The following is a 136,940-nucleotide window of genomic DNA, read 5'->3' on the forward strand; positions in this document are numbered from 1 at the left end:
AAATTTATCCAAAATTTTTTTCTCGCAAGACAAACACGTGGTGAACAAATTCTGGACGAGCAACCATTTTTAGAGAAGCTCATTTAGCTGGTTTTAGCCAATGCTCTAAGAGCGTCCAAAGCGACTTACAATATTAATCTTTTTACACTTATTTACAGCAATTATGTTTTAACAGGAGCAATTCAGGATAGCTGCCTTGGTCAAGGTTACTACACTGGGAAGAGGAAACTGAGCCTATGACCATTTAGTCCAGAAGCAGCAGTTCTAACCAGTACATCAGTCCCCCCCTCCAGTTTTATATTTGTAAATGCTTCAAAGTGCAGAAAATAAAAATTATTCTGTACTGGCAATATTTTCTGGCAATGTAATCTACCTACTGACATGTCTTGTTATGTTTTCTTGCTATGTAGCGCTGTACTACACTGAAAACAAATTATCTCCTGTAGTTTTATTATTTGATAACTATTATTAGCGAATTTATCCGGCACCTTTATCCAAGGCAACATTTACATCTGTGTAACAGTAAAGATGATATAAAGGCTATAGAAATATACGAAATATGAAAGGACCTAAGCTTAACATTAACAGGTCATCATCCTAACATTTTATGAGGGGTTTACTGGGAATTTTTAGAAGCTTTGCTGCAATGGAATCTTACCGGCAAAGAATGGGTAGCTAAATATTCACTAGTGATACTTGTAAAATAGATCCTGCACAGTGTATAGTGAAATTATGACTCTTGCTGTCTGAAAAGAGACATTTATACTACAGTTATAGCCCTTATTCAACTGCTGACACCATCATAAGTGGTGGGATGTCATTCATGGTGACAAGGTTCTGCAAAGAAATAACTATCCAACAAATAACTAACAGGGTGTGGTGGTGCAGCAGGCTTGGCCAGGTCTTGCTGTCTGGTGGGTCTGGGGTTCGAGTCCTGCTTGGGATGCCCTGCAATGGACTGGTGTGCTGTCCTGGGTGTGTCCCCTCCCCTTCTAACCTTGCCCCCTGTGTTGGCGGGTTAGGCTCCAGTTTGCCACGACCCCCACTCAGAACAAGTGGCTTCAGACAATGTGTGTGTAAATGACTATACTATTCCAGATGCTTTCTTTTGCTGTGCATATAGGAGGATGCTTATTCACGTGATCAGCAATGTTTAAACCTAAGGCTACATTGCATTTGCAGTTAGAAATTCAGGAAGCATTTGAAGAAGGCAGCATTTAGCAACTGCTTGGGGTTAAACAGCATAGTTTTCCTTCAGCTAATTGCATAATAAAAAATGCAAGTAATTCTTCTTAATAAATAGTACAGCACGCAAAATCCACTCTTGGTAATAACAATACTAATTTTTATGTTTCCCAAGGCTGTTTTTAAGGATAATGCTGACAAAGAGACTACAAACCAGTATTATAATAAACACTGTACTTTTCCCCTTGCCCTACAGGCAGATCTTTTCAGTGCTATAATTTTTTACACATTAGAATTTTTACTGAACACCCCTCCGGTTCACAAACAGACGGTTCCAGGGCGTGTTACGGTATTTTATAACTTATTCTTGCTACACCAAATCTTTACTAAGAGACAAATTATTCAACACTAAAGTAAATTCACTGGCTGGCTGAAACATGTCCTCTTCCCAGATTTAACACTAGCATTATAAAGAAAGAACTGTTAATGAATTACCTGAGTATCAATTCATCTAGAGACACTACCTCAGAAACAAACCAAAGTTTACGTCCATATGCCTAGCTCAGAAGTGACGGTTGTAAAGGGCAATGATTGCATTTGAATATGCAGCTGATTTGAAACTGTAACAATTACAAGAACATGCTTCCAATTTTTATATAGTTTTTCCTTGGAAATTTTTGTTAGATCATTTTTTTTTTTCTAGGGCTGAATATCTATAAATCCCTTTCACAGTCATAAAAAGGAAAGACAAGTTTACAGCTGTTCTGGTGAACACCCTGGACAAATGCTGAGAAAGAATACAATGAAGAAATTGTTAACTGGGCGAAGCAGTTTTATGTAGAATGCTACACAAAAAGCTTGCCATTGCACAATTTGTATACTTAAATATTTGCATGGTACTGACAAATTGGTTTTAATCTTTCCACTCTCTGATTAGTGGTGTAATCATGTCATGTGTACTTTTCCCAGTTTACAGAGCGCTGAGGATTTAATGTTTCAGAATAAACAGAACAGGTTTATTCTGTCAAAATATAACATATATCATTTATAATGGCGAAAACACAACCTTGCACCTTCTTGATGGCGACTAAGGAATGTTTCACCCCTGTCCTGGGCCAGCATGTTAGGAAACAAACTGGATAATAGGCACACATCAGTGGAAACAGTGCCAGTAGGCAATATGGCCTTGATGTTTAGCATGACATTTTAATGAATCAAGACTTCATAAACACTTGATTAAAGCTTGCAAGTAATTCTATGAAAGTCACTATCATATACAAGTAGTTATAAGTACTTTTTTGAAAATGACCAGATTTGCTCTTCTGCGCTTATCAATAGAGGGGGGTGTGGTGGCACAGTGGGTTTGGTTGGGGCCTCCTCTGTGGCGGGTTTGGGATTCAAGTCCTGATTGGGGTGCCTTGCGATAGACTGGCGTCCCGTCCTGGGTGTGTCCCCTCCCCCTCCAGCCTTGCACCCTGTGCTGCGGGCTAGGCTCTGGCTCGCCACGACCCTGCTTAGGAGAAGCGGATTCCAGCAGTGTGTGTGTGTGCTTATTAATAATCCACAAACCAGGGATGTGACTTCAGCCTTTTTATAGGAGTAGGAGCTGGTCAGTCGAGGCCAAGTGTGTTGATGCAATTAAGCTGATGTAATGCGATGCATCTGTTGGACATCAGGGATCTTGCACTTGGGTTGTGACAGTATTTCTCTGAGTCTTTTGATTTTTGGCTTTTAACTATGGGCTTCATCTTAAGGTGCCTTCTTTCCCGTCAGAGAAAATGAATAACCTCCACTTTCCCAAAGAATGACTCAGAATAATTTTGTGGTGAGCACCTTGGTGTTTCACACATGAGCAATGATTCCTGGCCAGCAGTATTCACAACCTGAATGTAGACTAAGCAGAGCTGCTTCCTCATGGCTGTAATGGTGAGTCACTGGACTGCAACAGTAAGAAGAGAAGGAAAGCAATGTGTATTCAGAGTGTTAATGTAAAAGTTCAGCTGTCACAGAGAGGGCTCACAAAAAGGAGACAAGTAAGGCTCGAGACCATTAGGTCTGTAGTTAAAATTTAGGAAAATATTTTATAGCTTTACTTTTCCTTCTGTTAAACCACAAAAAATTATTTGCAATTATTATATGGACAGCTATTATTCACATGAAGCAGGTTTATAGTAACTTTTTTAATTACATTGATTTTATCGAGATTTTTTGAAACATCACTATAATAGGGGGACACTGTTTTGGTACTGAACCAGTGAAAGTTCTGAGTATGGTGTATCATGCAGAATAACACCTGCATTACGCACCTATAAAGTTGCAGCCAAAAGTCTGAAAATGGTACTGTAGTGGTTAGAGTTGCCTTGGCACCCTCAGGTTTGAATTCCACTGGTGGCTGTAGCAGCCTTAAGCAAGGTACTTATCCTAAGTGTCTCCAGTAAAAAAAATAACCAGCTGTATAGATGGGTAAATAATTGTAGGTAGTTTAATATTCTACATTGCCTTGGAGAAAAATGTCAGGTAAATGAATAAATGTGAAGAACCTCTGTGCAACTATTCTGCTCCGCATTGTTTGTATATTTGCTTTGTATTGGCCTCTGACATGGAGGGGGGCGCAGTGGCGCAGTGGGTTGGTCCGGGTCCTGCTCTTGGGTGGGTCTGGGGTTCGAGTTCTGCTTGGGGTGCCTTGCGATGGACTGGCGTCCCATCCTGGGTGTGTCCCCTCCCCCCCCCCCCGGCCTCACGCCCTGTGTGCCGGGTTAGGCTCCGGTTCCCCATGCCCCGTATGGGGCGAGCGGTTCGGACGGACTAGCTAGAAAGAAGAGTGACAGGTAAGCAGCAGACAAAGACCTTGGTAAAAGTATAGTTCATTGAAATATTACATTTCAGACTGAGAGAGTCACTTATCCAGTTGGTGCACTGAAATTTGGTGAGAAAATGAAAATAAGCTGCCTTCACAGTTCTTTGACAAAGGATGGCCTTCATTCTACGTAATTTATTTGTAACAACTCAAAATACACAAGTGCTAGGGCTTGTTTGTTTATTTTGTCCCAAGGATTAAAACAATGTTAACTTAGTTGCTTTAGTTGTAGGGTTTAGTATAATTTTAATCAGTGTTAAGCCATATTTCTGTTCCCAACTAAGGAGTACTTAGTTGTCTAAAGGTGAGTAAAGTTATCTTCTGAATATAAGTAATGATTAACTCAGACAACTGTAGTGTACATTTGAACTTTTTAGGACTGAATGACAGCATGAGAGTAATGCACACAATATATTTTGCCATGCCTTTGTCCTCATGCGGGGGAGGGTGCAGTAGGCTTGGCTGGGTCCCGCTCTCTGGCGGGTCTGTGGTTCGAGTCCTGTTTGGGGTGCCTTGCGATGCACTGGCATCCTGTCCTGAGTGTGTCCCCTGCCCCTCCAGCCTTGCGCCCTATGTTGCCGGCTTAGGCTCCGGTTTGCCGTGACCCCGCTTGGGACAAGTGGCTTCAGACAATGTGTGTGATTGTCCCTATGCTTAAACAGAAAGTTGAGCAACTCACCAATTACCTTGGTTTAAGAGTGCTGTTAGAATATTTTAGCTTATTCTAAAATGTTGATAAAACTGAGTTAAAACATTCAACAAACTTAAGGCTTCCATTGTGAATTAAAATAATTTTTAACAAAGTTGACATCTAAACTCACATTCTTGCAGTTCAATATCAGTTTATGTGTTAATGAGCTAGGTTGTCAGTCAAAGCAGGAGCCTGGTCCAGAGCCTATCCAAGAAGCATAGGGGAAGCCAGGGTACACCAATCGATGGGATACCAGTCCGTTGCAGGGCAATTACACACTCATTCACTTACACATTCACATGCATGTTCAAAAGTTTGGAATCATCTAGAAATTTTCTTGTTTTTGAAAAAATTAATTCTTTCTCTAGGGTACAATTAAATTGATTTGAAAACATAGCCATGACACTATTACTAATGTTGCAGATGGCTATTTCTGCTTAAGGCATCAGATTGCCAAGAAACTAAAGATTCAATATGAAGATGCCCACTACTGTCTTGAGAAAAGCGGGCCAACTAGATCTAACCAGAATAGAAAAAGAAGTCAAAGGCCCAGATGGACAACTGCAGAAGCGCAAAAGCACATCATAGTTTGTAATCTGTAGCATTTGTGAGGCGTAGAGCAAGTGAAAAGATGCTGGAGGAGTGCTTGATAGCTTCTGTAAAGCATGGCGACAGAAGCGTAATGTTACGGGGCTTCTTTGGTTCTGGTAGGGTGAGAGATTCACACACCGTGGAAGAAATAATGAACCAGAAAGGTTACCACTCTATTTTATGTCATGCCATCCCCTGTGGTCAGCGCTTAATTGGCGCAAGTGTCATAACGCAGCAGGACAACAATCCAAAGCACACTTCTAAGCTATTCAAAACCTATTTGCTGAAGAAACAGGAAGGCAAATACAGTCTTTGATAGACTGTCCAGCACAATGGAGGATTCTTCAAATTTAAGCTTCGATGCAACAGTTATCAGAACTGCATATCCCATACAGGGTTGCAGGGAACCGGAGCCTACCCGGCAACACGGGGCGTAAGGCCATGGAGGGGAGGGGACACACCCCAGATGGAATGCCAGTCTATCACAAGGCACCCCAAGCAGGACTTGAACCCCAGACCCACTGGAGAGCAGGACCCAGTCCAACCCACTGCGCCACCACACCTCCAACGTCGTTTTGTTGTTGACTTGGTGAATATGCAGTTAAAGACTAAACGTACTGTATATGGGAGTGGGTGTGTTTATGTGGCTGTGTGAAATTTCTCTTCTTTCTAGTGGATGTAAAAATGCACTTTTAGACACATGTAGATAAGTTTTAAACATAAAAAAACTAATATTTGACCACAAAAATAATGTTACCATAATATTGCCAAAGTTTTTTCAGTAGCAGAACCAAGGACTGAAAAACAACCTTGACCCTAATTGTTAAGGTGAATCAGAAAAGACAGTTATAGAAGCAAAAGCACTTTTTACACTGCTTGACCTTTGTAAAATTTTATTTGTGGCACTACTAATACTTTTGTCATTTTGCTGGCTCTCAATTTAATGGGTGGGTACACAAATTTGCCGCAGCTTTAGACTTTTTGGCATACAGAAGAAGAGAAGCATAAGGGATTACAGATAAAGGCCTAGTCCATATTCCTGATTAATAGTGCTGCCTATCTCCTAAGCTGATGTTAACAAGTTGCATGTGGACTTCACGAATCATTGCTTTAGCAGACAATAAATCACAACAAAATGAAAGCAACAGCTTCTAGATTCGAAAATAACAGAGTTAATAATGTATCTTTGAATCCACTATAGTGTAGAAGGGTTCTGATAATATTTCTGATTGTGCAAAACTACACTGGGGGCTTTCAGTTCTAAAACAACTACTGCTCTTCTACCAGTAACAGAATATGAGGAGGATTACGAATAAATGTTCCACTAAATTCCACAGAATTGTCATAAGATCAGTCATATACACTAAAGCTTTTAATATACAGCTATGTTAATGTACAGATTTCTCAAATGCAACTTTTTGGTATCCAAAATTTTGTCAAATAATACATTTTTGGCCTGCAAACACAAAATGTGAATGTTTTTTGTTTTCAGATCCAAATTGTGATTGTTTTTTAAACTATGAATACACACACACACATTTTCAGAACCGCTTGTCCCATACGGGGTCACGGGGAACCGGAGCCTACCCGGTAACACAGGGCGTAAGGCCAGGGGACACACCCAGGACGGGACGCCAGTCCGTCGCAAGGCACCCCAAGCGGGACTCGAACCCCAGACCCACCGGAGAGCAGGACTGTGGTTCAACCCACTGCGCCACTGCGCCACCGCACCCCCCTTGTTAAACTATGAATAATCCAGCATTATTGTTGATTATACTTTCTTAAGAGGCATGACATACAGTAAAAAGAACTGTGCTAAAACAGCAGGCTGGCATACCTTCAACAGGTCCACTTGAGACAGCAGACTTTTAGTATCTTTACAAAGAAGTCCACCGGTGAACTTTAATTGGGCTTTAAAAGATTAGCTTGACTATACATTTTCCCCTTGGTTCAGCAAATACCACTAACTTAAACAATGAGGTGGCCAGGTGGTAAATCTGGAACATTTCCTTCAAATGAGGTGTAGTAACACTCATGCCTGCCATTTCCTACGGTTCTCAATGTATTCCACTATAATAACTCTTTACCTTTAACAATCACTCAGCAAAAAAGAGACATGGGCAGCAGAATCAGTGGATACAGACTTGAGAACATTTGCTGTTTTTGGGGACCCACCAAAATCCTTGCCCCATCTCTCTGCTCATGAATGAACAATTTTGGATATTTTGACTGATAGAACAGTTGTTTAACCACACATATACAATACTTTTAAACCTACTTGTTTACAACACTGAGTTACGCTGTTACAACTTATACTTCGGGTGCATATAAATTCTCCCCAGTTAAAATACAGATTCACCTAATGTCAACACAGCTCTTCCATTTATAACAAGGGACAGTAAGGGTATTCTCTGTTCTGATCAAGGGGCAAGTGCTTAATACACTGACGTGTGGTCCATTTTGAAAATATCTGGTAGAAGAGTTCCCATGTTGATGGCAATGCTACACAGCACTATACATTTACATTGCATTCACATTTACATTTATTTTTTTGTGAAAGCAGCATACATCTCAGAGAAAAAGCAACATCTCGGAGAGACTGAACAAAACCCAGCACATAGGTGGCAAAGGACAAAGTCAAACAGAAGTTTCCATTTGAAAGCAGGCATGTTAGGGGTTCAAGGGGAGTCCCTGTGCTGTTCCATCTTCCTCCTAGCAGAGGAATTTATGAGTGTTCCTTTGGGCTTGGCAGTGATTCCAGAGGGAAAAAAACTGAACGACTGGTAGGGAGAGTGAAAGCAGTGATGGTAGACCTTGTGTGCAAATAAATAACTGCTTGCTCTGTCCGACTCTTGGCAACACTAATGATAACTGAAAACTGATAACATGGAGCAATGATGACAAATCTTGGAACCTTTGAGAGAAAACGTAATATCGTGGAATAGGTTGTGCTTTAATCATTTGCCTGTGGGTTTCTGTTTGGAAGAAGGCAATGTATGTGGACCTTTACTGGGGAGCCATTTCACAAGCAACCCAAGGACCAACAATTATTGTTATGCTTGCATTATTACCAGGGAACTGTAAAAACATTTTAGGAGACAACATACATCCTGTGGTACAGATATTAAAGCTTTGTGACGCTCCCATATTCCTAGAATATTACGCATCCGTGCAGACTGTCAATCTCATTCAAGAATGGTGTTGAGCACTGGGATGAAGTTAAAAACTTTCCATCATCCTCCACATCACCTGATACAAATATCGTTAGACCTTTACTGGGAGATCTGGAGCATAAACTGTGGAGTTGATTTCCACCACTTCCATCCCTAAATAAACAGAATATCATTGCTAAATAATGACCCTTTTGCAGATCGATCCAGTACTGTATGTAAGCAGTCAAAAAGGGATTGGAGCTGTTCAGAAAGAAGGAGATAACGATACACCTTATGTAACACTGGGGTTTCAAATATTTTCTCCGTTTATTAAAAGTTGATAACACTTGTGATTTACTAAAGTGGCTGTGTCTAATTTGTATATGAATTCACATAATACGTGAAATTATGGACACAAAGAGGACAACAGCCAAGCCGGTACAGAATGTTCTGTAAGAAATTGCAGTGCAGTATTAAACTTTGGCATTCAGCACAAAACCCTCCGAAATCAGTGCCAGTGCCTGCAATTTGTATCTGCCAGCTATATACATACTTACACATACATACTTGTACATACAAAAGGCTGCCCTTTTTTCAGTATGCTTGTATGTGCTTTGATCTCGATGTCAGTATCTATCATCATATCTAGCTATGAACTATCAATCATATCTAGGGAGCAGGACAAAAAATTTCTATACACTTTCACGTCCAAAACCATAAAAACAGATTGTAAAACCAGCTGCCAAACAATGATCTGTTCCTTGACTACTCAGGTGTGAGTATGAGTATGTTGTGAATATGTTGACAATGATCTAAAGTCACTTGAGAAGAAACATCTGTTTTCATAATGTATGCTTTTATTTATTTTAAGCCCTTTGCCTTACTGTATCAGTTACTGCACTGCTCCACCTGCAATTTGAAATAACTGCTAGACAAATCTTAATAACCATTCATCCTAAAATTGTCTTTCAGAACCGCTTGTCCCATTTGGGGTCACGGGGAGCCGGAGCCTAACCCGGCAACACAGGGCATAAGGCCGGAGTGGGAGGGGACACACCCAGAACAGGACGCCATTCTGTCGCAAAGCACCCCAAGCGGGACTCGAACCCCAGACCCACAGGAGAGCAGGACCTGGGCCAACTGCACTGTGTCACCGTGCCCGCTGATTGATCTTAAAATTTAAGAAGAAATTCAAAACATACAGCAAAACAAAGGGATGATGAAGTCACTAATGAGCAACATCGATTCATTTTTTATTTTTCTGTGAGAACAGGATTTTATTGTTCTGAAAAGCAATTATTCAAAGCCTTGGCATAATCCGCAATGATGCAATTGCAAAGAAGTAACGGGCAACAAAAGTGACAGTTCAGCTAAGGGTGTGAAGGCAGCGTGTGTCTTTTGGTGATGGGGAGGGTAAATACCCTCAGCTGTACTGGACAACCTATCAGTTCGGCCCGAGGTTGACGGCGTTTCATCCCACTTCTGGACATTGCCATCGCTGCACGTCTTATTTTCGTATTTGCTGTTGTTTCCTGCTCAGAAACAGATGTTTTTTTTTTTGTGGAAATAGTAGTAGATATTCCAGAGCAGTGGCCCCTGGAGAGATTCACACACACACACACATTTTCAGAACCGCTTGTCCCATACGGGGTCACGGGGGAACCGGAGCCTACCCGGTAACACAGGGCGTAAGGCCGGAGGGGGAGGAGACACACCCAGGACGGGACGCCAGTCCGTCGCAAGGCACCCCAAGCGGGACTCGAACCCCAGACCCACCGGACAGCAGGACTGTGGTCCAACCCACTGCGCCACCGCACCCCCCTTGGAGAGATTCATTTAAAAAAAATAAAAAAGTAGACAGGTTGGACCACCAGCATCACATATCTGACAATGTGAAAAAAACAGGATCGCATTCCTGGCTGTCTGGCCCACGTACCACGAACAGTCATCTGTTAGAGTTTCTGTGGAAAAGCAGCAACATCTGTGGACCCCTGCGCTTGACATCACTGAGTAAAACACATAGCAGAGTCCTACAGTTTTCTGATGAAGGTAACTTTTCTTGTCTATCAGCGGCAACACGGGCCCGCGTTGTTTCTGTGTTCTTACGTCAGATAACTTGGTGTTTGTCACAGTTCAAACTTGACAGACAGACAGAAAACACAAATACTTTCCGGTGAAGTATGGTGAAGACTGAACCCTGTCAGGAGTTCACTCACTCGACTCTACAAACGCAGGTGAACGGAGCTTGGAAAGAGAGAGAAAAACGAATGCGCGGCCTGACTAGAACGCTAACGCTAACGCTTGGCGCTCGCTAGCAGAAAGCCCCCGTTTCCCACGTAACTCGAATCCCCTGCATTGTCTGACATGCTGATTTCTTTTCCAATAAGCCTGAAGTAATAAACAGATGAGCACATCAATCTGCTTTTTGCATTTGTGTTAAAGGTTTGGCAGCGGACCCTTTGTTTGTATAGCTCTTCGGAGTGCCTGCAGCCTGGCAGGACGTGACTTTGGCGAGACGTCGTGCGGCAAATCGAAAAGCAACTGTTCATGTTAGTGGACAGCTAACATGGAGACAGCTTTTTACACTTTCTCATGAAAAATATTTGAGACCTTGTAAAAAATGACAAATTTCATAAGAAACTGAATACTCAGGCAAAACCTTAAAATGGGTGGCATGGTGGCACAGGGAGTAGTGCTGCAGTCTCACAGCACCTGGGTGGTGTGAGAGGATGTGGGTTTGATCCCTGCTCAGTCTCTGTGGAGTTTGCATGTTCTCCCTGTGTCTGTGTGGGGTTCCTTTAGGTGCTCTGGTTTCCTCCCACAGTCCAAAGACATGCTGTTCAGGTTCACACATTGTGTGAGAGTGACAGGGAGAGTATGTTCCACTGATGGATGGATGAGTGACCCTTTGTAAGTAGTGTATCTAGCAGTGTAAGTCACTGTGGTGAAAAAGGTGTGTGGGCTCATAACACTACATAGAGTTCATTGGAAGTTGCTTTGGAGAAAAGCATCTGCTAAATAAATAAATGTAAAATGGTTTATATGAGGTGCGGTGGCGCAGTGGGTTGGACCATGGTCTTCTTCTCTGGTGGGTCTGGGGTTTGAGTCCTGCTTGGGGTGCCTTGCAACGGACTGGCGTCCCGTCCTGGGTGTGTCCCCTCCCGCTCCGGCCTTACGCCCTGTGTTATCGGGTAGGCTCCGGTTCCCTGTCACCCCGTATGGGATGAGCGGTTCTGAAAATGTGTGTGTGTGTGTGTGTGTGTGTGTGTGTGTGTGTGTGTGTGTGTGTGTGTGCGTGTGTGTGTGCGGTTTATATGAATAACTGCAGAAAAAAGTTAAAAAAAAAATGCAAGCACATTAATATGTAAAGCGCACAAAAACTTTACAAGAGAGAAAAATACTACTGTTTTTAAATCCTGTCCCCAGTCATTTTAGTTAGTTATTCTAAGGGGTGAACTTATTCAAGATGTCGCTTGTAATTAAAGCCCCCTAATTGGTGGCCAGCGCCCCCTGCTGAACAGTGTGTGCAAACGCCCTCAGAGTTAGAGAGAAGAGGCATCTGTCTCCATGGTGACGGACCAGTAAATGAGTCTACATAGTTATTTCAATTAAACCCTGACAGTGGTCAAGGTGGCAGCATTTAACAGAAGGACAGATTTGCACGGTAAGACTCCTCGTCCTCACAAAGTTCCCGGGATTATGTTATGAAAGGTTTGAAAGCAGTTAGGTGTTTTCCCTGTGCAATTCTAATTTGTGACCTAGCACCAGAGCTTCTCTTGTTCCCTGGACAGCTTCAGCACAGATGATTAGTAGACATACATATAGCAGAGACCCAAGTCTTCTCTGTAGAACTCATGGCAATGGTTAGGAACTGGGAAATAACCCAAGAAATGATTATTGTTTATTAAAAGAAGGTAGGATGGTGGTATGGATGAACCAACATAATAATTATCATACAATAGTTAAACCAACAGTGTTTTAAGTGTCTTCATTTAATGAGATTTGATAAACTGTTAAACTGATTTATACCAAAACCAAAAAGTACTTGATCGCTAATCTTTTCATATAGCTGAACATTAATGACTTATATAATACTGTAAACATTCCAAAATGTTTATTTTATTTCAGCACATTTCATATTTACATAATCTATTATTCACTTTATTCTCCAGCGCAGCTTTGTAGTTACACTTGGAAGTGACATTTGCGTGGAATCAAATGATACTGTATTTAATATTTTCTGGTTATGGCTTCCATTAGCCTATAATATAAAGCAAATAAGAAACATTTAGAAATTTAAGTGTGTGTGTACACACAGAGCACACTGTACAGTCACATATATGTGTGTACACAGAAACCAACATTACACATAAATAGTTCTAGCTAAATTCCAGAGGGGCACATAAATCTCAAGAAACAGTATAATTTATTAAGGCACGGTATTTAAAGTAAAAATGATATAAATATTTAATCTTATATGTCAAAATATACACAGGAAAACTATAACTCATGGATTAACTACTGCAGCACCATGACTGAATTGCCACTGGAAGCGACCTTCCATATAAATGTGGAAAGGAAATGTGACGTGATTTGTTAACATAAAGGCCATATAAATAAAGTATGTGAACTAAGTGACCTAAATTCCATTAAGAATAGTAGACCAGTTCTTGATGTAACCAGTACATACAACGTGAAATAAAACCTTAAATACAAGCACCTTAAGTAAGGCTGAAGGCAAAACCTTGTGGAGGTAGAGCACCATCTGATTCGATGTATATGTCACTTGTGGACATAATACAAAAATATATGTATGAAAACTGAAATAATAATATCCACCAGCTACTGCACTCGTGAGTATTCGTGTAGATAGTGGATAGTGCTCACGGGTTTGAGCCTACAATGTCCGGCTGACCGCAATAGTCTGCTGGGTAGGAGAAGACTCGCTTCTCCCTGAGTTCTGGGAGCATTTCGCTGAGAACACTGCAAAATAAAACATTCGCTTTTCAGACTGACACACTTTGATGCATACTGGTATATATTTTTGTGCTGCCCCTTTAAGAGTGGGCCTTGAACCCTCTAGTGACACTATTCTTTCACATCACTACGGTCCGCAGCTGTCTCCATGGGGCTCTGCTGGTGACCATCCTGTGGGTGCGTTCCAGAAAATGACTCAAAGAGCGTCTCTCCACCGAACGGGACCGCAGCGAGCGAGGTGGGGGTGGTGGTGGCCTCACACAAAGCAGACTGGTCCCACCTCAAGACGGCGCTGCTGTAGGTCCAGGTGGATGCCAGCGGGCTCCCTCAAGTCCACTACGGGGAGCTGGTGGCTGTCCTGAGTTCGGAACAAGAAGCGTGACTGGTGCCAGTGGCCGTCTTCGGTCTGAATGGAGAAAAGGCACAATTTCAACAGAACTCAAGGTGTGCAACATGAGGCACGGTGGTGGACGCTTCCTGAATTTTGCAATACGACCAACACATTGTTATTACCTCGCAGTTGTCTAGTAGCACACGTGTTTCAAGTAATGTGTTTGCGTCAAAAGTCTGTCCGTTCCACCCCTTAAAGCGCAGATCGGACGGCTGGCTTCCCGCACGTGTGGCGCTCGGCCCCGGAGCACTCGGAGAGTGGACTGTGACGCTTTGCGTCGCCTCCGTGCTCAGCAAGTGAAGAAACTTCATCTGAACTTTCCCGATGCCAAACTCCATCTATGGAAGGATCGCGGGTAAGACAGTGCAGACGCAGTACAGTGACACAGCCCTAAATACCACATTGGACGTTAGTTGGTGAAACTTCTGTATCATGAGCTCCAGCTACCTCCTGTTTCTCATTAACTTAGCAGCTGAAAAACTGTCACTATTACTCTCAAGGCTTGTAAAAAGTGTTGACAGGGTGCCAACAATTAATAATATATTTTCATCACAGGAAAATGAAAAAACTAGGTAGCTGCTAAAAAGTTTTAAGAGCAAAAACAAAAAAAGAAGCACATGTTGAGCATGAAGAGTTACTTTAATATTCCAGTCATTTATGTTGCGGAGGGCTGGTATAAATAAGGAGCTATTATGACAATTCAGTGGAAATGTGGCTATTAAAACATCTCTCTGGGAACTTCACACTAAAAGGTGCTTGAGTGTCTGACAGGAGATGCATACCTTGTTGGCGGCTACCGGGTGGACACATGTTTGTCCACCAGCAGTAAAATTACAGAAGACCTCGATGGCATCCGACGGACATCCGAGGTTGGGATCGATCCAGAACCATCCTACATAAGCCCAAAAACAATAATAAGAGTTAAGCTTCCATTTAGACAGTCTCTTCTCCGAAGTCTTCAACACGTCAGGAAGATCCAGTTCCAGCGGGAAAAAAAGGTGGACGGTGCTGCTCTCACCATCTGACAAGGGTTGCTGGCAGTCGAGCAGATCCCTGCAGAATCGGGCAGGGTTGTTGCGGGTTCCCAGAGGTTTCTTCATGCTTTCGATCAGACCACTCAGGTAGCGCAGAGTTTTAAGGACTTCGGTGCTGAGATCCGTCAATGTCACCTCCGTGTTCTGGTAACTCTGCGCCGTTGCATTAGTTGTCCACGCGGCCCGTGAAACCCAGCACAGTGCACAGAGAACGTCAGGATCCAGCAGAGATCACAAAGTAAACAGTGCCCCAGCCATTACCACAAATTCATACCTTGCAAATGTGAGCACTGTACCCCCCTCAGTCAGACCTGAATTCCCACATTGCCCAGTGATTAATGACATTTTTACAGTAAAACACACGCAAACCAGCGTAATGCAAACACACAGCAACTGAGGGGAGACATTTAAAGCTATTTTGACATAAATAGAATATTTACCTCCATATGCAATGCAGAGTTGGACTCAATCAAGGCTTGAATAGCTGTATTAAGATCCATTTGTTTCTGTGCAGGAATATGTACATTATCTTTATTATTTTCTTCTGTGGAGCACAAATAGTCATGTAGACAGACACAGGACAGGGTTAACATGAACAGACATACATGGAAGGGGAATGACACACAGAAGCGGAATTCTCAGGTAAGACACCTTTACCTATAAAGAGCTTTCCTACTGAAATTATTTATTAATTATTTTAATTATTTATTTTGTGAAACTTCAATCCAGAATGAATGGGCCACTAAACATAAAGGAACCAAAATATTCTAAGGATGTGTTTACACACTTGCTCAGTGCAGGTCTCGGATGCAAAGCCAGCAAATTTACCAAGCCTGTCTTTGACAAACCCGATGACATTTTAAGAATCTGTTACTCTCCGCTTCTGGAGCTGAACTTCTAGTATTTAGTAGACAGCAAAGTCATGAGCAGGCAATGGACCTCTTAGCATATTTATGTGACAACTTACCACAGGACCTGAAGCTCCGGGAGGACCCTGAGGGGAAACAAAAAAGACACATACCGACATGTGGGACCAGCACCAAAGGGACATCACAATATATGTGGAAACCAGCAATTATGTAAGAAGGTAAAGATACTTTGTTTTCAACAAAACACTTGTATATATATATATATATATATAATAAAGAGGGGGCGCAGTGGGTTGGACCTGCTCCGGTTCCCCGCGACCCCCTATGGGACAAGCGGTTCAGAAAATGTGTGTGTACATATATATAATATACATACATATATATGCAGTATATATGTATACAAGTATGTGTATATATACTGTAGGTAAAATCTCTTTCTCTCTGTATGTGTGTATACTAACTGGAGGTCCTGGACTCCCCCGAGGTCCCTGCGGTCCCTGCAGGCAACACAGAAAAGAGGCCCATTATGAACGACTCCAATGATTGCATAATTTGGCGAGCATAAAAGATAACTTTTAACAGGAAAGGTATAATGGGAAAGATGTGATTTTGGAGGACTATTTATCCACATTTCTGAATTTCAGATGTGGTATATTCAATGCAGTCACAGATGTTTATATAATAGTAACAGTGCTGTTTTTCTCTTGCAGCAAGATATTAGAACCCCATCGGATATATTAAACAAGGATTTGTAAACAAAAGGTTGCTGGATCAAGTCTGAGAATGAGCTCTACTGCTGTGCTCCAGAAAGCTACGTCAGTCAAAGCTTGTTTGGAACTTAAACAAAAAGCACAACTTCAAGTGCTTTCAGGTGATACCAGTGTATCTGCCATGCAAGAGTAACTATGAAATTACACTTCATATGGTTTATGGTTAAGCAACAGCTTCAGTGAAGCTGCATTAAAACTACCAAGAAGCAAATAATTGCATCAGACATTTAACTAAAAAGAAAAATTTTTCACCATTTCTCCATGGCTTCCTTTTCTGCCTCTGGGTCCCTGTAAAAGAACAAAGATACTGTTTATCCCCATCTTTGTACTAAATGCATGTATTCAAATATTTATCTTACACTCATGCAGAAAGAACCAAGCAATCAAATAATGATTTGTTCCTAGTATGACTTATTGAGAAGTACGCATAATTGATGAACAACAGGACAAGTAACATGTTTTCGCAGAATAACGATAAATATAACTGTCTTAATTTGACAGGAACAAACTGAACACAAAACAGCATTTTGTCACAGATCATTTAACTTAGTGATTAAAAAAACCTGAGAATGTGGAAACCTACAGGCTTTCCCACTGGCCCAATCATGCCAACTGGACCAGCGGGTCCGGTGCTTCCCTGCAATAGAGGGATAGAGATGGGGGAATATAACACAAACTGATAGCCTGAATGCAAATTTATATGAATGATATTTGTTTTATACATGATCTTACCACAATACCAGCAGGACCTCTAGGACCAGGTGTACCAGTAAAACCTATATCCCCATCTGGACCCTGTTTTCAGTAAAGAAAGTACTGGTCACTTGTTCTGACTGGAAGTCCTGATGATAGCAGACGATTGCTGATAACACTTCAGGTACCCAGAGCAACTTTTACTAACCTTTGGGCCTGGAAATCCTTGTAAACCACGGAAACCTAGGTCCCCTGATTCTCCCTGGTGAAAGAAAAGTGGTTAATAAATCTGTTATTAATATATGTTTAAATCAACAATTGCATCTTATATATGACCTCATGTTTATTGTACTATGCATGTGCGAGAGGGAAGAGTCAATAAATTAATAGGGCTAATATATAATTATTATTTCTATAGAAAAAATAAAGTGCTCCTAGATGGAAAAACATTACCTAAAGTTATTTAAAATAAAAAATAAAGTTTTCTTTATACCTGACAACCATAATACTAATTTATTTTAAAATATTTGTTAAAAACATGAGTTCTAGCTCGTCTTTCAATGCCATGTTTATTTGTTCATTATAAGTCACTGCTTTTCCAATCCAGAGGTGCAGAGCCTATTCCAGACACACAAGATGTGAGGTAGCATAAACCTAGAATGCAGACATTTTTAAGAACTGGTTCATGGATGTTTATGATATAACAAACTAAAATCCACAACATCACTGCCAATGTCTTTCACTCTGCAAAACAAGCAGATGCTATGCTGTTATATGATCTTCATTTGATATGTTGATATTGTAACTCACTCAGATTTATAGACATTCACCACTTCCATCTCTAGCCCTGTAATTCAGGTTTTCACAGCAGCAACATTTCATATCAGAACTGACCCAAAGTCAACAATGCCATAGTCGAGACCACCATTCCGAGACTCAATGTGGATAATGATTTCAGAGAGTCACTTTTATATACGTTTTGGCTTTAACAATACAGTCGTAAAACTAAAGAATGAAAAAAGTCATTAATAGAATATTTTTCACTAAAGGCAAATAATGATCTACATTTCTGGCCCTGACTAGCTCATTAAAACACAATAAAATTTTAAAGCTAAATCAACACCTCAGCAACAAAGATGATTACATAATGTGGCATTGTTGCTGTTGATGTTAAGTGCCATTGAGTTGATGTCGACTCCTGGCGACCACATAAACATAGTGGCTCCAGAAACTTCTGTCTTTCACTTGTGTTGAAAGAAGGGTGCCCAGTGGCAGAATGACCGACTCCATCCACCTGGATACTTCTTTTTATTTTAAATTTTTAGAAGTACAGGCTTTTAGAGAAAGCCTGATCTTGAAACCATGTGCTCAAGGTTCAATGAACTTGGTCTCATAATTTATGTTTCTAACAAGAGTACCGGCCTGATTTGATGAAAATTTTTAAGTTTCTTGGCAGTACAGGGTATGCTTAAAAGTTTCCTCCAGCATCACATTTCAAAGGAGTCCATGTTTATCCTGTCCTATTTTTTGCTCATTGTATTTAGTCAAACTCTGCTACCAGATTGAACCTGCTGGATTCAACTTAGAAATGGACCATTAGGGAGGCTCCATGTTAATAAAGTTATGTAAGAAAATAGACTATCTGAATGCGGTTCCTGAAGCATGCCCTAATAGACACCCTTGACAGTAATGTATCCTCCTCTTCTATTCCACCCAGATCCTCTGTCACTCTAATTCAGCTACTTCTGGAGGAAGTAACACCGTGGAGAAAGTCTACTGTACTGAGATAGTAAGTAGCATAATGATTAAGGACATGGATTAAAGGTTGACAGTTCTAAGAGATACCCTAATGCACCCTTAGGCAAGGTACTTAACCTGAAAATACTGAGATTTGTCAACAGGATAAACTTTGGATATAAACACTGAAAATATGTCTGACTTGAAAGTCACACTAAACCACAGTTCCAGTGGATTTTATGGAAAATAAAACCAGAGGAATTCAGAGACACTTACTTATGTTTATACAAAGCTTTTTTCCTAACCAAAACTTACTGGCTGTCCTTTACTCCCAACATCTCCTTTCCTGCCCTGGTCTGCCTGCACGCCCTCTAAGCCCTTGTTTCCTGGAGGTCCTCTTTCCCCTGGCAGCCCAGGTTCACCCTGAAAAAAGACATAACCAATAATAACTGCACTGGTGATCATTTCTGTTACTAACAGCACCTTGAATCTTTGGAATATGTAGGAATATGAGCAGCTTCTTGTGGTTACCTCCATAGGCCTTGACCAAAATATTTAGCTGAAATATGAGAATACATGAAAGCAAAATGGAACAAAATATAACATGGGAGAGGTCAGAATCTTAATCTTCATCTTCATGTTTATTGTACAATGACAGTGCTGAACTATTTCTGACATGGACCATTTCACTGCAAAGAATTGCTTGCCAAAAAAAATAGCAGTACACTATACACTGGTTTAAGGTATGGTAGTTCCAGTGCCCATAAAAAAAATTACCTTTTGACCTGGGGGCCCCCTTTCTCCAGTCACGCCAGGAAGTCCGGGTTCACCTCGGGGTCCAGGAAGGCCTGCCTTCCCCTCAATACCAACAGTGCCGTGCTGACCCTGTGAAGCAACACAACGCATCACCCAAGAGATTATCCTTAGTTTGCAATATCTGCACTGTTGTAATAGTTTTTTGAGACGCAAGTTGATTGGTGAAAAGCGTCTGCTAAATGAATACATGTAAATGTAAATATAGAGATTTACCACAGACTTAAAAAAGATTTCCAGGGCAGTTACTCAGAGGTGAGTGATGTTCCCCATTATTAGAGTTGGGCTGAGTTTACAAAGGCAAATGAAGCCAGGATAAATGCCTACCACATCTCCACTTTTTCCAGGCAGCCCTGGTAACCCGGGAAGCCCAGGAGGACCATCAGGTCCTGGGTAACCCGCTATGCCTCTTGGTCCAGGTAGGCCCAAGGCTCCCTGGAAATCAATATAACCATGCATGATTGCTCAGACACACAGTTGCACTGCTATTGTAATTACTCCACTTTGTTTTTGTGTAATTCTACTCTGCAAAACATCTGGAAAACTAGGGCATACCAAATTGTCATTGATAAAGTGTGTTTATACATTTATAGCAGGAAATAAAGCAAAACCTTTCAGTCCTATCAAAGGTCCAGATAAAAACATATTACAGGTACAATACATTCCATGCTGTAACAAATAAGTATCTGCTGTTCTTATTCTATATAGAATCATTGATTGACAGTCACAAATTGTTTGATTTAGTAAGATCCAGCCTTCTACTATTCCTGCAACTGGGTCTTTGTATGAGTGACACAAGCCCTTGATCTGTGTAAAAAGAACAGCTGGCTCTTTTTTGAAGAGAACAGTTTTCAGGGACAGCTGGTAGCGTAGTGGTTGGAGCAGCTGCCTTTTAACCCAAAAGTTGAAGGCTTCATTTCCCACCTCCAGTTGCAGTATCCTTGAGCAAGGTACACACACACACACACACACACATTTTCAGAACCGCTTGTCCCATACAGGGCCACGGGGAACCGGAGCCCACCCGGTAACACAGGGTGTAAGGCCGGAAGGGGAGGGGACACACCCAGGACAGGACGCCAGTCTGTCGCAAGGCACCCCAAGCAGGACTCGAACCCCAGACCCACCAGAGAGCAGGACCGTGGTCCAACCCACTGTGCCACCGCGCCCCCCTTCCCTTGAGCAAGGTACTTACCCTAAAATTACTCCACTAAAAGTACCTAGCTGTATAAATTGGTAAATATTTGTAAGCCTGTAATAACTGTAACCTTCACATGTAAGTCACTTTGAAGAAAAGTGTCAGCTAAATGTGAGAAACTCTGGTCTTACTCACTTCTTCACCCACACTGCCTGCAGGACCTTTGGCTCCCTTCTTTCCTCTTAGCCCCTTGAAAAAAAATAAAATATGCAATGCTTAACAGAAGCTTCAAGCAGAATATTGGCTTTCGAGCAATAATAAACAGTCTTTATTTGCATAGGAATATGGGGAATTTGCAAGGTGAAACGCAATCTCTCATTCGACCAGATCTACTGCAAAAATGCCCTTCTTTAATTCTTTCCATTATAGAGAATACACTTTTCTGTGGCTCTTGTGCTGTAATACTACAATCTGATTTGGCCAGAAAGTATTTAGTATTTTTGTGGGTTTTCTCCCACAATCAAAGACATGTTTTTCAAGTGAAATGATAAATCAAAATTGCTCTTAGCATGCTTCTGTGTGTGACTGTGTATGAGTGCCTTTTGACAGGATGTCCCATCCAGGTAATCCTCTGTCTTACATCCTGTACCTCCTGGGTTTCGCTCTAGACCATTGGGACTAACTGAAAAACTAATTCTCTTTGTTTCAGTGAACTGAATTCTTCCTCTCTCTCTCTCTCTCTCTCTCTCTCTATATATATATATATATATACACACACACAATATTTAATCCTTGTTCCATATTACTATGATTTTTTTTTTTATCAGTGTTACAACTTTCTAATCATGAAAAGACACATTTTTGAATATTACTTTTTTCATAACAATATACAGAGGTAAAAAGTGCTGCCAGTTGCCAAAATATAGCTAATAAAACACCTACTCTTTCATTCACTGCAGGGACAGTTCAAATTACCCTTTTATTATGCCATGAAATGTTTACAGCCAAAAATAAATGAATATCACGTTGCTCAAAACATGCCTTGGGTCATATTAAAATTTTTACACACTGAAAGTATTCAATGGAAATTATTTTGATTGGCTTTATACACTTTTCACTTTCTATTCATTGCTGCTCTAATAAGTTGGATCATATTTACTTATTCATAAGATCTGAAAACAAAAACATGAAAACTAGAATTAGTCAGGCTCACATAATCATTTTCAAAATGCCTGGGATTTAAAAAAAGAAATGTTCCACAGACAAAAAAAGAAAAAAAAAACATGCCACCCAATTAATGTCAGTGTGGGTGGCGAAGCACAGAACTATTTTCTTTTGCCAAAAAAAAAATGCTGCATTACTCTGGCTCACTGCATAAATTCAATACATTTCTTACAGTAGTTCTGCTGTTCACACAGCACCTCAAGACAAAGCTATTAAAAGGAAACAAAGCCCAACTGAATAAACAATGTTCTCATGCAAAACAATTACAAAAGAAGACAAGGCTTAATGTGACAGTTTAATTCCAGCACGGCCATCTATGAACCAAGACCTGTATTTAAAAGTCTTGGCTAAACATGTGCTCACCCACGGTACTGAAAGGCAAGTAACTACATCCAAAAAGGGATATCTGGGATTATCTGGCTGACAGTGATAGATGCCTATTGAGGAATTCAGCTGGAACAGATCAATCTGCAGGGTTTTGCTCCAAGTTTACACTGGAGGAATAGAAAGCATGTTGAGCAACAGCTGCCTCTAGGTTCATCCTCGCACCTGATTTCCCTTCTCTCCTTTGGGTCCTTGCTCACCAGGTTCCCCAGGATTTCCCTGCATTACAGACAGCAGACACCACACACCTTAACTGAAACTGGAATATTTTTTACAAACAGGATTACTGCTGAGAATGACAGGATGTACGATACAGCATGCAGTTATTGCAACAGTTTTCAAATCAACAAAGCCTCACCGGTGGTCCTTGCTGTCCAATAAGACCTCTAGGGCCAGCGATGCCAATATGACCCTGCAACAAACACCAAATAGAGGTAAATACTATTAACATAACATAATATTGCTAATGAGGACACGGCAGTGCCGTTGATTCTATCATGTGAAATGGGTTAAAAATAAACGGTTATTTAGCACAATAGCTGTGCAGCTTTACTGATCTCTTTTGGGTAGATATAAAAGAAATGGAAATCAGGATCACATTCTGAATCTCTTTCAAGTTCTCTCCATTTCTTTCAAGCAAATGCCAACAATGCCAAACATTTCAAATAAGAATTGTACAGCGATACCATTTTGGACGGTGTAAATGCAATCGATATGCATCTGTCCTTATTATCCAGCACCTCTTTTATCTGATATGAACCTTTCAAATTCACTCACTGGAATCAGGGTGGTAGTGGAGGGGGGGGTAGTGTGTGGGGTCTTTCAATGGCTCTTAGTGCCAAGTCACGCAAGAGTTATAAGCCAAAAAACATGAAAAATATGACAATCACCTGTGTGGTCCTTTTTATTTTTTACACGTGGGATATGGAGCTTTTCAGTTGTGGAAGTAAACCGTAAGTGGCAGGTGAGACTCATTTTACCTGATAGCCCCCATCCCCCGGCTCTCCCCGCTCTCCTTGTTCACCAGCAGGACCCTGCCAAAGCAGAAAGAACATCACTGTGACAATGGAGTTGTCAAAAGCACACACGAGGAAGGGCCAAATGCTATCAATTTTCTTCTCTGTGGACCTTCTTTATTGTGATTTAATGTGTTGCACATTTATGAATAGATGTCCCATCTAGGTAATACTTTGTCTTACATCTTGTACCTCCTGGGTTTCGCTCTGGACCATTGCGACTGACTCAAAAACTAATAAAGATAAAGCTACATCGTCGCACTAACATCGCAACATTTTTCAATGTGAATTTCTCAGACAAATTTATAGCATTAACTCCAAAAGGACCAATAACAGAAAACAAACAGGTTTATGATGGAAAGGTTGACCTTCAGGTCTTCTGTCTAAACTTCATAATGAAATACAATCATAAATCTCTCTTACAGTGTCAGTGTCCTCACAAAGATTTTTTCACTCTCGGCATTCATCTACAGAACCTCATTTGTATCATTTCAAGGAAACACCACTGGGCAGTTGTTCCACTTCACTGAGTAAAGCAGATTTTCTTCATAATTTTAATATCCAGTGAGAAATAATTCTGGTTCATGAAGCGACAAAAACTGCCTTTGTCTCAAACTGGCCTCAGGATCAACTTAGTTAGTACTGGAAAGTTTAAAGAATGCAAGACCTACTGGTTCACCTAAGGGCCCGGGTGGTCCAGGTGTTTTGTTATCTTCTCCTGGGTAACCCTGAGAATATCAATATCTTCATTAACACTTACCATAACATTGAACGGGAATATTTATTCTATAAGCCTAAATGAACTCAAGTAAATGATCCATGCTCAGGTTACCTTTTCACCTTTGGGGCCAGGTGGTCCCATGGACCCTGGATTGCCTATGTGACCCTGTAAAGAGAACATCCCTGCCCTTATCAGCGTATTGTAGTTACAGATACATTCCTACCTACACCCCTTCCTTGGCAACCTTTACTAAAATCCTGGGCAGATTTGAAGAGAAGGGAAAATCAGCCAGGAATGGTCAGTGAGAATGTCTTATGATGTATCAATGTTATGTGTGATGTGTCTTGGATTTTTACGATGCAAATAAATATGGCATAGTCAAATAACTTCTATAATAACTTGCCATAATCTGATTGCTTGTCTTTTCTTGTTTTGCCCACTTTCCAGGCAGTAACACTGAAAAAGTTATGTTTGTGTTTTAAAAATAAGCCACAGGCCTTGCTTGTGCATTAACTGTTCCTGTACACATTCTCTGTAGCCATATTCAAGGACCAAAACACAAATATACATTGACTGAACATGATATGCTTTCAAGACCAGCGTGAAAACTGGGTTGAATTTACTGTATATAAAATGATTTTCAAACAGAGAGAAAAAATTTAAGTCCAGCTGCTGCATGCACATAAATATTGTGCACATTATGGTACATCTCCAAAACAGATCTGTTAAAGACCAAACATGGCAATATCTTAGGTATCACATACCGCTTAGACTGGCACTACACAGTTGAATAGAAATGATTTCTTGGGCATGGACTGGTGGATTCCCTAGTATAGCTTAGTGCCCAGATGCATATGTACTGGCTGCTATACACAAAGCAAACTTACCGTATATCCCATGATACCTGGCTGCCCCTCAGGACCCATCACACCTAATTGGCCCTGAAGACAATATACAGATTGAAGCATAAATGTTTATGCAAAAACATAACCTGTGGAACAAGCATGATATAAAATAAAGAAAGAACATTTCCATGTCCGTACTCTCTCAAAAATAAACTTTTGAAGGAAATTGCCTTTTCCTGTATTGGAATAAATTTGTGTTTTCATTTACATTGGCTTCTCTTTTTCCTCCAGAGTCTTCCCCGGTTTAATATCTATAGCTGTCACTGGTATGGTTTGCTTTGTCTTTGTACTATAAAATCATATATAGCACATTTGTTGGGTCTCACTTGGAATCATATGTCAGCTTAAAATGATTCCAAATGCAAATATGCACTAAATCATTAAAGCAGAGCAGCAATTACAGCTAAAACAACTCCAAGTCTAATAAACATCCATGAATCATTTTTTCAGTTTTCAGATTAGAAAACAGTTGAAACTGTTTACAAAAAAAAAGAAAAAAAATCTAAAGATAACTTAAAAGACCTTATATAATAGGCAAATAATGTTTTGACTCTTCTAGGCTGTAGCTAGGGTTTTTCAGGCTAGGATGGGATAGGATAGTTATTTTATTAATCCCTGCAGGGAAATTCACAAACACAACATCTTAATACACAATATGTAACAGCAAGGTGCACATAACATATGAGGTAACACAGTTATACCCAAAGAAAATGAACTGAAGCGCCATCAAGCTGGGTCAGACATATGTCAGAAACTGATTTTTTATTTTTTTTTTTTGTTGAATTTACAGGTCTCACCAGGGTAGATGTTGAGAGAGATGATGCTGGCTACTACAGCTTAGTAGGACATGTGGAGAATTTTGTTACATACATTAAAGGACCTATGCCTTCTGAGAAAGTAGAGCCTGCTCTGTCCTTTCTTACACAGTGAATTCATTCTGTGTGATTAGTCCAGTTTGCTGTTGAAATGCACCTCCAAGTATATGTAGGAGGTGATGGTTACCAGGCACAAAGGCTCTTTAAAGTGGCCAAAGTCAACCATCAGCTCTTTTGCCTTGCTGATGTTATGCTGGAGATGATTTAATTCACACCATGAAACAAAATCCTCAAAAAATCTGCATTGCATTTCCTCACCACTTCCTGTATATCCTCTACATAATGGTAGCCACAGGAAGCCATTGGAGCAAGATGAAGAGGAGAGGTACATGGAAATGCTTTGGCAGGTCAAACACAACTCATGCAAAAGCATTCTGGATTGTTTGTAGGGGATGAATGGCAGAAGCAGGAAGGTGACAGAGAGGACTAGACTAGAAACTATTTACATTGTGTTTTGAGATATACGAGGACCCTCAATGTTTAAAAGAATTGCAAGATTGGGTTATGACTTCAGTATGTTGGGAGATACAGACTTGAGTCAGCTATTACCCTGCCTATGCTTTAATGTATATAAAGAACTATGTTTAAACTTAAACAGTAAAATCCTACTTATATTAGGTCTGATTTAAACGCATTATGTAATTATCTACTTTTGTACAGTTATTAGTGAACGGATAAGACTTCCAATGATTATGAAAGCTTAAAATAATAAATGGATTATGATAAAAGCATGATAAAGCATAGTAAAATAATCCCGGGTCATTTGATTAAAAAAGCATTAAATTTCAGCTTTACAACTTCATTTTTCTGCCATCTACACTAGGAAGAGTATAGAATCTACGAAGTCGAATGTCAGGAATAGCATTAATAGTCTTATTTATACTGTTCGTGCCTTTTTCTACTTGGTATCTCATACAACTCAAGTGAGAAGAAGCAGACACTCACAAGAGGTCCTCTGGTTCCTCTTGTACCTTTTGGTCCCTTTTCACCAGGGTGTCCTGCATCACCGCGAGCTCCGATCTCACCAGCATATCCTGTCAGCCCTTTGTCACCCTGAGGTAGCAGGTGACATGAGCGTTAAGCATAAGTGTCAAGGGTCAAGGTCGCTGTTTCAACACAATATTGAGATTGCACACTTGAGTAAGATATTTTTCATTAATTGCTCATACAAAAATGTCCATCCATATAATTGGGTGAAAAGTTGTGAGTCACTCTGAATAATTAACAGGAGGGGAGGTCTATAAGTATTAAACAGTATTTTCAGTTTGTGATAAACATTAAAATTCTTGTAATAAAAAGTTATGTAGTGACACATACTGGTGAAGAACAGACATATTTTATAGACTTAGGAGCTTTACTAATGCTGTCTCAGAAACTAAAAACCAAAGTTACCTTCTTCCCATGACGGCCACGGTTACCTGGAGGTCCTTGTTTTCCTTCTGGACCCTAATTTAGGACATGAGAATTCACATATTTAATTTATGTGCTAAGGCATGTACAGCCCTGGCAAATAATATGAAAAAACACATCAAACATGTTGAAGGCAAGCTCATTTAATTTAACTAATTGCATATATCTTAATCACATCCACCTCCAGCATCTGAAATTAAAATAAAGCTATAAAGATGGATGAACAGACTGAGCAGGAAAAAAAATCAATTCAGGGGTTTAGCCAATGAAGTGAATAATTTCACCAATATTTTTCCACTTTTATTTTTTGCATCACATCATAATTATTCTCCACTTAAGGCAAGAATTAGTGCCCGACTTGAAACTTGTCAGTTCTTGCTCAGTTTCCATAAGTTCTGGTGCCCCCTCATCTACAGGGAGCTTATACACACACACACATTTTCAGAACCGCTTGGCCCTTACGGGGTCACGGGGAACCGGAGCCTACCCGGTAACACAGGGCGTAAGGCCGGAGGGGGAGGGGACACACCCAGGACGGGACGCCAGTCCGTCGCAAGGCACCCCAAGCGGGACTCGAACCCCAGACCCACGGGAGAGCAGGACTGTGGTCCAACCCACTGCGCCACCGCGCCCCCCGCTGGAGCTTATACACACACACACACATTTTCAGAACCGCTTGTCCCTTACGGGGTCACGGGGAACCGGAGCCTACCCGGTAACACAGGGCGTAAGGCCGGAGGGGGAAGGGGACACACCCAGGACGGGACGCCAGTCCGCCGCAAGGCACCCCAAGCGGGACTCGAACCCCAGACCCACGGGAGAGCAGGACTGTGGTCCAACCCACTGCGCCACCGCGCCCCCCGCTGGAGCTTATACAATACATGTAAAAAATAAGAGTTATGGGAAAAAAATCCATAGCTAAAACTATACAAAAAACAACTTAATAGACTCAATAGTCTCAAGAGACATTACTTGAGATCCAGGGCTAAGATCATGGGCTTGAATTCCCTACTCCTCAGTGAATACTGTAAAAATAAGTGTGGCCTTACTTGGGGCTGATGTAATGTTCAACCCAGAATTTATCTGCATAACTGCTCTGAGGCATCATTGTCATCGTCTAGAAGGACGGCTGCCCCCTTCAGGCTTTTTCAGCTTAGTGTGCGATTGTTGGTCTAAGGGCTTCTCTTAATATCTGGCAAGTTTTCCTTGGAAGTCTCAAGCCATCTCTCTGAGATACTCACTGGGAAGCCACGTTTTCCAGGTTCCCCAGGAATTCCAGGAAGCCCTGGGTCTCCCATATCCCCTTTGTCCCCTTGTTCTCCCATAGGCCCACGGTCTCCTGATTTCCCCTGGAGGCATCGGACAGTTAACACTGATTGATTGTTACTGTGCAGAAGTGTATATAAGTACTTGCAGCTATGATAACAAATGTTCAAAACACCACTTTTTTGTTATAAACAGAAAACAGGAAATCGGTTTTAAGGATTCACCTTAGGTCCATCCTTTCCTTGAGCACCATCTTCACCCACTGGTCCAGGCGGACCCTAGAAAACAGATTATTTACATTCTGTGCACACACTTTACTAATACTTTATAAGTGGACTGATATATTAGCGCGAGTTCTTAGCTGCTGGGTGAATTACACGGGTAAAAAACGTTGTAGAAATGGTTTCTAATAGTGCCTAAAAAAACCTGACCACAATTAAAGTGACACAAAAATTACTTTAGGTTTTAAATGTATGTATAGAAACATAAGTTATATACAGCCATACCCCGAGAAAGGCTCATTCGACTCATGAGGTATTTCATCACATTAATGAGAAGTGAATTTGGATTTCATACATCTCTCAACATCTTAACAATCCAAGACATTTATATTTATTCATTTAGCAGATGTTTTTCTCAAAAAGAATTTTTGTGACTGTTCCCTAGTACGCTGCTGACACTTTTATTCAAGGTGACTTGCAGTGTTAAATACACTGCATCAAACTCTTTACAGTCATTCACCCATTAATACACATGCACACACACACACACACACACACACACACACACACAGGGAAGAGTCACCAGTTCACCTAATATATGTATTTGGACTGTGGGCGGAAGCTGGAGCACCAGGAGGAAACCCGCATGAAGATGGGGAGTCGTAGAAGGATTTCTTTACAAGGGTGACACTTATGTGTGATTATTGTCTTTTTACATTGACCTTTATTCATTTAGCAGATGCTTTTCTCCAAAGTGACATACATTTCAGCAAAAATACAATTTGTGCATTACATTAAAAGAAAGAGAAATGACTGTAGACATGTGATTCTTAAGTAAACCTAGTTTATTACTATCCACTGGATGCACCGATGTTCATCACTCGAGTAGGTGCATAAAACGCAGGATAGATGAATCCTGATAACCTCCTACCATAATTTTTTTTTAGTCGTGTTTTTACAATTTCTTTTCTATATCTGCAAATAAGTACAATATATATTTTTACATACACACACACACATTTTCAGAACCGCTTGTCCCATACGGGGTCACGGAGCCTACCCGGTAACACAGGGCGTAAGGCCGGAGGGGGAGGGGACACACCCAGGACGGGACGCCAGTCCGCCGCAAGGCACCCCAAGCTGGACTTGAACCCCAGACCCACCAGAGAGCAGGACTGTGGTCCAACCCACTGCGCCACCGCACCCCCTCTATTTTTACATACATTTAGTATAATATGTTTTATTAAGGGGGGCGCGGTGGCGCAGTGGGTTGGACCGGGTCCTGCTCTCCGGTGGGTCTGGGGTTCGAGTCCTGCTTGGGGTGCCTTGCGGCGGACTGGCGTCCCGTCCTGGGTGTGTCCCCTCCCCCTCCGGCCTTATGCCCTGTGTTGCCGGGTAGGCTCCGGTTCCCCGCGACCCCGTATGGGACAAGCGGTTCAGAAAGTGTGTGTGTGTGTGTGTGTGTGTGTGTGTGTGTGTGTGTGTGTGTGTGTGTGTGTGTGTTTTATTAAATTTTGTGCAAGCACAAGTTTTTGTAGCATATGCCATAAAGTTACTATGGTAACAAAGTTAGATATGGTTTCCATATTTTGGCATTACACGCGGTGTCAGCAGCAGAGCACGCACATATTTAAACACCATAGGATAGTTATAGTAACCAGTTCAAGTGAAAACCATGTCTTCTGACTCAGTGGCGTCGCTAGGGGGTGCAGGGGGTGCGGACCGGAGCGGGTGACACCACTGTCTATGAAATTTTTGTGTAGTTTTAAGCAGAAATTTATTAATTTTTGTAAAAATATCCCTGTAGTTAGTTATAACAACAAAAACACGTAAGCCCAGGTTATATGTATCAATATATCTATAAGGCGAAAACTCTATGCTAATTTACTTTATGAACCTTCTAATGTGCTCCGGTCAAAGCTCTCATTATTACCCAATTACAATGACACTTCGAATCACGTGGTGTCGTCTGCACGCACTACGAGCACGCGCTGTTGTTTTCATTGCTTCTGGTGTTTCTATAGTCGCTGATTTTGTAAAATTTTCTGGTGTTTCAGCGATACTATTGTGATAATTAATATTTGTGAACCTATATCAATAAAGTTAAAATAAACATAATTTTGATGTAGTTCTTAAACATTTTTACTTCGAATTCTATTGTTTTTTTACCCAATTTTCACTTTAACCACATGAAACTATGTAAATGTAAATACATTTAGTCGGTGTATGTGATATAATTTAAAGGTGTAATTTTAATTTTGTTAGTTGTTTATATCACTACTATTGCCATTACATTCAGTGATATACAGGAATTACGATTTACGAGTATCATTAGTACCAAAAACATTACTAAGGATTCTGTATGGTCTGGGAGGAGGTCAACGGGGGGGGGTGACAGCATGAGTTACTGGGTGACATGAAGGCTAGTGACGCCACTATTTCGACTGGAAGAAATTGGAGAACCCGCAGAAAACTCATGCTTTATCAAGTGTGCAATATGGAACACCTACAAAAGTGCAAAACAAACATAGGTAAACTGTCAAACAGCATTACAGAGTAATGAAGGAAAGGAAATTGCCTTCTTATGTTGTGTTATGATGATATTTACTTTTGGAGTAACATGGTCATAAATCATGATATTTTACCCTAAACAGGTGATAGTCTGGGGGCTCAGGAGTGAATAAAAATTTTTTTACCTTTGAAACTATGGTGATCACATCTTTGGCTTTTGAGAATTTACCTTAAGAACAGTTTTTCAGGAATGTATGACTTATGGAAGGTGTGTCAGACTATATTGTTCAGTGAATTGACTGAGGAAATTATATCACTTGAAGGAGGAACTATTACAGCTTTATGCAAAGACTTGCGGGTACAGAATAGAGAAAGAGCATGGAGAATACACCTTACAAAGGGCTTTTAAGGAATAAATTACTTTAGTCAGGTAGGCGGAGACTTCATTGGAAGAACTACAAAACTACCTACATCAGGAACAATATCGATAAAAAAACTCTTCATACCATTTAGGATATCTGTTTTTAACATGAGCAGCAATATCTCCTCTAAAGCACTCACTCTTATTCCTTGTTGTCCTTTTTCTCCTTCATTTCCAGCAGGTCCTATTTCTCCCTGAAAAAAACAAGACAGGAGTGTAGAAAAATCCAGTAAAAGAGCCACATGCCTACATTTAAAATGGTTTTTTATATGCCATAGCTTTTAAAATACGGATAAAATTTCTGTTAATTTAGGTTATCTTTCACACATATTTGATATTTTTCGTATCTTGAAGCCTTCATTTTTGTCTAAGTTATGACCTTCCCCAAGATTCAGTGTTGGAAGATCTTGCTCTATATGCTGTCAGTGGGGGGGTTATTATTCAAAAATATAACATTAACTTTCATTTTTATGCTAGACAATACTCAGTTCTATGCTTTGATAAAACCAAATGAGCCCTCACATGCTTGGTCTTTCCAGTGGGCAAGAAATAACTTTTTATATTTAAGGTCTGATAAAACTCCTCCTGTTCTAAATTCTCAAGGACTAATTTTTTACTTCATTTTATTCCAGAATGCTGCTGTTAGGATTGTCATCGGGATTAGGAAACACCAGCTTTTAAGTTGCTACACTAGCCTTCAGTTAAATTTAGAACAGATTACAAAGTCCTCCTTTTAACATATATGGTATTTAATGGGGGGGTGCGGTGGCGCAGTGGGTTGGACCACAGTCCTGCTGTCCGGTGGGTCTGGGGTTCGAGTCCCGCTTGGGGTACCTTGCGACGGACTGGCGTCCCGTCCTGGGTGCGTCCCCTCCCCCTCCGGCCTTACGCCCTGTGTTGCCGGGTAGGCTCCGGTTCCCCGTGACCCCATATGGGACAAGTGGCTCTGAAGGTGTGTGTGTGTGTGTGTGTGTGTGTGTGTGTGTGTGTGTGTGTGTGGGGTATTTAATGATTTTGTTCCAGTTCACCTTAGTGATGTGATTAATTCTTATATTCCTGAAAATTGTTGATGATCCTCAGATGCTGGATATCTTTAAGTACAAATGACCCTTCAGTTGGAGGGTGTCTAGAGCACCTAAATTCTTGAATAATCTGCCTGGCACCTTCCGTCTCAACCTTTAAATCCAAGCTTAAAATGTTCTGTTTTTCTTTTGCGTTTCTCCTATAGAGTTACTCCTGATCTATTCATTGTTCACTGTTTTTTTATTGTTAATTACATGTCATTATTAAAGTATAAAATATATTTAAGTTGTGCATATTTCAGATGTTATTTTACGTAACTGTGTACTGCTATTAAAAAAGGCACTATTGAATAGAAAGTTAAACTGGAAATGAAAATAATATATGCATTAATCTACTCCTTCCACTCATATCTTTATCTTTTTATCTATTATGTGCATTTCACGCCTCTTGTATAAAAATCTTGTGAACATATATATTTCAAATGTAAAACAGTTGTAAATGTACAAAAGTACACTAATATATTTGAAAGACAAACCTTGAACCCAGGCTCCCCCACTGGGCCCTGCTCCCCCTCTGGCCCAGGAGGTCCCTGGAGAGGTGGAAGGAAGTAGGAATTTAGTGTAACTGTGCCTGAGAAGTGTTTCTTTGGAAAGACTGGCGTTACTGACAGGTTACCTCAGGGCCTGTTTCACCCTCTGGGCCTGGATCCCCAGGGAGTCCTCTGGGTCCCTTAAAAACAGACAAGGATTCTGGAGTTTTACTTGATCACCTTCTTCTCATCAAGGGATTATTGGTATTCTAGCCTTCCCTATGCTGACAATATGAATAATGTTTTATTCCTTCTGAATCAAAAATCAGGGGGTGCGCTGGTGGAGTGGTTTGGCCGGGTCCTGCTCTCTGGTGGGTCTGGAGTTAGGATCCTGCTTGGGGTGCCTTGTGATGGACTGGCGTCCCGTCCTGGGTGTGTCCCCTTGCGCCCTGTGTTGCTGGGTTAGGCTCTGGCTTGCCGTGACGCCGCGTGGGACAAGCGGCTTCAGCCAGTATGTGTGTGTGTGTGTGTGTGTGTGTGAGAGAATCAAAAATTTGTCAGTGAGCTGATTTTTAACCACACAAATACAAGTTTATATACAAGAGTTATATCGCAACTGAACAAAAATTATTAATGACATACAAAGAGGGGGTATTATTGTTCTGTTAATATGCATTTATATGCATATCTAATAATGGATGCCGGGAACAAGAAAGGCCACACATATCTACTGTAAATATATTCTCAAAATTTTCCATTCTTCCTCAGCATGAGAACTGATCTGCAGGCATGTTGTTTAAGTAATTCATCCAAAAGGCAACACTCAAATAAATGTTCTTAGACATCTTCCTGACAAGTCACATTGTCAGCTTTACTTTTTTTGCTGTATACAACCATCAATTTAAAAAAAAAAAAAAAAAAAAAAACACGTGGGAATAACTTAAAATAGCCCCATTTAAGACAAAGTTAACACATTCACGGGAGATTAACCTACTGGTTCTCCATATGCTCCCCTCTCTCCTGCACTTCCAGGAATTCCTGGTTTCCCCTACAAAACAAAAAAGATACTTTAAACTGGTATGTTCCATACTTCTTAAAGGTTTGGAAGTACAGAAGAGAACATTTAAATTGGCCCAACAAAACAACATGTGACTATATCTTTCCTATTACACAAATGTTTCAAACCATGTTAACTTGGAAACGTACAATTTTTTAACTCTTGCTTTAAAAGCCACATGCATGCGAGCACACTATATACACAACATCAAAGAAGCCCTTAAAAATGTGTAAGTACATGTCTACCTGACACTTCTCTGTAAAGCAACTTACAGTGTGTTTACCTATCACCTTTCACCCAAGGTGACATTCAGTGCTATGTACACTCAACATGGGCAATTTAGAGTCACCAACTGTCTTGAAGCACGTAATTTTGGACTGTGAGAGGAACCCCGATGAACAAAGGGAGAACATGCAAACTCCACACACACTGAGTACGGATTGAACCCACATCCTCTTGTGCCGGCCAGGTGCTGTGAGAGAACAGCGTTAACCCCGTGACACGGTGTCACCCGGCAATGACGCTTGCACTCGATATTCGAGCGTTAGCAGACGTAGAGTGAAATTTCATCCGCTTTAAAAAAACAAAACCATTTACAGGTATAAACGTATTTGCTAACAATGCCTGTTATTGCAATAACAATTTCTTATTGTAGTGCTTTGCTGCAGATGACAAACAACAGAGAGCAAAAATCCACAACAGCGTAAAAAGAGTCGATACCAATGATAATCATGAAGGTAGGAAATACCTACTCAGGTAGCACATGCTACGCAGTAGCTTTCAATTTCTCTCTGCGTTCTGGTTTCATATAAAAAGCGGAAGTGATTTCTCTACCAGTACAGAGCAATGTTCCCCTCTCAAATACAAGAAGAACTGTTTCGATTGCAAAAACAGAACACCTCTTAATATTAATTAAAAACAAAATGATCTGTCATAATGTTAACTGCTTTCCCCAGGCATTCTAGAGCCATTGATAGCTGATGAACGGATTTGCTGGCACAGCCTTTTCTAAAATGTTATTTTGAATTTGAAACATAAATGATATGCCAGAACAGGACCCTTTCATGCACTACAGGGAATCATGCTCAATTAGTAACTCAATCACAGAGCAGACTCTGAATCATACTTCATTTCTGTTCCAACCCTTCACAAATTTGGTTACATTTTCTTTTGGCTCGTTTATTTACATAACGTCTTGTGTCTTTTTTGCCTAACCTTGAGAAAAACCAACTGCATTAAACAGATCACACAGTGTTTTAGGCCTTTTTTTCAGTGTATTTTCTGTGTATGCAGGGTTCACTAGATGGCAGCCTAGATTCTTGAGAACGCTGACAGGAGGGAAGGTCAGTCTTTCCAAAAATAGCATTTGTGGAGAACACAACACAGGCCACTTATTCTGTGCTGGCAATAATAACAGTGTTGAGGTGTTTCTCCACAGGCAGCATCCTGGACACAGCGACAGAGCTCACCTCCCATCCCCTCAAACCCTCATTAAATTATCAAAGAGGAGGTGGTCCTGGCAGTCTTCCCTGGCACCACTACCAGATGCCCTCAAGCATCGTTATACATGGGAAACAAAATTCCACAGATCAGCTGAATGGAACTGGTATACAGATATGGATGTGTACTGTGGAAATCTGTGCACCCTAGGTTACGGGCAAACTTGTGTGAACAAGGAATCCCAATCTGAAAATAGTTGCATCAGACACCAAACAGGACAGGCTGTTTCTAGCATGTATGTGTACAGTGTGCAATGGAAGCATATCTAAAGTACCTCACTTCCACACCTCTGTCAAATGTTATGCCAAGAACAAAATACCTTAGGCAAAACAGAAAAGCTCTCTGCTATGGAAAAGTAGCCTCACAGCTGTCCAAACACAAAGTTAATAACATTAGGAGTTCACATTTATGAAAAGTGAATTTATATCTTGCCTACAGCAGCAGTTGGAATGACTAATGTGGATGTATTATTGATCAGATGTGAAAACTTCCTGTAGTAACACACCATTCCACACAGTGTTATCCATTCAAAAATTAATGAAGGTCTCATAATTTGGTATCTTCTGAAATGTTGCATTTTCACTGTTTTCACAACCATTTAAATGTTCACTGAGCGATTTAACTCAATGGCAAAACTACTGACCAATGCAGTTGTTATGAAGTACTGATCTTCCAGCTTTGAAGTCTTTTCTAGGTAAGTGTTCTACTGTGTGTCACAGTCCTTCCGACACAAAGTGTATTCAGACTATAACTGCTTGAGATAAAATTAGAGTTTGATTTGTACTCACTGGAATCCCAGGCAGACCTCTTTCCCCTGGAAAGCCAGCCTTTCCCTGAAAATGGGATCAAATCTTTTCAGCCTAACTGGTTGAGTAAGATGTTTCTGGTGGTCTACATTTAAGTCATAGATCATCATAGACATACAAGAGCACATTTTTTGATCAGTAATTTATAACAGATTTAAAAAAAAAAAAAAAACTTTACTGAATTTAAATTTTCCAAAACAAAACTCACCTGACCACAAAATTATGTTGAGCAAATTGTGAAAAATCTGTCATACCTGTGCCAGTCAACCTTATAATGATACTAAATTAGTAGTACATATATAATATCATACTTGTACTACACAGTTCCCTGCATATGTATATAGCACCAATAGACTCCATCTAGTCAGCTCTGCTCCTTCTTAGAATGATTTGTATACTTTTCAGATTAACAGAAACACCAGTCAACAAGATGAAAGTCATCAAGGACACATAATCCAGCACTCTGTTTAATAAAATCCAGTAGATGACTCCAAAATGATATACTATTAGTATGACTTCCGCAATTATTCTCACTGACCTTCTTTTCATCATAGCTGCAACCTTGGTAAACAGACATTTAATGAAAATCCTCCATAAAATTGGCCAATTTAGATGGAGGTTCAGCATGTGGTTACCCTGAAATGCTTATCTTACTGTCTGCTGATTGTAAGGAAAATAAAAATTGACTCATACACTCATATAACTCGTATTTAATTGCGTATTAGTACTTCCATAGATGTTTATGAACACAAATGTTAAAAAATGAGAAACAATACTGTGGTGGGATTTTTTTTCGTGATCAAACATTTCCAAAGAACTTTTCAGCGAAGTTTTGCGTGTAACCAGACGCCGATGGTGGCCAATGTCACAATTACTACCCACACAAACAGCTTGGGAGGGAGTTCAAAGTAACGTCTACACAATGGCCTTGTGTTTACATGGTACATCTAAAGGGAATGATGCTAGATTTAGTTCCATTTATCATGGTTTGCATCCTCAAGCTTCTTTCAGGCGCTGTCTCATCACCAGCGGAACAACTCAACAGAGCCCCTCTAGCAATGGGTGAAATCTGAAACAAAAGGTGTTTCTGACATGTACGTCTAGTTCCGCAGGAATGTCTCAATCTATACTTAATGCCGGCTTTTACGCTTTCTTTCGCACAGCGATCGAGGGTACGTACAATAAATCCAGGTTCTCCTTTCTTTCCCATTACTCCACGTTCTCCCTAAAAGGTATAGAGAACAAAGGATGTGAGTGTTTCAGCAAATATTCTACAAAGGATATTTGTTTATTAAGCAAGGTCATTGCATGGTGTGTTTATGAATAGCTTTTTTGATACAGCAATAGCTTATCCAAACTGTATAGTCTGTCGTCTACATTTCAGTAGAGAATGTCAAATCAGTTCAGGAAAACTAAACGAGAGCATTTTGTTAAGAAAATCTGTTGTTTTCCATTAAAAAAGTTGAACTACCTTTGTACCTTGTGGCCCAGGTTCTCCTGGAAGACCGTCTGGACCTCTTGGCCCCTTGAAAAGAAGCATTAATTCCTTTTTTTCTGATCATTAAGATATCATTCACCTTGTTTCTTTCCCGACTCTTGCAGGCAACACCTAGAGCTTGTACTGCATATTAGAAGAAAAGGCTTTTAGGAATAAACCTGTACCCTTGTAACCCTCTTGTATCAACACACTTTACCACAGACATGGTGTCTGTACGCACTTTCCAAGTAACGTTGACACCACAGGCCCTGTGCTGTAAACATTCCATCTGTGTCCATTTCCTGTGCAATCAGACGGACGAAAACCAGTTAGCGAGACAAATAAATTCTTCTGAGCTTCAATGTCTCCCTTCCCTGTTTTGTCTGGTCTCTGTGTATCACCTGGGCTGCTTCTGGATTCACATTCCTTCTGCGCCGTTCCCGCATCTAATGGGGGGCCTCTTCGCTGTCTGTTACTCATAGCCCCGGGGTCTTGCTCATTCCCACAAGGAAAAATTGTCTTAGTGGTGGAGAGCAGTGAATATGGGAATATTATAAAAACAGCTAACAGTGGGAATAGTATAAAATAAAAAAATAAATGCTAGATACCACTATAAGGCATGTAAAAGGTATGGAATGTTTGTGTGACTTATTCCGCTTTATGGTGAAGCACCATCACTGAGAAAGTACAAGGGCCTCCCAATGAGGTGTGACACTGTGCATATCACATAGGAAGCTGAACCCCTGTCATCCACATTAGCTCTCTGGAGTGAGGGGGTCACACAGAACACACTTTTCTTTTGGAAGTGTGACACCTAGGATTATCTCCCCATCGCTGCTCAAAGTGACACCTACACTCATTCAGGCCTCCAGGCTTGAGGAGAAACGTGTGTAGCTAAAAGGGGAGGGGAATCACAGCAAAGCAAGCACAGGGAATTCCTGGGATCCAGTTCTAAGGCACTTTCCTCCAACTACTGCAATAAACACACATCTGGCCTTGGCCCTGGCTGCCACCACCTACCGACTGGCACACTTATGAGAACCAGATGGACATAACTTTGGCATTAAAGAAACGGATACCCTGGGGTAGGCTTGCACACCTTTGTTTCACGGGAAAATGAGGTTTCAGAAAGGAGAACATCCAGTGAGCTTTCGAAAAGATGCACAGTTCAACCAGCATGAAGCCACTCTGAAATGAACACACTGCTCTGGCCTTTTCCCACCCTGAGAAGACCAGCAGTATGTTTGGCCTAAGCCCTCCAAACACCCATTTATGCCTTTGATTATGTGCCCGATTACTGACAGCAAGAATTACTTTAAGAAAAAAAAGAAAAAAAAAAAATTATATATATATCATATTCAGGAGTAAATACAGACTCCCTATACGATACCCTGCTGTTCACTGTGTCACAGATTTGTTGCTCCCTACTAGTTTCCATGTCTTGCTTATAAGACACGTCTCACGGTGGGATGCATTTTAACTTGAAATCAAAAACAAAAACAAGTTTGTTACAATACTTCTATAAAATCAGTTTTTTGTGTTTATAAAACGACAGTATTTTTGAAGACAGTACTGTCAGTAAATATCTTTCACATTACAGCATTGTATTCGATTTCTGCAGCATGATTCATGAGGTCTCCTGCTGTTACTACAGAGTTCAAGTCAGTGTACTAACACGATACAAATACAGCAGCTTAAGTATATTTCACCGTAAATATCATCTAAATTTTTAAAAATTATGATACGCTCATGATATGGGGCTCCTCATTATAGGGGGTCCCAAATAACCAGGACACTCATAAGTAATGGTTGAAAAATACGAAAAATACCTTTTATTTTCGTACTTTAATTCATTTTAGATTTGATGGTTTACATCTAGGAATGCATTATTTTTTCCATAAGAAATACAGGTTCAGTGCGCTCATGGCGGGAATTTGCCTGAACGAGCGAATTTACAGAACAATTTAACCTCATTATGGGAGGGATAATGCTCAGTAATGCTTCGTCCACATGAACAATTTTCTCTACTGTCTTGTATGGCTGTAAATTGCTTCATTATAAGACACCCTTCTTTAGTCCATATTAGGGAGTATAGCATGGACCCCCCTGTGAACAAGCTGAAAATACCACATAAGTAATGACATTTTTGACAATATTTAATGTGTGCAGGGCACATTCACTGTTTTGCCACTAGGTGTCCTGTCAGAAGAGGATTCGGAGGGAATCTGTGCATCCATTTTTTTTGTCAGAGGATAAAGAAAGCCAGAAGTTCCCAGAACACTTTTATGCCAGGAAACAACCATTAGTATTCCATTCCTTAATGAGCAATACTTCTCGTCATGATGATTTACAGATCACCTTATTAGCTTTTATAGGTTTACATCTCTTACTCTTCTGCCCTTAGGTCCTGGAATTCCTGCTGCGCCTCTCTGACCTTGTGGTCCCTGTGGAAAGGAGAAAAAAAAAATTAATTCGTATTATTCATGGCACATGAATACAAGGTGGAAGACAGAAAATCTGGAGATTTCTCCGGAATATCTGTTATTACAGTAGCTGAACGAGGACGCTGAGACGTTAGAAAGCCAACACTAAGCACTTTTGACGCTACAGTACGTGTCCACATGTTCACAATACTGATGGGGAACTGTTTGTGTATGTCTGTTTCACATTCAGATTTTGATTACATTTCTTCTCGAGGAAAAGAACTACTTACAGGAGGACCTTGCGGACCCACATCACCAGGGCTTCCTGGCAATCCTGGGTATCCCTGAGGAAATAAAAAACAAAGAAGGGACATAAATGAAGAAGCAATCCTCCACATCTTAGTATTATAAATCCTTGGCACTCATTACCATCACAAAAAAGATGCATTAATTTCCTAAGTATATATTACAATGTAGTATAGCTACAGTATCTTTTAAAGTTCTGCTACTATTTATACAAATGAAAGCAATAATGCATCCTAATGTAAGAAAAAAGCTTTCACTAAAGTCAAAGAATTATTGTATTACCATCCAGTTGCTTATGATACCACAAACTGCACTCACACTACACAATAAGCTCTTAATATGTAGCTTAGACACTGTGTTTTAATGTTTCTCTCAGATTGATACAACCTTACTTTAAGAAAGAATAAATGAAATAATCTATATATTTACAATGATAATTATCACAGTTATCATTATATAATAATCACAATCATCATTATTAATATATGCTATAACTCATCTAGTAATGGATTAGAAATGTTTTGCTTTCTAGGCAGAAAAATCAGGAGCCAGTTAACACACAAACATACACACTGGCTGAAACCGCTTGTCCCGAGCATGGTCGCGGCAAACCGGAGCCTAACCCCGGCAACACAGGGCGCAAGGCTGGAGGGGGAGGGGACACACCCAGGACGGGACACCAGTCTGTCGCAAGGCACCCCAAGCGGGACTCGAGCCCCAGACCCACCAAAGAGCGGGACCCGGCCAAACCCGTTGCGCCACTGCGCCCCCCAGGAGCCGATTAACTAGGGTCCTAAATCAGCAGAAACAGTTAATTCAGTAGCTGATGGAAATTTTAGTTAAATTTTGCAACTGAATATTTCATAAATTATACGGATTATACAAAAATTCAAGTCATATGTACACTTGAGCATTCCAAAAATAAATAAATAATTATAATAAATGAGTGAATAAATAAATAAAAAAAGAACAAAATTATTGTAAGAATAATAAAAAAAAATCCTTTTAAAAATGGATCATGCAAATAAAGCTAATCTCATTTTGGCAGTAGTTGGACCAATGTTTTACATGGCTAGGGCACTAGGGTGCTTCAGTTCAGGAATTTGTCCCAAAGGAGCCAGGAAAGGGTACATGAACACATCCAGAGCCACTTAAACTGTTCACAGGCCAAAGCAGGAACAGCAGCCAGCTTTCAAACAGCCACAGCAGGCACCCACGGCTCTGACTTTTACAGAGGGAGCTGAGGCAGAACTAAAAGGGGTAAACTGCAAAAACCGAAGCACGTTGAATTCACTGCCGTACAGCCATTTACATTTATTTAGCAGACACTTTTCTCCAGAGCGACTTCCAGTGAACTCTATCTAGTGTTATCAGCCCACAAACACCTTATTCAACCAAGTTGACTTACATTGTTAGATACACTACTTACTCATCCATAGATCAGTGGAACACACTCTCTCTGTCACACACACACTATGGGTGAACCTGAACAGCATGTCTTTGGACTGTGGGAGGAAACCAGAGCACCCAGAAGAAACCCACGCAGACATGGGGAGACCACGCAAAGTCTACACATACTGAGCAAGGATGAAACCCAGATCCTCTCACACCACCCAGGTGCTGTGAGACAGCAGCGGTTCTCGTTGTACCACTGGGCCAACCGTATCATTATTACTACCTCTCCAATCTGCACATACAAAACAGCACGAATCACCACGCAGGAGTAAAATGAGGATCTTACCTGAGTATTACGCCTTTAAAAGCCAATTGGATTGCAATGAATATTACCACACTTGCTTTTTCATATTTGCGTTTAGGTGATTTACCTCTGTGAAGTACTAGTAATGCCACATGAGACTTGTTCTGTAGCACTACAGTTCCAAGCACAGCCACACTTCTGCCCTACTTGGTATTCTCAAGGGTACTCACCATGGAGCCCTTTTCCCCAGGAGGACCCAAAGGACCTGTGGGACCTCGGTCGCCCTGCAGAAGAAGTCAGAAAAACCTCCAGGCACTCTCACTAATATTTTCATGTCATATACTAAGAAGACGTGTAAACAGTAGTGTTAAAAGCAGAGAGTACTCTTAGGTCTAGACAGTAAATATGAAAAATAAGCATTACATCTGCATGTTCTCAGTAAATGTCACTCAAAGTTTTTCGGCCATAAAATCTACGCACTCCGAAAGTATTGTGCCTTTGAAATCCAAAGATTCAACTCTGTTTGATTTCTTCAAGATTGTACAAGTTCAGCTGTGGGCTTCGAAAGACAAATATGTCTGATGAATAATTTAAGAGCTGGAAAGAAGTTTAGCTCTCAGTGAATAATTCGATTAAATATGTACAGTATATAATCTGAAAGGAATTCAAGGCTTGACAGGGTATAGGTTCTACTGAAAGATTACTAAGCCGGAAGCTCCTCCGTGTACTACACATGGAGCTCTCCTTCTGTGCCCAAACAAGTCTGATCAGACTGGATTGCATAGGTGTTTTAAGGGGAGGGGTCAAGGTGTAGCGTCTTGTCAGTCAACAATCATTCCGTTAGTAAAGGAAGTGAAAAGGACCGTGTTGAATAAGAACACTCCAGAGCCTACAATTTCTCCTTGCATACACAAAATACTGTGGTATGTTAATCCTGAAAGAGGAAATCAGATGGTGTTGAAGAACACTTCCCTCACATGAGACCAAATATTGACAGACTCATACTACAGACATGTTTTTTTCAAATAATTACTGTCATTTGTCATCTAATGAAAGCAGTGTTTTGCTGGCAAATAAATAAATAAGCAGCAATTAATAATTAATATATTACAGTAATTAATTATACCAACGAACTTCAATAACCGCTTCTCCCAAGCAGGGTTGCGGTAAGCCGGAGCCTATCCTGGAGACATTTGGCACAAGACTGAAGGGATGGAGGGAGGAAAACACCCTGGATGGGATGCCAGTCCATTGTAGGGCCACAACTAGTTACCCAAGCATGCAGCCAGGAAAAGGTACTGGAGCAATGGCATGGCAAGCACCTTGCTCAAGGGCACTACAGCCAGAGACGGGGAGTGAACCGGCAACCTTCGGCTCCAAAGGCAGCCGCTCCAATCACGACGCCACCAGCCACCCCCTCACTAATTATAATTAATAAAAAAAAGACTTCTGATGAATTTATTATTGTCAGCAGGTCAGACACAGTGTAACAACATCAAGGAGATAAATATAAACTGTGTAAGTAGAAGTTATTTTGCCAAAATAGTACAGGGCTTTGAAAGGTTTGGACAGATATAAATTGCATTGTGTTGCTGGGCTTGATTATCTTTAAGACTTCTGAACACATCACATGCACAAATGTTATTTATTTTCATGCAGTATCTTCCGATGTAATTCAGTGTTCTACATTTATTCATTTAGCTGATGTTTTTCCTCTAAAGCGATATTACACTGCTTACAGTTATTTACCCATTTATACAGCTGGGTAAATTCACTGGAGAAATTAAGGGTAAGTACCTTGCTCATGGGTACTATAGCTGGAGGTAGGATTCAAACCTTTAGGTCCAAAGGCAGGAGCTCTAGCCACTACACAACCAGCTGCCCTTTATTTTGGCAATCCATTCTTATTTTACACTGAATGAGTGCAGTCAAAAGACTTCACTGAATAGTCTTTCCTGTTTCTAAGTGTTATTAAAGCAGCAGATACAAGGTGTGACGTTTCAAACTGTAAGATGAATGCAGAACCCAAGGCTCATACTCCTGTAGGAGGGACTAATTAGAGGTCTGTCAATGGCAGTATTTATGACACGTCAGCCTTTCCACTCAGCCTGCGGTGATCAGTCCTGACAGAATAATGGCACAGAAAATAGCTCTACCTTTTCACCTTGAACTCCAATTGCACCTGCAGGTCCAATTAAGCCCAGTGGTCCCTGAAAATAAAATAATAATAATAACATTATTGTTAAAATAATGATAATATTATAGGATGTGCACCAATAATAATAATAATAATAATAATAATAAAAGTTTATAACTAATGTAAGCAAGCAGATAATCTTCAGTTATTTATGCTAGATTGACACTAGATATAATGACAATATAACAGTGAATTAATGTTCTTTGTGGAAAATCCAAAAAAGTCACAATGACTTAATAAAATTGTGTACTACATTGCCAAAAAGCTGCATTCAGGAGATCTGTCAAGCTGCAAATGCAATTACTTGGAAATAAATAATATAACAAGTTTTTTGTTTTTTTTTTTATCATGGCCAAACTGTCATGTGCATAATGCTGCCCTCTGGCTTATGCATAAAATTATTATTTACCACAATACTATAGTAACACCAATCAATCTGCCAGAAATACACACATTTTACACAGAAACTGCCCTTACCTGACTAAAATGTAAAATACCAAGAAACAGAGATCAAAAAAGGAACTCATCTTAATTTTACCTCCAATAAATTAGAAAAAGGTAGAGAAATATGTACATAACCAATGCTACACCTAAACCTAGTCAACCAAACCAGTACAGGCATTTTTTCCCTGCAGAGAAATCTTCCAGATTTTACCCAAATGTGATGTCTATTTTTGCTTGACTTAAAATCACTGCACTGTTTCATTGTAATGAGGATGTCAATGAAACTGCCCAGTGATGCCCACAGACTTTAATAACAACCTTGTGACCTTCAGTGTGCACTTTTAAAAATGACAAGAGAGAAAGCACTGGATAATGCAAATGTATTAACAAATCTAAAGAGGGTAATTGTTTCCAGAGAGAATGTCTGGAACATTACTCTGCTTTGACTCTGTGCCAAAGCACAGGGTAGGACTGTGAGCAGCCTGCAGAAGGATGAGATGTGAACTAAGCAAAAGCATGAAAAAAACACACAGTATTCACATTTAGGGGTCACACTGTAGCTCAACAGTTTTGTTCAGTTGTTTGAAAAGTTTGTTCCAGAGAATCAGCAGGCAATAAATAAGTGTTGATCTCATTCTTTGCATGTGCTTAGAAATTGACATCTTATTTTAGTTAGACTCTGATTTTTTTTTTTTTCCTTTCAGAGATTTCACTCAGTCAGTTGAAACAGAGAGAGAAAAATCACTTTTCTAAGTAAAAATTCACAGTAAAAAACTGGTCAGGTTTTGTTATGTAGCATTTGCATTCATTCATTTAGCTGACACTTTTCTCTAAAGCAACTTACAATGTTAGGCTAGCTATTTACACATTTATACAGCTGGGTAACTGTTATACTGAAGCAATTCAGGGTAAGTACCTTGCTCAAGGGCTCAACAATCAATTCAGTTTTTCCTTCTCCAGTTATTAGAATTGTAAAGAATGCAAAACATTCTACTATTTTTGTGCCATCAGTGTGATGTGCAACGTGCTGTTACATACTGGGAAATGTACTGGATCAATGTTAATACATACTGTATGTTCAATTTTCCGAAAGACTGAAGGCAACTTTACATATAGTGTAACTATAGCTACCAGCTGTTATTCTAGTATGCCAAAGTATTCTAAATAAAGAGAAACATAATCACAATAACAATAATATATTGTGAAAAAAAATGCCAGACAGGTTGTGCTGTAGGATGGGGTGGCACAAAATGACTGAAGTTAGTTCATTGGGTAGAAACTGTTCCAATTCACTCCAACATGCCGAAAAGACCTTTACGATAAATTACATTTCAGGTCAGCGCAAAAAATGCCAGCTGCTTTAAACATGTCCGTAAACAGATATTTCTATCTGTTAAAGATAATTCAATTTCTTATAGTCTTGGTTTAAAGTTTTTTCCTGACAAATACTCAAATTTCACAGCAGGATTACACACAAGTAGAAGAGCACAGATATGGAAACAATATGTGTGCAGCGCATGAAAGATAAGAGCCTTTTGGACCAATGGATTCCCGACTTTTAACTGCCACATCCCCACATATCCACTAGGTAAGATCCACCTGCAGCTGATCAGACCTGTCCTAGACCACAGGTGAGGATATATATTTGGCTACCTAGGGGCTGGAGCTGGACAAACGTTTATCAAATGATTTTCAGTAATTCCTTCAACAATAAAACACGTTCCATTTGGCCTGCTTTTCAACGTGACTCACATATGATCACTTTCAAAAAATGCAAAAGAAAAATAACACCTTTCACATGTAATGATAAGAAGATATGATGGGATAAAGTGATTTTGAAGAAAGATAGAGACAAAGACATCACGAAGAAAGCTATCTCCAACTGTGACCCCTCAGTAACCTACAGTGTTAGACAGGGTTTTTCGGAGATGCTTTATCTTATTTATTTGGAAAGTGAGGTAATGGCATTCATTAGCTCTCCATATGGTAAAGATCCCATTTTACATGGGCCCATGGCTGTTCTTTAGCTTCAAAGGGTCCATCCGGACTGTGGTAACCATTTAATCCTTCACATATGTTGGAGTCTATGCATCAGAAACACTGAGAAAAATTGCTGGTGGATCCTAATATGCACCAAACAGCTCACAACAATGGTTCAGTGCAAAGAAATGCAAATGAAATTAAACAAAAAGTAGGCAACATAACCCTGTATGTCTCATACAGTAACAGTAACCCTATATGTTTCTTACTTGTATGTTAGGCAAAACACATAATGTTTGGGCCAATATCTGAGTGTCTCCTCTTTGTTTCATTACAGCACTTCTGTGTTACCCAGTTGTACACTTGACTACTTTGTGACATCTAAAAGCTGATGTGCCACAATTCAACAGCAACCTTGTCCATTTTTAAAACTATTACAGCTTAGTTTTTAAAGGAAATGAGGGTGTTTGTGGTAGAAGCAGTTTACCGTACATTAATTTCCGCTGAACTGATTCTCAGGAGACGACCAAAAACCACAACTCCAAATTAAGAAAATTCCCATAACGGAACTCAGGACTGTGAAAAGGAAGCCAACTACAATTATGACAGTAGCACAGGATGTGATTGTGTTCTGCATTTGCCATGCAAAATGATCCTTACTTGTGGTCCATTTTTCCCCGGGTTCCCTGGATCCCCAGTTTCTCCCTGTAATTAAAAGATCAAAAAAAAAAAAAAAAAAACATTAGTTTTGTCCATAAATAAGTTCTGAAGTCATACAATAACCATGTTTCAAAACCTTTAAAGTAAGATCCTCAGTAAATAACATGTGGTAATGTTTTTTATTTTCACCGAATGCTATGAAAGCAGTTGTTTGTAATAAAATACTCAGGAGAATTCCTGTATTTAACCTAAATGAGGCATTCCACAAATTGATGACTTTACCAACAACTGATTGACTAGACTGTTTCAATGAAAGAACCAACACTGGGAAGGAAACATTTTCAATAATTCCTTGAAATGAAATTTTCATACATTTAAAAAGGACTTGTGATATGCATAAACTTTAATGGCAAGCTAATAATGTGTTGAACGTTTTGAGATAATCAGCATATTTGAAATTTCTTCACAAATAAGTATAGATAAGATATTTAATGCACAACCTGCAATACTATTATAGGTTTTCCTTTTTGGTAGCAATAAACATGCTTGAATTTTGAAATTTTGATATTACATTTCCCCCTTTTCCTCTAAATGCAGTTTTGGTCAATAACCCATTACTCTAAGAATGACACCATCACCAATGTGGCAGGGGTGAACACAGACACACATTCCACTTCAAAGGTGCATGATGTAAGCCCATCCACTTATTTGCATTTTTTGTGATACAAGTTTCACAAGGTGGTGTACAGAAAAACATTTCTAGGAGACTAATGCTCACGAGATTCCACCCAAAGCTCTGCAAGCACATGGGCTGATGGCAAATGTCCCCTTCAGCAATGGAAAAAGAGGACCTCACCCAAGGGAATAGTTTACAATTTGTTCTTCCTGAGCTCCACCACCATAGGTCCTACTATAGCATCAAGTTTCAGACACAGAATACGGCCACATTTAGCACTTCCAAGGATATTGTACAATAAGCTGCAACACGTACCCTCAGACCTCCAAGCCCAGGCTCTCCTACATAGCCCTTCCGACCTGGTCTTCCCTGAGAAAGTAGAAAATACATCAAAATGTCAGTTAAGATATGAATACTGCAGGAATGTCTTTTCAACTGTTTGGAACAGGAATTTAGCAGAAGGTTTGGTTTACCTAAATTCCATCACATAGTATATATATTTATTCATATTACATAGTACCTATACACCTTATGAAATGAAGAGAGGCTTCTTTTGAGCTACAATGTATTTATTTACCTTCCAGTTTGTTAAAAATTCACACAACCCTCATAGTTCTGTGATTTTTCAACATTTCAACTGATATTCAACCTTACTAGGCATGCAGGCATATAACAGCACTGTCCACACATAAGAAACACTTTTTTTTTTGTCTTACATTGCTACCGAACCTGGATAAATATGGATAACAGATAATGATGCAAAGACACAAGGACACTTACTGTAGGGCCAGGACTGCCTGGTGGGCCAATGGGACCTTCATCACCCTAAAAAGCATATAAGCAAACATACTGGAGAACAATTCCCAATACTTTTGTCCACAAAAGTATTTTGGGTCACTTATTAGCCTCCCTGTTGTAAAAAACCTTTAGCAGAAATTCACAGTAAAGATGCAAATTTTATATCACAATTTGCTGGTGCAGTTTTGCTGAAATAAACAAAGACAGGCAATAGTTGCGTATAAACAATATTCTTTTCCAAACTCAGTTTTTCTGCTTCTGACAAGTTAAGACTTTGGCCATGAGACCACTTCTCATCGAGATAAATGAAGCACTCTGGTGGGGAAAAAGACTAAAACGTCAGCTCATAATGCTTTTTGACACTAATTTTTTTACCTCCATGGCAGTGACCTGAGGAAATTTTCTTTTCTGTGTACAGGGCAGACTAGTGAGATGCCGATGTAAGCAAGATCACAAAATAGGGAGGCGTGCGGTATGTAGGAGCTTCTAGGTCTTCCCGGCCTTTCCTCTCCTGGCAAGATCACCTCATTCACTCTTGCCTTTAGTAACACCCAAGATGTAGTGAGCTCATGGAGTGGAAAATATCCAGCAGACAGCAGTTGAAGCTGCAACTGTGCTGCATTTAGCAACATTATGCAAATATACAACCTCTTAACGAATATGTCTCTCTGTACACTGGTACATTACTGAGAATGGCCTCTAAAAAAACTGCCAAGTTGATACAGATGTACTGTATTATTAAACAGCAACAGTGGAGCTTTACCTCAAGTCCTTTGGGCCCAGGCGGCCCTGGTGGTCCTCTTGAACCTAGAAGACCCTAAAATGCAAAGCCATAGGATTTGTTTTCAACCTTGGATATACTCATCCACTTCCAACATAATGTCATAGTAAAGAGAAGAAAGTCACATTGCCTTTACCTTCACTCCAGGTGGACCATTGGGACCTGGAACACCAATATCTCCAGGAAAACCCTGAACAGAACAAAGAATGGTAAAAAGGTTGGCTATATTTGTGTATTATCCAGTAACATACCTGGGTCTGGCTTATATATTCAGTTATACCTGTTTATTAATTACAATGCTGCATGTACTTCATCAAAATTAAAAACAGGAAGGCCCAGTTCAACTTACTTCTCCAAAGAATATTAGTAGGATATAACCATTAAGGCAGCTTCAGAAGTCAGAGCACTGAACATACAAAGAACCCAAAAAAACTTTCCATTTAAACAAGTTATAAAATGTCTGGCATTAAAATATCAGGGATTAGAATCTAATATGACACCATTCATGTTAAGATGGCCAAGCTAACGCTAATGTCATGTGACAGAACATGCCTTGAAGCACAAGGGAAGGCTCTGAGGAAAGAATGTTCTCCATACTCAAGGACACAGTTATGTAATGAACCATGTCTTCATATAGTACACAAAATGTAAAAATGCTCATTCAATGGGCAGCATAGTGGTGCAATCTATTGCACTAAGACTAAGTGGCTCACAATTCTTAGCTGCGGGTTTAAATTTAGGCTCCAGTTCAGTCTGTGTGGAGTTTGCATGTTCTCTACATTTTTATGTGGGTTTCTGTCCAGCGCAACATTTTCCTTCCACAGCCCAAAGAAAAGTTTCAGGTCCACTGGAGACTTTAAATTGTTATTTGTGTGTACACGAGACAATATTGGTATAAGTGTGCTGAAATGGCCTGACGTCTACACCAGGTATACCTAAACTCCGGACCACGACAAACCCACACTGGCAAAGAAGTTTGTGAAAATGGATGGCTGGATGCTCATTAAATACTACTGGAAGAAAAGTCCACTAGCTGGAATCTCTTTGAGATCCACAGCACTGGGAGGTGTCCATCTGTCTCAGCATTCCATGTTATTTACAAAAACTTCAGCACTACCTTTTTCAGTCTACTGAATCAAGTTTACTTGTTCCACATGTGATTGACTGCGGATGAATCATGGAAACTCAAGATAAAAGCCCACAAGTTTGTGCTATTTTTAAGAAACAGCTTCCCTGCCAAAAAGCCAAGGCACCACTTCTTATCATTTGTTTTCTTAACATTTTTACACTCTCACAGCTGTGCTGCACAATGGGAGCTATAGTTTATATACTCCTCAAAGTACAGCTATATTATTGTCATCCGGCTGCTTTTCCCTTCTAAGTATCACAGTGATGACTTTAACCGCACAGCATCTGAAATCCACATGTGCATCTTTGTGCTGGAATTATACAAAACGGCATGATCAAACCCAGTGTAGCAAAACAGGAATGCTGGCCATAAACAGCAATCATTTCAGGGCACTGGACCATAGACATTGGTATCTGCACAACTGTTCAGACCTGCTCAGAGAACATGTTTTTTGCATCTTTAAAGAAGGTAAACGATAAAGAATTATGTAATGAAACCTGCATGACGAAAAAAAAAAAAAAAAAAAAATCAAAGAGACCCCACATATTCCTTGTGCTGAAAGCATTATTCAGCTTTTTGTTTTTTTTTAATCTGTATTCATATAATATAATATTCATTGCTGTTTTTTGGGCTTTATGTGACTGTTGCCTTCAGTGTGCACTGGGGCGGTCCAGTGTCAAGTGTAAAGTGCCTGGGATGAAAATCTTCACTTGAAAATTTGAGGTCATTGTTCTCTCCCACGCAGTGGGTTAGACCAGGTCCTGCTCTCCGGTGGGTCTGGGGTTCGAGTCCTGCTTGGGGTGCCTTGCGATGGACTGGCGTCCTGTCCTGGGTGTGTCCCCTCCCCCTCCAGCCTTATGCCCTGTGTTGCTGGGTTAGGCTCCAGCTCCCCGTGACCCCATATGGGACAAGTGGTTTCAGATGGTGTGTGTGTGTGTGTGTGTGTGTTCTCTCCCAGAAAACAATAGGGTGTTTTCTCCAGGTGAACAGCGGAAAACTACACTTAGTAAAGGTGCAGCACCAACAGTTCTGCAGGTAGCGAAGTGGGTGCTGAGCCTTCAGACAGAGATCTTGGTGGACAGCACAGTCTACATCCCTGTCCTCACCTATGGTCATAAACTTTCAGTATTGCCTGAAAGAACAAGATTGTGGATTCAAGCTGCCCAAATGGGGTTTCTCTGCAGGATTGCAGGGCTCACTCTTCGTGACATGGAGAGGAATTTGGTAATCTGGGAGTTCCTGTTTCTCCTGATGGAGAGGAGTTAGTTGAAGTGGTTTGAAAATCTCATAAGCATGGTCTCTAGTCAGCTCCCTCTGGGGTTGTACTAGGCATGTCCCACTGTGAGCAGAACCAGGATAGATCCAGAACACTTTGGAGAGATAACTTCTCCTAACTGGCCTAGGAGCACCTAGTGATTCTCCAGGAGGAGCTGGTGACTGTTGTTGGAGAAAGGAAAGTTTGGGCCTGTTTACTCAGTCTCCTACCATTGAGATTCTCTCCGAGTGGAAGGAAACTGATTGACTGACTAACCAAAATGTTCTCTTAATCTGTTTTTTGCAAAGTGATGATAGGGTAAGTCAGAAGGGAAGGCAAAGAAAAGTGGCATAGGATTCTTGGAATGCCAATGATCAGAGCCATAATTGCAATACACACAGAGTATCGAATTACAAATAATTCAGAGGTATATCTGTAAAAGGCCTTAACCCCAGCCAAACTGTACGCTGAACATCACAACAAACTCACTGCAAGTCTTGAACAAATTGTTTTAATCCCTCATATTTTCAATGAAAGCACAGCTGAGGTCTTACACTATAAGATGAACAAACTAGTGTGAGGAGGAAAAATATATCTACTTTCCTGGTCTCACACAAAGGCATGTCAAGCCTTTCTGTGGATCAGAGTTCTGGATTTTCTGACTCTGCTCAGAACTGTCAATAATGTCCAAGGGCAAAGACATAATATAGTGGAATAAATTGTTTTTTTGCGAAGGAAACATCAGGAGCTTCCATTTCGAACCATGATTTGGATTGGATTAACTGCCAAGTTAAAGTTTTGTCCCTATTCGCTATGCTAATGCCTATTTATTTTGTTCAATAGATTTTCAGTATTGTTATCATCATTACAAAACCATTAACCACCATAACACAAACAACTTAAAATAATAATTTTATCATCGTATATGATATAAGCACAGCAGACAAGAAATACTAAAGCAATGTTCTCACCTCTGGGCCAGGTGGGCCTGGAGGCCCTAGTGGTCCCATTTCACCAATTTTCCCCTTTTTAAAAAGTAAAACAGAAAGAAACATCAAGCCTAGAATTAGAAATATCAACACTGGGTGCCTGGAGCTGCCAGCAGAAAGCATCTCACAGCTTGCCCATGCAAAGCTCAAAGCTTTTCACTCAGTGCAATATGGTATGGAAAGTTTTCATAAGGGTTTGACATTGCCAGCTGTGTGTGTTTGCACATAGTGGGTGGTTTGAAATCCTCATACACATTTTATTACTGTCCTGTAAAAAATAATACAGAAAGTGGCAAAGCTAGTGTTACATAAAACATACAAAAAAATTAAAGTACATAAAGCCAAAACTACATTTTAAGGGTATAGTTCACAACTAGGCTAGAAAATTTACTTTAAAATCTGTTTTAGGTGTTATGAATAACTTCCATGTTTCAGAATAAATCAGGAAGCCACATACTAGAACAAGCCACTGAGGTTCATTGAGTCCTGCAAATTTTCCAGCTGTGCTCATGCCACGAAAAGCTTAGAAAGCAGTTCAACCAAGACAATATGTTGAATTACATGGTTCTCTGCCCCACGGGGGAAGAAAACAGTCTGGACTTGGCCTTCAAAGACACTAGGGGAATACTTCAGCATTATTCATCCAATACCAGAGAGTTTGCATAGATTAGGGGTTAAACAGCATTAGGAATCCTCCATGTTTTTTCACTACATTAAGACAGAATAGCATGCAAAAGAGCAGAAGGACGACACAAAGACGAATAAAAGATGAGACATACGGGTGGTCCAGGTTTTCCTCGAATGCCTGGAGGTCCTGGTAATCCCACCGCACCCTGGGACAAAAACAAGATATGATCACTGGCAAGTCTTTACCCTCCCTTTACACATGCTTGCATGTGCTTGCCATGTAAGAGGCTCTGGGATGTTAATAGTCTGTTTAGTCTACAAGCTTTGGCCTTGACACCACTGGGCATCTGTTAGTTTCTAATGGGATTTTTTTTGTAAAACTACCACTTAAACTTACTGAACAATTTTATTGTGACTGGGACAGACATGTCTGTTTTCTGCTCATATCTACATTGAGATGTCAGCCTGGAATGGGGTAAATATATTACAGATGTAATAATAATAGCTGGGTATATACAATTGCTTGTAATTTCTATATTATAAGAAATAAAATTATCTTTCCTACCTTGTCACCTGGGTAACCATATTCTCCTGGCTCACCCATTAATCCAGGATCACCCTATTTCACACAGTATTTGACAAACATATTTAACCGAAAGAACTTACGGCTGTTGAGAGAAAGTAAAAGTACTGCATGTTGTAAACAATGTTTCACAAAGGAAGTATCAGCGGCATCAGTAAACGGTAGTTTTGCGCATAAAGTTAAACGGTACCTTCAGAAGTAAATTAACTGATGACCTATGACACTCTTAAATATATGTAAGAATCAAGTGCTCAGTGTTAGACAAAATGCAGTAAAGATAACGGTGTGTGAGAAAGTATGCAATAACATCTGGAATTCTACAACTCAATTATTATTTATTAGTTTCTTCCCTCCAATTTTCTGTTCCAAAGCACACTTGACTTCACTAGCCAATTAGCTCTGACATTCACTCCAATAACAGAAATATTTAGATCACCTTATCACCTTTCAATCCTGGTGGCCCAGCTCTTCCGGTAAGGCCCTGCCGAAGACAAATTAGGGTGTCATTAGGTTCAAAGTTTAATTGCTGGTTAATGGTTAAAGGGTTAATGGTTATCCTGTAGTCTGAATGTAAACTTGACCATACCTGAGGTCCCACTATGCCTGTTAGGCCACGGGATCCTTCGGGCCCTGCATCACCCTATGTGGAGAGCAAGAAATAAGGTAAGGCACGCTGGTCAGAGGGAAAATGAGGGATAATGACAGTGCTCAAAAACAAACTGTTCCCTGGACTTCTACACCTGGTGTTATTAACTGAATGATATAGCACATCCAAATGTGCTATAGCTTGGATAAAAGAAATCAAGGCCCCTTTTGTTTGCATTCAGTGTGTAAATTTGACTGGTGCAGACGAAAGGGGCTGGAAGTAAGTAGTCACAGGATCCAGCATTAAATTTTCCTATTCTTTTATCTTGATGCAATGTGACTCCAAGAGCTGCACTGATTTCCAAGCTGGCTAACAGTCTGCTATGCACTACGCGGAAATTCCTTCCTTGAACCCATGTCATCTGTGTCAATGGCCATCTCTGGACTGTGAAATCCTCAGCTATTTGTTTTAGGAAATGCTGTGCTGGTTTAGCAGATGTTACTTTACCCCATGTGATTTAAAATGAAACCGCCCATTTTTTTTGCATCAACACATCGAAAGAGTGGGTTTACATGAAGAAATTACACATTTTAATTTCCCATATAGTTGCAGACATATCTCAGTGACTCCAACTTTGCATCTGGTCAACTTGAAAGCATTCTCAGGAAGGAAAATGCACGTGGGCCAAGTGCATTATGTTCGAGTATCTCACTGTTAGCACGACCAGTTTGTCAGCACTCGACAAACGTTCCAGAGCTGCCACTCTTGGAGATGCCTGACTCTCACAGGTTCTGTATGGAACTGAGAATCAAGATTATAAGTGGAGCCATTAATTGGAAATCTGGTTTACATTAAAGTGCTTTCAGGGTATTGTCACAAGCTCCAGCAGCCACTTCATTTGAAAAACAACTCCACATAATGGACTCATCATCTTCTTTGGGAGACTCATTGGATCCAGGCATCTCACCTAAACATGCAAACATGGCCTGAGGCAAGGGTCCTTGCTAAATCTTCACACAAGGCAGGCTAGTGTTGTCACAAAAATACGGTCCTTTTCCCCCATGCAAATCTCAGTACATTAGAACAAATTCTACTATACTGGGGCACAGGGATGACCGAAAGATTTCTAGGAGGCTATGAGCATAAGGACATGTTAGGACACAAATCTGGAGGGTCCAATGTTTTGGAACCAACAGTATAATTTATTGGAGTGTTTGACAGGGAAGGATGCAGACTAATGGTTTGTGTACTCCAACACTCATTTTCATTGTAGCTGATGGCAAATAAAGTCCAGCACTGAACCAAACTGACCTGGTGTAATATGATACTGAGGTCCAACAAACCCGCATACATTGGGATCTCTTACATTACACAGCAAGGCAAATTTTGAAAAGGTAAATTAAGAAAGTAAAATTTAATGTATGAGTTTGTTTTTTTTGCCAAGAGCATCAAAGAGCAAGATGAAAAGGCTCAGCTAAAATTTGAACTCTCTAATACCAGCGTTCCGTAAAAATACTTATGCATTCTTGTTTGCATAAAATGCACACAAGCTTCATTACTGACCCAGTGCCATAAACATTGTAAACAATCAATGCTGTGCACATACATGCTGTTATGTTCCCAGCTGATGTGACATGTTACGTCACTCGTGCGTTCCTCAACCTAACTCAGAATCTGCAACATCATAAAGTACGCCACATTGAAATATACAACGAAGCTCAAACAAGGCCTTACACATACGTGAAATGTATTGCACGATTTACCAGTATTTAACAGCATTTTAGAAAATGGGATTCTTTGTGGTAGAGACACATTTTCTCGTCAAATAATAAATTGTTGGACCTAAGAGGTTAAGTAGGGGAAAAACATTAAGGAAGGCACTTATGACTGTTGCAGCACATGCTACCATTTATTGCATGGAACATCAACATTTCTACTTAAGCCTTGCAGTTGTCCTCTGGGGAAGTCAAACCAACACGATAACTGGAAGGTCTGCTGGATGTGGGCCATGTGGTTCTCACTGTGTAGCAGGAAAGACCTACAGGTCCATGACTTGTTTTTAACTTGAGAAAAAAAAAATCCGATTCAAAGGACAAAGGATTTTGCAAAAATAACTGAGTCTCCGAGGCAAAGCCACAGGGCTGCACTGTAAATCTACTGAACACAGATGTTGCTGACTCCAGAAAATTTTTATAAGGAAGGTCTCGGGCACAGATAGTGCAAGTATAATCAAGCATGTTGCTGTTATGGATGTAGTTTTCTCTACTGGACTCGGTTTTTGAGTAATATTCAGATTTCTGTGAAGATGACTCACTCTGGAATGTCTGCCAAGACTTCAAATTCCATAACATATTGCTAATCCAGGCTTGGCAATAAAAATACACTTTACAGTAGCAAACAGGAGCAAACAATACTTTATATAGATTAAAGTGTATTATTTTAATTTTTACAAATTGCTGGCTTGAAATGCACATTGCTCTTGAGATTAAAGCTACATTTTGTTCTTATTACGGATGTCTTTCACCTCAAATGAACTGAAGTAATATATAACAAACAAAAAAGAAAATAGAGGCATTAAATCAGACTCCAGAAAAACGTTTCTGTGCTCGGCTGAGAAATGAGTATACCTACCCGCAGTCCAGGAAAGCCTCCAATTCCGGTGCTGCCAACAGGACCCTGAAGAACGTTGCATGGCACACTATGAGTTCACACTAAATAAATGCGGTGAAAACATGCACCCAAGCAGGGACACAAGCATTTGCTGCATTTTCACATTACATTACTTCTTTCCCTGTGTTGATCAAGATGAAGATTTCCGTATTCTCAATGCTGCAGTTTGCTGAGCTCGAAAACAGCTAAATGTACATAAGTCAAAGTGGTTGCTTTTATTAAGGTACTGGATGATATCTTTTACAAGTCAAAAACTAAATGAACTTTAAAATTGCACTTTTTATAACAAAAAGCCTTGTTTTAGTACAGACAATACAAATTCTACATTTGATTTCAATGAAATTCAAGATAAGATCATTGTTAACACACCTCCAATTTTTTTTTAGAAAATTAATCCTGCACAAATTGTTTCAAAACTTGTTTTGTATAACATTAAACCATTAAAAATGGCACAGAGATTGTGATAAAGTGAAATAAGGCAAAACATGTGGCAAAATTATCCAAGCCTTTCAGCAATTTCTCTGCAAATATAATAAACAAACAGCTTGCTAAAAGACTTTTTTTATTTAATTAGCTGATGCTTTTCTTCAAAGCGACTTACATTGTTTAGGTACCTACAACTATTTATCCATTTGTACAGCTGGGTAATTTCACTGGAGCATTTTAGGGTAAGTACTTCGCTCGTGGGTACTACAGCAACAGGTGAGATTCAAATGGGAAACCTTTGAATTTAAGAGCAGTGGCTTTAACCACTATGCTATGAGCTGCCCCATGCCCCAAGACATACGAGACAGTCCAGTAAGAAAAGCTTTCCCTAAAATGGTTTGTATATGTGAGACTACTCAAAATACTTCAGTTTATATCATCACACAAACTTACTTCATTTCCATCTGGGCCAGGAGGTCCTCTCTCACCAGCATCTCCGACAATACCCTTGGGACAAATTATAAATAAAATATATTACATCACAAGGGGGTGCGGTGGCGCAGTGGGTTGGGCCACAGTCCTGCTCTCCAGTGGGTCTGGGGTTCGAGTCCCGCTTGGGGTGCCTTGTGGCGGACTGGCGTCCCGTCCTGGGTGTGTCCCCTTCCCCCTCCGGCCTTACGCCCTGTGTTACCGGGTAGGCTCCGGTTCCCCGTGACCCCGTATGGGACCAGCGGTTCTGACAATATGTGTGTGTGTATATTACATCACATCATGTACACTTAGCAGATGCTTGTACCCAAAGCAGATGGCACCATGGGTAGTGCTGATGCCTTGTAGATCCTAAGCTGTGTGTTTGAATAGGGAAGCTCTACTATTTTTGCAATGCAGCATGTTTATACAAATTAAAGAAGTGACAGTGTCTAGAATGATAACTTTTGGTCAAGTACCAAATGCAACATCAAAATACATTCTTTTTTAAGTTACTTAACATTTTCCAGCAACATAAAAAATGGAAATTATAAATAGAGCTACAACATTTCATTGAAATATCAATAACTGTGCACAGAACTCAGTAGCACACATGCAGCAATAGCTTATTTATGAGTTTTGTGTATCCTAGTAACATATATCAATGAGACTACACACTCTGGCAATGAAAACTAGTTGTCTTTACAGATGTGTTCTTCATGTGATGAGTTGAGAGCAAAAGGGACATGGATAAAACTAATACATGATGTGTGATTTAGTGTTGACTGGAAAAGAAGTTGCTATTATGAGGCTGTTATTAATAAGCTATTTGAGCAACTAGCTAGCAAAACATGATACACTTTTTTCAGTGTGTAAAATTGCAGAAAAATTACAAAAAGGCATCAGCATTGCAGTGGCACCCCATTGTATATAAATTGATAATGCTTAAGATGAATGAAATCTAATCCATGAAATCTAATATTTTAATATATTTGATGCATGCACTTGTTACATGTAGCAATGAAAATCAATGATAACTATCAAAAAAAATCAGCAGGTACAGACTCCTTTTATAAAAACAAAGCTGCAGATATAAATGGTACATTGATGTATTGGGCAACCCATTTTAATGGGTAAATCCGATACCTGTCTTCCTTTTCGGCCATTTTTCCCAGTGGGGCCAGGGATTCCCTGCAAATGAATTGGAAAAATAACTTCATTGTAGTGTCAGAAACGTTTCTCATGAACACATATAGCACGTCACATGAACAAAGCCACATGTTTATCTTCATGTCTTGTAAAAATGACTACTAACTTAGTACTACATACTACTAAAGAGTAAGTTGTAAGATACTGTTCTGCAATATAAGAATTTGGATAATAACTAAGGAATGTTGTGTTATTTTTGTCACAGTGTAATACATTATAATATATAATAGTTGTAAAACATCAAAATGACATAAATATGGAGAAATAGGCATTACAGCTGTAACTGTCAGGCTGTTATCAGATCACCAGCAGACAAACCAGAATTAAAAAAGAAGGAAAATAGTATCCATTCACAACATCTGACACAGCAGTTTCCTGAGCATAATTAAGTGATGCAAAAAATTTAAAGTTGTCAGTTGTTGAGAATTTCTGTTTCTGAACTATTTTCAGGAACGGATTAATTTCAAAAATTGAGTTATTGGTGTATAGAGTAATAAATGTTATGAGCACAGACGTTTCAGTGGTTGGACAGACTAGAGCATTGTAACAATAAGCCTACAATAGCTTAAGCCATTTTTGGTGTCCCTGTGGAACAGAATGGCTCTTAAGAAGTTTATTTTCACAGGGTTGCATGCCATAGCTGACATTCATGATTGTAATGTGTCCTTAAAAAGACACACTATTTCTGAAAGCAGTGAGGGAGACCAACCCTTAAAAAGCAATGGAAAATAAATTGAGCCTGCTGTTAGACATGATGCATGTCTCTAGAAAGTCGGTGAACCTCTTTTCTGCTGAGACTTGTTACACCTACCACCATGCTCCACTTCATTTCTGTGAAGTAAAGTAATGTGACTTATGGGACTTACTCTTTCTCCCTCCAGCCCTGGTGGTCCTGCAACACCAGGAGGTCCAATAAAACCCTAAAACACACAAACAGCACATACGGACAATCGTATACAGACACCCCTCGACTTATGCAAATAGACCGTTCTTCAACCCTTTATGTATGTGAAAAGTTACGTATGTCAGATTCCCCCTTATCCCCATCCCCCACCATTCAACATAGGGTAGCGTACCCTAGCCTAGGCATTTGTTACAAACACGAGTATAAAAAAATTACAAAACATAATTCTCTAGTAAATGTTAGACATATTAGATGTCTGTCATAGTGTTACTGTTGTTTTCATGCTAGCTGTTCCTTTCATGTGCTCCTTTATACTAGCAGCATCCTTCACTATCGTATTCACAGTCGATACGGCTAAACCTATTTCCTGTGCTATAGATGATAATCTTTGTTCACCTTAATATTTCCTTATTATTTTTAATTTCATTTCCAAATCGATTGCTGTATGCTTGTGAGACAGTTCTCGTTTTCCTTCAAGTGCAAGTTTATCACCAGGCATTGTGAATAATGAAGTGGGTGAAAATATGCAAAAAAAAAAAAAAAGCACTACACTAACGAAAGGAGATGCATTCACGGCTGAAACCACGAGGGAACTGGGAAGATGCAACTTCCTGCCTTGTCTGGCTATACCGACTTGTTCTTGACATATTTCAGATGTTTTGCATAAGCGATATCCACAAAATAATGTGTATGCCGAGAATTTTTTAACGTAAATCTGGATTTGCGTAAGTCAAATTTACGTAAGTAGAGAGGTATCTGTACTTAAGTTACATAAGAACAATTGAATATTTAAATGATTTCTATATTATTATCAACAATATAGACAGTGGCATATTTCAGTTATATAAGAACAGCACAGCATTTAAATTATGTAACTGTAAGAATATTGTATAATATCTATATTGTACGTTAGCTGTTCCCTGATACAAATGCTTTTACATGTTCATTTTTTCTTTCGACTTCTGAGTATAACGCTGCAACTGAGAAATTTAAAACTAGGCATAGAAACATACGGAGCCTTTGAATGTTTGAATGTTTTTAAACAAATCATTCTGTCAAAACAAATCTATTGAACACTAGATACTACAACTGATCCTTATTTCTCACTGATATTAATCCAAAAGGCTCTCATTTATATTAGATTCTCTAAAGGTCTTTTTTCCCCAGATTGATCCAAAATGTGTACTTTGTTTCGGTCTCTGTCTCTAGTTCTGTCTATGTTTTACTGAGCTTGATTCTAAAATATTTACTTAATGGTGACATTAGGAACATCAGAAAAATGTGATCTTGATTATTATGATTAACCATTTTTAGCTGACATTTTTGTCCAAAGCAAATAACAATATTAAATTTCTGCAATAACAAGTTACTTACAGTCACATGTCTATTCATACAGCAGGACATTTTTACTGAAGCAATTCAGAACAGAGAACCTTGATCATGTATATTGAGGCAAACTCAGGATTTGAACTAGTGACCATTAGTTTAAAAGGCAACAAGCGCTAACCATTACACTACTGTTGCTCAGATTCACACATCCTAACAGAAACTGAACCTAGTAAATTGTGTATGCATGTATTAGCACTCATTACACTTACTTTACAGTAAGTATAGGCAATCTTATTAATCAATCATCTTATTAGTGAGTTCATGAAGTTTTACGGTTCTAAAAATAAAGATATGCATCAGCTGAAAGAAACTTTTTTCTGCGGTAGTAAGAACACACACACACACACCTTCTGAACCACTTGTCCCATATGGGGTCACGGGGAACCGGAGCCTACCCGGCAACACAGGGCGTAAGGGACACACCCAGGATGGGACGCCAGTCCATCGCAAGGCACCCCAAGCAGGACTCGAACCCCGGACCCACTGGAGAGCAGGACCCGGTCCAACCCACTGCGCCACCGCAACCCCTCAGTAGTAAGAACCTTCTATTTTTATGATTTGAACAGGTCTTGTGGATCAGGACGGCAACAAGCAACAAAATATTTGTGCTCAAAAGAATACTTTGCAAAGTTTGCCCCATCTAGATGTACCTGCATCTCAGGGACTCCCTCAGGTACCCTCATATTAGCCTTACACAGCATTCGGAAATAAAGGAAAACAAGAAAGGATATTTGAGTGAGATGGCAACAGGACTTCACAACAAGCAGTACCAATAGAGCTTTGGCAGCCGGCAGGTACACCAAGCTTGGTCCTGTTAACTGAGATCACATGGCCCCTCACTCAAGAATGAGGGAAGATATATGAGAAAACACTAAGTCACTATTCTCTGATCTCTATCTTTTTCTCCCTTGCGGTGTTTCCACTGACATTCTCGTGCAATGGCACATTGCCGATAAGAAAAGCTCCTGTCATGACCCACTCTTCTTGGAAAATTTCAAATTTATTGTGTAATGTTGTTTTTTTTTCCCTTGTCACTGGCTTTCCAAAATCAACTCATCATAAGGACCACATCAGTTGGGACTACAGGCATGACTATGGCAGACTGCTTCTGTTGAGCTGCTCCTCCTTGAAGCTCAACGGTGTGGAATTTCGTAAAGCCGGAATTTAACAGTGGCTGAAATTAAATATCTCTCCACAGCTGTTCTGATGTTAAGTAGGCGAGGACCGAAGCTCTTTCTGGTCACTATAAGTTATACAGATTTATATTATAATTAAATTTTGATTTTTTTTCTAAAATCTAATCAGAATAAAACAGCAAGCCAGCCTGATCTTGAGACTTATTATTTGTTGAAAGAAATGTCTGTGTATTCAAAAAAATTATAGCAATTCAGTACTGCAGAAGACTTGGCATACTTTTGTTAATTATCTAGCTGAAATTTCTCTACAAAGCAGCTTCCAGTTTTAGGTTTGTATACTAAGCTTATTACAATTATTTAACCATTTATACTTTTATTGGAGCAATTTAGATCAAACACCTTTCTCAGGTATACTGCAGCAGAAGGGATTTTAACCTGGGTCCTTTTTGCAGAGGACTTCTAGATAACTTTTTCTGTAGGTTCATCTCTCAATTGTCTGTAGCTGACAAACACAGCTATGTGAATAGTCATTTTCATGTTGCTTGTCTTTTCATTGCTTTCCATTTTTCTCTCCTGCTCTCTGTAGCTCACACCCCTCCCTCACCTCGATTCCCTTCCATCTGTCATTCTCATCAGAGCATACAAGACCATGCGTTCAACTGAGCTTGCAAGGCTGTTGCCCTGCAGTGTACTGTATATCTGCCAGGCCAGGCCAGTTCCTCTCAGGCCTCTCTTCCAGCAATTAGCCAGGTAATGACATGTGTTAGCAGAGTGCTACGCCTGTCAGGCTGTATTATGTAAGGGACCTAGCGCCGCGCCATGCCACGCACTGCACATTGCCCTAGCCTAGAGCTGAAGCTCAAACCTAGGGCCTCAAAGGGAACTCTGCACTCTGGGGAAAAAAGTTAGGGACATGCATTTAGAGCAGACTTTTCCACAGTCTTGGCCACCAATGCCCTCTAACCTTTCCAGGATGTCACATATTTATTTACACAAAGAAGGCAGAATTTAGTAGATTTAGGAATTATTTTAATTTACTCACTCGAACACCTTTTGGACCTGGGTTACCTTCTGGCCCAGCGGAACCCTGCAACAGAAGTAGGGAAGAGTAAGTGAGAAGTACACACACACACACACACACACACACACACATTGACTGAAACTGCTTGTCCCAAGCGGGGTCGCGGCGAGCCGGAGCCTAACCCGGCAGGACAGCGCGTAGGGCTGGAGGGGGAGGGGACACACACGGGACACAGGACGGGACTCCAGTCTGTCATAAGGCACCCCAAGCGGGACTCGAGCCCCAGGCCCATCAGAGAGTAGGCACAGGCTAAACCCGCTGCACCATCGCACCCCACCCGTGAGAAGCAGTGGATCAGTCATTATATGTTGCATAGCAGTTCAATGAAGAACACACAAAATGACCCATGATCAGCCTTCATATAAGCAGGAACAGTAGAGGATACTTGTTACATACGATGTTATAATCAGAATTATCTAATGGAACTTTCATAATTTGACGATCTAGAAATCAATTTTACATTAAAACTATCAAAAGTACAATTCCACCTATAGTTCCAGCTATAATTCACATATGATTAATTTTTTTATAATAAATCTCAATATCACATACACTACAAATTTATCTTTGTCAGTTTCTGCTCTACCACATTTATTCATAATGTTTTAATGATTTTTAATGTTAATGTTATTAAAATAAAAATAAGGAGTTGCTGTAAAAAAGACAAATGTGGCATGAATATGATTGGAAAAGAGTTATATACAGGGCTATATAATTAAGGAAGCCACTAAATGCAAAAAAAATGGAGGTTAGTCACTGCACCTGCCTGCCAGGGTAACCTGCTTCCCCAGCCATACCCGATGGTCCTGATGGACCCTGCAAAGGGATATAAAAAAAAAATCAATGAGACTAATGCTAGTTATTCTTGGGTATTAAAAAGCATTGTTCATCATATACACTGGCTGAAACCGCTTGTCGCAAGCAGGGTCAGGGCGAACCGTAGCCTAACCCAGCAATACAGGGCACAAGGGACACACCCAGGAGAGGACACCAGTCCATCGCAAGGCACCTCAAGCAGGATTCAAACCCCAGACCTGCCAGAAAGCAGGACCCAGCCAAACCCGCTGCACCACCACGTCACCTGTTTTCCATACACCCCCCTGCTAAATATTCCTTCCAGTTTGTCGGGAACACGCTTTTCAGTCTTCAAAATCAAGAGTTTCAGGTCACCTGGTGACCCTAAAATGCCAGTACTATGACCGTGTGTGTTACACTGCTCTGGTATATAAATAAGCAAATAGTGCATTAGCATTATAAGTCAGCACTGCACTAAGTTAGCTGTCAAATGACTAAATGTAAAGGTTCAATGTAAATTCTGTACTAAAAATTAACTTCAACATTTTACTTAAGGACACTGTTATTTCTGAAAGTAAGAGCAATATTTGTAAAACACCATGTTTTAAATACCTCAGCATGTTTTGTTATAGGCAAATTTGAGGATGTGTTTGTCAATATAGATTTTTTCCAAGGTAATGATATATGCATGACAGATAAACTTCAGTGGTGTGTGCTTATGTGTCATTTGATCTGAGCATGCACTGCGCTCACCTGTACACCTGGCAGACCTGGTGGCCCAGGATATCCCTTTGGACCCTGCAGGTAATAACAATCAGGACCGAGCACTTGTGCAAAGAAAGACATTTAAATCTGTTTTTCTCACCACCTCTTTGAAGAGTATGTAGAGTGTATAAAACAAATGCCAAGGAGTATGTGATAGAAGACCACAGAAAAAAAATGGTAAACTGAATATAACCATGCAGTACCACAAATGGATAGGGGTTGGGGAGACTTCATCATACAAAATTAACAAATGTGAGATCCACTATATGAATATTCAGTAAAACCTGAGTTTGTGATTTGTAGCAATATAAAAAGTACTCTGTGTGCTTATACTAGCTCTACTATTTGAGAACGCACCATTTCCAGTTCTCTCGAGCACTGAAGACCCACTGTAGTAACTTTAGATGTTATACAGGTTGCCTGCTAACAGCAAAAACCTCTATGCAACTAATCTGCTCAACACAGTTTGCGTTTTTGTACAGAGGATTAATATACTACGTCAAGTCAGAGAAAAGAGCAAAGACCAAAGAAAGGGTGATGAAAATAAACATGAAGAATAATGCAGACCAGTGTAGGGAATCTATAGTATATAATGTAGTATTTAATTTAAAGTGAGTTAGGTATATTATTTTGTTTTAGAGTGTTTCCAAGTTTTTTTTTTTTTTTTTTTAAATATGGGCTCGGCAAAGAAAAATAAAACTGGAAAGGAACTGGAGAAATCTTTTTTCTTTTTTTGCCCCCGAGGCACTCATCGTTCTTCAGTTACGTTTCTCTATGTAGTGTGGCAAATGCAACCTGAGTTAATGTGAGATGATAGATGGCAGTAAAGCACACACAAACAGAACAGCAGTGTGCTACTACCTTAATTCACCTTGCTTCCACACTTTTTACAGTTCCTGTCCAGTGTGTGTCAGTGCTGATGATTCTGATGTGCGGTAAGAAAACTACCACTGACGTGAGTATATCAATTAAAAAAAAGAAAACAAAGTGGTGCTTAATGTTGCTAATGTTTATACGACTAATCAGTGAACAAGTGACATCAGATAGAGGTCTGTGGAGACTTTTTTATTTTTAGTATTTTTAGATTCATTTTCACCGTAATGTAGCTACAGTTATAAAAATGCATAAAATATAACAAATGTTACATTAATTTTATTTACTACAGGTATATCAAAAGTTTTAATAACACAACGAAAAAACATATCAGGGATGTTTTTAATTATAAAGCTTTTACTGATTGTGACTTTGGAGTTAAGCTGACTTTGCAGTTATGAACAAAAGTAGTTAGTCAAAGCCTTCCAGTCCCAACTGTGTTTTACAAATTGAGGAGCCAGTGAAGTTAGTTAAAGGTCAGAATATTAAGAAGAATTACTCACAATCTGAATACTACATAAACATCTGCTTTGTATCATTAGGCTACTCACAAGCTAAAAGAAACATCTGCGGGTCTCTGTGGGAGAGCTAAAATGGAACTCGACTCAGTTGTACTATTCCTAGTTGAAAGCATGTGCTCAGAAACTAATAATAATGTCTCCCTATTAGTAGCCTTTAAGTTAGGTCCACCAGCATTCTTTCAAAAGCCTCTGGAGACTCCATATTTTCAGGACGTGTCATTTTAAAAGCTTAACATGAAGTCAACGAGATTTTCTGTAGAACAGAAATTGCAACACTTTGAGGATGATTTGTTTGTAAATGTGGACTGATGAGTTGGATTCATGGCTAATTTGTGTAGACAGCGTTGGGAATGTTGCACTTTGCTTTGTCCCTTTGAAAATACACTCCATGTTGTCCACCACTGTGCCTTTAACCTTAAACTTAATACTGATCCACTTAAAGATGACCTTTAAAGTTTGTTCTGCTTTTAGGAGCACTGAAAATTACTCCTACAGAATATATGCTTTCACAGAATAATACACAAACTGGTTATAAAAGTTCACTGTTACTTTTTATTGCACTCAGTATGCATATTTTAATAGAAAGATTTGTGGGTAAATCTTACGGTTGGACCTGGGAAACCCGGTGAGCCTGGCAAACCTGGAGGACCTTTATCACCCTGGAAAAAAGAAAAAAAAAAAAGACTTTTTCGAAAATGATCATGGGTTAGGGTTATTGCACCTCATTTCAGTCCATGTGATGTACACAAGGTTATCAAGAAAGTGTTAGAAAACCATTGAGAAAACTAAATTGTGGGCTTGTCAGAGGGGATCAGAAAAGAGCAGAAAATGCTAAAATGTAGGAAATGTGGGAGGAAACATAGGAAAAAAAAAGGCAGGTACATAGTGTTGTGAAATGCAAAGACCAGCTGAGGAGCTCCATTGATATGCAGGAAGCAGAGGGGGCCCAGAAACACACCCCTCCCAAGCACAAAGGTGATGGTTTTCAGTGGCGCCAAGAGAAGGGTATGAAGGCATGAAGATGTAATAGGATATGAGGAAAGAAAGACATGCTGGGTAGCAGTCTGTCAGCCCAGATATTTATTTACCTTCTCTCCAGAGGGAGCCTGACCTGGAGATATTCCCGGATCACCCTTGGAACCCTATTTTAGACAAGTTAATCAAGTCATTACCAATTATAGTGGATGACAAATTTTAAACAGGATCATGGATTATACATTAAACTGTTCTATAGGTGTGACTGTCCTTAAGAATTTATAGACCATGACACTGAGACTGCAAGAAAACTTTATACGGAAGTACATGGCAAAAAAGTATGAAGACTTGCATAGTATTTAGAATTTTTAAACAAAAGATCAAACATAAAAATAAAGGAATCAAGAAAAACCTTCCTTACCATGTGTTTTGCTTTCTTATTTTTTATGTTTTTTTTTTGCATGATGTGATTGCATTACAATTACTTCAAGGGTCTTTCTGTGTGTGTTTAGTGCTAAAAAGCATGTGATGACCTCGACACTGAGCAATATATACAGGTGCAGGCAAGTTATGACACATTTAATCACAAATCACAGGCATACTGTGTATGCTGTCACAGTCGTTTACCTAGAGAATTAAAAATCACTGCAAAGTTTTCTCAGTTTTAACTTCTTTTCAATTCTTGTTGTATCCAGTGCCTCCGAAGCAACAACTGTGCTCAGGTAACATTTTTCTAAATGTAAGGATCGAAAAATTAGAAGACTTTCAAGAGATAATGTTGCAAGTCCTCTTCATATCTGCTGCTGTTATTTTTGTCATCACACTTTCACCTGCAAATCTCATAATCCTAAAGAAGCTGTATTTTAATGTTTCAGCTGTAGATTTCACAAAAAGGCAGAAGCTTCGGAGCAGCACTATGAAGAACCCGGTGTCTTTTCTCTGCTTGCTGAAGGTGTTTTCCTGTCTTTCAGCTGTCAGTTGGAGAATGAGTCACAGATTGCCTCTCTTCTGGGACAACACAAAGCAAGTGTTTCATAGATCTCCAGGGAATCCAACAGTGACTCCCATGGCTTGCATTCGAAGGCCTGGTTGAACAGCTCAAAATCAATCTTTCTCTTTCTTTCTCTCTCGCACATGTTAACTGCTTCTCCAAGTCATGGATGTGATAGTTCAGAGCCTATCCTAGAGGCACAGGGCAGAAGGCTAGGATGAAAGTTCACTAGCCACACACACACACAACTTTGCACTATGAGAGGAAACCCATGTAGACAAGAAGAACACATAAACTCTACACGGACTGTATCGGATTCAAACCTATACTTGAATATCATCAGCACTACCTGCTGTTCAGTTCAAAAGCTGCCTCAACGAATCCCCTTCAATAGTTATATTGACAAGGCTGTTTGTTTCTTTGTCATGTCTGGATGTAGTAGACTGATAGGTAAACTTATTTAATAAGCTTGTCAGTAATTATTCTGTAATCATAATGCATCGTAATGTTAATAAAGACAAGCATATATTTTTTGTGAAATCCAAATGTTATATTGTAAAAGTGAATGTCTGTCTGATTTGTACATACCCATTCCTCACATAACGGAACTAATTTGATCTTTGAAATCCCCTCATTCGGCAAATTCCTGTTGTATGGCGTTCAAGTTACCATCATTTCTTAATTTTATTTGTTTAAATTCCAAGATGAAAAATGTGTCACATGAATTAAAATGCAATAATAAAAGGTATTTTATGAATGACAACGATAACACCAAGACACTTTTCAGTATTTGTAATACTCTCACCTATTTTCATCAGGCAAAATTAAGTTTCATGAGTTTAATTTGAAGTCCTGCTCTTTTTAATTTCCTTCACTGCCCTTTAAAGCTTGTGCATCTGTTGTAATTTACTGTGCATCTCATACGTTGGCATGTCCTTCCTGCATGTTTGCATTTTCCACTATTATAGTTCCTAGTGGTCAAGGACTCAGTTCTCATGTGGCTCACAGCTGTTCTACATGTAGACAAAAAACCCAAACTCTTCCCATAAAACTCATTAACAAAACACAGTAAAATATAAAATGTTAATACATTTACATATTTGCACATTAAATGGGTATACTTACAGTTTTTATACACAATTTGTACGCAGACAAGCCAACAAAGCAAACCTTTAAAAGTGCTATAGCTAGAGTTTTAATAAAAACCGTCTGCATTCATTTATTGTTAAAACAAGCTCTGGAATAAATGTGCCCCTTTCATAGCTTTTATAGTATGCTAATAACATCATCCATTAAAGAAAGGTAAATAGATAAAAAGAAAGAACTACATTGGAAACTGCTTTAACAAAAGGGTGGTAGTAACATCTGCAAGATATTTCTTGTCTTATAACTGAGTGCAATGTGCCGTGCGATGATGTCAGAGCATTGTTAGTGCCCCCACAGAGCTCCATGCCTTGTCTACATCTATGAGCGTCTATGTGTCTGAATCCATGAACGTACACATGCAAACACCTTCACCTAAGAATACACAGCATGTGTATTGTGTGTTTCTTCGTGAACATAAGATTTCGATGGCTCAGCCCTACTATTAGAACATGTCGACTCTACCACAGGTGCCAGGGTAGCATTAAGGCCGTGAAACTGAGACTGAAGTTTCAGGGATTCCATACAAGTGTTTGTGCACCTGCCATCTGCTGAATGGTAAAGCTGTGATGCCGCGCCTATCCTTATTTGGAATATGCACAGGTCCATTCATCAAAGTGAGCCATTGCCCCAGGAGGGTGAAAAAAGCTCAGCGGCATTTCAGGGTCAAAATAGCCTGGCCAACAAACTCAGTAACAATGAGACTAATATAGCACACTGTGTGGAAAGTTCCAGAATAAACTGAACTGAAGAAAATTTGGTGGACAGGACCTGCTTGCTGGTATATATAAACTGCCTACACAGTGAATGGAAACCTTCACAGAAGTTTGACGAATGGGACAGTATTTCCAGTAGGCCTTCAATAGTAATTTCCAAGTAATCATTCCTTAGGCTTAATAATTGGTCAGTATAATTTTATAATCAAATTATATCATTCATGGATGCCTAATAATTATTTATAAAACATATTCCATTATTACTGTATAAACACTAGTATTTGAACATGTAAATAATGTACTATTGAATGGATTATCTCTACTTCCTGGCTGTCTTGCTGGATATCTACAGCACTTCGTTTGAAAGACAAGAGCATTTTCCTCTCATCCATCAGCACCCGAAAACATATCAAATAGTTTGGCCACCTGCCCTGGGGTACTTTCCACCTTCAGTGCCGTCACTTCTCAACAGAAGTTATGGAAAGGAGAATTTTCCATGACATGGATCTGTTCCACTAAAGCAACATGAACATTAAATGGCAGAATATGTAACATTTCATTACCTTTTCCCATTGATAGCAATTAAAAACACAAAGGAACTCAAAAAACAGTATCCCACTCACAGACTGGTATAGTAAAATAACCATATTACCCTGACCCCTTAATTTTCAATAACATAACCATTTATTATGGGAACAATGCTGACATATATTATCAATTACTTCATTCATTCATTCATTCATTCATTCATTCATTCAACTACACTGAATGGTTTATATTCACTGCAGGACATAATAGCATATTCCTAAAATCTCTGTGAACATTATCACCGTAAGTTGACTCACCTTTGGTCCAGGAAGACCGGGAAGTCCAGGGTTTCCTGGTAGCCCAGGTGGGCCCTGTATGATACAAATAACAGGTGAGTGTTTATCAGAGCATAGTAACAGCCTTTCAGTTATGATCAAGAAACCAAACAAAATTGCAGCAAATTTTACTAATTAATTTTCTGTGTGAATGAATAATTATTAAATAATCCGGATACAAATTAGTTTTACATTGATGTGTTTTTCAAAGATTTGCATTGGTAGTTATCTAATTTGAAATTCATGCATTTAATAAAACAGTGAAAATGTTTATGTAAAAAAAAAAAAGCTGCACAAAATGTTTTCTGTAAATTTACAAATGTATTAAACAGAACATATTCACTCAAAAACAGAAAGATTCTGTTGCAACTTGACGATTTACTACACATTTGCAGATCAATTCGAGTACCAGCTGGTGCAATACTATCTAGAGGTCATCTCCTAAAGAGCACTTAACTGAAGTAAACCCTGACAACTAAAGTTGGGGTTAGCCGCCATCGTTCTTTGAATGGTACAACAACCCTAAACATTCCTATTCTTACAAACCACAACCAAAGGGGGGCATTGAAACAAAATATTATCATTTTTAGTCTGAAAATCCCAATATATTTTCATTACAGTTTTAAGCAAAAATATTTTCAACATTATTAAGTGTCACACCAGTGAAAAGGCATCCGTAAAAAAAAAAAAAGCTGAAACAATGAACACTGAACAAAATGACACTGAAATAAATAAAAGTGCCAAATTATCAAATAAACCAACACATACAGTAATACAGGACTACTTGTCTCAAACATATCCATTAATCTGCAGCAATCTAGTAAATACAGCATTTTAATAAATTGTACTCAGAGTACACCATTGACATATTAACCCCATTTCCTCCTTTCGCTCCCGGCCTGCATTCAGCATCCTTCAACACACTGGAAGGATGAACTGGGGAATTAACCAGGGTGCTTTAACTTTTTGTGCATGCTGCTACCTGTCATAGCACAGCAAATCAAAATAACTTTCAATGTTTGACTCAACACACACTAAGGTTAACCATTAATCTGTCAGACTCTTATTTCATAGTACAGACATCCCTCTGCTGACATAAATTTGACTTAAATCCGGATTTACGTAAAAAAAAATTCCCAGCATAGACATTATTTTGCGGATAGTGATTATGCAAAACATCTGAAATACGTCAAGAGCAAGTCGGCATAGCCAGACAAGGCAGGAAGTTGCATCTTCCCAGTTCCCACATGTTTTGAGCCGTGAATGCATCTTTTCTTGTTAGTGTAGTGCTTTTTTACCCATTTCATTATTCACAATGCCTGGTGGTAAACTTGCACTTAAAGGAAAATGAGCACCGTTTCGCAAGCGTACGGCAATCAATTTGGAGACGAAATCAAAAATAATAAGGAAATATTAAGGTGGACAACGATTATCATCTATAGCACGAGAAATAGGTTTAGCCATATTGAGTGTAAATACGAAAGTGAAGGATGCTGCTAGTATAAAGGAGCACGTGAAAGGAACAACTAGAATGAAAACAAGAATAATACTATGACAGGCGTCTACTATGTCTAACATTTACTAGAGGAATTATGTTGTGTAATTTTTTTATACTCGTGTTTGTAACAAATGCCTAGGCTAGGGTACGCTACCCTATGTTGAATGGTGGGGGATGAGGGGGAATCTGACATACGTAACTTTTCACATACATAAGGGGTTGAAGAACGGTTTATTTGCATAAGTCAAGGGGTGTCTGTATTGGCTAAGCTGTTCCTTTCCACTACACAAAATATTATTTAGCATCATGGGATTTTAATAGATTTTACCCAAAGTACTTAGAATGAAAGAATAAAATAAAATAATAAGATAAAAGTAAGATCAATAATGAGAATAAAAGCGGGGAAGAACAGAAAAAGGGGATCACATAAAATGTGTTATGTATAACCAATTTTGAATATATAAGTCTGAACATAAAGGTTTCCAGAGCAGTGTTCATGTTCTGGACTAGCTTTTGATTTAGACTTACTTCATGTTTAAAACATAAGGCAGGAATTTTGCATGTTATGTGGAAAAAATGGATGAATCTCTTTTAAGTGTGGAATCAGTCTAATAGTCCATTCCAACCCAATAATACTTGTATAAAACAAAATTAGTACTATAACCTGAACAGCCAATAAAGAACAGACTGGATGATGCCTAAGGCCTGACAGCCTCCTATTTCAATTAATTACACCACTGTTGAGAGGCACATCCTGTGAGACAAACCCCATAATGCAAACCTGCTTTTACACAGACAAAACAAGTGATGTAATGCCAGTAAAACCGATGCCAGCAGAAAAGCCTAGTGTTGTCCGTTGTGAAAGATCTTCCGGACGGCAACAAAGTTACCCAAAAACAGATATTAATATAACTAAATAAGAGCAGTATGGCGGTACAGTAGGTATTGCTGTTGTCTAACAGTGCCTTAGGGATGTGCTCAGGCAAGGGTTTGAATCTGGCTCAGTCTGTGTCCAGTTTCTATGTTTCCCCTGTAGCATGTTCACATATGTGTATTCCGGGTGCTCCTGTTTCTTCCCACAGTTCAAAGACGTTTGTTTTAAATGAACTGGTGACTCTACATTCCCCTAGTGGGTCTGGCACCCTGTTCAGGGTGTACCCTGCCTTGCTCCATATGCATCTGCGATAGGTTCCAGACCACCTTTACCCCGTATAAGGGCAACTGGTTACCAAGAATGCAATAAAAAAGAGAAATGTATGTGTCACACTGCTGTGCATTACTTTAGACATATTGTAGTTTCGTATAGTCTATTCCAAGATTCACATTTAACATTAACCATAAATGTTAAGTCTCTAACTGTCAATCTGTGAATCCGGGGTTTGTTGACCGGCATACATATAAAATTATTGCATCAAAATTCACCTGTGCTGGTAGTTTATAACAGTTCAAACAAGAGTTCAGACAAGGTTCAGACAGATTCTTCCTTTTAACATGTGATCCACAGGAGACATGCAGTTGGCAGATGAGGAAAGAACCTACAGTGATAATAAATCATTATGGGAAACATAGGAACAAACCAGAATATCACTGCTGAACACAACACTTTTTCTTCCCCACCTGCAGTAGATACACTGCTTACGGAAGTATGGTGTTTTATGCAAGATCAATAAATGCAGCAACATAAACATGGTCTTTCTCTACTGACATCTGCCTTTTACACCTATTGCTCCATCATGTAGTAATATGGAAGGATGCGGCAGAAAGGTTATGAAGTTTGGACATAGCTTAAACCACTGCCGTTTGTCTATACTTCTCTAACATCCATATTTTCCAAAACTATGAATTTTTTTACACACAGGTGAATCAAATGTTTTCAGAACTGCCTACCTGTGTCTAACTTTTATTTATTATTGCTTGGTTCCGGGTGTTCTGGCAAATGCATATACCAAAAATGAGGACAGACCTGCATTAAGTCACCACAAACAGTTTCCCAAGAAATTAAGCGTTAACCTGAACAGAAACACCTGATCCATGTATTATATAAAGTATTAAGCAGATATATGAAGCACTTTGTTTATTAAGCACATCATTACGCACTGCTGTGATTGAACAATAATCTCTCAGGCATAGTGAAATCATTGGTAGTCTTATTGATCTGAAACACTTGGGCCTTATGAAATATCTGAGAACACTGCATGGACTGGGGCCAACCTCAGTGATGTGTCTTAGACAGAGATTACATTGGGCAGTAATAAATAATCAAAAAATTAAATAAAAAAAAAAATCAATCTTTTTCTATTGTTCTACCCATATTGATATGTGTTCGGAGTTTTTGTAAAGTATGCGATAAGTAAATTAATCTGGGCCCACACCAGCTCTCTTTCCTCATTAAGCGGTTGCAAGTGCTGTTCGAGCCGAGTCAGATCCACAGCCTATAGTGTATAGTCTTTTGTCATTTTCAGCCACGTTCTAGAACCTCGTCCATCACAACAATGGTTTTATAGATTACCCGCTGACACCAATAAACACAGGCATATGTTATGATGACCTATCAGACAGGAATTGTCCCCATTCCTCCTTGAGTTTGATACAAGGAAGAAATTTGTTACTATGAGGTGAACCCCAGCAGGAGTGACAGAGGCAATCCAGACCCACATAATGCAGTGTAACAAGAAGCAAGTAGTAAAAGCACCCTTTACTTACTCTAGGTCCTCGTCTTCCGAAAGGACCAGGCAAGCCAGGAGGACCTGGAGGACCCTTAAGAAGAATGAAGAACAGAATATCTTGTTACTGGAATACAAATTTCTGAACTGTAGAAATCAGAGATACTTACTATGATTATTATTAATGCACTGTTTATTTGACTCTCTTCCAACACATCTTACAGTATGACCACTTTTGACAGCTGGGGTAGTCCACAGTAAATACTCTCCTCAGGGGTACTGCAGCAGTAGCAGTGGGGCATAAACTGCCAGCAATGAAGTTTACATTTACATTTACATTCATTAATTCAGCGGACACTCTTCTCCAAAGCAAAGTTGCAATGGCAAGAACAACATTAGTTGACAAGCTATTAATTTTTTAAACGTTGGGGTATGATTCTATGGAAGTATGCATAATGAATACATATCCGGTGTCAAAGTACGTAAATAAAATACTTAAGAGTTGCATTTTGATTTTGCGGAGCACAAACATTCACACACTAATCTTAGATGCTGTGGAATTGTCTGCAAAGATACAGGGCCTCATGCTACAACTGTGTTTATTGCTCTTATTGTCTTTTCCAGAGCAAAGTTACAGGAAACAGTAAATACGCAATAACTGGAAAAAGAAAGCTGAAGAAAAAGGTTTCATCACTGAGTGACATGATAGAAAGAGGAGTGCTGTCCTCAACGAGAGATTCTGGTTGGTGTGAAGACACACTCAATATACGGTGTCCTACCTTCTGTAGCAGAATATTGTTTGAATAAAATTTTCCACAAAGGAGTAGTTCCATCAGCTGGAGAATTTTATTATAAATGTATACACAGATTGTAAAAATGAGTGAACAAGGGTTTTGGCAGCAGTTTTTTATTATGCAAGTTTATTTGTTCTTCAGTCTGCTGTATCGGTTCAGTCACACACTTGTCAGTCATGAATACAAACAAAAATTCCTGTAAAATAACTCATGTTTACATATATAACTCAGATTTATTGTTTTTGATATAAGCAGAGAAATCCCTTGTAGTCTTAATACTGGTGATTTCTTCAGTGTTCTTGCAAAAGGACGAAATGTGGGTTTATTATTTAACCAAGAGGCAAAGAGCTCTACATTGTTGGATAACTTCAGATTGATCTTCTTCCAATGTTTAACAGTGCCTTCTAAAAAAGGTCATGTCAGTGACTTCTGACAGCCTTAAGCCTCTTCTGGCCAAAAACACTACTTTTCTCCTGCAGGTCAGGGTTAATGCCAGGCAGTCTTGTGTAACTAATGGACCCATAACCAATAAAAGTGCTCTTTCCTTACTTTTTATGAGAGATTTCTAGGTAATGTAGAGTAAGCTTCTTATGTTGTTTATATTTGAAAACATCAAAGAGGGGTATCATTTAGATAAAATGGCTATGATGACCTGATTGAATCAAGAATAATTTTCAGCTAAGGCAGAGACAAGCCAAGCGCAGCTTTTCTTCTGTACCTCCATTCTCATTTCAGCTTTGAAGGTGTAGCAGGTGGTATATTGGTTCGAGACACAGCCTTGCACTCTGAGGACCCAGGATTAAATCCCACCTCCTGCAGCAGTACCTTGCAGTAAGCTACTTACCCTGAACTGCTATGGTAAAAGCTATCCAGCTATATAAATGGATAAATTGTTATAAGTATCTTTGAAGAAATGCAGATAAAATATATTTACTAAGCTAATTTTACTGAACTGCATGGATAAGCAATGAGATACAGTAATATACAATATCAGTATCCTGAAGAAAACAAAAATGACCACAGCATTTGTATTTACCTTACATTACGACTACGATACTGGTTTTTATTTCACATCAAATATAAGTTTTCTGTGACAATGAAAAATATATGGCATTGTTGATGACTAGCAGTTGTACAGTAATTCGTAATTCCCCAATTCCTAATTCCTAATAACGAAAAAAAACTTTTTTTCCCTCTGTGAATGAACAACATTACTGACATAAGAGGCGAGACTGGACAGCAGGATCTAATGTGTCTGTGCATCAGTTTTCAGTACTGTAATCTCATCTTTTTTAACAAGTCCCTCTTGAGGCCCTTCATGGTCATCAGAAGGTCAACAGAAGAGACGCAAAGCTGATTTCAACAGAAAAACAAAAAAGAAGATAATGCTATACCAAAAAAGTTATTATCCTTTAAAACATAGGACAGCACAATGAATAACCGTAAACTTTCAATGTAAAGTTTTTGATCGGTATTTTGAATAATTTTTGTTGATTTGTTTCGCTCCAGCACGAAATAACTCGTTTTGGAGGTCTTTCCAGATAGCTAAAAACATTATACAGTTTACCACAGCTTTTGCTACTAATGACTAAAGAATACTATAAAAAATGTAAACTTTTCAGAAATGGGGTTTGGGCCAGTTGTGGGGTGGAGGTGGCCACAGGGGTAAGACAAAGGCTAAACGCGGCAGGTTTTTCCAATAGGAAAGAGGATTTTTATTAACAAAACAAAATGAGGACATAACCTCTTTAATACAACAGAAACAAAACCAGTTCATGACCCTGCACCAACAAATGAAAATGACCATCAAAACCCACAACAGTGGTAAGCCTTCACACTCCACTTTTACTCTTTCCAAAGTCCAGTTTTAGACTAGCTAAATAATACCGCTTTTGACAGGTCCTTAGTCACCAGCCACTGGCTGTCAAAAATCTGAAAGGAATGGGATGGACTGGGTACTGTCCATCAAGTTCAACCTCGTCCCATGACACCACTTCACTGCCCAACAGCTCAAGGGTCAATAAACCTATACCATACTTCTATTTCATAAATGCTGAGTCAGAGGGACAAATGAGCACATAAACAGATTCAAAGCAGCCCGAAATGTTACTAAGATATATGTAAACTAAGACACAATGCGAAAATAACACAAGTAATATTGAATTTTACATAATGTTAAAAGAATTATTTTCTATAGCAATGTGAAGTCTTTAAATAGAAAAAAATACACAGTACTCCAAAGAAAGTCTATTGCAACAGACAGTAATCCAAAATAAATATTTAAAAGGACTGCTTTGTATGTAACCTTAATTTACAGGTGTACAAGTTAGATCACTACAGTATAGTTTCTGACAAGAGCTAGGATGGTCTACTTCTGTTTTTTGAGATGATAACCTTCAGAGAAAGAGCACAGTTTCAAATTAACATCTGGCTACCCCTCCTCTCAGGCAAGACAAAGCCGGCATGTGTCACAAACAGCTGTTCACCCGTGAGTCACACTCGAGAGGGGGCGGGCGCATGGAAACACTGAGTCGTCTGCATGAAAGGAGAATGGTGACCGTGGTCACAAGACCCTCGGAACAAGGGTCTGATTTCTATCTGCTTAGTAGGTCCATTCGTTTTTCTTCTGCTCGCTTTAATTGAGAATGCATGTTTACTACGATCTGAATTCAGAAGGACTGTGAACAATATGAGGATACAAACATTTTAACGGTAAACCCAGCACCAATTAATGTATGTCACTTTAGAGGCATAATATAATCAATTAAATTTTTTTTTTTTTTCTGTAACCTCCAACAATGCAGTTTGTCAATCAATAAGAATGGCTACTGCTGTGTAATGTTTCTCTGGAGAAATTTTTTCACATATAAACTAAGGCTTATAAACATAAATTCAGAATTTGACTGGAAAAAGCAGTTCGTGCACATGTACAATACCAGTTCTCGCTGCAAACACTGCATTTTTCCATGCAAAAATGTGACAAGTATTGAACGAGGCTTACATTCCTGTGTTGCAGTTGGCTTACTACTAAAGAGAAGTAGGTATCTTGTTATTTATACGGTTAAAATTTCAGATGTTGTGCTAAACTATTCTGAAGCAAATGAAGTAAAAGGACAATAGCATCTCAATCCTTGTCCAGTTACAGGAGCAAGTATATAATAATAATAACAATAACAACGGTGGGTGTGGTGGCACAGTGAGTTGGCCTGGGTCCTGCTCTCCGGTGGGTCTGGGCTTCAAATCCTGCTTGGGGTGCCTTGTGACAGACTGGCGTCCCATACTGGGTATGTCCCCTTGTCCTCCAACCCTGTGTCCTGAGCTGTCAGGTTAGGCTCCGGCTTGCCGCGACCCCACTAGGAACAAGCGGTTTCAGTCACTGTGGGTGTGTGTCTTTTCCTAGGTGTGTGCTCTCTCCCTCCAGCCTAACGCCCTGTGTTGCCGGGTTAGGCTCTAGCTTCCCGCAACCCCGAATGGGACAAGCAGTTTAGACAATGTGTGAGACAACAAGGATAATGTTGGATTACATGACTGATGTTCTCTGGGGACAACCATCAACCAGCCATCTACAGAGGTCTAAAAGTCATGTGTTTAGATACAATTCGTAGTTTTGAGCAAGTGTTCAATTGTGTTCTGAAAGTATTGTGAGGCCCTCAGCAACATCTGAAAATTGAACAAAATGATTGCTTGTCATAGGTTGTTGATATTACTATTAATTGTTAATTCACATTTGGCTGACTCCTGCGTCCAGGACAACTTAGACGGTCAGCTAAATATGAATTAATAATGGCCACCTGCATTGCTTGTTCATAAAAAATACATGTTTAAAAGCTGATTAATATGGACCATTTACAATCAGAAGCTGTGTCTTAAAATGCTTTACAAAAAAAAAAAAAAAAGGAGTTAGGACTGTAAAGCAAAGACATTTACAGTAAAATCTTTCACTTTTTTATTTTAAAAAGTATAGAAATAAAAGAATAGCACAATACATCCACCACTAGGCTTATTCATTTAGCAGATGCTTTTCTCCAAAGTGAGATCCAATAAACACAATATAGTGTTATCAGCCCACACCTTATTCACCCAAGATTACTTACAATGAGTTACTCAGCCCTACAGCAGTCAAACAGACTCTCTGTCACTCACACACACGTATAATCTACCTGAAGAGCATGTCTTTGGACTGTGAGAGGAAACCTGAGCACCCCCACACAGACATGGGGAGAACATGCAAACTCCGCACAGATCTAGACTGAGCAGGGATCGAACTCAAGCCTTTTTCCTTCTTTAGTTGTTCCCTCACAAGAAACCTGAAGTTCTTTTGTAAATAACTCACATCTTACTTAAACACAAACAAGTCACTAGCTGTAATTTACGAGCAAAAATGTACGTGTCTGTAGACGAAAGGTGCAGAAAATGGACAAGCTGTCACTCAGACTGCCAATCCCATATTTTTCCCCTTTTAATGTTAAGCTTCATCGTCATATAAAGTGAATTTGTATTAACTGCTTTTGCTGTAATGATTTATCTTTCACATTTTGCTCTGACTTGCAGTGGTGATATATTCTGAAATTATCTTGCACCTTTTTACCTGCATATATGAAGACGAGCACTCACCGGAGGGCCTGGGTCTCCTTTCGATCCTTGGAGACCATCGTAATTGAGGGAATACTCCGCTTCTTCGTAACCATAGTCATAATTTCCCATGTCCACATCATACTCCATTTCAAGGCTGTGATCGTCGGAGTCGTCTACTTGGTTTTCGTTCCCAAGGAAATCCCTGTACAGAGTGCTACTGATTTTTGGCTGTACTTTGATCAGTTCGTTGGTTGGTTGCCACGGTCCGCTGTTGTTTCTGGGCTCTGGTCTTACAATGTCTGCTGTGCCAGGGGTAATGTCTGTAGCATCGGGGATCTTGGGTAGTGACGTGACTTCATGGTCAGGCTCAGGCAGCCTGATTTCAGCTTCATCAGCACCTACTAAAGAGGGTGTACTGCTTGGAGACACGTCCAGTGTAGCCTGTACACTCGCAGACCCTTCTGATGAGCTGTCTACAGTCATGTTCGAAGGCCAGAGTGGTAGTTCAGTCCTCGCAACAGGACGAAAAGAGGCTCTAGATTCCACATACTGGTTTTGTACTTCATAGCTCTCAGTAGAGGGGATGGAGGCTGTTCCTGATTCAGAAATATTTCTATGATTTGGCAAAGCTGTAGACAATAGAGGCGAAAGAAACTTCTGAGCTTTCAGAGGATGGTCTGAAAGTGTAGGGTCATTAAATTCTGATGTAAGCGATGGCAGGAGTGATCGATACGTATCAGCCAGGCGGCACTGTTTTTTAATATAGTTGCAATAGTTTGCAGCTGCCTGAGCTGAAGGGTAGATATCCAGTTGGCATATCTCACCTTCAAACTGGACTGCTCTGAAGTTCATCCTTCCTAATGTGAGCAGGCCATCAGGATCCAGCTTCTGAGGCCTAGTAAGTGTCTCTTCACTGTAATACACTCCTCCGCACTCAGCATGAAAGGACACGGAGCGCGGCCGGACCCCAATAGCAAATGAGTGCCAGCGCCCATTATGCACGTTGTACCTAAAGTAGACGGATGTCTTCTCCGCGATGTAAACCACCACCTTCTTCGGTAGGAGCTGAATGCCAAACTGCAGCCTGTTCTTGCTGTTCGTGATGCTCACAAGGAAAGCATTGTTCACTCGCCAGGAGCTTAAACACACAACAATGGAGAACTCATCTCCAGTCCCAGTGGGGAGGAGCCCCGAGATGGGGCTTTCAATGTGCACGCCGCTCCTCAGAACCACTCCGGCTCCTGGGAGAAAGATGCCTTGAGGAGGTGGAGATGGAGCGGATGATGGGACAGAAGTCACCCCCAAAGTGTGTCTCTCTTTGCTGCCTACAAGGCCCAGCTGATAAAGGAGATCGACACCTGTGGGAAAAGAGAAGCCAAATGGTCAGTCTCAGGACTTTTTTAAAAGCCATTATCAAATAAGAGGAATTGCACTCTTAGAGAGTCATTGTTCCCTTGGAGAAGCTTTGGATGAGCCACATCAATGCTTTGCCCTGATGATGTCACAGACTAAGATAAATTAGGCCCACTTTCCCATTGAAGGAACTGCGCAGCTGTTAAAGAGACAGAAACTGAACTAAATAAACTTGTGGAAACATCTTGCTTGAATCAGTGGAGGATTTTTTTTTTTTTTTTTAATATCTAGACTTTTCAAACCGCTGACATATTTCGAATCACTTGTATACATGCAGGATCAGTTAACGCTAAAAAATCTGTTTCCTTGTTTGAGTGTATATATTGCATGGTTCAACATTAGCTCTGGAGATCAACTTTAAGTCATTTTAAATTAAACTATGATCTACTCCACACAAGAAGAATTACTACTGCTTTTTGTTATAGCTGTATTACTGATGAGTTTATATAGACCTAGGAAACAGTTCTTCAATGTACATTTACATGTTTTCAACTTGATTTGTGAATTGGAATGAAAAAGACAATGTTTGCTGAAGTAAGGTACACTTATTTATTTAGCTGATGCCTTTCTCCAAAGTGACTTACAATATTAAAATTGCAATTATTTGCCCCTTTATACAGCTAGGTAATTTTACTGGAGCAATTTAGGATAAGAACCTTGCTTAAGGGTACTACAGCCAGAGACAAGACTTGAACTGATACCCTTTGGGTTAAAAGGCAGTTGCTTTAACCACTATGCTACAATTGAGTATTAACATTAAAAGAATATTGTCTCCCAGGAGTTACAATCAGTGGAAACAAATGGATACCTTAAAAAAAGAAGAAAACTATGAATACCTTTGCAGGTGGTTTGGAGGGAAAAATATTTTACAGTGACAAATAAAAAAAATAGACCAAAAAATAAAATACTTACACCTGCAAATGATTAAGATGATTATTCATATATTTTTAATGTTTCCCCAGATCAGAAGAATCCGTTTGTAGGGATAAAAGTTCAGTAATTTGGAGGGGTACTTTGGAGCAACATGACTTGCCAGAAAATGAAACATGTTACTTCATGACATTTCAACAGTCTGCAGGTTAATAAAATAAGCAAATAATTGAAAGCCAGCATAAAAAATTAAACACTTATGTTTTTAAATGCCAAATTTTCACACACACACATTTTCAGAACCGCTTGTCCCATACGGGGTCACGGGGAACCGGAGCCTACCCGGCAACACAGGGCGTAAGGCCGGAAGGGGAGGGGACACACCCAGGACGGGACGCCAGTCCGTCGCAAGGCACCCCAAGCGGGACTCGAATCCCAGACCCACTGGAGAGCAGGACCCGGTCCAACCCACTGCGCCACCGCGCCCCTCTTAAATGCCAAATGTTTTTAGATATTTTCAATTAGATATATCGATACCAGTCAAAAGTTTGAGTACTACTGAGAACTTTTTTCTCATCGCAAGCGGTTAACAAGTTTTATCAGAAAATTAGCTGACATGTTTTCCCAGCTCTTCTGCAGTAACTCCTACATATATAGGACACTTATGATTACCTCTGCTCTCACTCACACTCTGCATTTTCTGCCTGATACAAGTAACCCAGGCTTCCCATGTGTACTCAGACTTTACACTAGTACTGTGTTTTTTTTCAAACTTGCTTTCCTTTGCTCTTTGGTCTTTCCCTTTAGACTAATAAGACAATTAATTTGCTTGGCTCATGAAGAGTAATTCTCAAGGCTATACTTAAAGGACAGAGTAAGAATGTTATTAAATATGAGGCATTAATTAACCTAAAATCTAAATTTAAGGGGTAGGTGGTGTGTGGTGGTGCAGTGGACTAGGCTGGGTCCTGCTCTTTGGTGGGGCTGGGGTTCAAGTTCTGCTTGGGGTGCCTTGTGCCAGACTGGTGTCCCATCCTGGGTGTGTCCCCTTGTCCTCCAGCCCTGTGTCCTGAGCTGCCAGGTTAGGCTCTGGCTTGCCATGACCCCACTAGGGACAAGTGGTGTGTGTGTGTGTGTGTAAGTAAACTGAGACAATACAAACATTTTAAATGTAGCATTGAATTTTGTTTATCCTTGGACTTTTTAGGTAATTCAGGGTGAGCACCTTGCAAATGCGTTCTACAGCATGGCAATAGGTCTAACCACTACGCTACAATCACAGATAATCTAGAAGTCAGTAGTGTAGTTAGTAATAGTACCATAAGTAATGTCACACACATTCTCCAAACCACTTGTCCCATACAGGGTCACAGAGCCTAACCCAGCAACACAGGGCATGAGGGGGAAGGGACACACCCAGGATGGGACACAAGTCTGTCACAAGGCACCCCAAGCAGGACTTGAACCCCAGACCCCCTAGAGAGCAGGACCTGGTCCAACCCACTGTGCCACTGTGTCCCCCCCAAAGTAATGTAAACACTAAAATACTAAAATAAAACTATCCATCCATCCATTTACATTTATTCTCTTAGTAGACGCTTTTCTCCAAAGCAACGTACTATGTAGTGTTACCAGCCCACACACCTTATTCACCAAGCTGACTTACACTGCTAGATACACCACTTACAATAGATCACTCATCCACACATCCATCCATCCATCCATCTTCCTGACCAGAGTTACAGTGATCCAGAGTGTATCCCAAAATCTCTGTGGACAAGGCTGAAGGGGGAAGCCAGTCCATCACAAGGTAACCACTGACACACAGTCACTCACCCATTCACACACAAAGGGAAATTTAATGTTACCAATTCATATTAAGTGCATGTCTTTGGACTGTGGGAGGAAAACAGAGCACCTAGAGGACACCCATGCAGATACAGGAGAACATAAAACCTCCACACAGACTGTATATATGGCTGCAACATAAAAAATGTGAAAAAAGGGAAAGGGTATGAATACTTTCTGAATGCACTGTGTGTTCTGTATGATAGTGTCCATTATGTGCATCCTGCATCATGTAACATCATAGACAAAGGACAGAAATTATTACACCTTATGTTGAAATAGTGAGGCACACCAGGGGTGTCAGGTTTAAGGAGTGACCAGGTATTGAGTGGTACATGACAATTTTATGGAGTGTTTTTAGTAGTAAAAGAAAAGTGTACAAACGCATAATAAAACCAAAAAAACAGTAACTTCTGGCAGTAGCTATATGAAGACCAGTCTAAACTCAACAGTATAATGACTCACGTCCATCATTAATCTGTGATGACACTACTATGCACCTGCAACTATTCTGGGAAATGGGCGTGGCCTCTCTCCTGGATGCTGCAAATATTTTACATTTAACTTTAATATGTAATGTTGGGGGGTGCGGTGGCGTAGCAGGTTTGGGCGGGGCCTGCTCTCTGGTGGGTCTGGGATTCGGGTCCTGCTTGCGGTGCCTTGTCGTGGACTGGCACTCTGTCCGGGGTATGTCACCCCCCCCCCCTTAGCCTTGCGCCCTGTGTTTCTGGGTTAGGCTCCGACTCACCACTACCCCACTCAGGACAAGCAGTTGTAGACATTGTGTGTGTGTGTGTATAATATGTGTTATTTCAACAAACATATTAAAACAGCTGTATTGCCTATTGCCGTTTTCCAACTGTTTAATTAAAACTAGTACTAGTCACAGGAGCATACAAGGGAGATTTAACCCATTTGTGCAGTTAAAGGCAGAGATTTAGTCCCTAATCTTGATGTTATTCAGACAATGACTGTACATACCCTCAGCTTCTCTGTGTTTCTGGTGCTGTACAGTATCTGACGTGAATCTACACGGAGAAATGCTCTTGACGTTTTTAGCCTGGGGAACTGTGAGCCTGAATTCCAATTTATCTGGCTCATACATGTAGGCAAGTTTTTAGCCTTCAATGTGCATTCCTCCAAGATTACGCTAAACTGAGTCAGTTTGTACGAGAGCTCTACAGTAAATATTAAATTGACTTTATATTTAAGATTATGTTTCATATTTAAGATGCCAAATCCAAAATGCATACAGTACATCATGTGCATGTGAATTAAAGTTCATTTAGCATGTTTGTCCATCCACATCCCAGCATTTTTTCTTGTAAACGTACAATACTGTCATCACTGCCTTAATAGATGGTTTCTCAGTGCTGGTCCTCACACCTGCCTTGTATGCCATTTTTTGTTTGATTATAAGTATAAATTAAGTCATCTTGATTGTGATGTCAGCTGAATAAAGATCTTGCTGTAGAGAAAACAGAATTAGAAGTTATTCGTCTAAATTACACAACAGATTGAAATAGTTTTCTGTGTTTTATATGGTAAAATGAAATATGAATTTACTTTTCATCATGTGTTTAATATGGGTGTTTTGAGATTAATGCAAATTACAGCAGCCACAGCTGGTAAGGACCATGACTGAAATGCTGTATACTTCCTCCAAACAAGGGTAATACACTTCCTTTTACATATGAAAACATCCACTTAATCGGCTTTAAAAGTCTGGCAAAGATCAATTGTATTCTTTACTATCGGAGTAGAGAAAAACCTTGCCAATATAAATAGTGCGTCTTGTTGTCATTTTCTTTGTTTGGACTGATATAAACTTTCAGAAGAATTTTTAAGTTCTACTGAGAATCAAGACCTGTTCATGATTCTCTTCAAAAAAATACTTGGTTATTCTTAGAGTGTTTCTTGCTGCATTCTGGGATCTGTGAACAAGAGCAGACATGCAGTGGTGCCTGGAAAACTAAACGAAAGGAAGATCCTATTCACAGCTGTCCTACCAGGAGGCCAACCACCCTGCCTTCTGTCTTACCTCTGCACCTTGTTTCCATGCATCTGTAACCTACCGTGTAATTACTGACATCGCTGTATTGGAAAGACAAGAGTTACAGAGACTGGAAAGCAAACAGTGCCAACACACAGTTACCAGGGGAATAGTGTTATTACTCCTAACGGCGATTTGGACTCATGTTTTTCTTGCTAAGATGGTCATATCACTTGATCTAGATAGTGCAATCTTACTACTTACTGGCTTGAATAAGTGATTTAGGATCAGGTAAAACTCCCCAAACCTTAATATAAACCATTATGAGCTAAAAGATCAAAGTATGTGAGGCAAAACCACTGGATGAAGACACCAGCGTTGTCTGATTTTTCACATCACGGCAAAATACTGCAACATTCAGAAATACATTACAAAATGATTTTCAAAATATTTCATTTTTTCCCCATACAAAGATGTCAGAGGACATGAAGCCTACTTAATCTATGAAACAATCAAACCTTTTCACCAAACAAAATTCTTCCTGTGGAAAAAAAAAAAATGTCTCAGCCATTATATTTTTAGCCATAAGCTTTTGTCTGAGCTGGAAAGGTCAGCCTCATCATTATGGATGTTTTCCAGAATGTTGATCTCTTTCCCTGTCACTGTTGTAAAAGTTTGAATAGTCACGGCTTGAAATACTCAGATGTGCCATGGGATCTATCAATAGAAATAATATGAGGAGAGTTTGCTGCATACTTACCTTGTACTTGAGAGCTTTCTTTTGCAAACAGTACTACTGTGCATATTGAAAAGATGAGGAGGACAGTTCTCCTGCAAGAAAGAAAACATATCCAAGTTAGCAAGTTTACTGGTCAAACACAATAGCTAGAGTTAGAGCCAACAATTAAGAAAAACTAAGATGACTGAGGATCATCATTAGTCTTACTGAATAAATGGTGATCTAATGCTGATGGATGGATGAGGCCTACGTGGCTTTTTATTCAATACAACGAATATCTTGAGTTCTCACTGCACACTCAAATCTAGTAACATATTCTGATTATATCATTTCAATGAAGATGCTCAGTAAATAAGTAAAACAATTAAAATAATATCTGCTGAAATGCACAGTTTAAAAAAAAATCATGATGCCCCAGAAAAACATTTTATATAGTACTGAAGTGTCTTGGCACAAAAGTGACATAAGCACCAATTTACTTTTTTTGTTCTTGCTTTATTTGGTTTTGTTACAGGTTAGTTCAACCATCACCACTTAACAAGTTAACCAGTTATTGTCACGTGCACACCCACATCGTAATGAACAGCACCAGACGCCGATCAAGCACCTGATGACTATCAGAGACCTCAGCTTTAAAAGACCCTCCTCAGTTCTTTCACACTTGCTGAATCTAATTGAGACAATGGTCTCCTGTGCGCCAACTTTGACTATGGATCTTTGCTCCCACTCTGACCAATGATTGATCGACACTTTGCCCATACCCAACAACGAGAACTTGTCTGCTCCCTCGGTTCTGAATAAATTAACCTACACTTGGGTCCATCTGCCACCATGTTCTGTGTGACAGCTATAAGCAGTAACCAGTTACGTTCTTTTGTACCTTTAACAAAACCCACTCTTTGGCATGTCTAATAAATACAGATTCCTGTATGAAATACAAGTGTTACGACTGAAGGTAAATCAAACTTACGCTTAGTCATGTTCGGTTAACGTGGCTAACGCTCCTTACATTCATATATATCACATTAATTGAAAAATTTTAAAATTAAATTCAGTGTGTATTTTTCAACTTTTCCTATTAAGATTTTCCTTTTAATGCACAGAAAAACTCAAAAGACAAGTAAAACTGTACAGTGATTAAATGCCACCCAGTTTGATTAATGAATTCAGCAGGTTTAATATATTAAGTAATAGTGTTGTTACTCCACTAATTTCATTTTCTCTACTTTAATAATTTTATTAATGTCTGAATGCTTAGCAATATTGCCAAATGAAAAGCCAAAAGCCAAGCAACTGATATTCCAAAGAACTTGGTAAAAAAGAAACCTGAATTTGTTACAGTAGCTTACCACTCAGGAACCATGAATGTGTATTCCCTCTCACTAACTGTACTTTGAAGGGCAGTAAAAGATCATAAGTACATGATTAGTGGCTGTGTGTCAACCTCCGCTTGAACCACCCCACAAACCAGTGGCCATATGGAGATGACCTGCTCTGTGTCCCATCTCTACTGCCACCCACAGACCCTCACAGAGGGGCACACACAACCCATGGACAGCTAAATCAGTGAGGGGAAACCAGCAGGCACACATTTGGTTGAAGTAAACATATAGTTAGTGTTATTTGTTATGACCTATGCTGACTATTTCCAGATTTCACTCGGGTATCTCAACATATACAAGATGCACACAAGGAAATCAGTCTGTTGAGTCATGGTGACAAGCCTGCAAGCAGAAGAGCAGTCTGGTGGCTTGGAGGACAGTACTGTCCCTTCTTTTGAATATTCTTTCTGACTCAAGTTTGTACGCTGGCCCTTTTTTCACTGTGGGTTTTAATTTCGATATGTTGGTTTTCACTCAAAGGGCCAAAGCTCTTTCTGTGTATAGCCAGCATATTTTCCCTATGTTCCTGTGGCTTTCCCTGCTGGTTTCCAGTTTCTCTGGGTTTCCCACATGTACGCTGGTTTTCCTCTCACAAGTAAGGAGGCAAGCTATTCAGGTAGAATAGTGGATTTCGAATGCTCTGACTCTGTGACTGCCTGCAAGGCTTATAATGAACTGGAATAGCTGTAAAGATAGTGCTTTTATTGGTTTTAAAATCTTATACCCAACCCTACCCAACCTAACAACTTTGACCCAGAGTCCAAATCTAACATATATTTCTTTTTTTTCAATGGGGGTGGGTCGTAACTACGGGTTGTACGTAAGTTGGATGTTGGTAACCCGGGGACTGCGTCTATATGGCAGATGACATTTAATAGGTAAACTGTTTCAGAAAGATCTTCCGTGTTTCTATTTGGATACTTAAGAAACAGTTTCTTAATTCAATATATATGCGCACTGGATACGTGCAACAGTAGACAAGCAGTGTTTTTTCTTGCCTAGTTTCAAACCCATTTGATCTGGAAAAAAATAAGCTTTGGTATTTTGGTATATTTTATCATTTTATTCAAAAATCCCAATATGGAATCTGTAAAGGCTGTATCTCTGTTTATGCCACATCTGGACTTTGTGGACATTACTGATTTTCAAAGAGCTTTAAATTCTGGTATAATATTTTAGGCCAAGGGAAACTGACAACCCAGCTGTATTTTAGTAAAGAATACTTAAAAGAAGAAAATGTTCAAATCCAAGGTGATTGGGTACAACAAAAAGCACTCGCTACTTTGTGCTTGAATCATGTGTCTGATAGAAGCAATGCCTTCATCCCAGTCACGCAGAAACACAATTTTGGGGTAACAAGACTAAGAGATCAGATTATTTTCTTCAGAGAAATGAGAAAGGAATTCAATGGCACTGTGTTTGCAGGTCTGCTTTAATAACAATCATCTGTCCAATAATTACTTTTTGTGTTGGGCATGTTCAAAATAAATAAAATTTAATGAGAAACTATTGTTTAGAAAACACTGATGACATTTTAATGCTTAGATTATGCTTACAACATCTGAACTGAGATGGGTCTCAGTATCAAAACTGTCTTACTCCTAGTAGGAAGGTGAACAGGAATCGTGGATATTCGGATAAAGTTTCATACAGCTACTCGTGTGATGAACATCTGTTCATACTGTGGAAAGAAACTGCACTTAAGAATCATGAGTCTGCATCTATGCTTCTCTTTCTTCTAATGTAATGTACACATTGTATTTTCTATGAGATGTGCGTCGCTTTGGAGAACAATGTTTGCTAAATGAATAAATGTAAATGTAAAGCTTATTATATTAAAAATTCGAATTACATACAACGGTTCTAATAACAAAGTGGCGTTACTTTGTGACGAGCATCTAAACATTGTCGGCTCGTGGGCACGTGGGCCCGAGTTAGAGCAGACTTTGTTCTTTTCGGTCGGACTGTCGCGCCCACGACCTCGCCTCGAACGTCCGCAGCCGCCCGAAATCAGAGCAGCGGGGTATAAAGAAGCCGCACCTGCACACCCAAGTTGCGGAATCGTACTCGAGAAACCCGTTTCTCCAGCGCTCTCGAGTGAACCCACGACAACCTACCTGTCCTTTCAAGTCCCTCATTCTCCTCAACCCCTGGTTCCCGCTTCTGATGTCCACGGCTCCCGACACTTGCATTGCTTCCTTGACCATTAAACATTGGATTCTCCCAAAGACCTACATTTGTGTATTGAATGACCAACGCCTAGCCCTGACCGCAAATTTCGCCTGCTCCCTTGTGTAGCGACAATAAAGACCCCGCAATTGGGTCCACACACACACTTCGGTCTCCTGCCCACTCAGTATGACACGGACCACATTACTGTTAACAGTGTCTCGTGTGTTACTGTATTTGGCTTTAATTTTTTTTAGCTTTACCCTCCTAACCATGGCAGCAAAACGTAAATGCGATGCAAATGATGGTGATGCATCAAAGAAAAGGAAAACGATCATGATTGAAAAAAAGTGGAAATAATAAAATGATTGGAAAAAGGTGAAACGCCAAGAAACATTGGAAAGGCAAACATTACACACACACACACATTCTCTCTTCCTCCTGTCCCTATATTATAAGTACTGTTGCTACATCTATTATTATTAGGATAAAGATGTTTCAGTTTTTATGTTTTTATGCATATAAAGGTACAAGATATACTACATACTACGACAAACATTCAACTAACTGACATCAGATATCCGCCATACCAAAGTGTTCCGACTTACGTGGAAATCCGATTTAAAGACAGATTTACGAACGGAACTCGTTCGTAATCAGGGCACTACATATACATATATAGGTCTGAGGTCTTATGTCTGACCACCTAACCAATTTAAAAGCATCTCAGAAAGGAGCTCCTCCGCTGCTTTCAGGCTTTCCCCCACACTTGTTTTTAATTGAATCTTGTTTACGTGTTTATCCATATGAGTTGCTACTAATGCTAATTGTAAGTACTATTTTTACAAATAGTACTTAAATGCCTCATTGAACTTGATTTTATGTTAAGCACCGAGTCAATCTTGGACAGAACGGCTCAATATTAAATTTAGCTAAATTAAACGTACTGAATTTACGGTTCATGTGTTACAGTATTTGAAAAACACGTGTCTAACACATAAAAAAAAGCAGAGCATGAAACAACTTAAAAATTCCAAAGACACAGCACAATCACATATGGCTCATAGATTTCCGGGTGTCTCTTTTTAAAATTGTGTACGAAATGCCAAATGAACGCTTGAAAAATGTTCCAGCAGGTGTCTGACATATTCTAGATCTTTTCATGCCTCACTTGTGGCACATGAAGCTGTGTGTATAATGAAAACACAGAAGACACACTCAACTTAGTGTGAGAATCACAAGAAGTGCTGGGTTGCTTGGAACCCCCGTGGTATATGTGAAACTAAAGAAAAGGTGAGAATGACCAAGGTGAGAGAAAATTTCACTGCTGTGCACCCTGCTGTCTGTGGCAAGGACACCATGGGAAAGTCGGCTGACCTATACACCTTTTGGCAGCCATTCTCTTGCCAGTGCTGGTTACAGTACAAGCTACGGTTAACCAGCGGCCTGAAAGGCTGCAGGTGCAATTTCAAGCAATTCACACTCTTCTCCAAGTGTGTTTCACAGGCCCATGAAACTACTAATATTAAGATCACAGCTCTCAAGATGGGGGGTATGGTGGTGCAGGGGCTTGGCTGGGTCCTGCTCTCTAGTGGGTCTGGGGTTTGAGTCCTGCTTGGGGTGCCTTGTGATGGGCTGGTATCCCATCCTGGGTGTGTCCCCTCCCCCTCCAGCCTTGCGCCATGTCTTGCTGGGTTAGGCTCCAGCTCACTGTGACCCTGCTTGGGGCAAGCGGTTTCAGACTCTGTGTGTGTGTGTGTGTGTGTGTGTGTGCTCCCAGCGAGGTATATGTGTGTGTTCTTCCCTCCCAGGTGAGCATGGAAGTCATGTTCAAGGGGGTGGAGGATAAGAGCTGGATGACTGGCAAATGTCTGGGAAAAAATAAAGGAGGGTACAGTAAAACTGAAGATTTTCCTTCATAATTTCCCATTGCAATTTATTAATCAGTGCTAAAATTGTTGACAGACACCATGCACCACTATTTGCTGATACACTGTTGCACCTGATTGTTATAAATGTTTTGGAAAAGTACACAAAAAGTGGGCAGTTCCACAGCCTTCCTTTCCTGTGTCCTTCAGTTCAGACTGTTGTGGAGTCAAGAGGTCATCAAACCTTCAAGTAAAGATTTGCTTTGTCCACAAAACAGTGAGCAGAGAAAGGACTGAGCAAACTTCTGCTTTGTTTTATTGGCTTGCCCCTTCCCGTTCATCAAGAAGGCCAGATGTTTAGCTCAGACATGTGCTGACAGATTCAAGACCTACAATAACCAACCGTACTTCAAATATTTAGCTCATTCATATTTTTAACCAATAATTTTGATGAAAATTTTTTCCATCCTGTCATTTGAAAATGCACTAATGGACAGTGGTTCTACTTCCACTTCATTATATTTGGCCTGGCCTGTGATAAGGTCACGTACAGTATACTGCACATTCTGTCACTGTGGTCTTACTTGGGCAAAACAATTTAATTCTCAGTTGTGGCTTTCAGGGCTCCTTTCTATAACGCGAGCCCAACTCCTGTACCCAGACAGGGCTGCAGAAGCTGTAGGCCTATATGCACTTACATGTGGAATGTGTAGGGTACAACCATTGTATACTTGAGGTAAATTGTCATCTGGATGTTCTTCTTGCTGCGCATCACTGATTAGCCTAATTCTTGGATGTGCCAAAGTTCTGGAATCATGCACAAACTGTGAAAGACAGAATAAAATATACCTTAACTCTAACTCAACATGAACTCAACACTGTGGACATGAACTCGACAGTCTGTACATGAACTCAGCACGAACCCAACACTGACTCTGCACTTACGCAACACAAACCCAACACTAACTCAACACTTACTCTACACAAACTCAACCCTGAGCCTACACCGACTCAACACTTGCTCTGTACAAACTGGGGGAGACTGAGGGACAACGACCCGAGAACACGGGCTCGGGGACACGAGACGGACTGTTGCCGCCCAGCTTTGTTCAGCTTCTTAAACTCTTGTCTTAATACGCTGGAAGTAACATAGTGTAACAAATGGCACTTTTAAAGGCTACAGAGGAGCAGCCATCACAGCAGCTCTTCAGTCAGCCTGGTCATCTGGATTCTATTAGGTCCAAAGGGAGTCCATCCCTTAAACCCACAACCCCCTTTTGCACAGCAGAAATGGCCTTTCATATTCTATTGTTAGTGCAAGTATTTGCACCAGCATTATCTTTATATATCCCGTATCATATGAATTTGTTACTGTGGGGGGGGGTTCGGTTTAGGTGCAATTAAAACCAATACTGAAACTGATATGTTTTACAGTGGTTTCCAGGTACTTCTTGGTAAATAACATGGGGTAACATTTAGAGCATTGTATTTAAAAAGTGTATCAATTAAATGACTTCGCAAAAAATATGAAGTGAGTTTGATAAAGTCATCGAGCTCATTGATTGATTCAAAAGTGGGACGGTCAACAACTTGACAGCTAATTCAACAAGTACCGGGAAGCACGACGCATCGCGGAGCCTGTATGTGTCTTAGGAGCGAACCTGCAGTGCGGCGGTTGTGGTGAACATTGGTTACGTCTCTGCGTGAGGAGAAAAACGTTCAAGTCAAGTGCTGTATTCGTCTGCGCTACAATTTGAATTGATCATATAGCCGGTTTTACAATTGACATAAATTGGTCATATTTCCCACAGTGTGGAGAAACGGTGCGTGTACGTCTGACTGCTCTACATATGTTGTTCGGATTAAGCATCGAATCCCCCGGGGGCTTCAAGCCCCGGTGTCCTGACAGCTCGAGGCGCGAGCGTGTCGGCAGCAGCGGCGCGCGCAGCCTCGCGCGCCTCTCAGCAACTCCAGCCGAACAAAGCAGGTACGACACAGCGATTACACGATCGAGCAGCTAACCATCTCCAACAAGCGTCAGAGGAGTTAACCGTAAGAAAGCACGACTAGTTCAAAATCACCACCGCCGGGCACTGTGTGTGTCGTGTGCTGGGTCGGGATTTGACGGAACAACCTAACGGTGAGAGTATTGTATTGAGCTAACGAACGAGGTCCATGCCCAATCCGGATTTACTTGCTCTTGTTGGCCGAATTCTTTATCATGAGCTCATTACGGCACCGAAACGGTATTTTACTTACGTTTTTTCTGTGGGAGAAATGTTTCCACTCCTTGTCCGTTGGGCTCCTAAATGCATTTGTATGCATTTGTCCGAGCAGCAGAGTTCTAAGCGAAAACAGAATTGCACGCGGCAGCACGCACGGCGACTCGCGAGCCGTTCCCTGGAAACGGGCGCACGCGCTGCCACTCACTCAGCGGACCCCGACGCCGACGCCGCTGCCTCCTCACGCTGTCCGCATGGCCAGCGCACGTCCACGACCCAACTTCGATCGCACGCAGGTCCAGTTGGGCGCGCTCGCTCGGCACTGATGTTTCAGGCGAAACGCGGTGCTTCGCAGCGACACGTGTCCATGTGTTGACGGAGAAGTGCGCACGCGTTGCTAATCATGTAACTTATGATGTCTGAGGCTTACTGACGGAGCTCGTGTCAGGACTGCGGTTCACGCTCAGAATCAGTGCGGATTCGCCTGCCGACACTAAGGGTTCGTACAAAGGGACAGCCCTGCCCGCACTGTACCTCCAGGCGCTGCTTGCCGTAGTAGATGCCTTGACATGCAGCGCTCCGTTCCGAGAGGAGCCCCCGGTTGGTCCCGAGTTTCTCCAATTACTGATGACATCACGGATCGGATCAGATCATTGATTCCGCAAAGCCAAGCGCATCCCATCCATTGCATTGCAGAGACAACCTAATCTAATGAGATCTCACAAAATATAAGTCCACAAGTACAGCTTCAGCTGGCTTTCTTTATTAAAGGGAAAACCACCACTTCGTGTTTGAAATCCCAGGATTTTCTCGGTATTCACTGCGCGGGTCATGATCCCGAAGACAATTATTAAGTGATGATGAGAAATGAAACGGGTCCTGGTGTGTCAGTATGTTTCGCCACTTCATTTTCCATCACTTAGGGAAATATGTTTGCGGTCACTTTTTTGTAAGTGTTGCAAAGGCTGGTTAAAGTTTGCACCTTTTTGTGGAATAGGAGAAATATTCCTGCCTATAGCAGCAGGTCCAGATTTTAAAAAGGTTTCTTACCAAGGGTATCCTTACAAACATAATTAGAGAGAAGTCATGTTCTACTCTGATGAGACAGATATCATCATGTCTTCTTCCTAAATTACAAAAGTGATTCAGCTCATAATTTTGACTGTTCTAGTAACCCCTCAATTTTACATTTAGTTTATGCTGCGATACCTTGCTAGCTGTGTCATGAAACTCAGTTTTCCTGAAACATGCTGTTAAATTCTCTATCATTACCTAAGAAAAAGGGCTTTGGGTGATGATTAAAAAATGCTTAAGAAACTATGTGCTGTCATAGTGCTCCGCTCCCTTTAAAAGAACTGAGAAAGTTGACTTTTTTTTTTTTTTTTTGCGCAAAATAACAGGGAGAACTGGAAAAGACTGTGAAATATCAAAGACCTCGCATTATTCAGTACAGACGTCACCGTGGGAGCCAATATTTAGCCATATGTACCCAAAGGAACCCAGAGCCAACTGTGTGGCCTTTAATTGAGCTACAGGTGTAACACTTTCCCAAATGACCTTCAATATGACCCCGATTTTATTGCACTTGGACTGTGACCAAAATCGACCCATCCTGTACAAGGGCCCCAATTCATCCACAGAGTTTTACTTCAATCACATTCTAAGAATAACTGCTTGGCATGTCTGCGTTATCTGTGTACCAAATGACTAATGCAGTATTTCACAAATTTTAACCTTTTCTCTTGTTGTTGTTTAATATCAGTGTCGACAGTGCTCGGTATTTCCCACCTGGATTCTGTTTCACGCTGTTTTCATTTTTGTCGACCAAAGACCAGGAGTTCGAAATAAAATGACGGTGATCGTGGGACTGTGGAAAAACCGGCACCATTGCACTTCAGCTTGTCAGTGCTAAAAACACAGAAGACATCTGTGCTGTGTTTCCTGGTGTCCTTGAACCAGTTGCCAGTACTGACAGTTTAGATGTATTATCAGGGTGACAATTAGCATAATTAGTATTAGAATTACAGTAACCATTAGTACAAATGTATCCGCTTACATAAGAGAACTGATAGTTTACTTCTGTGCTAAATAAAAAAAAGCCTTAAACCTTCCAGATGGATCACACTCTCATCACTGTGAAATGCCTGATGACTACTATACTCTTGAAGAGCAGCTCCGCAGGAGTAGACCAAACACTGTTTGCTCACAAAACAATATTTTACAGGAAGCTCTCATGGGATTACGCTGAAGTTCACATTTGGCCAACTAAAACATACTGCGTAACAGTAATGCTTTGTCCAGAAGTTTGCCTCCACTTTCTTGAAAATAAGTGGAAAAAATGTAGCACTTAACAATCCAGATGAAAAAAGCATAGATGTTGCAGCTTTTACCCACCCTAACTGATAATACAGTATATAATACCCTTTTTTGGATACTTTGTGTGTAGCATGTCAAAATGATATTCGATATTTTGTAGACCAGCTGTAGTGATTCCCAGAAATATCTTCCGTTACGCAAAGTTGGATCTGTAATAACATGCATGAAACGTTTGCTTTTATAAGCATAAAGTCAGTGATGGAATACTGTTTCTGCCAATCGAAAAAGGATGTGTCTGCAGCTCCAGGTGGTTACTTACTACTGACATTCCATCTGTAATAACTTACATGTAACACTTCATAAGAAAACATCAGTGTAAAAGCACAGTGTTTGCAGTTTTTTTTGCCTTTTTGATAACCCAGATGTACAGCGTCATAGATTTATTTATATATTATGTTATTTATTATAAATAAACAAATTACTGATAAACAGAGTGAAACATTTTTCCGTTCAGTTTAATTCATCATATGACATCCTCGGGGACAAGGGGAGATTCATGAGTTGGGATATTATGCTTTGTGTGATGCCGGTTTCAGCAGATCGGTTGACTGCAAGAAGAAGCAGTAACATTAATGGGAGTAGTTAATGTCGTGCTGAACCCAGCATGTTTTGTGCGATAGGTAAACACAGTCTGTTATGCATCTCAAACTGTATCCATCTATTTTCTAGGAACTACACTTATCTGTTAATAAACGGGGTTAATTTGCTCCACCAAATTACTCCATTAGAAAAAATCACATTGTTAGAATCCAATAACCATTGTTTCTGATGGAAAGAATAAACAGGGCTTGGGCAAAAAAAAAAAAAAAAATTCTAGCTTATATTCTTATGCAATTTTTTTGTTCCCTGTTTAACATATTTTCCCCTGGGTTTGCTGTCTTTCCCATTAACTTTTACATTTTGTTTTTTGGAGGAATTTTCATAATTTGTCTCACACATATTTATGATATAAAGTCACTGTTTTTATCTGTGACTTTTCAGTGTATGCGAGCACTGTCATATGTCTGATGTTAGAGCTTAATTTTATCACTAGGTGAACACTTTATTTACACTATCAGTCATTATTTATATGGTAATGTACAGTTTAATACAGTTGATTTAGGAATAAAATTGCTGTACTCTACGTAAATGTTTGTGTACCTTTAAAAAAAAAAAGTTTGTAGGAAGGTGATCAGGAATTGTCTATTCTGCGATGAACATCAGTGCATAATGTAGAAAAAAACAAACTTTACCTAAGAATCACACGTCTTCAACTATGCCTCTTTTTTCTCCTAATGTAATGCACAAATTGTATTTTCTCTGAGATGTACTGTACATCGCTTTGGAGAAAAGTGTCTGCTAAATGAATAAATGTAAATGTAAAATAGCCAGAATGATACAAATGAGACACAAAAACCTTCTAGCTTTGAGATAGCAAGCTTGCATGTGTCCCAAATTTTGTCTAAAACGAGTGCTTGTAAATAATAAAACACGATTAGTAAGCAGTTGTAACAGCTTTTCATTGTTCAGAAACACATTACATAATATAAGTGTAGAGTTATTTGATTTTTACCTGTAATTTTTAGGTTTTGAGGTTGTTCCTGCACTGCAATTAACAGTGACATTGTATTTCTCTTCTTTTAAATGTCTTATTGAAATTTTTCTGTAAAATGGTCTGTACTGTACTAAATAGTTTAACTGATTGAACTGTGTTTGGAAGCTGCAGCCAGTTATGCTCCAGAATAATCCGCACACCAGAGTGGCTCCTTTCTATCTGCATTGAAGCCACATGCCATGTGGCCGAACAGCGCATTGTCTCTCCACTCCACAATTCATACCGACAAGATGTAAATGTCAGCTTTTGGAAATTTTGTCTCAGCGAGCCAGACTCATGACAAAATCAGCCTGTGCTAGGCAAATAGAGGAACAAGAGGGAGAAAAGGAATGTACATAACATTTTGTGCAGCAGTACTCAATTGAAAAGGATGTGGCTTGAATGAACTCCTGTTTTAATGTGGTGCCAGTGGGAGAGTGCTTTGTTGCTCGCTACCTGAGTCAGGGCACACAGCGAGACAGCAAGGAGCGAGTTGGACCACACAAGCCATGATCAAGGTTTCTCATGGGAAGGTTCTAACTGGGTGAAACTCGACAGAAACTGAGCGCACACAATCGTATCAATGTATGTCTCTCTCAGGTCGATTTTGGCTCACAGATTCCTTTAGCCCTACAAGATAACAATGTGTAAACCAAACTTTTCCATTACATCATGTTTCTCACAAAGCATGAAGCACCTTTCACTTAGAAGTAACAAGTAGTGCTTTACTGGGATACTTCAGTTCAGTAGGAATTCATTTACATCCGTGGTACATCTGTGGTACAGCTGTGGTACATCTGTGGGAATAATGGAGAAATACAAAAAGTTTGCTCAATAAATCATATTTTTTCAAAGTGTATGTAATGCACTTTTTCTGTTTTTCTTGGAGATGTATGTCACTTTGGAGAGAAGCATCCGGTAAATGAATAAATGTAATGTTAATGCAATAATCAGATAATATGAAAAAAATTCATTTAAAATTAAGAAAATTAGCTCAGGACAGAGCACTGTGACAGCATAACTCCAGGGTTGCAGCCTTTGCTCTGGTCCCGTCTCTGTGCCGAATTAGCATGTCCTCCATGAGTTGATGATTTTTGTGTGTTTTATGGTTAAAATTGAGAAAGTTGAAGTATTACTTGGAAAAATTGTTAAAGCAATGAGATGGAGCCTTTAGTAAATCTGGAGATCATAATCCCACAGGGAAATGTATTGTTAAACCTGGGTCAGGGCACTAAGCAAACAAAGTGAATGTGAGAATGTGATGGGAGAGATTAGAGAGCAAAAAGGGAGGGGAAATGACCACTTTTCCAGGTGGAAGAGAAACGCCCCAGATATCAAAAGCCTAGTCATGACACCAGGCATGTACACTTACCACAGGAGACATGAACACATGCGTGCTGGCTGGCTGCCTTTCTTCGTGGATACCTTGGAAGAGCTACAGGATTCTTCATCAGACACAAGCTGGTCTGTTAAATGAAAAATATTTTTTCTAAATCCTCTATAAGGAAGGTTTTGGAACTTTCTGACAAGGTTTAAATTGTAAGTAACTATAAGTCAGCTGCCCGTCTTTTTGTAGCCACATTTTTATTCAGATGCATGTATATACTTGTGAAAAATAGCTAACCATTTTAATATGCATTTTTTCATCCGCAGAAACTTAGACAACTTGGATTTATCTATTTTTTTTTTCTCCGAAACAACTTACAGTGTTCAGCTTCTGAAAATGATTTGCCCATTTATACAGCTGTGAATTTCTACTGGAGCAATTTAGTGTGTGTGCCTTGCTCAACAGTACTAAAACTGGGATTCAAACCTGCAACCTTTGGGTCCAAAAGACTGCAGCTCTAAAAAATCCTGTTTAGCTCCTAAATCGCTTAAATCATTTCTTGTTATCGCACAATATACATAGACTTATTTGCTGAAATTTACATGTTCCCAAGCCAGATGTGGCTAAGTTTAATAAAGCCCTGCTGCTAATACTCACCTTCAAAGATGCAGACTGACAGTCTTAAGTTTTCCTGTTAATATTAAACGGATCGTTTCACTAAGTCAAAGGTCAAGACATTTAGATGCTGGAATTTACAAAACATGAATGTCATGACACCTATAAATATCTCTTACCATATAATAAAGCCTATGTCACATTTGTACGTGTTCGGTGTCTTATCATGACACTTTGCAGATTTTTTCCTTTTTTTGCACTCAATGAGCTTGAGGCAATAGAAATTGAAAGCAATGTGTATTTTATGTTTCAGCATGAAATGTGCACTTGCCTCAACAAAAAACTACTCAAACAAATTATGTGTTGAGGACATTTATGGTTTCCACAACATCTGCAATTAGTAGTTCAAAACGCTGTATGTACATGCAGTGAATTTGCCATGCCCCCCCCCCCCCCCAAAAAAAAAAGAAAACCACGAAGCACACAAAAACCCAGTACATATTCTGCACTTGATACTTTCAGTTGGAAATGTATTTTCCATATGATGGTTGTCGTGTAGTATCCCCTAGGGGTCTGAACTGCTTAGAGCAAAATTACATTTGTTTTTTTAAGGTTAAAACCAGCATCCACACAGCAGAAAAGCACAGAGCAACTAATTAAAGGTACCAAAAAAGTAAGATTATCTTATTAGCAAATTAATGATTTCATTTTTTCATAGTCATGTACAATGTAGTGCAATCCCTTATACTGTAGTGTGTACATTCTGGGTATAGTGTTGACCTTGCCTGGTGTGTACAGTTTGTACACAGCTGAGTTACAGCCCAAGTTTATAGAGCTGTGCACACAATGAGTGCATCTCTGTTGTACACAATCATTGTTTCTGTGTTTATAGTCTATGTCCTCTTGCCCTATCTTGTGATGTGAAGTGTTCTGCCTGGGAGAAACCATGTACGCTTCTTCGTGTTGATGTCATGATCTTAATCTTGAACACAGTGCTGCTTGAAAGTATTTGAACCCCCTGTGTCCCTTAGTTTTACCAAAAAAATGGTTATATAAACAGAAGCAGTTTTCCTTATCGGACATAACAGGTGTGTAATTACCAATGACCATATGTTGGTTTAGAGAAAACTGTGTGTGTAGTAGAAACATAGAAGTAGTGCAGGTGGAAAAAGAAGTGAACCCCAGGTTCACTTTTAATATTTTATGCAAGTTTAATGACATCCGTATATGGTTCACGTACTTGTATACACTATGTAGCAGGTGGTGTAATAGACAAGGACAGCCTGATCCTACTGGAAAGTTTCCTGTTTGTACCTTCATCTATACTAGTGCTGTAGCTCCCTTGAACAGCTTGCAACCTAAAATGCTCTATTAAAAATATCTAGCTGCATAAACGGATCAAATACTATAAGTTGCTTTGGATAAAAGTCTCAGCAAAGCAACAAATGCATAATCACACCATTTACAAAGTAAAAACAGATGATTAAGTCGTAAAACTGTATTACAACCGTCTGTCGTGATGTCATCGTATGGAATATGATATTTCATTTTTGTATTTAAGTATTATATATTTCATTATTATGTCCATTTATGAAAAACATCAATGTTATTCAAAATATCATATCTAATAGAGACTGATGTAGAATCAGTATTTCTGTACACTGCTAATATGCCTATGTTATAATGGAACAGTGGGAAAGTAGTTCATTATAACAGCAAATTGACTGTATGAAGAAATTATTTTCCTAATTGGTCTAACGTATCGTGTCTCTGAACTCAGATGTCTCACAGGTGGTTAGCTGTTTAATGAGAAATGGAAAACTTGCTCACTCTGCAGCCTTCAAAGATCAGGATTAGACACCCTGATCAAAGGTGTTGAAATCTTAAACAAGACTTCATTATGAGCTGGCTTTTTTAACAGTTTGAAGGGTATAACCCTAAATTCAACCGTCCCGCTCCATAAAAGGACACATTGCAAGTTATGTACATTGCCATGTGCAAAGGTTGTATATCTCCTAAAGCCGCAGCTGCTTCTGGAATTACTGGGAACTATTTGTCCAGAAGTTTGGAGTTTGTGAACTCGTCTTTCTCTTGTTGCTGTGCTATTTTTTCACCGTCAATCCTTGGTTACAAATGCAGTTCTACAGTGTAAGAAACCTGGTTTTCCTATGGATGCTTGCATTTTGATTTCGATCTGTATCTTTGCATAGATCTATGTATCAGAACATTGGAATGTTCATTTACTTAAAACTTTATACTGTCTTTACTTACTTGGTACCTATCAATATATATTACACAACTCAGACTGCTTTACATGTCTGGAGACTTTTGGCTTTTTCAGAGAAAGACATTATTTACACTTGTGCCCCTACTCTCACCTATGGTCATGAACTCTGGGTAATGACCAAAAGAATAAGATCGCGGATACAAGCGGCTCAAATGAGTTTTCTCCACAGGGTGTTGGGACTCACTTTCTGTGACAGGGTGAGCAGTTCGGACATTCGGGAGGAACTCAGAGTAGAGCCGGTACTCTTCCGCACTGAGAGGAGTTAGTTGAGGTGGTTTGGGCATCTGAAAGGGATGCTCCCTGGCCGCCTCCCTTTGGAGGTATACCAGGCACGGCCAACTAGGTCAAGGCCCCGAGGTCGGCCCAGGACCTGCTGGAGGGATTATATCTCACAGTTGGCCTGGGAATGGCTGCGGATCCCTCGGGCTGAGCTGGAGGAAGTTGTGGGGGACAGGGGCGGCTGGGCCTCTCTGCTCTCCCTGTTGCCACCGGGACCCTAGAAGGACAAGGGGGCAAGAAAATGGGTGGATGGATGGATAGTATGGAGCTGCTATCCACTGTGTTAGTTTTGCCAGTCTTACATGTGAATGTATGAGAGAGCTAGCAGTGTATAAAGTCATAGAGTCAGTGGCATTTGTAACTTTATATTTAGAATTTTTTGTATTGGGATCACTTTTCTTTGTGAGGTCAGTTGTTATCGCACTTCAGCTCAACCAGATTGCTACGGTCCTCTGCCTGTGGTCGCTTGATACTCCCATGCACAACAGGTCCAAAATCAAAAACAGGTTTTTGGTTTTGACTCCAATGTGGTAGAATGACCTCCCCCTCTCTATCAGAACTGCTGACTCTCTCTTAAAATTGAAGAAGGGTCTCAAGACTCCCCGATCTCACATGTGCTCAATAAACGTGTACTCTCTGTTGTCTGTTTAATAATTAAATATATATGTATATAGATATATGCAGCTACTCATGTAATCTAAAGTGGTATATTCAATGGAATGTGATAAACTGGCTCGACTCTAGCATTATGTGTTTGTATCTAAATCTCTTTTCTTTGATGTATTGCACTTCTTTGTTTTATACTCTGAGATGTGTCACTCTGGAGAAAAGAATCTGTTAAAAAACATAAATGTACTGTCATGGGCCTGACCCCTCAGCTCAGAGCAGGCAGTGGCAGTGACCGGGAGGGGAGGAATTTAGAGTCCATAATGGGTGTACCAAAAGTCATTGCACTGGTTTAATCATTCTCAATAGTTGTAGTATATTGCTGCCTTGTAATTGTTCACTTTGTTATTTTGCTGTAGAATTTATTCATTGTCTTTGTTGCTGTAACTGCACTTTGTTATGCGTCATGTCTTTCGTTATGTCATGTTGAGCTGTTGTTTGTGACTTTACATAAAGGAACTAATGACGTATTATAATATCCTATCATATTGTGAGTGAGTTCAAATTAAAGGATCTTTGTAAATCATCAGGTTAAAGTAAAATCTTATGAGAGGCAAACAACATTTCATGTCACAATATTTACTGATTACGCTAAAATGTAAGCGTGCTCTATACCTCCTTGACAGGTTTGTGAAAACATTAGTTGCACCAGCTCAACGCTGGAAGTTTGGCGAAAGTCCTTTTGGACTCATTGACACCAGTGAAGATTCCATATAAGGTGTAACAACGAAGAAATATGAAATATGCCACAGATGCAGCAACGTTACTTTATCTGAAGAAACAGGTAAGAATCTGGTAAAAGCAAACAAAAAATAATACTTTAATAATAATTTACTGCTATTGCTATTGCACTACTCACTGTCATTGTCATTGTTATGTTTGTGCAGTATTTCTATTGTATTTGTCCATAGTCTGTGGAGAAGCATTCAGGAAGATTTTCATGATACATGTACATGGTACTTGTATCTATGACAATAAACTTGAAACTTGAACTTGAAACTTGAACTATAATTAATGAAGAGCAATTCAAGTGTACTTTCTGTACTTTCACTGTTCTGTAAAGGATTTTTGACTTGGTCTATTAGATTAATCTTATTAGACATATCATTAGGAACAGCTGACGAGCTTTGCAAAATTTAAAGGTGCCACACATGAAGAGAGTGTTGGATGTCTCAATACTTAACATGAGACAGAGTAAGCCCTTAGCAGGGGATAAGTGCCTAACTCCACTAAATTAAGCGTCATGCTGCGTGTGGAGGTAGTCCTGAGGGAGCATATGAACCTCTACATCAGTGTAAGCACAGCTACAGTCATAATATGCTCTCAGTATGCTTCTTTATCAGCCTTGCAGTTGGAACCTCTTCCCACAGTCAGATATAAGGCCAGTCTTGTGAAGAGAAAAGGAACTGGCTTTAATTCCCCTAAAAACTTTTTATTTCTCAGTGTCCTCCTAATGAAGTTATTTAAAGTTTTACTCTTTGTTGAAATCTTTATTGAAAGAATTCTGATTTGGTAAAAATGATTTATATCTGCTTTTCGATTATTTTAGCTCATATGTGATTATTATAATATTGATTCAACTTATTAAGGTCAGTTCAGTGTGATACTTCTGTTCTGAGACACTCATCAGAGCACGTTCCTGAAGGTAATCACGACATCCTTGGGGATTGTTCCTTGCAGCTGTTTTTTTTTTCTTGTTTATAAAGCTGAGGCCCGATGACTCTTTACTGCAGATTTACATGTACACACCAGTAAATAAGCTTAATTACTGTGGTAGTACCTGTGGTCCTCCATCATTGCAAGCTGCTTGTAAGGACAAAAAAGCAAGAAAAAAGTCAAATGTGCGGTGTTAAATCTTTCAAACAGAAAATAATGATACAGTCAGATTTTAACATGGAAATGGCAGAGACAAGTTACATTTACTCCAATACTTAAGTAAAACTGTAATTGTACTTATCAGAGTACTTTTCAGCAACAATAGTTTTTTTAAACTTTTACTTAGTACATTTTTAGAGAATGAAGTGTTACATTTCTGTCACCCTCTTCTTACTACTTTTGAATTTATCTGTCTTGTAACTTTTGCTCGTGGGAAAGGTTTCTGTCTCTGGAAAGTTGTATCAATTTCGCTGCAAACCAGTATCGAAACTTCTTCATTGTAAGCTATCTTTTTTTTGTGAATTTCCATTGAGAGCTATTAGAGTTGTGTCCCAGCACCCTGTGTGAAAATCCATAACCTGAGATTCATTCTGTACTCCAGAAAAAAATGAAGCTATATAATTAATTTGTCATTTAGCTGTCTGTTATATCCAAAACAGCTTCTGGGGAGCAGTTGTCTCAGTGAGATTCCGCAAGAGTGAAGGGGTTGAGGAGGGTTTTTTAAAGGTGAGTGCTCAGATTTTCATCAGGTCATCATCATCATTTTTTTTTTTAGTTTTGAATATTTTTTTTGAAGACTGTACCCATGTCTGGCTCAAATTCTCTAATTTTATTTAAACCTTTGCAACTTTTAGAAATAGATTTCTTATACCTCTGAAGCAGTTTCAGAAACAATGCTGACAAAATAAATCCTGGGCATCACAGGAAGTAACTTTAGTTATCTCACATTTACAAGATTCACAGAACATGTCAATTATGCTGCCCATAGACCTCCTCCCGTACCAGACCATACAGAATCCTTAGTAATATTTTTGTACTAATGTTACTCGTAAATCATAATTCCTGTATATCACTGAATGTAATGGCAGTAGTAGTGACATAAACAACTAGCAAAATTAAAATGACGCCTTTAAATTACAATATCATACACACAGCCTAAATATATTTAGATTTACATAGTTTCATGTGGTTAAAGTGAAAATTAGGTAAGAAAACAATAGAATTCGAAGTGAAACTGTTTAAGAACTAGATCAAAATTATGTTTATTTTAACATTATTGATATAGGTTCACAAATACTAATTACCACAATAGTGTAGCTAAAACACGAGAAAATTTGACAAAATCAGCGATTATAGAAACACCAGCAGCGATGAAAACAACAGTGCGTGCTCGTAGTGCGTGCAGACGACACCACGTGATTCGAAGTGTCATTGTAATTGGGTAATAATGAGAGCTTTGACCGGAGCACATTAGAAGGTTCATAAAGTAAATTAGCATAGAGTTTTAGCGTTGTAGGTATATTGATACATGTAAGTTGGGCTCATGAAAAATGTTTTTGTTGTTATAACTAACTGCAAGGATATTTTTGGAAAAAATAATAAATTTCTGCTGAAATCGCACAAGTCAGGGGGTGCGGTGGCGCAGTGGGTTGGACCACGGTCCTGCTGTCCGGTGGGTCTGGGGTTCGAGTCCTGCTTGGGGTGCCTTGCGACGGACTGGCGTCCCGTCCTAGGTGTGTCCCCTCCCCCTCCGGCCTTACGCCCTGTGTTGCCGGGTAGGCTCCGGTTCCCCGCAACCCCGTATGGGACAAGCGGTTCTGAAAATGTGTGTGTGTGTGTGTGTGTGTGTGTGTGTGAAATCGCACAAAAATTTTATAGGCAGTCATTTTGGTATCAGTCCCTCTGATGGTGTCACCCGGTGCTGTCCGCACCCCCGAAGTGATGCCACTGTTCAGTTGAACACTTCCTTGTAAATCTAAAAAAGTTTCAACCAGTAATCTTAATGAAGTGATGAAAGTTAATTTTCTCCTCTGACAAACTACTCCACAGCTATCAATGGAATCACATGCGCTCTCTGGTTGTCACCCTGCAACAAGCCTCTCTTTCATGGGTGGAGGCATCACACCAGGCAGGAGTTGACACCTGCATGTCACAGCCTCTCCACCACTCGGAGGGTAGGAAATATTTCACATGTCTGATCTGGCAGCAAACATGTACTATCTTTCAGTTAGAATTCTCCTCAGAATTGTGTGATCCTGATTAAAGGCTGAATTCGTGCTGCATTATGTGAAAACTGCCCGTTTTGTTCCATTGCAGTTTGACTTGTCTCAATAAGTAAAATTGGTACCACTTTTTCTCTAGAAATGTGTTGTCTCAATCACTCAGGCACTCACTATCAACAATCACTTGTCCTCAGACACTTTTGCTGTGGTGTGGAGTGTCTCCTGCTAGGCAAACCACACCCTAGATTGAGCTTCAGCCCATCGCTGATTTTTTATTCATTTGAAAATCAAATGACCTTTTGTACTGTACCATTCTTTTAAATCTCATACAAGCTAGTCAAGTCCATCAGCATCATAATGAAATGAACAATCTCAAACTGTACTTCAAAATTCTACAACAAAAATCCCCATGAAAGAGATTAAGAGTACAATGTGTACCCTTCCGAAAATAGGGTCACTGGGACCTACCCCACTGGGGGTGCGGTGGCGCAGTGGGTTGGACTGGGTCCTGCTCTCCAGTGGGTCTGGGGTTCGAGTCCCGCTTGGGGTGCCTTGCGACGGACTGGCGTCCCGTCCTGAGTGTGTCCCCTCCCCCTCCGGCCTTGCACCCTGTGTTGCTGGGTTAGGCTCCGGTTCCCTCGTGACCCCATATGGGACAAGCGGTTCTGAAAATGTGTGTGTGTGTGTGTGTGTGTGTGTGTGTGTGTGTGTGTGTGTGTGTGTGTGTGTGGGACCTACCCCTGGAGCCAGGCCTGCGGGTAACGTTCCTGAGCGAGCGCCTGGTGGCCGGGCAGCCCACATAACCCGACTGGGCTCAGCCCGATGAGGCAATATGAGGGGGCCATGTTGGCCTATCGCCCACAAGGTCCAACATGGGGGTTGGGTGTAATGCCTTTCAGGCAGCAGGAGGGGGCAGGGTGGAGCATGACATTGCAGACCTTCATAGCAGAAACTGGCTCTTGGGGCATGGAATGTCACCTCACTGGGCAGAAAGGAGCCGGAACTGGTGCAGGAAGTGGAGAGATACAAATAAGATACAGTTGGGCTCATCGCCACTCACAGTGTCGGCTCTGGAACCAGACTCCTCGACAGGGGGTGGTCTCGCTCCTATTCAGGAGTTGCACAGGGAGAGAGGCACCAGGCAGGCATGGGGATACTCACAAGCCCCTGGCTGGCTGCAGCACAGTTGTAGTTTGTCCCGGTGGATAAGAGGGTCACCTCAATGAAACTTAAGGTCGCAGAGAGGAAAACTCTGATTGTTGTGTGTGCTTATGCACCAAACAACAGTTCAGAGTATTTGACCTTCTTGGAGAGAGTGGGTGGGGTTATGGACAGGGCCCCACCTACAGACTCCATAGTCCTGCTGGGGTACCTCAGTGCTCGCGTTGGCAATGACTGGGAAATCTGGAAGGGGTTATTTGGAAGAATTGCTTGGCCAATCTAAACCCCAGTGGTAAAATGTTATTGGACTTCTGCGCTAGTCATGGTTTGTCCATAACAAACATCATGTTCAAACACAAGGATGCTCATAAATTTACTTGGTACCAGAGCTCCTTGGGCCAAAGGTCAATGATTGACTTTGTAGTCATTTCATCTGATTTGAAGCCACATGTTCTGGACACTCGGGTGAAGAGAGGTGTTGAGCTGTCAACCGATCACCATCTGGTGGTGAGCTGAATCAGATGGCGAGGAAAACTGATAGACAGACCCGGTCGACCCAAGCATATAGTGAGGGTGTGCTCAGAACGACTGTTGGAGGACCCTGTCTGGAATGATTTTAACTCCCACCTCCGTGAGAACGTCTCTCAGGTCCCGGAGGAGGTAGGGGACAGGGGACAGGGGACAGGGGACAGGGGACAGGGAGGCTGAATGAACCCTGTTCAAAAACTCCATTGTGGAAGCAGCCAGGTGCAGCTGTGGCCAAAAGCTAGTGCGTGCTAGTCATGGCAACAACCCAAGAACCTGCTGGTGGACACCGGTGGTGATGGAAGCCGTCAAGCTGAAGAGAGAGGCCTTTAAGGCTTGGTTGGCTCTGAGGACTCCCTACTCAGCAGATCAGTATCCGCAGGCAAAAAAGGCGGCAGCAGCTGTGACTGCAGAAGCAAAATCTGGATGGTGGGAGGAGTTTGGAGAGGCTATGGAAAATGACTTTTGGTCGACTTCAAAGAGGTTCTGGAGAACCATCAAGTGGTTCAGGAGGGGTCGGAGGAGCTTTGCTCAAGCCGTGCTTAGCAAAGGTTGACAGACTCTGACCTCAAATGAAGACATTGTCGGGAGGTGGAAGGAGCACTTTGTGGGACTCCTAAACCCAAGAAATATACTTTTCTTACAGGAGTCAGAGCCAGAGGCTTCTGTGATATCAGAGTCCATTTCCCTGGTGGAAGTCAATGAGCTAGTTGGAAAGCTACACAGTGGCAAAGCACCGGGGGTGGATGAAATGTACCCAGAACTACTTAAGTCCCTGGATGTTGAGGTATACCAGGCATGGCCAACTGGGACGAGGCCTTGAGGTTGGCCCAGGACCTGCTGGAGCGATTATATCTCTCAGTTAGCCTGGGGATCCCCCGGGTTGAGCTGAAAGAAGTTGCGAGGGACAGGGATGTCTGAGCTTTTCTGCTCTCCCTATTGCCATCGCGACCTTAGCTGGGCAAGTGGTCTGGAAAATTGATGGATGGATGAATTCTACAACAATTTCCGTTGCTGTGATCCATGATTATGTACAGCACTGTGGAGACTTCCATTGCTTACATTTACATTTATTTATTTAGCAGACGCTTTTCTCCAAAATGACTTCCAATGAATTCTATGAAGTGTTATCAGCCCACACACCTTATTCACCAAGGTGACTTACACTGCTAGATAGACTACTTACAATGGGTTACTCATCCTTTTATTAACATTGTATCACACTGCCTCCGGATGGGGTAAAGGACAATGCATCGGCACAATTCGCTATGAACATTTATTGGAATACAGGCACACTGCACGAGATATAGGCACAAACACAAGGGAATAATTCTCTTATTCCACATTGTAGCACACTGCCTCCGGATGGGGTAAAGGACAATGCACTGACACAAATCACTATGAACATTTATTGGAATACAGGCATACTGTACGAGATATAGACACAAACACAAGGAAACAATGCTCTTAGTCCAAAGATCTCTTTTCCTCCAGGACTTATACTTCCAGCCAACCTGCCTAGTATCTATCAATTCTAAATTTTCTCTGTAATTCAAAGTACCTACCTATTCTTTTTCATTTAGTAGAAAGCCCCTTCTCTTGAGGAGTTCAGGTGGAATTCTTTACCTAGTAGTGATTTATCTATCAAAATGTTGCATAGCCAGTTGCATGCACACATACTTTAGACTGAATGAAAAGCAGATTGCATGTTTATTCTTCAAAAAGTATTGCTTGGAGAGCGAATACTGTGTTCTGCAAAAGATTGAAAACACCTGCTGAGAAAATTACTGACAGCCGATGAGAAGGAATATATATTCACATGACTTCAGAAACAGATCTGTTGAGCTATCTTAAAACTTATGTTAAGCATGTCTTTTATAAAACTACTTGGATAAAAAAGATACTTAGAGTTTGGTTCCAAATCTTTATATTGTGCCAGTAAACTGGAAATAAGTGCACTGCTTACATGTCCATGTATTTAACCATATTCTGTAGATCTATTAATTTTTCTCATTTATTCATGTAGCCAACAGTTTTCTCCAAAGCTACATACAATGACAGGTTACTCATATACAGGTTGTCCACGACTTATGATGAGGTTACGTTCTGCAAGACCCACCGTAAGTCGAAAATGCATTTAATACACCTAATACACACCTCTGCGTGACAGACCAGGAGATGCAGATTGCTGTCACTGCCCAGCATCATAAGAGAGTATTGCTTGCCCAGGAAAAAAAATCAAAATTCAAAATTTGAATTAGTTTCTGCTGAATGTCTATCGCCAGCTCACCATTGTAAAGTTGAAAAAATCATTAGTAGAACCACTGTAAGTCAGGGATCACCTGTACTATATTTAGCTGGGTAATTTATATTGGTGTAATTTAGACTAAGTACTTACTAAGGTGAGGGGGGTGCGGTGGCGCAGTGGGTTGGACCGCAGTCCTGCTCTCCGGTGGGTCTGAGGTTCAAGTCCCGCTTGGGGTGCCTTGTGACGGACTGGCGTCCCGTCCTGGGTGTGTCCCCTCCCCCTCCGGCCTTATGCCCTGTGTTACCGGGTTGGCTCCAGTTCCCTGTGACCCCGTAAGGGACAAGCGGTTCTGAAAATGTGTGTGTGTACTTACTAAGGGATACTATTGGAGTATCAGCAGGGATTCAAAACTTGGTCCTTCTGAGCATGAGGTAACAACCCTAACCACTGTGCTTCCTATTTTTCTGTTACTAATTATTCTGCAAGAAGTTCAAAATATTGTACTTTTATAAAATGCAGAATCTCCACTTTGATTTTTTCAGGCAAAGGCCTTTTCTCTAGTTTGTAAAACAAGCAATTTTAAAAGCATTGTTATTTTTTTTAAGTTGCCACCAGCAAAACTTTAAAAACAGTCTGAGAACTCGGGTAGAATACTATTATAAACTGGTTCGTCATATTATAAATGTTTAATTGAGGGAAATTCTTTTTCATTTTCTTCACTTATGTCTTTTCAAAAATTTGTTTGGCAGAGTAAAAACAACTTAGTTTCAATTCCAGTAAATAAAACGTGGGGCATCTGCATTGTAAAGAGTCTTTTGATTGGGATACACAAAGTAATTCTGAATTTACAAACAAGTTGCATTACAAATGAAGATCTGATCACAGTTGTATTTGTAAGCTAAGTCTGTGTGTTTTTTAAAGGAATTGATTGCATGATTACAATTATTATTTTGTGAATGCCATATGCTCCATTTAAAGCCATTGAAAAAGGTAATGACTTTTCATTTTGTATCACTAGGACACAAGAGCATTTTGGTCTCTCATCTATTAGCTCAGGTCAAACCTTTCCCTGCAGCCATCAGCTGTTTTCGCAGCAATTAAAAAATAGACCAGCTGTGCTGTTCACTGGCTTTACTTGGTCCCTGGCAGCTGGAGACTCACAACACTGGGTGTCACATCACTCTCGCCAGACAACCCAAACAACTACACAGCAGTTGTTACCCAAGGATGAAATTTGGCAGACTCCTACTCCCTGGTCATTCAAGCAGCAGTGTCCTGTGTCCCTGGAGCCAAGGGCCTGAAGCAGACCTAATGAGCTTACCATGACATGAGAGAGTACTGGCAGACGGTTCACCAGTCTACAGAAGAACCATTACAATTGGAATTCCTTTCATCGCATTGGTAATGGGGCACTGGCAGTGAAAATGTGGCTCATTGCAAAAAGTTTTATGGCTGACATATGAGAACAATCTGAACAGAGAAGACACACACTGCCTTTTAATTAAACTGTGCCCTGGGCAGAAAATGTGGGTAAATGTGTACCGTGATACATGTTGTGTAAGCAATTTCCAGCACAAGTCAGAAGGGTAGGGGGGCGCAGTGGTGCAGTAGGTTGGACCAGGTCCTGCTCTGTGGTGGGTCTGGGGTTCGAGTCCCGGGTGGGGTACCTTGTGACGGCCTGGCGTCCTGTTCTGGCTGTGTCCCCTCCAGCCTTATGCCCTGTGTTGCCAAGTTAGGCTCCAGCTCCCCACAACCCCATATGGGACAAGGGGTTCAGACAGTGTGTGTGGCCTACAAGGTGCCCCTGATACATCCTTTTCTTTCATTTTCTTTTTTAAAATTTTTTTAGTAAAGCTAACCTCTCCAATTGGTAAAATTAAAGAAATTTCTATGTCTAATACATTTACTTGACCATCAGGTTTTTTTTTCAGGCTAATGAACGTGCATATCCTAAAAGCAATTGAGTACTCTGAAGTAGACAACATGGTTACTGTATCTGGAAGCTGTGTTCAATAAAAACATGGTTTTTTATAATGCTTTCAGGGGTAAAATCTGAGCTGGAAAACCCAATAAACTGATGAATACTTCCAGAAGTACCATGGACTGTGAAGTTTTTTTCTTTGTGTTGCTTCCTTGATTGTTTAGAGACATCAAGTCTTCACTTCATTGGTACATTTGCACATATTCTAAGAGAATACCTTCAAAATAACTTCTGATATATATTGTGTTACATAACAATTTTACAACAACTGAGGCCATTTCACACAGAATAAATTAATGCACATTTCTAAGGTATTTTTGCAGATAATTATTATATTTGTAGTAATTATATTTACATGCTTGTTGAGAAAGTGAAGGTTCCTCTCACAAAAAAATATGTGCAAGCTTTCTACTTAGGTAATATGATTCTCAGATGGGATCGTTACAGACTTGTGTTGTGGAATGTACAGTAGAAGATGACTGAAAAGTAAAGAAACAACTCTAAATCCACAAGCTCAACATTGGACCTTGGTAGATGAATACCAACAGATGTAATCTTCCTCTAATTTTTTTTTACCATTTCTTGAGATATTTAGATGAAACATTGTTGCAGTAATATACAGTATACTGTATATGCATGTGAATCTGATGGTATAAATAACAGTAATAGTTTTTTGAGATTTAAAGGTAATTTCTGAGATTGTTTCCGATGTGTAAAGTTTTTGAGCCCCGATTGTCAGGAGATAATTCAATTGTCGTCTGTAGCTCTTGTATTTGAAAGTTACCATTCCTCACCCTTCTTTCCTGATGTGTTTTGGAGGGAGTGTCTGATTTAGCATCATACTACAGGATTGACATTAATTTAAAGAAACAGAATGCAATGAAATACTGAGTACTTCAGTAAGACTGGCTACTGCCTACACATGGGGGTTTTTATGATAACTGTTTCATAATGTAGAGAATAGAGTATCACTGACTCTAGATTGAATGGTGTCTGGTGCAAAATCCTCTCCAAAATTCGCTGTTGGAAAGACTGGATTGCTTCATTAACTTAACTGGAAAGAATCCTCAGATGGTTCACTTCAGTAGCCATCTGTAATGGTGCAGAAAATGAGATTTCAGGGTTAATAAGAGTTTATTTCAGCTTTCAAATGAGTGCTGGAGGTTGATGGTCATTATGAGTTGTCAGAGAGCAGTCTGGACTCACTGTCAGAGACAGGATTACCCTTTGATCCCTAGACTGTGTCCATCGCTCCTAAACAGACAGGTGTAGAGTTCATTGTACTGAGGTGTGGAATAAATTTAAATCAACTAAGTCTTTTTGCACAGCTTCAATGTGACATTCGATATATGTACAGATAACTGTGAGTATGTGGCTACAGGTGTACAATACAAGTTGAGAGTTACAGGACATCCGTTAACTTTTTTTGCCGTGATACATTCAGTTAACATTTTTCAGCAGTAAATCATTCAACACGCTTTCTCATCTCTTCTGCAACAGTTCCCACGTTACGTCCACACCAGCACCGCAATCGACAGCACCTGACAGCGATCAAGCGTCATTTTATATCTCAAAAATTCAATATTAAGGGCAAACTTAAGCCTCATATTTTAATTAAAATGTGCTAAATACTGTGCAAATAACTCATGGAATTATTTTGTAAGCAATAGCATACAGGCAACTGTTATTTCCTTAATAAGTAGTATTTTGGAGAAATAATCTTTCGGTGCCTACCTTGGGGAAACACACAAGAGCTCTGTTTATCTGAGTCTGAGCTAATTTTTTGCACTCATTCTTCCACAGAGCAAGTTATTAGCCATGGACAAGAGTGGATAAAGTGGTTCTTAGACAGCATACACAGCTGAGGCCAAGATCTACAGTCTCCCAGGCCAACCCAATATTAGCTGCTTCTCTCTCTTCTGCTCTTCCTGTCCAGCTAAGCCTAACTGTAAGCTGACTATTTTTCCTTTTTCAGAGCTTCCCTATCAGATTTTCAAGAATGATTGACAGAAATAAAGTGTGTTTCAATTATACATTCAGAAATAGTATCTATTGGAGTTTTTCCCAAAACATTCTTTTGCTAAATGTGCAGAACATACAGTAATGCAGATTTGTCAGCATAACTGCTCAAAGCAATATGCTTAATACAATCAATCTTTCACAGCTTGAATGAATTTACTGTCTTGAAAGGCTAAAAAAAGCAACACTTTAAATCAAAATTTAATCAAACACACCCGATGTACAGTTGAATGGATCAATTGGTTGAATGTGGAACAGGAATTTTTATTGAATACAAATGGTATTCAAATATATACAAATGTTACCAAAACTAGTTCAAAAAAATCAATAAGATTTCAAATTTGATCACATGGAAAATATTATGAAATGCATAACAATGAAACATCTCTTCCTTTCTTCTGAGACATTTAATTGATAAGTGCAATGATATGTTTACTTTCAAAGATAAAATTCCCAAAATAAACTATTTATTTTGCATCAGACAACATAGCTACTGTACTTTTAGATGTCATATAAATTTTGTTTCACTTAATGAAAAATATGCTTTTTTTATTCTTTAACAGTGTTAGCAGTCTTCATATTGTAGCATCCCCCCACAGAGCTACTGGAAATTGGCCCAACAGACAGGGTAAAAGAAACATGCGCTTTATTGAACACATACATGTCTCCAGCAGCAGTCTTAACAAAGATGCTTCAGACAGTACAAGACACAGAACACCTCAGAATCCCCCTGGGTCACTCCCAGCCCCCCTGCTTCACCCTATGGTTAAGGGGTTCCCCCCGGGACTCCCCAGAATCCCACTCTCAAACACTGAACATAAATAGGACGACAACCAATCAGAAACCACACACAACTATGTACACACACATAAACTCTAATGCCAACTATTTACACATTTACTCCCCTCAGCGATGTTACAATATTAATGAAATGTTCAGTTTTGCATAATACGTCTGCCTAGATCTCAGATGAAGACAACAAAAATCACTCTCTCAAAAAAACAGCTACTGATGTATTTAAAACAAAGAATTTTTTTTTTCAGGATAAGTAATTTTTGATAATCTCCGTTAATTCTCAAAAACCTTTAGAATTCATGGTTGTTTTCAATATTTTACCATCTGTGGAGAAGGATACTAAAATCTGCCTCAATATAATCAACATCCTGTACATAGAACCAGCTGCCTGTTGCCTTTATTGACATTTACTGTCAATAAACGTGGGCTTTCTACAAAATTCCTTTTGCTTCAGATATTCTAAGTTTCTCCGAGAACAAAAAGTGTCCTGTTTACCAGTTGATCATGATGGTTTAGACATGAGCCTGAACAGATTCACAGCATTAATGTGTCTGTTTTGAAAGGAGGAAGGCTGTGTGTGATGCTGACATTTGTTTAAAGGTCCAAGTCATAAATATAGAAAGGGGTGGTGGAGGGCAACATGGGGTTCAAGGTCAGCACACCATGGGCAAATAATACATGTAACTGCTGTTTTTAAAAAAGACATTGCTAATTCCAGTTAATTGTATACTCTACCTGCTAATTTATATTCAACTTATATTGTAAATATTTGTATTGTCTGTGCACCTTGTCACAAGTCTTTACGTGTTGGTGTAGTGTCTACATGTCTCTGTACCGGGTGCTGTATGCAACTGAATTTCCCCCTAGGGATCAATAAAGCATCTATCTAAAAAAATTGACATTGTTTATGGTTAAAGGCAAGTCAGTATGGTCATATTTTGTAATACTTTGCGCAATAACATCAATAAATATGTGATACTTCAGAATACATTTCAATGCAACGCATTCACTGTTCAATACTGTAAATACACAAGAGCAATTTGGTGCACAAAATTGTTTATTTCATTGTGAAACAGGCTGGCCTGCTATTTCCAAGACAATTCAGTTTTGGCTTCTGCTCTTAACATGCTGCATCAATGTTTTACCAAGCATCTGAAGGTCTTTCAGTGGTCTCTTCATAGTTCTAATTTTAGCAAGAACATAGTTTTTAAAATGTACATTTTCTGCAGAATCCCTAAACAGGAAAGATTCTGAAAACTATACCTTATAACATTTAAATACACTAAGAGGTGCTTCAAGAAGAAAATAGAATTTCAAAATGTATCAACAGAAAGAGTAATTAGTAATAAAATCCCCCTCTGCAATTCACATAAAAATATGAAAAGTGAAACATAAACAAATGAATGAACAAAATGTCATAACTGAAATGTTTAATGCGAAAAGTTTATGAAGTGCTCCTGGGAGTCCTTCTTTAGTCTCTGGGAAAATTCAAAGTTTCTAAACATAAAATGCAAGTTCAACAAAGTGTATTGTTAGAGTTCCTTCCTTTTCATCCTACAAAAGTAATATTTAACAGCTACACTAAGGAAATTTGACAATGTTTTTGTTTCTCATTTGATTAGAATATTATTTAGTAGTAAATCTCCAAAAGTTTTAGAAAATGGAATATGCCAAGTGGTAGCAAGCAAGCACTGGGAACATATACCATACAGGGTTCAGACTGCAGAGACGTAGTGGCTCGGTGAAATATTTGCAATGAAGCCTCGGATGCGCCAAAGCACCACTAAGAAGTGCCATAACCACCACCATGCCAACACTCGCCATTTGGCAGACAGTGACGGGGTAAATACAGTACAAAACAAACTGATATGTAAATAAAGACAGGCTTTGACCTGTACTCTCCAGTACTAAACCTGTACAAACTCCAGGCTGTCACTTCACCACTCAGTCTGGAGATGACTTGCATTCAGAAAGCACTTGCCATGACATGACTTGTTTCTTACATTTCTGGGTGCATCTTTACTGTGCTGACGATAGCATAAATGGGATTGGAGAATCTGCAGGTCAGTAAGGTGTTGGGCTGATGAGAAAGGAATGCATACTGCGTAAAAGAAAATTAAGTTTATGAGAAAGGACAACACAACACAATAGTTATGCCACAGGTCTTATATTTTTGATGTCTTAGGAAGAAGGTTTATCAGATATAAGAGAGGATGAAGTTAAACGCTCCATAATTGCTGATTTTTGTGTAGTTTCAAGGTTCTTTTGCTCAGTCTTTCTTATACTGCCTTTAGTCTTGTTGGACCTCAGTGGCTCCATAAATCCATTGCTCCACAAGAATCCACAGAGCTGAAGCACATTTTATAATTACAGAGAGAATACAAGCACCGCAGAATGTAACTGTACATCAAAATTAAAATACTTATGGAAAAAGTATGACTGATACATGTAGGGCTTGTGAGACATTAATTTGAAAATTACGCATTCTTGTCAAGAATAATGTCGCCTTTGGTTTCCAGTAGCCAAATAAATTTACATGAAACAGACATTCTACACAGTAAACAAAAAAATGCATCATCTTTCACAATATGGATCATAATCTATTGCAGAACGGATCATACTTGAAAGATGAAAAGGCCCCATTAAAAGGTCATAGGTCACAGCAGTTTCAAGGCATGGTGTGGTTTTTTTCCATTGCATCTCCCAGCTGAGCTTCTGAAGAGGGGAGCTCAGTGCAGTGAACTGGCAGCATCTGGCTCCAAGTTATACTCAAAATACAATGGCTTCCAATTAGAAAGAGCTCCTTCACTGTGGTCTTAGATACAGATTGTCACAGTAGGTCGAGATAAATTTGATGTCAGAAACAAGTGGAGATTTTCATGGTAGAGATTGAAAGACAAATAGACAATAATGCTAGTTTGCATTAATCAGCAATATGAAGAATTGTAGCTTGCCACCAGCACGAGGAATGTCTCGCATCATGGATATGATCTGGAAGGGAGCTAAACGATGAAAGAACAGTTCCGGAGTGATGTTTTTTTTTTTTAATTTTCCAAACAATTCTGAAAATTTTGACATGTTAACACATACATATACTAACACACGGATGTACTACAGCATGCATTATGGTTTAAAAAAAGTCAATTAAATGAACCAACTGAAGCAATGTAAAGAAAAACAGTTACTGTTAAAAGTGATTTTTTGTAGTAACTCACCAGAGTACTCAAAGCTATTGGAAGTTTTAACCTGTACTTAGGGTAACCTTTCCAGCCTCAGTATACACAGGACACCACGTCATGTAACCATCAGCTTCAGATACTGTGATTCGATTCTAACTGGTGCCAATTTAATGTTCAGCATGAGTACTGTTACCTTAACACTTGTTCTGTTTTTCCCCACTACCCAATTACAGGGGGGCTTTTTTTTTACCCCTAAACAATATTCTTACCGCACACTTCACCACAAGATCATGAAACACACTGAACAGGACAGGCCACCCTTAACACTGCTTAGTCACCAGTAAATCTCATCAGCAACAACCATATTCTTCCCTGAATTAACCCTCTAATTAGCATGTGATACGTTCAGCCATAATGGTCTATGGAGACAGTGGAAAGAGTGAGTGGGTGGAAACCAAGGCCTGTTTTCTGTTATACCTGATGTTTACGATGTCCTGCAGCAGTAGCTGACTAGTGTTAAAAGCAGAGTTGTAAAAATGTGTTATTTCTGCTATTCATGATGTTCAGGAGAGTTACATCTCATACACACTAAAAACTTTCACTGAAGTTGCTTTGCTGATTTTGTGAATATTCATTTCCACAAAATGAAAATCACTATCATGGAATCTATGATGTGAATTTAGAAAGATGTATAAAATATAGTGTATATGCAATAAAATGTAAAATATTTACACAATGTATGTTGTGGAAGCTACGCCTAGCTTTAACAAATCCAATCTAACCATGTTTAACAACTTCTTTGAAGGAAAGTCAACAACAGACATGCCAGAGTATTGATTATGATTTTAAAATCCACACTGAGGAAACAAGTCACAAGGTGGAACATTCTAAAGGATTTTTCTCAGTAGGTTGTTGTAGCTAATTAAAGTTGTCCTTTTTCACAACATGTTGTAAAATTACTGCAGGACATACACACACACACACATTTTCAGAACCGCTTGTCCCTTACGGGGTCACGGGGAACCGGAGCCTACCCGGCAACACAGGGCGTAAGGCCAGAGGGGGAAGGGGACACACCCAGGACGGGACGCCAGTCCGCCGCAAGGCACCCCAAGCGGGACTTGAACCCCAGACCCACCGGAGAGCAGGACTGCGGTCCAACCCACTGCGCCACCGCACCCCTCTGCAGGACATATATCTGACCAAAACTTCTTATGAAATTTTATTTTCTAACAGAAAACCATAAAGCCATGGAGTTTCTGGAGTATTGATTGAATACTGTCTCAGATGTCCTCAGGAGTAAATGAGTCACATAAAGAAGTACAGTTCTCTTCAGAAACATTTGGCAGCGAATTAATTATTTTAATCAGTCAAGCCTTACCGCTGAGGAGTGTAAAGAGCCCCCTTTCCTCAGTTTTCTGTGATGGGAAGCTTGGGCGATAAGATCGAACTTTTGCTCTGCCCCAAATAGCAGCAACTGAAATAGGCACAGGTTGATTTTTACTGGGGGTGTGGTGGCGCAGTGGGTTGGACCACAGTCCTGCTGTCTGGTGGGTCTGGGGTTCGAGTCCCGCTTGGGGTACCTTGCGACGAACTGGCGTCCTGTCCTGGGTGTGTCCCCTCCCCCTCTGGCCTTATGCCCTGTGTTGCCGGGTAGGCTCCGGTTCCCCGTGACCCCATATGGGAAAAGCGGCTCTGAAGGTGTGTGTGTGTGTGTGTGTGTGTGTGTGATTTTTACTGTCAGGACAGAGATATATTTTTTTAAAGATCCATAAAGAATAAATTATTGTTCAAGAGACAAGTAAAATCTCTAACATTTTGTCCTAGAAAGTATAACCTGAAAACCAAAACTGGTCCTTTGGGATTTTCAGATCATGGACCAATCTAGTAAGATTTGATTGTTATAATGCAACTAATAGAGATAAATAGCAGTGTCTATTATTAGATTGATGAGAATTAGAATTACTGTAAATCTTGAATCTTGGTGCAGTTGATTCCAAATAGCAGTCTGGCCTAAATTAATTTGTATAGTAGTAATGGTAATGGATAATGTTGCATTTGTCATGGAGATTAGTGATTTGTCTACTGTACAATTAAAATCACCAGCAAGACACCCAGTAAAAATATTTTAATGGAACTGGACATGCAGTTATAGAACTTGGATTGGATTGGATTGGATTGGAACAGACTGGATTGGATTATCAAAGTTCAGTGAAAAGTCAGATTGTTCACTTCTTTTCTAATGAAATGCAATACATTTCTCATCTTCACATTTTTATGTACAGTGCATCCTAAACACATTGTTCAATGTGCAAAAATGCCCCTTACATCATTTCAAGTACATTTTTGTTGAACAAAGAAAGAAGGGTTTGTGACAAGTCTTGTATTTGGCCAAGTGTTTTTACCTGTCCATAATTACATCTAGGCATGTCCAAATTTGGTGGACAAGTGAGTACCAAAGGTCAATCTGTAAGCAGTAAGACATTCTGCATTTATGGGTTTTAAACAATGAATTACAGTAAATGCCTGGCAATATGTCACTAAGATTTGACTTTTTTCCTGTAGAACGGATCAATGATCAACTAATTATACCTGCATTATTGATTGTATTTATATTGCATGCCTTTCATATGCTTGGTGTCAGATCTGTCAGTTTGTTTTTTAAAAATGTTGAGTTTATTTAAGTTACAAATACCAAATGCAACATACTTGTGCATTTCCCCCCCTTTGCAGATTAGCGACATATGTTTTGTCATTGTGTGAACTGCACTACAGTAAAAAGGCAGTGTGAATGTAATACAGAATTGAAAACTATTGAAACTCACCTGCAATAACTTGCCTTGTACTTTAATGGGGCACAAAGCAGTGGTGTTAGAGTGTTAAGAACCTTATTCTGCATTGTCATCTGATGCCTGGGCTTTGACATGTAGCAACTTTTAATAAAACGGACTAAATATAAGCCTGCGTGAGCATTCTATACAGCAGGCCCCCATGTGTTATACATTACAAAGGAGGTCCTGTGGAGGAGCAGAGAGTCGGTTTAGCTTACAGTATTTGTTGGACCAGCTGTAACCTAAAGTGTTGTTGAATTTTGCTGGGGACAACTGGGGAGTTCTTTTATACAGGTTGGGGCTGCCATCTAGGGGTAATGCAGGAAAGACTGAATACCCTTTAAATACAGCACGTTCATTAGGGGGTAGCTAAGGGTCATTGTAAGTTACTCATGCTTCTCCTGGTACTCCTAAAGTATGTGACAAACCAATGTGAACTCTTGATTCCTCCTCCTGAACTTCCACCTCTTCCTGTCCTTCATGCAGGAAAAAGTCAGGTAAACATTACCATGGCTACCAGTCATGAAACAAAAATACTCGAAGGTTAAAGTATAACCATTGGCTTGTGGTGTTGTTACTTTCTACTTCTCAAGACAGTGATATTCTCCCCATTTGTACCTCATCCCTGGATAAACAGCTTTAGGTTCAATTTTAAGATCTAAAATACTGAAAGATATGCAGTGAGAATCAAATTTTGACAGTCACAGATATAAATCTATTAAAACACTTATTTTTCACCATTTACTTCCACATATAAGGGACATGGTGGTGCCTGTGCTACATGATTGGACATAGGTTCAGGCCCTTTCAGTCTGTGTGGAATTTGCATGTTCTCTCCATGTTCATGCAGGTTTCCTCTTTGTGTCCTGGTTTTCTCCCACAGTCCAAAGATATACGTTTCAGATGAATCAGTGATTTAAATTGTTTGCAGAGAGAAAGTGTCTGCTCTTCAATGGAGAGCCATGCTGTGTAGCCTAGAATTCTGTACTTCCAGGAGAGGTTCTAGGGTACAGCCCTATCCTTAGGATAAGGAGAAGGTATTGTGACACGTAGCGCCGTGGGTTTGGATGGGGCAAGGAAGGACGCAGAAACAGCATTCATAACAAGCACTTTATTCAAACACTAGCGCAAGAGAAATAATGCTCTCCGTCCAAGGACCCCTTTTCCTCCAGGACCTACACTTACAGACAGACAGCCTGCCTTAGCACCCCTAAGCTCTCTCTAACACAGTGGCAGACACAGTCAACCCACCATTTCCCCCCGACGTAGCCCCAGCGGTTACGGACATTATTTACAGATTTCCCATAATGCAACTATTTACATTAAATCAGTAACGGGGGTCGTTACAGTATTGTCAACAGGGAGTGAGTGAGTGAGTGACACTGAGAGACGTGGTAATTACAGTCCTCAGTCTCTCAGGCCTTCAGCTGCTACATAATGAGGCTACGTGAGACTTCGATAAGTGTAAAAAAAAAACCAGTCAATAGTGAAGAGGATTCCGCATTCTCAGAATTGATGTTTCACGGAAAGTTCATTTCTATTTTCAGATGATCACAAGTAATGCCATTTTATTTAATCACATTAATAAAAGCATTTCCAAGGAAACCCTCCCTTTCCTTTACTTTGTGTTTTGGATGGGAGTATAAGTTATTCAACTAACGTTGCAGAAATTATATAACTATATAACAATAACATTCAGACATACTAGTACAGTGAACTTGCTCATGCTTCAAGAAATCATTAGTAAAAATATCTGTCAGTTCTGACCTATAACCTACAAAAACTATCATTCTAGAAAGTGCTTGGAGTTCTTTGTGTAACTGACTTAGGTGTTATATTTTCTCCCCTGCTGGTTTCTGGCCTTTTGCTACACTTTTCCAACATCGTAGACCAGTCACATTTTCGGTTATGCTGCATATGGGTACGATGTGAACAGGCAAATCAGCCTTACTGTCCCGTGTGTCCATAAAGTACCAAAAAGCATGAAAAGAGACTTTAAAAAGAAGTTCTTCCCTGGTAAAATCATTTAAATGTAGAATTTAAAGAAAAAAAAAATCATTCTGTGTCTAGACATGTTTTCCTCTTCCTTCACAAAAGTGCTTTTATCTCTGCTTAGAATTCTGGGCTTATGGCCAGGTCCTTCCCGGTCCAGGTTGCTGTTGATAACTTCTCCATGTGTCCATTTTAGGAAACAGGAAAAAGCATCTAGAGGAACGTTTCTGTTGTGCTTCACGAAAGTTTATGTGGTTATCATTCGTAAAGTCACACCAGATCAAAACCTGCTTTCAGTGGCACTTCGATTTCTCTTTCAGTGCAGCGACGTTTTTATCCACACAATTACCTGTTGATGACAGCTATCCTTTTGATGCAACTTTTAAAAGCTGGAGGACGCAAGTTGTGTAAGAGTTAGGAAGCAGTTTTGTAACCTGAAGGTGACCGTTTGAAGCCCCATTGATGCTGCTGTCACGCCCTTGGTTTGTGAACTTACACTAAATGACTCCAGTTAAAATATACCCACCTGTATAAATGGGTCGCATTCTGTAAGAATGAAAGCATTATGCAAATAACTGAAATTTATATTGGTTTTATAATACCGACTAATTATTACCAAAATGATATTTTATTGACAGTATTATTATAGTTGCTGTTTCATTTCAACAGTTCATATATTTAAGCTCTAGTGTTTTTGGCTTCAATAGCTCAAGGAATTTTTGTCTTTTACATAATGCATTATTGATATTTGATCTTCAGCTACGAAATGTAGCATTTCATACTATTTCAATGCAATACATGTATTCTGAATTAAATTTATAGATATTTTATACATAACAAACATATATAGCACTTAAAAAGTCAGTAAATTAAAGATGCAGGAAATGTTCTGCACTATCAGCTTTGAATGATTCAATGGTACAATTCAGTGCTTTTGCATATCGAACCACTTGATGGTAGTAAAGTACAGTATTTACTCCTTCAGTGACAATACAATATTAAGCTTAAAAAGAAAACTCAATAGTACCAATTTAGGAACACTGAATGGCAGAATTGGACCAGAAACTTTCCCAGAAAACCCTTCCTTGCTTCATGGCTTGTTGAAGTAGTTTAACCTCACATATTTCAGAAAACACTTAGCTGAGTTCACATTTATAAACTGCTGTGCACAAATCTCAATGGCTAGAAGAACATAGTGAACACCAATTAAAATCCAGTAACACACTGACGAAGGATGCACTTGTTTACACCAAATTCTTGACATACATCAGATTAAAATTGACCTCTTAAAACTGTTTTTGTTACATTATTTTTAATAAATTATTTTATAACAGTATACTGGGATATACAGTGAGATACTGGGACAAGCAAACTATAGTCCACTGTCCATGATCGCTACATAGCATTAAATATTAAACGCTAAGTGCCTCTTCCATAACCACTGATGAGAATTATTGATCAAATAAATTATTAACAATGTTACTGGAGACGTGAACAAAAGCACTTCCTGCATCCACGAACCTGTGCTGCCTTCCCCTTTACCCAGGAGGATTCTCAGTGTAGAGTCTGCACTGTCATCCAGACATGTGGGTATGCGAATGCCAGCCTTAATTAAGGTGTACGGATGTCACACTACAGTAGGTGGGCCTTACACTTGTCACACATGTAGAGTAGTCCCAGTGACATTTTTAACTCCATCTCCCATCTGTCCAAGCTTGGAAAGTGTGGCTGTGCTCATCAAGTGACAGGTAGACTTGAAATAGTACCATTTGTCGTTTTTGCCAAAACTATGTGCCAGTTTTATTGAAAACAATGCATGGATGCATGTATGGTAGGTGAATGTATCATTGGTTCATAAAGCATAGGAACCTCACCAACAATTTTATGGATTCCTGTAAATTTCCTCACAACTAAACAGTAAAACCACCCACATACCGGTATTTATAGTAGGAAGGTAGTATGTTTTAGTCTAGACGGTTTCTGTTAGGTGTCTCTGGTTTCCAGTTGTACTGCAAGGAGTATGTGGAGGAATTTTTTTTAAAGCAGGAGGGATGAGAAAGCAGATACACCTGTGATCCCAGGGAGACTAAATGAGATTTGGGAGTTGCATAAGACTTATGAATAAAAACAAGCTAAGAGCTGAGCTATTTTTCTTGGCGACTGAGGAGAATTAAAGACTTTGAGAATAACTGGATGTGGTATTCACTTGTTGCTATAGAGACCATGTCTTTAGTGTCTCAAGTGATTTTGTATCCCTTATTCCCTCCAAATATGGGCATTTAATTGAAACTTCTATATCATGCTCAGATGTCTAAAATTAACCTCAAATACATTTGTATTTGTGGGATAAACCAGAAAACTACAGAAATATGGATCAAAAGGGTGCACCGCAATAGAATGCAGGTATCTGCAGGTGATACTCATGGAGGGAGAGATGTACTGACTGAACTTGTGGAATACCAATAGAGGTCCATGACTTCTGCAGATCTCCTCATCACAGTAGGAGATCTTGGACCTTTTGTACAATAACAACTGCAAATATAGAGCAACACATTTGGGTAGCAAAATCATTCTAATTCCGGCAGACAGAATCAGACAAATTATAAAGTCCTTAGTGGCAATAGAAGCTGAATTCTCCAAAGATCAAAATCCTTACATCTAAGCACAGATTCACAAGTTTTTTTTTTTTTTTAAACACACCATTTGTAACCAAACCATAATTATTTGCTGAGATATGAAATTGTAATTAGAAGACTTTGGATGAGATCTTCCTATAGAAACTTTGCTCCCGTTACAGACTGTTGTGAGAAACTGGAGAATCATTGGTGATTAATCACAAAACAGTATGAAAGACTGCAAGAGTTTAGCCACTCATTAGCAGGAAAGAAAGCAGTAGCATGAAATAAAAATGTGTTTTAAACTACTCTGATTTTTGTACAGTATGACAATAACATCAAAAATATCAAAAGAAAAGGAAATGTTCTTTATTTTCTTTAGGGGCTCTCTTTCACTCTGTTGTGTATATATAAAGGAAAAAAATCATGAAACTGAACACAGAATAGGAAAATAAAGCAAAATTATGGTGCTTCATTTTTGCTTTTCGCAAGTTCTTAAATTATACTGAGATAATAATAACAATTAAATAATAACGTTACTAGAAACAAAGTAATGTTCTTCATTATACAGCAATTGCTCCAGAATATCTTTTCAGTACATCTAATAAACCCCCCTCCTTAACAGTTTTATTTAATCCTTCTAATTTTTTACCTAATTTTAAAAAACTAAAATGTTGATTTTTTTTTTATTGCTTTCCAATATGTTGTGTTATCATTCAGGATCACATCTTTTACAGTATCAGCCAGCAGTTAAATCATGTTATCATCTAACATGGTAAAGTACACTGTCTTTCTGTAACAATATACTGTACTTGCACTAGACTAGAGCATTGCTCACTGGTTAGACTCCAGCAGTGTGTTATCTTACAATATGTGACATACCAGCACAACTGCTCTAGAATTTATTGGAAATCATCTTCTCTTGGGCGAGTCCGGTCCAGGTGAAATCAAGTACACAGGACTGCTAGCGTTCCTCTTCTCCAAGACTGTTTCAGCTTGCTTTATGTCTGATGGTGTGATACATACTGGCTCTCCTAGGAAGCAGGGTGAATAGGGGCAGGAGTAAAACTGATTCCTCTGATCTCTCCCTCACATTTATTGTTGCTTCAGCTTGTTTCTGGCTCAGCAAACCAGGTCAACAGGGTGAGAAGAGTGTGTCAGTCAATAATGAAAGCAAATCCTACATAACTAAATCCATGCTCTGAAGGTCAGCTTTTCTGCTCGTGTTTTGAATGTCAAATTCTGTGCATACTGAAACAGCTGTGCTGTGTACAAGAGCCTCTAAACATCATCACGGCTTGCAAATACAGGAATGGAGGGCTTATGGGGTGGGTTCTTTTAAACCTGTCAAGAGGAGCACAGTGTCACTTTCGTTAGTTAGTACATTACACAGAACTTTCCTTTCTTTGCCTGACTGAGTGAAAGAGGCCTTGAACAGTATCTATTCACCACAGCCATAATAACAAACTCAGGCAGAGATTCATAGGCATGTGTAATTGAATGTTCTTTTCAGAGATGTTGTGCAGTCAGTGATTATGACGTTTTCATTTCTGTCACTGAATGTTTATGCGAACAATGAGCAGAATCTAACTTGTGCATTTGTAAACAACGGATACACAAATCTCAGTTACTGACTTCAACCTTTTTCCTATCTTTACCTGCACTGCTACTGAAGTTAAGTCATGAAAAGAGAGGGAAGGGGTGACACAAGCTAAATAACAGAAAATGAGCTGGTTGTCGCCTAAATGGAAGATGGGCTGATGTACATTGAACACGAAGCAGAGCACTAGACATGTCATCATCAAGTCTTTCATACTGTATGTTTGCATTTATTCTTTTAGCCAATGCTTTTCTCCAGAGCAACTTCCAGTGTTAATGTACTTACAATTATTCACCCATTTGTTCAGCTGAGTCATTTTACAAGAGGATGAGTATCTTGCTCAAGGGTACTACAGCCAGAGGTGAGAACTGAATCTGCAACCTTAGAGTTGAAAGGCAGTAGCACCAACCACTCTGCTACCAGCTGCTCTCGAACAGGTTGTTACATAAGCAGATTGTATGGTAACCACAGTTGGGGCTTCTAATCCTTTATGCAAATAATTCTTTGATGTTATGATAGATAGATAGATAGATAGATAGATAGATAGATAGATAGATAGATAGATCATCTTTCAACATTTTTTCTGACTACAGTAGAAGGTAATTTTCTGTAAAAATTCTCAGACATAGAAGGTACACATAACAATGCATGGAAAAGGGAAGATGTGCAGGGTTGCCGACTACAGCAGAGCCAGTGGTGATCCCTTGAGAACAATGAATTACATCACGATGCGGGAACACTGTAGCCTGTTCCTGCTCCTATGTCAAATCCTTTAATGTCTCGAAGAGGACATGTCCCAGTAGAAATTAGCAAGGAACTGTCACATGTTTATTGTTTTTCTGTATTTAGCAGACTTTGTGCAACGCTGCTAGTTTTGTACAATAAGCAACTTGCAATTATTAACTAATTTATAAAACAAGGTATGCTTATTAGAATATTTATGGAAAAATAGCTTGTTTAAGGTTTTCTACACAAGTTGTATTTGAATGACACACCTTCCCTCTGCAAGAGAATGGCTATAAGGATGTGGTGGTGTGGCAGATTCAGCTGCTGCCTGCCCTGTAGGAGGTGTGGGACCCAAACCCTGCTTGGGGTGCCTTGTGACAGTCTGCTGTCCTGTCCTGGGTGTGTTCCCTACCTTTCGGCCTTGTACCCTGTGTTGGTGGGCAAGGCTCTGGCTCACCGTGACCCCTATTTAGGACAAGTTGGTTTTGGTTGTAATTGCTATGCTACCTACTATAATAATATTATGGTACTTATTTTTTTCATACCTGGATCAATGCAGAAATCTTGAACTAAAAATATCCTATATTATTCCTACTCATTTTACCCCAGTTGAAAACTGAAACTTAATAAAATGTATTTTTGGAAGGCTTTTAAAAATCTTTCATGGATTACTTTAAAAGGAAAAAACCTTTGACTCATCCTAGTTCAAACCAAGTATTTTCTCCCTCCATTGTGGCCTGGAGCTAGAAACTTGTTTGAGATGAAAGTTATAAGGAATCAGACCCAAATGGACACATAGTGAGGTTTCAGTAAAAAGCTCTAAGCAGCGTGTCCAGTCCCAATACAAACAACAGCGCTGCTGCGTTTCTGTTAGATGGTCTCCTGTGAAAATGGATTGTATTGTTATAGCCTTGATGTGTGCAGTGTTCTGGTCTGGATAATGAGAGCCACAAACATTGCACCCACACATGCATAAGCAGCAGAGCAGAACCAGGCTGCCAGTGTCAACCGCTGTTAACTACCGGCCACAGGCGCATGCCTTCCACAGACGAGACAGAGTCAACAAGAGAAGGAAGAAAAAGGGTCAATATGTATTAAAAGCATCAAAACATCAAGGGAAGGGAGAATATTTGACCTTCTATATTTACATTTATATTCACATTTATATTTATAGGGGCAGATGTTTTTCTCAAAAAATATTTAACAATATAATATGTCTACGCATGATGGGATGGCGGAATTCAGGCAAAATCAAAAACTGACATTCTTTCATTGTGAAGGAAGTCTACTGGGTTATGTTAGTTGCGACGTTTCCACGTCTGTTCAAAGGGAGACAGAAAGACAGAGGTATTTCGTTTGAGTTTGAATTCAATTATGTGTACACTGGAGACCGGCGCTACGCTGAAGAATGCTGTTTTCTTTGTGCGTAATCGTCTTAGTGGCAGTAATTTTCCACCAGGATCCAGCTATGCTGGAATGTGGGAGAAATTCTTCCTAACACCATTTCTGCTTATTTATATATTTTTACTGCTACTCCTCCATAGACCAGAAAGATCATCTGGAGCTCATTTCTTGTAACCAACATTTTTATGGGATGGTTTGAGACCCCTGCCATCAACCACAGCCGAGAGATTTTCCTTCCCACCCTTTGCATTCATCAAGCTCTGAAAGGCTGCCAAACCAACCCTCACTTCCAGCGGTAATATACTCTAGTCATCAAAATGGGGTCCTGGAACGACAGCACCAGGATGACAATCAACACCAGCGCACGCATAGTCCAAGGAGTATTCAGACCTGTTGGGAATCCGATATACAAAACACAGCATCACAGAAGGAAAAAAAAATGTTGACTGTTATTGAGGACTGCGAATGGACGCAAGGAGTTCAATCACCAGAGTGGATCGTCAGCAACTGGATCAAAATCCCACTTAGTTACTCATATGGTAGCCTTGGCTCTTGCACTGAATTCCCCTGCAACATTTGCCTCTCATAACTCTCATATATGGTAGGACACAAACAGGCTCAGCAGGATCATTTGCTCATCAGTCTGTTGATATGTGCTTTATTAATAAAGTGAGTGAGAGAGTCAAAGCGAAAAGCAGAAAGAGCCTTCAGTGCAACACATGGCTGCCACTCGTAAAGTGTGGATATGGTTAAATGTCCCCTCCTGGCAAACTATAAGGGTTATTATTTTAAAACACTCCAGCGAATACACCAAAGATGAGACCCAGAGGGAATTTTGTCCATGCTGTTTTTGACAATATTTATGACAAGAGCAGAGGTGTCAACCTCATGTCTGCAGGGAATGCTTGTTTTCCATTTCTTTCAATAAGCAATGTACACACACACACACACACACACACACACACACACATTCTCAGAACCGCTTGTCCCATACAGGGTCGCGGGGAACCGGAGCCTACCCCGTAACACAGAGCGTAAGGCCGGAGGGGGAGGGGACACACCCAGGACGGGACACCAGTCCATCGCAAGGCACCCCAAGCGGGACTTGAACCCCAGACCCACCGGAGAGCAGGACTGTGGTCCAACCCACTGCACCACCGCACCCCCTCTAATAAACAATGTAAGTAGTTGGAAATTAAACCACTTCCCCTCACGTTCAGGTTTAAATTAGTCATGAAATAAAACTGATGCTGAAACCTGCATTAATGCAGAATGCGAGGACTGGAGTTTGACCGACCTGGTTCGAAAAGCCTCCTAAGAAAAAATATGGGTTGCACAGAAGCAGGGTTAAGTCTAAAATGAAATACATCCATGCCTCGACAGCACTTTGACACAAGCGAAGCCATCAGCCGTGCGATTATCGAGAAGCTCAGAAGTATTTCCGCTCAGTGTGCATTGTTTTCATTGTACTCGCTGAAATATTTCATGTGGAGCCAGAGCACTCTGACTGCAACCCCAGGAGAAAATTAAACAAAAATATCCAGTTGAACTTCTGAGCCGTAATTTGGCGTTTTCTCATCTTCGTACAGTAGCTGAGCTTCAATGCTTTTCCGAGAAAACTTAAGCTGCACAACTGCATACCGCGGTGAATGAAAACAGATCTGCAAAGACACGTGGGACATGTAACACTTTTAATAATGCTCAGGTGCAGGCTGCGTCTCTAAATGCATAACATTATTTAGAACATCGATTCACATCAAATGTACACATTTCTAAAAAAACGGATGTTTATAAAACCTTTTAAGCAAAACCAGTTGTACAAAGTTCCCCATTATTCAAAAACCAGCACATAAGCCAGTGCACTTCAGTTGCTTGATTTTCCGCAGTGTCAGTGAAAGAGAAACTGAATCCTGGTCAATGCTGTTCCTTCACTCCACCCAGCTTTCCTTATTGCATACAGCACACATTGCAGGAAGGACACACACACACACACACACACACACACACACACACACACACACACACACACACACACACACACACACATCTATGGAAAAAAAAAACAGAAAAGAAGTGTGTTGTCTGAAAATCTCTTTTCCTCAGCTTTCAGGAGTTGTCAGGTTCTTCCCACCCACATCAGTTTTGGAAAGATTATAGCAGTCTGTGTAAAGGGTGTGTGGGTTGGGTGGGGGTATCAAAAGCTGCAACCAATTTCCGCTTAGTGCAAGCAAGGCAGTTAACTGAACAAAGCTTTAAACGCAAGCTGCCGAAAGCCTCTGTTCATTAAATCATTCCTAGCACTGCCTTGCTTTTTCAGCCTAATAAATTATAGATACCCCACAAGCTAAGGAGTGAATATGTTGACATGGAGAATGACATCTGTCAAATGAAAAATTATGTATGCTATAATAAAATAATAAAGAATCCACCTTCACTCTACTGGATCATGGCTGTCAAATACAAAAAAAAAAAAAAAAAAAAAAAAATAGCCACTTCGTCTAGTTGTCAAATTATACAGGGGAAACCAACCAGCAAACCAATGAAAACAAAAACATTATAAGCACATAACATTTCTCTGGATTAAACACATTACTGCATATCATGTGGTTGGTGGCAATGGAGACTCTGGCACATTGCATAGCACAAAAAAGGCATAACCACCAATTATTCATACAAATATACAATTGCAATTTGATTTATGGTTTTTATTCATATACTTTTCCTTACATTCTTAAATAAACATACAATAAAGGATATTAAAGATCAAATTAATGAATGAGATGTATAAAACAGAAATCTGGATACTTCAAATTGGCTCATCAGTTGTCTATACGCTCATCCCGCATTATTTGGTTTCACGATATCCCGAGTTTTTCTCATATCTGGTCCATAATTATTAATATTGTTCATCATTAATTAGTCTAGATTTTCATACATTCTTTTGGTGGTATCAGATCTAGACATCAACACGAGACCACATTTGAAAACTGTGCCAAGAAGCTGTGTGAGAGGGGCTGCGAGACACAGTGTGTTATCAGCCAGTAGCGTTGCTGTCTCACAGCGCCTGGGTGGTGTGAGAGAACATGGGTTCGATCCAGTCTGTGTGGAGTTTGCATGTTCTCCCCATGTCTGCATGGGTTTCCTCCGGGTGCTCTGGTTTCCTCCCACAATCCAAAGACATGCTGTTCAGGTTCCCCCATGGCCTGTGAGTGACACAGAGAGTGTGTGTGTTCCGCTAATGTATGGATGAGTGACCCATTGTATGTACCAGTACCTACCAGTATAAGTCACCCTGGTGAATAAGGTGTGTGGGCTCATAACACTACATGGTGTTCAATGGAAGTTGCTTTGGAGAAAAGCGTCCGCTAAATATATAAATAGATGTAAATGTAATGTAAATGTTATGGGAACAGTGTACTCACGCTCTCAGGTGCGTTCTGGAATTCTACAGTCCCATTTGCATACTCATGTGGGTCCTCTGTTTCGTACTATCACGCTTTAATTTCCTAAAATTTCATCTATTTAACTATAACACATGGACTTTTTCTTCCTCAAATCAGGCCACTCACAGATTTTGGGGTAAACCTGGAATTTGCAGTTTTCCAATATTCAGTCAATTTTCAGGAATGAATTAGGACCAGTAAAAAAGTGTAATAATGAAAAAAAAATTTTAAAAGGACCAATTAATGGAGAATAAGTGTACATTATAAATTTTGAATGTCCAGAACTTGCAAACAAAAATCGTACTAATGGTATTCAGTAAATGAGTTTTTCAGCCAATAAGAATATTATACATAATATTAACTATTATGTATAAACTGGCTCTTAATATAAATAAATAATTGGATTATTGTAGTTGATAAAAATATGAGAGGGAACAGTATAAAATTTTTTTTTTTTATCTGGCTCGGTGTTTGGACACCAGTTCTGGGTCTGAGACTCTCTGAAACTTCAGAACAGAAATGGATGGCTATTGTTTTTGTGTGACAATCCTTAGAGTCGTGCATGAATGAGCCTTGATGTCTGCTTGCACATTGTGGATTTTCCCAGCAAGGGCCTGAACTGGTGGAAGCAAGCCAAACATTTAAACAAACCAGAGTGCACTGAAAAGGACCGAGAATTCATTGCTCTTGCAAACATTTAACAGTTATACTGATGAGAACACTAAATGGCCCATTATAGCAGCCACTTTGACATTTCAGATTAATAAATGACACATGGTATTTTGCTATCATAACTGCATAAACGCTAGATCTAATTTTTCAAGTGCTGTTACATTTTATAACCTGATTTTGACAGAAATGACATCTTTCTGAAAGTGGAGGGAATATATCTCATATGTACCTCCTATATTTTACACTCGTGCTGCAAAGCATATTTGAGTGCGATGTTTAAAGAGTGTTAGGTGAAACCAGAGGATCTGGACTAGGCATCTGAACGAATAAAGCACCCTGAGATCCATCTGCTCTTCTGCCTGAGTAACTGCACCCAGAGTCCAGCATTACTCTGTCCTTCTCAATCACACCA

The 136,940-nt window shown here is 39.8% G+C and overlaps 1 protein-coding gene across 1 annotated transcript; it reads right to left on the reverse strand.

The window, feature by feature from the left end:
* Positions 1-13,370: 13,370 nt before the first annotated feature.
* On the reverse strand, positions 13,371-96,448 carry LOC114911274 (collagen alpha-1(XXIV) chain-like). The gene is made up of 61 exons (XM_029254820.1): positions 96,374-96,448; positions 94,813-94,938; positions 88,717-88,787; positions 82,657-83,190; positions 81,872-82,461; positions 76,504-76,557; positions 72,285-72,338; positions 68,703-68,756; positions 68,220-68,273; positions 66,209-66,253; positions 65,423-65,476; positions 64,622-64,666; positions 61,017-61,070; positions 60,088-60,132; positions 58,927-58,980; positions 58,009-58,053; positions 55,378-55,431; positions 55,228-55,272; positions 54,774-54,827; positions 54,361-54,414; positions 50,345-50,398; positions 50,191-50,244; positions 49,410-49,454; positions 48,945-48,998; positions 47,954-47,998; positions 44,829-44,882; positions 42,903-42,956; positions 40,958-41,011; positions 40,635-40,688; positions 38,239-38,292; positions 37,948-37,992; positions 36,750-36,794; positions 34,399-34,452; positions 33,551-33,604; positions 33,411-33,464; positions 31,993-32,046; positions 28,924-28,977; positions 28,675-28,782; positions 27,416-27,469; positions 26,969-27,076; positions 25,131-25,184; positions 24,355-24,408; positions 24,194-24,250; positions 23,487-23,540; positions 22,865-22,918; positions 22,672-22,725; positions 21,094-21,147; positions 20,088-20,195; positions 19,725-19,832; positions 19,263-19,370; positions 17,419-17,472; positions 17,250-17,312; positions 17,101-17,154; positions 16,770-16,805; positions 16,209-16,244; positions 15,846-15,872; positions 15,319-15,384; positions 14,863-15,031; positions 14,627-14,736; positions 13,967-14,182; positions 13,371-13,859 (listed from the first exon to the last, which is right to left on the reverse strand). Exons 2-61 carry the CDS (start codon positions 94,884-94,886, stop codon positions 13,710-13,712), a joined length of 4,872 nt encoding a protein of 1,623 aa, XP_029110653.1. The 5' UTR covers positions 94,887-94,938; positions 96,374-96,448; the 3' UTR covers positions 13,371-13,709.
* Between the last annotated feature and the right edge of the window lie 40,492 nt (positions 96,449-136,940).

This window comes from Scleropages formosus, chromosome 9 (assembly GCF_900964775.1).
Source record: "Scleropages formosus chromosome 9, fSclFor1.1, whole genome shotgun sequence".
Taxonomy (NCBI): Eukaryota; Metazoa; Chordata; class Actinopteri; order Osteoglossiformes; family Osteoglossidae; genus Scleropages; species Scleropages formosus.

What these genes read in the sequence shown, in the direction of transcription:
- LOC114911274 (XM_029254820.1), bottom strand. Translation starts at nt 94,886, where the DNA reads ATGCGCAGCAAGAAGAACATCCAGATGACAATTTACCTCAAGTATACA. An exon ending in CAGGATTGAAAGGTGATAAG is followed by an intron (nt 54,828 to 55,227) that starts GTGATCTAAATA and finishes TGTGTGAAATAG; the next exon opens with GGTGATCCTGGATTAATGGG. An exon ending in AAGGAAGCCATGGAGAAATG is followed by an intron (nt 16,245 to 16,769) that starts GTGAAAAATTTT and finishes TGTTGCCTGCAG; the next exon opens with GGACCGCAGGGACCTCGGGG.